Below are 121,405 nucleotides of genomic sequence, written 5' to 3' on the forward strand. Positions count from 1 at the left end.
TAAGTGAAGCTGTTGCCTCGCGCGCCCATCCCATGGGATGGGACGCGAGATCGGAGAACCCCGTCCCATGGGATGGAACGGGGTTCTCGTGACGTCCACCTTCTGCATCACCAAAAGAGTCAACATTTGTCGGTATAAAACAAAGGGCTGCATGCGTTATACACGATGTGGTGTCATGATGTTACGGGACATGCAAAGTATGATGGGAGGACCAATGTTACGGACACAATCGCACCTTTTTCTGTCTATAAATCCCCTTTATTTGTAATATATACACTTATTTGTTTTCAGTCTGCATGCACTTTTATATATTAGATTAGTTTCTCATAATTTACACAGACGCATTGGAATCGGTTGAAGGGAGGCCGATTTGTTTTTGCTATTTGTAATCTGCAGCGTTGCATCAGCCTCACCGCTTGGCTCCTGCCTCCCTGCCTACTCTCGCAAACACCGACGATCGCTCTCTGAACTCCAGAGTTCAAAATCGTCTCAGGATTATGCTGCCACACCGACCATTGTGTACTGTCCAAGCATCGCCTTCTAATCCTGCCAGGAATGCCAGCAGCTCGGAGCCTGACTGCTCAATTGGAGCATTGACCTTCGAAAGCCAGGTGACTCCGCACTTTACTTTGGAGTTTATTATGAAAGAAATGTTTATCAATGCTGAAAAGTGGAATTCTCATTGGGCATTGATGCAAGTATACCCTGCTGTTTTAAAGCTTTCGTGACTGCAGTAATTCATATTCTTAGCTCTTTCGGTAAAGTCACGTTGAAGGGAAACAAATTAATGAAATATATATAAAACATCTGGCTACCATGAGAGATTCGTTCATGAGGCTATCCACATATACAAGCACAGAGACAATTTCAACCGAGAAGATGGATTCTGGCTTAGCAATCATTGGAAGGATTTGATAAACCATTTCAGGTCTTAATTGATTGTTCACGCTTACGGTGGCTTTCAGACAGCAATCATTAATTTTTCGTCTCCCCCCTCCTCTTTTCAGAACATAGATGGACTCGTCCTTCTAAATAAACTGTCAAATCGCTGCCCGTGGCGCAAAAGTTTTAAATAAATAAATAAAGGCCAACGCCTTTGGAAATAAATAAATAAATAGATGCGGACTGCCACTTCTTTCAAATGTTTCTTGCCGTTGGTTTTTTCACACCTGATGATGACTGTTTGTGTTATGGTCGAAACGTCGTGAGAATTTTTATTGTTTTATATATTTTGTATTAATGTATTGTTTCCCTTCAACGTGACTTTACCGAAAGAGCTAAGAATATGCCCTGCTGTGTTAGTCAAACGTGTTGCTAACATCACTCGGGTGCGTACTAAGAAGGGCTTGTGAATCGGCCACAGTAGTCAGAGCTGACGAGGTGATTTGGTCACAGACAATGCTGAAGAAGCCAAAGACAAACAATCTAGCGATCCCTTAACCTGTGCGAACATCTGACTTGAGTGCTATTGGCGATTATGACATTAAAAGTTGTAAAAGACATTCCCTGGCGCAGTGATAACACACGTGCCTCACAGCAAGGAACTCATGTATAGAGTTTGTGTGTTCTCCCCCTGTTCCGCATGGCTTTCCTTTGGGCTGTCCAGTTTCCTCCCATTGCAAAAAAAACACCGTACAGTATTATGTAACTGGTATTGGCCAAATATCCCAATCCTGAAAAATTACCTGCAAATGACTCAGTTGGGTTTACACACAGCAGCAGCAGCAGCATCGCCCCCTACTGCAAAAAACTAGGAAGGACCCTCCTGAAAAAAACTATTGAGACTCGTGATGCCTTCCTGGGTAAACAAGCATCGAAAGCCAAATAGATTGTTGACAAATACTGTTGGCAAGCTCCTATTAAAGGAGGTGGTTAGGCCATCATCACATTCATTGCCTTTGTCTGAAACTCCTCATTGATATGTTTCCTCTCCTGACCATGCAGCGGGACAAACCGAATTATTTGTTACTCACAATGCTCCCCCTACAACAGCGCATGTGCAAGTGCGGAAACTTTTTGTCAATCCGCTGCTGGATGGGTGTTCCGTCAGAGACCCCAGGCCGTGTTCACGTTCACGTCACGGACGGCGCGTGGCGTCGTGCCGAGGAATCATCGAACCGTTCTTGACCCCCCACCACCACCACACCCTGAACATCTGTGAGAAAAAAAAAGAGCTTTATAGCTCACGGGATTCCTCCGGTGTTCATAAATCTTCCGATTCAGGGGGCAGTTTGTGGCCACCAGGCTAGCGAAGTCGCGCGGGCATTCTCCGGTGATAAGTAAACAAACCCGAACTGGCCCGTACGTACACACGCTGTATTTAATTTACAACAGCGAGTGGGTAACGAAAACACTCGCGTCTTAGGGCGCAGCCTGCCGTGACCCGAGTGCCAAGTTAACAATTGTACCCTTGCGGTGTTTAGGGTTCCATTTTCGTGGTGAACAATTGTGTCTCTGGGGGGGTAGGAGTGGAGCGTACATGTGGATGATTTTTCAGAGAGAGTGTGTGCGCATTCAGAGGCCGCAGAGGAAAAATAAACATTTGGCACACCGCACGCACCTTCGATTTAGCGCGGTTGGCTACGTGCGGTGCGAAGGAAGTTCAACGCGCGTACGCTCCGTTGCCTGTATTGGGTGATGCAGCAGTCGCGTACGTACTTCGTTTACTCCGAATAAGCGCCACTTTTAAACAACTTGAGTTGTTTTTTTTAACCCTGCCGTTGCCGTGTTAGTGTGCATTCGTGAATACTCTACTGGAATCGTGAATATTCTACTGGAGTAAATGTGAGGCGGTTAATACTCGCCTCACGATGCAGAGATAGGAGCAATGACATGAGCTCGTGTGCTGGGGCTAGGCGTATTGTTACATCCGCAGGGCCGAGCTGGAGACAGCTTCGGGAGGGAGGCCTTCATCCAGCAGTGGATGTGTCACGAGGCATTTTGGAAATATGTACACGGGGATTGTGTCGAGGAGGAGATGCGTCCACAAAAAGAGGGTGCGCAAAGCGAAACCGTGCCAGGAGACGGCCAATTGTAGCCAATATGTTCATGGGAAATTTTGAGACAAATGCCATCCAGGCATCCACTCTATATCCGTCCTTGTGGGAGAAGTACGTAGATGACACGTTCGTCATCTGGCCCCATGGCCGACCAGCTCTGAACCAATTCCTCAACCACATCAATTCTGTACACCCAGCCATCAAATTCACCATGGAGGTGGAAAAGGATGGCAAGCTACCTTTCTTGGATGTTTTAATCGAGAGGAGACCAGATGGCTCAATGGGACACTGTCTACAGGAAAACCACCCATACGGATGCATATCTAAAACCTGACTCCCACCACCATCCTGCCCAGAAGAATTCCCTCATCAAAACTCTACACCATAGAGCTCGATGTATTTCTGACCATCACCGAGCCAGTGAACTGGAACACATACACCAAGCCCTCAAGATGAATGGATATTCAGACTACACAATCCGTAAAGCTATCACCCCAACCGTTGGGAAAGAACCATCTGAGAACCCAATGAAAACCATCACCTTGCCATACATAGCAGGGGTCACCAAAAATATCTAAAAAAATCATGAGCAAACAAGATCCAGGTTCGATTTAACACAGTACATAAAATTCGTGATCTGATCCCATCTGTGAAGGATGTGATCCCTGACATCCAATACCCCAGCTTCTACAAACTAAGCTGTGTCTGCGGCAGTAGTTACATTGGAGAAACTAAGCGACATGTCTCGGACCGTGTTTGTGAACATAAGGCAGATCTGAAACACGGTAGGACCAATACCTAGGCCATGGCTGATCGTTATTTTAATGCGGTGGGCTCACACGAAATTGATTTCTCGAAGACGAAGGTACTTTGCAAACCCACTGGATATCAACAAAGATTCGTTCATGAAGCCATCCACATATACAGACACAACTTCAATCGAGAAGATGGGTATAAACTGAGCAATTATTGGAAGGACGTTATCAACCAGTTTAAGTCATAACTGGCTGTGATGTTCCCATCCTACCACCTTCCGACGTTAGTTATTTTCGGCTCTCTGATTTACATTAACAGGTTAAATTTCCCACATTAACATAGCACCCTCCATGCCCTCGTTGAGGCCGCTGTCCGATCTTACATTAACATGCTAATCTCTCACACTAACATAGCCACCTCCAATGCCCTCGTTGAGGCCGCTCTCCGACCTTACATTAACATGCTAAATTATCACATTAACATAACTAGCCCCGCCCACTTCGTTTATGGCCTTTGGGCTACGCCCATTTTAAACCTTTAAAACTGTTTGCCTCAGCAGCTGTCCCCCTTTTTTCTTCCTGATGACGCACGCTTGTGTTGCGATCGAAACGTCGTCGTTTTTTTGTTATTTTCTGTGAACCTATCTACGTGACTTTACCAAAAGTCCCAAAGAATATATAGTCAGACTAGTGGCCAACACAGCGAGGGAAGGTCTTTATCAATTGGAGGTGCCGGGGAAGGACAACAAACCAAACGCAAAAAGCAGTTCTCAAAAAACTGTGGCTTGACAAGGGAGAAATTTATAATAATCTTGCAAAATCTTATAGCAAGGTTGTGTTCATATTGAGTGCATGTTTATCCAGAGTCCCAATACTTGTTTTTGTTTCTGGAGGTTCCTGAATTGAGATTTTTTTGGTCGATTCCACTTTGCATATTTCATACATGCGAGGAAGCCAGATAAAACGAAACTATCTTTTAAATTAATTGTTATTTTACCAAGTAAGGCCCACTGAGCTATATAGCTCTTTTTAGAAGCGACTTAGCCACAAATGATAGCTCAACGAAGTGGCTTAGCACGTGTAAATTTATAGTCGTGAAATTATTTAAACGCATGTTTCTAAATGTGGAGGGAAACAGCGGAGGACCTGGAGAAAAATCCATGCCGCCACGTGGAGAGCATTCTAACTGAAAATATACAGCGGGCATTAAAGTCGGGATCGAACCCACGACCGCCTGCATACGAGGCGACGGAGTTAATATCAGATGAGCGGAGCACCCGTACACACCTTGATCTCGTCACGCTTCCCACACACATCAACTGAGTGTCTCGTACCTGGGTGTCTTGCACTGCCTGCAACTGTACAGTACATTCTCCACCAACTCCAGCTGCACTCACACTGGATTACAGCCACGGGTTCCGTATTATCCGCATTTAAGGTGCACTTACCCCCCCCTCGTATATTACAGCAAAGGTCGTGTATGTCTTATCAGATTTGAATCAGACTGAAAGAATCCGATGAGCTATGAAGCTCTTTTTCACAGATGTCCAGTAGGGGCAAGTCAGAAAGTTACAATAGCAAACAATTTAAAAAACCCGATAGGAGTGCAAAGTATTGGAAAGCTTAGAAAGTCACAAACTATAAATACAAACTGTGTACGCGGTTAGCACACTGCGCTACGAGAAACCCAGCGACCCGAGTTCAAATTCCACTCGCGGCCAACACCAATGACGATTATCTGAACCGGTCCTGGACCTCTCCTAGGTCGATTCAGCCTCAAATGAGTACCTGGTGCAGTGTGTAAACATCGCCACTAGGGAGACAAAGGCGGCCGGGCGTGGTGCTGGCCACCCACCCCCTCATGTGCCGTGCCGGCCTTCATAGATGCTCGCTAACAGCGCTTGCCCGAACAGTCTGTTTAAGGCTATACGGGGGAATCTGTGTCTTTGTTATTACTGTACGCGCACATATTTGGTGCGTGGCCCTTTCTGGAGCGTCTGATAATGCGCGGATGAACGTCAAAGCATCGCCACTGCATCCTCGGACCAACTCCTTCTGATCGTCTCACTAAAGTCTTTGCTTGCTTGGCACCACGACTCCACCGGGCGGGCGACTGTTGTGCGGCGACCGCTTGTCGGCCCGCCCGCCGGGGTCGCCTCGTGCCTTCGCGTTGTTCACGAGCCGAGCGACGGAGCGACCACTCCCGATTCACCCCTCGTGCGGTCGTGCGCCCCCCCCCCCTCCTCACCCCCCGCCGTTCACCAGAGGTCCGCAAACAATGCGGTGGGCGTGTAACCAGGCTGTTCTGGCGAGTGCCATGGAGATGTTTTGTTTTGGGTTGTTCGTGGTTTGCACCGTTGACTCTGGGATCGCGATTAATCGTGGCCATGGGCAGCCAGGTGTCGCCTGGGACTCTGGAGCTCATCGGACGCCACTGCTCCCGGCCGAGGTCCCCCTGCGGGGAGCGGTGGCGCAGTGGTTCGCGCACTGCACTACGAAACCCCGAAACTCGAGTTCGATTCCCGTGGGGAATAACTGAGCTGGTTCCTGGGACTCAGACTTAAACACGTAGCTGGTGCGGTGTGTAAAACATTAACACTGGGGAGACAAAGGCGGACGGGGGTGGTTCTGGCCACACCGCGGTCTTCAATGAGGGCTCGATAATAACACCACTTGCCCCAGCAGACCATGTAAGCTGCACGGTGGCTCTTTATCATTGTCTCTGCTGCCCTGCCCAAGTCCTCTTGGACTGGAGCCATGAGTACGCACTGCTCTGTCCTGTCCACGGTGGAGGGGGCTCCAAGGTGGGGAATACACACGCGTGGCACAGAAAACCATGGGAAGTTATGCCCTCCAGTGCGTTGAATTCAATATTCATCATTACGTTTTGTTATTTACTTCTGTAAAGGTCTTGATACTGTTTGGGTTTCCTCCGTTAAATTAACTGAATGATTGGTCTGAAATCCCTGGAAATAAAATTAAAGCCAAAGTGGGTCTCTTTGTAACCGATCGATGGGACAGTACTCTCCTCTGTTAGAGGCCCTAAACAAATGGTGAAAATTCCACATTCCCATGGTGGAAGCCTGTTTCTCCATAGCACGTACACTGTTAACTTCCCACAAAGCGGTCGTTCATTTATTGAACATAGATTGCTGAATCGACCTACTCGCGACCTTCTAAGCTGCGAGTCGTGCACTAATCAGTGTCACGAACCGGCATGCATTACCTTAATTACCAAGATTATAAATGACAGGCAAAGCATTACGCTTGAAAACAGCAGCTCAGAAATTGTCACGTCTACGTTCAACAGTTGCTTTTTTCTCCATTCAAATGTGCGTCAAATTCCTCTTTAACCCCGCGTCACCTATAAAGGGACGTGAACCCGAAGACCCAGATGGATGACATTGCATCGGAGCTTGCGCCGCGTCCTCTTGAACGCTTTCAGGGGGCTTTTTGTGCTGGCGGCAGCGACCAAAGTGCAAAATAATGCCGTTGATAAAAAGGTTTATCCAGGCGTGCTGCATTCAAACGAGGGCCTTTTCTCCCTGCCTACCCTTGCACAAAGCCGACGAGAAAATTCATAGCTGCCAGGATCGGGGCATGGCGACGCCGCCCACAGCCGCAATTACTTCGACTCACAAAACCCAACAACTCTATAAAACGTCACCATTTGCACCGATCGTTTTTGAGCTCCGTTGCCAAACGGCCGACGGGGGCGGGCTTCTCTGCACGGGGTTCAGAAAGCTCGGTCTCCAGCGTCGCCAAAACGAGCGGCGCCTCAGCAACGCTCGGGCGCCTTTGGCCACGCACGTCCAACTGTGGGCCCACCCCCTCGCCGCCGGCATATTTTGACCGCTGTGCCCTAAGAGGAAGGTGGCGGGGGGAGAAGGGAGATGTGGGGCGTGAAATTCCCCAAACAAAACCTCGCTTTGAAACCAACAGCTGGACGATTGCATTGAAGCGGCCCCGCTTCGGCTGTGAACCGAAAATGCGAAAACACTTCAATTCAGAGCGGCGTGCAAGTTGGGACCCTTGCGAGGGGGGCACGCGGTGGTTGTTGTTTTACAGCCAAATCCTGTAAGGAGACAGTTTGCAAGGTGAGGGCGCCCAGCGTGGGGTGGGGGATTTAGTGGGGGGGGGGGGGATGGTGCTGCTGGGTTGCTGGCCCTGTTTGTCTAGGGCGTCCGAATGTTTGCAGTGCTGGGCTGGGTGCTTGGGCCCCCGCGGCGGCGAGCTGGAGAGGGTTGAGTGGGAGCAAAGGTGGGGGGGGGGGGGGTCTGCCTCGCGCGTATCTCGGCGACTTGTTTGGAGTTAGACCCAAACAGATATTTGCCGGCCTAGCAACGGTCGCTATCCGCCTCCACAGGGCCCATCCGCGGCGCCAGCCCAGAACACAAAAAAACACCGCAAGAAGCGCTTCCCAAAAAACGGGGGGGCCGGTTCGCTTCAGAGTTTCAAAACGACCGCTCTCGCACAACACGCGGGGTCCGATTCGGCCGGGGCAGGAGCAGGGGGACAATATGCACCACCTAGCGTCGGGGACAGCAGACGCGTTGCCGGTGTCGTTCTGAGTCCAGGTGGAGCCGGGAGCACGGGCGAGGTGTCCCACCGGGGACGTTGGCGAGATCTGAGAGGTTGGACTGTGGACGCTGTTGGGCCGCTTGCGTGGAGGCCAGCAAGCCGCGGCCGCTGTCGATTGATGCCCGGGGATTATTTGACGTTCTTGCGTGAGGTACGTAGGCGAATAGCCTGGCGAGACGAGCTGCGGGACCGGTGCTCGCGAAGTTCGCCGTGTCACGGCTGCCTCCTGCGACGTTTTTGGCTTCACTCTTGCAATGCTGCTCAGCAGTGGACGGTGGCGAGTAGGAAGTTTATTTACTGTTGCGGAAACCTCTCGAATTGTCGGAATCTTCCCGCTGGTTGTAGGTCAATGGCGGCAAGGTGTAACCCATTAAAGGTATATGCCGCTGTGTTACTGCTGATTTATCGACGTTTCTTGTGCACGTCAGTTATGAACGCAATGCTGCCCACTCGGATAAGCAGGTTACGTCCTTTCCCACTAAATATATTACATTTGTGAAATTTGTAAACGTCCCCTGATGGAGGATAACACGTGTATTTACAGAATGTAACATCTCGTGTGATATTGTGAGTGACTGGCGGTGGAAAAGGCCTTAACGCCAAAGATGTGATTTGTGGATGTAATCTACAATTACATCTCGCAGACAAGACTCTAGGGGGTATTTCTTTAAGCATTACTTTTGGCCCACGCGTCGCCCATTGCGAACGGGGCAGCACGCGTCAGCCTCAGACGCGCAGCTTCAGAACGGCGTGCAGGCGTGCACGAGGCGTCCCTTGACAACGGAAGATGTCAGGCAGCAGGACATTGGAAGTCGGCGAGTGGAGTTGTTGATCCGATAGGGAAGGGGTGTGTGTGAACAGAATGGTGACCACTCGAGTTTCCTGGAAGACGCAGGGTGATGGGGTAGCACCTGTGTAAATGCCTGCGCTCTCCCAGAATCAGAACTCTTTATTTAGTCTGGAAATATCTGATGAGTTATGAAGCTCTTTTTTTAATAGATGTCCAGTAGGGGTGGGTCAAAGAGTTACAAGAACAAATAATAATTAAAAAAAGGATAGGAGTGCAAAGTATAGGAAAGGTAAGAACGTCAATAAAAATACGTAAATATACCAAAATTTTACTATTTTTATTTTACCAGGTAAGGGCCACGGCGCTATTATTTATTTTCCAGAAGCGACCTGGCCACAAACAACAGCTCAACTAAGTGGCTTATCGCGTGGAAATTTATCGCAGCCAAATAATCTAAACGCGTGATTCTAAGCTGTGGTCACATGATCAGCAAAACTGGTCACGTGGCTTGGGAAATATTTACTTTTCTAAAACTATTGTAATGACGGCTTTTTATTAAAAATTTGGTTCTAATGGTCAGTCCTTGAAAACTCACCGAATCTGAAGCCTCTTGAGACTCAGTGAAGCTCCCAAACTCCCAAACCCAGCAAACTCCGAGATGGTAAGAGGATGGTTCATACAATCGTTTGTTTCTCCACCAAGCAATTAAATGAGTAACAACACTTCCTGAATCAGAATCTCAACAGTCAGCGGAGGCATTCATGCATTAAATACGTGACAATGTTATCTTCATAATCATTGTGTTTAATATTTGTGTTGCCATTCAGCTCAGTCTGCTACAATCCTGTCCACTGCAGTGCAGCACAGAAACACGCGTCCTGCCTCAAGTCCACACGGTTTGTGTCCCGGTGTTCCGAGGATTTGGCGGAGTGGTGATTATTATTGTCCAAATCTGAGGTCCCCCATCCACCTGTGTGGCCAGGGCTTAATTTGTCACTGAATATTTTCCAGGTTGCTATCTCGACTGAAAGGTGGCACACCACGACTCTTAGCCAAGTCATAGCGAGAGGTGCACTGGAGTCAGACCTGGGCCCTATTTTAATTACAAACACAGCAGCATTGTTAGCTTAAATTGCAATTACACAGTAATTGTAATTCATTGTGCAATATCATTGATTTGTGCAATATAATTGACGGCGCTTCACATTTATTTTTTACGGATGTTTTTGCGTGTTTTTTGTCCACGTTTTATTCATCCGCATTTTCAATGTATGGTATTAATTCCAATAAGACACGTAACGGTCCAGTATTAGAGGTGAATCTGTGTGTTACGTTTAAAAATATATATATTGTATTGAGGCAATGCGCGGGCCCGTTACATTGCGTCGCGTGTTCGAACCGTTGACGTGAACTAAACCGGTTGTAGAAAAGCAATGGGTAGAGAGAGGGGGGGCAGGCCCGCTTCTCCAATTATTTTGCGTGTCTTTTTTAACGAGGAAAGCCTCACCGGGTCTCAAGCCCTCTTTCAGGAGGGCCCTGCCATAGTTGTTTTGCAGCAGTGAGCGATGTCACAATACGTAATCCCAACTGAGTAATTCACTTGCATTTTTCAGCATTGGGAAGTTTGGCCAATCCCAGTTTCTTTGTAGTTGTTTCTTCAGCTGAATGACGCAATTGCAAACCCGACTGAAGTTAATCCAGTGTCCTTCATTGCAAGGCCCCGCAGGCCACTAGCGGCCCCTGGTGGCCTTTAGTGCGGCCCCTGACGTGTGCCCCCTCCCCAACAATACGCAAATAGTGAAATCCCCCCCATCACCTCATCATCATTGTGCTGTCAAAACCACCAATGGTTTCAAATGTTTGGCTTCCCTCATCACATTGATGATGTCTTTTCGGCAAAAGTGGCCGCCCCCTCTGAGAATTCGTGAAGAACCCTGAGTTAATGAGTTCATCCCTGGCAGTGGCCGCTGCCTTGCACGAGCGGCTGCGGCCGTGGCATGCGCTCGGCTCCTCTTTAGACGGCGCTCCACAACGCGCTTTGAGTTGGCACGCCGAGCTTTTCCCGCCGCGTGGGGCAGGACAAACAAAGCGGCGGTGGCGTTGCCTCTCGCCGCCGCCCACGAGAGCGAAGCAGCGCAAGCAGTGACGTCACGTGTTGACCCAGCCGGGAGTAAATCAAATACGAATTGGGCCCACGGTGGGGGTAATCAGACGAGACCGTCTTTCGCACACCCGCACGTAGCCAACCGTGCTAATTGGAAGGTGTGTGGGGGGGGGGGCAAGGCCAATAAACTAAACACATAAGGCAGTCCGGCACCACGGCGCGTGCGTTTTCGGGGGCTGCCGTTGACGCAGCCTGAGAGTGCTTCAATCCGGCGTTTGTTGTCGACGATGGTGGTAACGCAATTTCCGTACGGACGTCCAAACCTCCTGCTTGTTGTCGTCCGTCGTCAAGGTTAGGAGTTCTCTCAAACAATTCCACTGATGCCACCGCATGCCACCGTCACTTCGTGCCTCCTGCTGAGTCACCTAGCTCTTGTAAAGTTGACATTTGACCTTCAACTTCCTCTGCTTGACCCTCATTAGCACTCTGATGCCCCGTCTCAGTTACATGCCCTCCTCCATCCTGCGCACGCGTCCCACCCACTGGAACCTTCTCTCGTGGATGACACCTACAACACTCTCCTGCCACGTTATTTATTCCACCTTGCTTATCCTATCCTGCTACACTGTATATGGAATTCCGAGCATCCTTGAGCTAAACTTCAACCGGTCCAACACCTTTTGCAGAAGCACCCAAATTGCTCGAGACCTTATCAGATCTGGGAAACACTCAGCAGGGTTGCTTGCGTGCATGACAAGTGACCCTCACGTATACAAACAGGTTGGCATAGGGGATGAGGAGCCACGTGGTGGGCATTAGCGGGCAGTTTAACATGTAGGCTATCTCAACCAATATCCATGATAGTTTTTTTGGGTAATATCGCGTAAATATATATTAGATAGCAGTACAACAAAATGCATTGTTGTAGATAGATATATGTATATACTTCCATGTCTACTATGCTCCCCACCTTCACATCCCGCAGAGCGCGAACAGGCCCTCATCCAGCAGTGGGTTGACAAGAGGGGCTGTACATGTACTTTTAATGTGGTGGCGAGTAGTTTTGCAGTACAGTACCGGTATGCACTTGTTTATTTTGTCTCTGTTGACATGTGTACCCTGGCATGACGCAACGCAGCTTTACGTGGCAACTCACTCGTCCATTGGTCAGACGCCAGTGGGCCCCCAGCATTGCCGCCGTATTGCCGTGGGCCGGCTAGAAAAAAGGAGAGACGCGGAATCTCCAGCAACCGTGCCGGCGGAAGCTGCGGCTAGTGCCCAGTGGCCGTCACGCATCACCAAGTCAGCCATCGCCACCGGGCCGCCGTTGCGTGCGGAGCAACGTCGTGCGGCATTGGTCAGTGAAACGGTTCAGGACACCGCGGTGTATTTTTTGCTCCGGCGGTTAATCCCATCTGAGGACTGCTCATCCAGATTACCCACAGTGCAATGCGCCTAATGTGGGCTGTGGAAAAGAGGCTATCTTTGGATCCCTATCTCGTCCCCCGCACAATCCGGCACCCAATCAGGGTAATGGGGTTAGAGGTTTGATTGCAGTGCTGTGGTTCCACGATCAGGTACGGAACGGATATCACAGCTCGTGCCTTGGTGGGGGCATAATGGCTGAGCTGAACGGGTAGGTGGATAGATAGGGAAGTAGGGGCATAGGTGGCTATGTGGTCGGGTGGGTAGGTGATAGGCTATCGAGTGCGAAGTGGTGTTTGTGATTGAGTGTGCAGGTGGTGCACCTGCACTGGGGTTCATGGGAAGGAGGGACCCAGGTTCCAGGCTATCAACTATGGGAAGAATTGGACAGAGGAGGGACCCATTTCAATCATTACACCAGGGCCCATGCCAAATACGCTATGTTGCTGGATAGGCATGTAGCCGTGGTAGAGAGGAGATGTTATCTCCCTCACCTTGTATGCAGGAGGTAGTGGGTTCTATCCTGATGCTGATGATGCCTGTTGTATATTTGGAGTTCTATTTCCCAGTCGTCACGTGGGCATTTCTCCAGGTCCTCCGGTTTTGCCCTCCACGTTCATCAACGCGTGTTTAGAATATTTGGTCACGATGAATTCCCTCATCTAATCAGTCGCTTTGTTGAGCTATCATGTGTGGCCAGGTCGCCTCTGAGAAAAGAGCTCATAGCTCAGTGGGATTTACCTGGGAAACAATTTTAAAAAATTACATTCCTAAGTTGTCTTTGAAAATTAATTATCAGGCCCAATACATGCATGGAATCGCATGTGTGTAATATCGTTCCGCGAGTGGGACCAATATCTTCACATGGACAAATAATTACTGTTGGCGATCCCAATCCGAGTTTGCACCGTTTCGCTCATTTGGGTCCAAAGCTGCGGAAACGCATGCTCACTGCGATTGCCTGCCACAGTTTGCCGACATTGAAAGTGCAGCTGGAAAGTCATTTGTTGGATTGAAATGTTTGTGTCATAAAATTAAACCATTGGACATGCACTGGCGAAGGACGTGGCAGCAGCAGCAGCTACCCGAATGTGCCACGTGAATTGTTTGTCTACGTACCGTGCATAGCCAATCGTGCTCATCGGAGGTGTGGGGGAACAATAACAAACTAAACAGATAAAGTAGTTCTAAAGAAATTAGTTTTTTTTAATCCAGATTTAAAAATCCACAGTTCCAGTAGCTTCCCAATGTCGGAAGGAAGAGCGTTCCAGATGGCAGCAGAAGTGCGTCTGGAAGCATGTGATGCAGTGACCATCTTTGTTAGATAGCCAGCCAAAAGCCTGTGGGAGGATGACCGGAGTTCAGGCAGTGTTTGTAAATGTTTTCCGCTTTCAGGATTTTCTTGTTCCAGATGACGATACATATGTTCAAGACAATTACGGCACCATTATCATAAATCTTAAAAGCTCCGTTAAACATGTATAGTGGAACTCCTCTTCTCTGTGACGCCAATACCCATGAGTTTTATTCTTCCCATTATCTGCAGTTCTGCCCCATCTCTCGCCGCGGAACAGCTTCCTTTTATCCGCAAATTATTTTCACCGACAACAGGAGTTATCCTACAAATTTATCCTATTATTCCCAAATTATCTTAATATTTTTTTCGTCTTTCCCCCGTCGCGGACAAGTGGGCGTCGATGTTCAGATAACGTGACAGATAGTAGGGTGCATGACGGATAGTAGGGTGCGTGACGGATAGTAGGGTGCGTGACGGATAGCAGGGTGCGTAACGGATAGTAGGGTACATGACGGATAGTAGGGTGCGTGACGGATAGTAGGGTGCGTGACGGATAGTAGGGTGCGTGACGGATAGCAGGGTGCGTGACGGATAGTAGGGTGCGTGACGGATAGCAGGGTGCGTGACGGATAGTAGAGTGCGTGACGGATAGTAGGGTGCGTGACGGATAGTAGGGTGCGTGACGGATAGTAGGGTGCGTGATGGATAGTAGGGTGCGTGACGGATAGTAGGGTGTGTGACGGATAGTAGGGTGCGTGACGGATAGCAGGGTGCGTGACGGATAGTATGGTGCGTGACGGATAGAAAGGTGCGTGACGGATAGTAGGGTGCGTGACGGATAGTAGGGTGCGTGACGGATAGTAGGGTGCGTGACGGATAGTAGGGTGCATGACGGATAGCAGGGTGCGTGACGGATAGTAGGGTGCGTGACGGATAGCAGGGTACATGACGGATAGTAGGGTGTGTGATGGATAGCAGGGTGCGTGACGGATAGTAGGGTGCGTGACGGATAGTAGGGTGTGTGACGGATAGTAGGGTGCATGACGGATAGTAGGGTGTGTGACGGATAGTAGGGTGCGCGACTCTTGCACCTGCGGATGGGAGGAGTGTTGCCGTAGAATCGTGTTGCATCAGGAGGCAGCGAGTGTCGCACCTGCTTCATGCCCCTGGCTGATCTGTCAGGCTTGAGGCTTGTGCCTTTGGTGTTCCTGGTGAAAGGCCGGTAAGTAAATACTAAAACAAATGAGCAAAGCAACACGGTCCGCAAATAACGGAGCGGCTACCCATCCCGCAAACCTTCGTGCACTGTACCCTGGATATTATTACTCAACACTCGCGTCATGACATGAAGGAGTCACTAAAACAGGGAGAGTGTAGTAAAATAAGTAATATTAAAAAAAAATTCAAACACGCTTTAATTAAATGTACCGTACTCGTAATGGAAGAACTCCACGACTCCAGGAAGTGACCCCGAAGCTTGCCATAACGTAAGGGGCCGTGGTGGTTTACAGCCAACGTGAGTTGAGCATGGACAATTAGACCCAAGCCTAAACATAACATTAAAAATGTTAAAAAAATATTGTTTTTATTTTTTATGATAGAATATAGTATTGCCATCAGTATGACATAAGCATACCAAGTTTGCATTGGGAAGTGGGTGAAATTTTAATTACAAGATTTGAGGATACAACAAAAAAGCATGTAAATATGAAATAAATATTTTGGAAAAAAATGTGACGAAGAATCGAATCTGTTTCTCTGGCTTGACCCCGATTGCGCCTCCCATGGTCGCGTCCTCCGCGAGGCAAACAATCCGTTCAGATCTCTGGAAGAGCAGTGCCGCACCTCCTTGTTAGAGAACGGTCCGCAGAAGCGGATTTCACGGAGCTACCTTTGAGATTTTTTTTATTTTTCAAATGACATCTGGTCCACACAAATTGGGCGCAGTGTGTTTCAAACTGATATTTTTCGTTCTTAGAGCTGGAATTTTGTGAAATAAAGGGCAAAATCAAGTTAAATGGGGGGGGGGGGGGGATGTTTGTTGTCGTGGCTTGCTGCCGGTAATGCTGGTCGTCGTTTGTGTTGGTTGTTTTATTGTTGCTGGGTGCTGGTGTTGTCAGCTGTTGTGGCGGTCGGGTGCGCTAACTTTTGGTGGTGCGAGCTGTTGGTACTGCTGGTTGCTGGTGTTGCCAGCTGTTGTGGTACTACTGGGTGCGCTGACTTTTGGTGGTGCGAGCTGTTGGTAGTGCTGGTTGCTGGTGTTGCCAGCTGTTGTGGTACTGCTGGGTGCGCTAACTTTTGGTGGTGCGAGCTGTTCGTACTGCTGGTTACTGGTGTTGCCAGCTGTTGTGGTACTACTGGGTGCGCTAACTTTTGGTCGCCCTGGGTGCTGGCGGTGTTCTCATTGTTGCTGGGTGCTGGCTGTGTTATTGTTGTTGCTGGCCGCTCACAGCGTTGCCAGCTGCTGTGGTGCTTGGGGGTGTGCGAGCTCGAAGAGCCACGCTAATCCAAATTGGATCACCGTCCGTGTCACGCGCGCGAGAGAGAGAGGGCTGCTCGCGGTCTCAAGGCCACACGGCGTTGCTGTGCCATGGGACGTACCGACGTCACCTGACGTGAGCGCTTCTCCCTCTGCTCAGGCTCGACCTTCTGTCTCTCTCTCTCGACGTTGTCGTCGTCATGAAGCATAAAATGTTACTCGTTGCCTAGTCAAGGTAAGGAATCCGTTTCCCCCCTCTGGATATTTGACCGTGGAAAGATGTCAGAGTGGTCTTTCGTGGCTCGTGATCCACTTTCTAGCACATTCTCTACAAGGTGGACTCTAATGGAATAAGGTACCATGCCATTAAAAACAATCAGTTTTTTGTATGAATGGCTTATGATGTTTTGTTTTATGTAAATGACCAACTTGTGCATAAATTGTCTCGAACAGAAATGCTACCGGACGTTTAATCTATTTTTAAAACTGAACACATTCATCGTTGACGCTGCCCTCAAAGGAAAATGCGTGAAATAGACAACGTCTTTGTGCACTAAGTAGCGAAGCGTCACCGATTACACTGGTCTACAATGTTTTAGACGTCATCTGCTTCAGAGATGAAATGTGCTGTTTATTATGCATTTTTACATGCTTAATTCATATATGGCAATTAAAACAACTGATTGGCTACTGTTCCCAAGATATTTAAGTTTTAACATTTTACGTCTTTGTATATTGTGTAGATAGAGTTTTACTCATACATTGTAAACCTAGGTCTTTTTATGTGTTTATGGTTGCTTTACATGACAACATGTCACCTGTCCTGTTCATGTAGCATTTAAAAATCAGCAAAAGGTTATATAGATAGAATGTATTATGAATCAAAAGACAAAAACTATTATGTGTATATAAGTACGTATTCTTAGCTTTTTCGGTAAAGTCACGTTGAAGGGAAACAATAAAATAATAAAATAATATACATATATTTTATTATTTTTGTTTACCGAAAGACCTACGAATATGACTTACTGCAGTCACGAAAGCTTTAAATCAACATGTATAAGTACGTAGTTTAGTCCTTATTCAGTGTCTACTCGCGGCTTCTTGACTTGTCTCTTGTATTCAATAAATGGACCATCTCTTGTCACTGTCCAGCAATAGTCTGCTGACGGACTCCATTTGCCCTGATAGCGTTTCTCCATTGTTGCAATGTCCAGGTGAAATCGCTCGCCATGCTCGTCGCTCACTGCTCCGCAGTTCGGTGGGAAATAATCTAGATGAGAGTGCAAAAAATGTATCTTTAGTGACATGAATCGATTGGCGGTGACCCGGGTCACCATCGCGACCCAGTGGTGCCACAACTTCCATAACTCCGAAACCAGAAGGCCTATGAAGACGGGAGATGTCACTGAGCCCGATATGCACGCCAAATATGGAAATAAAAAAACAAACGCAAAACACCCATAAAAAATGAGGGCTGCTGGGGATTTGTGCGTGGCAACGGCTCTTTATTGTTTTGAAAGTACATCAGGATGCTGGTCTGGTCATTCCCCAGCACGTTTTGCTTCTTACGGGGGCGGCCACCCTCCTTGTCTTTGGGAGCGAGACCACTTGGAGGCAATGGCGCACCAGGCGCTCTCTTGGTACGACCGGCGGTCATGGTCGTGCTGGCGGGATCGACATCGTGGTCATCATCGCTCCCAGCATCGCCCTCCGGCAGGACAGGGTAGTACCAGCGATGCTCCCAGAAAAAAAACCTTAAACTCTGCCCGGCCCACCAATATTTTGCGGTGACACGGGCTACCGTCAATCGATTCACATGTTGCAACCAAGGCTTTTGTATGCCTTGAGGAGGTTTTCCACCAGCACCCTGTAGTTGTCTGCCTTGTTGTTTCGGAGAAATTGTGTTGCCACTAACTGGAAGGCTTTCCATGCCGTCTTTTCCTTGGCACACAGTGCACTGTCAAATGCATAATCTCGAAAAAGTTCACGAATCTGAGGACCAACAAAGACACCTTCCTTTATCTTAGTTTCACTTAACTTTGGACATTTTCCACGGAGGTACTTGAAAGCTGCTTGTGTTTTGTCCATGGTTTTGACAAAGTTCTTCATAACACCCAGGGAAGTTACCCCGTTGTGTTGGAACTGAATAAAAATGCGCTGCCTCCAAGTCTAAGAGTGCGAATCAGTTGAACCCACTACAACTGGCGTCAGAAGTGGCCAAAGTTTTTTAGTGAGATAGGCCGAGTTAGGTGATGCTTACGCGACGCAGACAACCTACCAGGACGTTGTCGGACGACGAAGACGAAGAGGGTATTATTCCCCAGACAACCCCGGGGATGGCGACCCCGGAAAAAGGAAGTGAGGCGCTGCCGGTGGAGCAGCGCGATGACCATCATAGCGACGGCTCGCCGCCGGCAGGGAGAGGGCGCCGATCGTTCTGCGCCCGCCTCGCTGAACTTCTCGAAGCCGTGACCGTGATGGTCACTGAACTTGACCGTGAGGAGCCGGCGATGGAAGAGAGAGCACCGGAGCTGCGCGGAGCCGAGTCCTCCGTCGCTGCTTCTCGCCAGCGGGAAAGCTCCATTGCGCAGTCCGCGCACGTGGCCGACATTTTGTTCATTGAGCGGGACAGAGAGCCCGCCAAATCTGAAAGCCCGTTAAGTTCGCCTGTCGAGATCCCATTCCTCAGGTGACATCTACCATTTGTAAAGGAATTCACGGCCGCAGGAGGCGACTGGGTGGCCTTCAAGCATTGCTTCCAGATTAATTGTGATTTGGCAGGATGGACGGAGGCAAAGGCACTGAGATCGCTACCCGCCACTCTTGACGACGCTTTAGCGGCGTTCTGCGCCATTCCGCCGACAGAGAGGGCCACGTTTCCGCAGGCCTTTGCCCAAATTACGGCATTTTATGGCCCACCATCAAATGTTCACCACAAGTTCACTGCACGGAGGAGGGGGGAGGCCGAGACGCCCCTCGCCTTCCGCAGCACGCTGTTGGCATTGGCAAAGGCTGCCTTCCCAAAGATGGACCATGCTGGAGTCGACTCGCTGGTCCTCGAAAGGTTGCTGATGCTGAAAAAGGATCTGAATATCGTCCTGCCAGCCACGGAGGAGGATGATTTATCTTCCCTCAAAGTTTTAAGGTGCAACCAGGCACACCTGCTTTTGAAACAGCATACGGGGTTGGTGGCGTGTACCGCACATCTTGAGACGCGTGATACACCCGGAGATGTGGAGCCCATTTAAGCCTGCGCTTCGGTCCAAGGCGGAGGCTGGCGGCAACGGCCAGGCCATTGGCCACCGAGATAGATACTCGACACCTACCAACAAATATTTATTACCCTGCAGGGTGGTAGGAAACGGGCCGAGCAACTGGAGCATGACGAGCTCGTTCACACGGGACACGCTGACCGATTTTAGAGGGGGACAAGCCATTTTTAGTGAAAGTTTATGACGAGCGCATTCCATACATCCTTTTAAAACATTATGGACGTTTCCTGCCATTCAGAAGAAGTTAAGTCGGACACCAAGATGCATCACTCACTCATGCGTCGCCCATATTACTTTGCCCCGCAAAACCGTGGGCACAACGATGTTATATTTCCGCAATTCCCCGTCCCACCTCATCAATAGACACCCTCTAAGGATCACCGTAGACAATGCCCGTTGGCCCCCACCCTCCTCGAAGTTCTTATTTTAAATAAGGAGACATCCTCCGCCTGGAGTCGCCCCCACAAACGAGTAGTCCTGAAGGAGTTCTAGAGAGCTGGCCGGATGGCTGTTTGACTCATAGTACATAGTGGAGAGCCGCATGATCCGAGCATACCTCAAAAACATAATCCCATAGAGGTACGGACGATAACAGGGCGCCAATCCCAATGTTACTGGCATCGGTATCCAGAATGAAGGGCAAAGAAAAATCAGGGTACCGGAGGGGAGGTGCGTTGACCAGGCCATCTCGCAGTGCGGCAAACGCAGCCTCCTCCTCCTACACCCATCGAAATTTTTGTCCCTTAGCCACGAGGACATGGAGGGGCTTTGTGATTGTGGCGAACCCTGGAACAAAACGTCGATAATAGGAGGCAAACCTGACAAAACTACGCACTTCACCCACCGACTTGGGGGTTGGCCATGTGCGCACGCACGCAGTTTTATCCGGTTCCTTCGATATCCCGGATTCGCTGACAATGTGCCCTAGGTACCGGACAGACCTTTGTAGCCAATTACATTTCTGCGGCTTAAATTTGAGTTCCGCAGTCCGCATTTTAAGAAAAAACGCACACAACCTCTGCAGATGGTCCTCGAATGTACGGCCGAAAACATGTCGTCAAGGTAAATCGGACAAGCGTCCCATTGGAGCCCTGCCAACACCAACTCCATGAGCCTCTGGAACGTGTGGAGAAGAAACATGTCCCTGACAAAGCGTCCAAAGAGTCATCCATCCGTGGGAGCGGGTACGCGTCAGCCACGGAAACTTTGTTGAGTTTGTGGAAATCGACGCAAAACCTCAGACTCCCATCCTGCTTTTTAACAAGCATGATGTCAACGGCCAACATCTCGTCGACCGTGTGACACGTGGTCTTTCTCCGTGGGACTTAATCTGTATGGGTTTTGGCGAATGGGGGCGGTGTTCCCCGTATGAATGTGGTGACGTAACAGCAGCATGCAGCCAATATCGTATTTAACTTTACTAAAAACGTCAGAAATTTCCTTCAAAAGTGCACGCAACTCGAGCCTCTGGGCCTCGGATAAATCTGGGCTCTCGGAGCAGAGTGCGTCAATCCACGACTCGTCACAATTTTGACCCTGCCCCATAGCCCCAGCAACTCCCACAGTCCCGCCGTTTTCCCCCTCGCAACATGCGGCCGACGCGTGAGCCAAAACAGTACCCGCTTGTATGACGGACGTCTCTGAACCAACGTTCAAAACCTGGATAAAGTCTGCGCATACACTAAAGTTGGACCTCGAACCACCTTGTTGGAAGGGACTACCAGCATCCCTCCCGCGGTCGTTTCCTGGTCGAGTTGTTTCCGCAGATGTAAGGGGAGGAGTATTTGTGCACCGGGGGGGATTTTAACAGTTTGTTTGGCCAGCACTTGGACCACGGCGTTAGCCGTGCGGAACTGAGTAGGAGAGGACAAAAACGCCATTCGGCGGCCTGATGGTAACTCAATGCAGCCTTGATCCACAAGGATCTTCAGCGGCATTTTCCCTAGAAAATCTGTCCCTAACAGGCAGGGTACAGCCAGGGACTTTGAAACAAGTATCTGGTCCTGTTAACCGAATGTCGCCTATAAAAACCGTCGCCGATATCTGGCCAATAATCCCTAAGGATTGTCCATTAGTGGCAAAACAGGGGATGTCAATGGCCCAAATGGTGCGCGAATTTAGTGGCAAACATTTAAAAATCATGTCTGAAATGATGGTGGTGGATGCTCCGGTATCAATGAGCACCCGCACCTCTACGCCCTGAATGGTTCCGATCACGGCTGACGATGCCGCAGCAGCAACAACATGGTGGCCCAATGCCGACAACTGATCGGAACACCGTGGCCATCCATCGCCCGCAACAACCCGACCTTCACGTAGCGCAACCTGCCGAGAATCAACGACCCGCGACTCCGAACACGATGCCTGAGTTGGCTGCAAGGGCTGTGCGTGTGGTGCTCCACGACTCACCTGAGGACCCAGCGGAGTGAAGGACGGTCGAGCGTAGGATGGCGGCGTCGTGAAGGGTCTCCCTCGTCGAGCACGGCATCCCATTGAGACGTGTCCCGGCAGGTCGTACCTGAAGCAGATGGCCGGGTCGTCCCTTTGGCGAGGGAAGGTCTCCTTCAACCGGTCTTGGCCACCTTGTCGTCTCGCATCGCCCATCTTCCACTTTGCACCATCCAGTGTAGCGCAGGCTTGCAGAGGCTCCGCGTCTTCGGGTGCACCTTCGCCCTCGGAAGGTCCGGTACATGCGACCACGGTCGCACGTTGCTCGATCTTGAAATGTGCCTGGAGGCACCGTGCGACTTTGAATGAGGACAAGTCGTCCTCTTCCGTGGCTGGCATGGTCTCGCAGCAACATTTTTTCGAGAACCAGCGAATCCCTTCTGACATGGTCGATCCCGGGGTATGCAGACTTCGCCAGCGCCATGAGCGCACTGTGGAAGGCGAGGGGCGTCTTGGACTCCCCCCGCCTTCGCGTGGTGAACTTCTCGCACTTGTTGGACGGCGGTGCAAAAATTGCCACCATCTGTGCGAGGGCTTGAGGCAGCGTCGATTTGTCTTCGGACGGGATGGCATCTAATGGTGCCAAGGCGTCGTCGTCGAGTGCTGTGGGAAGCGCCCACAGTGCCTCCACCTCCATCCACCCCGCGAGATCGCAGGCGGCGAAGCGTCGTTGAAACGCCTCCCAGTCGCCACCCGCAGCTGCAAATTCCCTAATGAAGTGAAGCCTCTTCTTCAGAGCGCAGTCTTGAAGCTTCAGCGCTTTTGGCGGGAGGTCTGTTTTGGCAGAAATCCCGTCCCGCCTGTCTGGCAAAATGGCGGCCGCTTGCGTGGGCCGCGCCTCTCTGTTTTCCCACGTGTGGTAACCAGCAGCGGTGGAGACGTCTTGCCGCTGCTCTGGTGCCTCGACATTTTATTCCCACTTTAAAGCAGCGGCCAGAGCTGCCACGGCGGCCAGAAGATTGTCGATGCACACGTTTCGTGATCAGTGCTCTCCCTCCGGCGGCGACGGCGCGGCGAGTACCGGGCTTTTTTCCTGCTGCACCAACAGAAGATCTTCATGCTCCTTCTCCGGGGCTGCAGCTCTCGGGGCTGTCTGTGGAATCATCCCTTAGTCCTCCTCCTCGTCTAAAGACGACTTGGTGAGTTGCTTCCACCTAGTTAACATTATTTTATGCTAGGCTATCACCTTACTATTACGTTTCACTTCTGACTCCGGTTGTAGTGTTCTTCACGGAGGAACACACTTGAACTTGGAGGCAACATGTTTATTACACGGCCCCAACAGAGCTACTACTTAAACGTACACAAGTTAACTAGACCCCAAAGGGGTAACATTCTGACTGACCCACGATGCTGAGCGAAGACCGAAGATCGAAGAGACGTAGCACCGAGGGTTGATTCGAGAGAACAGCCCTAATCGGGGCTCGGGACTTGGCCTTTATGGGCCGCGGCATCGCCGGGCTCTGCCCTTGGCCATGCCCCTTTCCAGATCCTTCCCGAAGACTCTGGCCCCTACATCATGTGTCCGCCTCCCCTCCTTTTGGGCCCCCCTTGCCACCTTGTCCGGTCACGTACCCTCTCGGGGTCACCCAGACTGTCATGTCCTCACTCGACCTCTCTCTCATTGTCACGAGGACTATGCCCCCTCAGGCCTGCTTCCATGGCATACCCACTCTGGTGCCCGAGAGAGGCCAAAGACACACAGCTCCACTCTTGTGACCGTAGCTTGCGCTAAACGCCATCGTGACTCCATTTATGTCACTACACATATATAAAAAAAAACATTTCAGCTATTCTCAATCCACTGTTATATCAAGGCCTCTCCATGTCGTGGGTTCGATCTCGACCCTGACGCCTGCTGTACATTTGGAGTTTGTATTTTCTGCCCGTGGTCGCGTGGATTTTTCTCCGGGTCCCACGGTTTTTCCCTCCACATTTAGAAACATCCATTTAGAGTGTTTGGCTGATACAAATTTCCACGGGATAAGCTCCTTCATTGAGCTATAATTTGTGATATCCAGGTCGCTTCTGAGAAAAGAGCCACGTAGCTCAGTGGGCCTTACCTGGTAAAGAAAAACAATAGATGTATGGGGCGATGACCATACTTTACCACGTTGGTCAATCCAGGATGGTGAAGAAGATGAGGCGGGACGGCAGGCGGGGTAGAGGTTAGGGGGGAGAGGACCGCTTCTGATGTCACTCACCACCAATGTTAGCCTTGACTGGGAATCCAACTCGGGTTGCTGGATCCCTATACATTAATTTACAGTTCGATGCAATCGAGTGCCATTTACCAACGTGTGGGCCTGGTAAGCTGTGTCTGTAATTGTTACCTCGTGTTCCCGTGCGAGCGATTGCTGTTCTTCTCAGCTCAAAAAATGTGTGTGGGCTTTTCCTGAGCACCACAATTTCCTCTCGCATACAAAAATACTTTTTTTTAATAAATGTCTTAACATCCCCAAGCAGTATCTCCTCAAAATAAGTATCTAGAATCTGCGAGACCTTCAAGGGTAAACAAAGCAAATGATGACTGTAGAGTAAATTATTTTCAAAAATTGGCATTTATGCTATGAGATCTTACGTGTAATAATTAGAACGTGTAATAACTTACACGTTCTACAACCAGCCTCATCAGGTGACAGCCTCATTAGGCTGTCGCCTGATGATGCTGGTTGCAATTTTTGGCAAAGTATTGCACTCAAATTCCATATATAATGAGCCAAGAATGTCTGTGTGTAACGCGCATGACGTCACTCCACGTCGACCAGCCCCCCCTCATTAATAATCATGAACAGGTGGGGTCCTCCACATGGACCTCTCCCTCTCCCGTCATTAATAATCATGAACGGGTGACGTCACGCCGCATGAAGAAGGTGGAGCGGAAACGAAAATTTGTTCATGCAAATTAGCTTTCATTTTGACCATTTTTTTTGGAAAGTAAAACTAATAAAGAAATCAACGCAGCAACTAATATAACGAGCAAAAAAAGGCTGTGTGTGTGTCCCGCGCGTGACGTCACTTCACATGCGCCCCCAACCCCTCATTTTTCATGTGTACCTGGCTTCTCTTTGGTCTTTGTTATTTGCTAAATTACTTCGGACAGTATCAGCACTCTACTTTCTTCACTCTTCGCTATCAAGCGTCCATCGGTGAAGTTAATTTTGTCAGTTAACAGCTTCAGGTGATTTGAAAACAGTGCTAAAGTGAAGTTATGGGTTTTTTCAAATACAGCCACAGAGATTGTTTGCCTTTTCAACCGAGGCGAAATCGTCTTCATCCCAAGAATACACCTAGCTCCAAGTGATGTCACTCTTCTTTTCGTACTATAACGACAACAAATTCCGATAATTCCTGCGTATGTGATGACGATCAACAAGTCGCAGGGTCAGACTTTTGAAAATTTGGGTATTTATCTCAATGATCCTGTATTTTCCCATGGCTAGTTGTACGTGGCTGTCTAGATCTAAATAGCCTCAGCAGATCAAAGTGTTCATCAAGGATAGCCATTGCAGCTGCATGAGCCACAGTCCTATACCTCGCCCATTTCCCCTCGACATCAGGAGGAGTGGGGGACGATGCCAACCCCAGCCGTAAGCGATGATGAAATTCTCGCTTACAACTTTCATCAGCTAGCTGAGACCAGGCCACCTTAGGTTTGAATGGGGTCCTGGGTGTACACCCACCACCAGAGTCGAAGAATGGCAGGCGCATCTTACTGATGGCTTGTCGATGGTCAGAGGGCAGATCAGCTCCACGGTAGGTCCTGGTGTCAAGGACATGGCACTCGCATCCGCTGGTCCGTCACTATGTAGTCCAGCAGATGTTCTTGCTTGGACCCGGCATGCATCCATGATGTTGTGTGGATGCGCCGATGCCGGAACAGCATGTTGGTAATTACAAGCCCATGGGCTACACAACAATCTAGCAACCTCCTACCGTTATTGAGCTGATCTGGTCCATGTCTTCCAATCACTCCAGCCCAGGTACTAGCATCATGGCCAACTCGGGCATTGAAGTCACCCAACAAGATGACTCGATCCTGAGGGGCCACTTTAGCCAGCACCTTTGACAGGAGGTCATAGAATGCATCTAACTCATCGGCTTTGCCTGCATCCCTCCACGGATGTTCGTCTTCAGTGGGGGATAAGTGACCACGACCACCACTCCACGCCTCTGGTTGATGGGAAGGCGAGCCTAAAGTAGTCTTGGGCTTACAGCTTCCCACACCTCACCGCCACGCTCCCATGCCCTCTTCATTCTTTTGTTCAGAAGAAGAGCCACTCCCTGTTGTTTGGCAGTCTCCTGCCCCGAGTAGAGAACTATCCACCCCTCATGGTGGCAGGAGCCAGAGCCGGTCCAGCGGACCTCTTGAATACCACAGATCCAGGCAGTACCGGTCCAGCTCCCGACAGAGGAGTGGCAGCCTCTCCTCTGCAGTGAGCATTCGAACATTCCACGTGGCTGTCCGTAGTGGCTTTTTGTTGTTTCTGGAGGAGCCCCGAGGGTAAGGATTCAATCTCCTAGCTCTGCCAAATGGGGGTTGGTCAGGAGACGTCATAGATGCCTGTCCCCCCGGGGCCTCCGGCACAATCTTAATATTTTTTTTACCTCGTAGTTTAGTGGTAGTTGATTGAAGGTGAAGGGGTTATCAGCCCCTGCACCCGTCTAGAGCTCCCATATGGCCGCTGTGGTGGTTACAAACGCCATGAAGGGAAAGGTCAATCTAAATTGGTCCTCCCCCACGGCACTGCCCACCACAACGTTGCCATCTGGCACCACGAGGAGATAGGGGGTTGTTTTTGCCGGAAAAAGACCCCCCATATAACCTTAACAGATTGTATGGGCAAGTGCTGTTAGCGAGTACCTATAAAGGCCGGAATGGCACACGAGGGGGTGGGAGGCCAATACCACGCCTGGCTGCCTTTGTCTCCCTAGTGGCTATGTTTTACACATCGCACCAGGTACTCATTTCAGACTGAGTCGACCTAGGGGAGGCCCAGGACCGGTTCAGATAATCGTCACTGGTGTTGGCCGTGAGCGGAAATCGAACCCGTGTCGCTAGGTTCGTAGCGCAGCGCGCTAACCACTCCACGACCGCTCCCCACGCTCCCCACACACACGCTCACACAAACACACATGGCACACATTTTGTCCACTGGGCCCAATTGAGAGGAAAGGCGCGCGGCTGCGGGGGGGACAGCCATGTCCAACGGGGGATTTTTTGACAAATCCGATTACGGGATTGGGTAATCAGATTTCGGGATTGAAAGCAGGAATCTGCTTATGGATAGGGACAACCATATGGAGGGGGCAGTTGTGCAGGACTTTACTGACAAACTCATTACCACACACCGTTTGAGTGGCCGCGGATTAGCGGTGGGACGGCCACCGCACAGTCGCTTCCAAACGAGGTTCACGGATGTAATTTCAAACTTCACGACTCTCAACAACCCTTACACATGATGGGACCTCCCTTTCCAGTATCAAAATATAAGAATGGGTTTTACCCTTTCTGGCAATAAAACAGGTGTTGAGATGTTAAAACACTAAATAGAAACCTTTTGCAAGTGCATTGTCTTTGTGCCGTTCGTCTTTTGGCATCCTCTGGTCTAACACTGTTTGAGACGAGGCTCTGAAGAAAGCTGTCTCTGGTGTTGACCAATCAGTTTCAAAGGCAATGCATATACTACCAGAGCATGTTTTTTTGTTTGCATGTTCGCCACAAAGTATGTGTGATTAATGTATACAAGACATGATTCCTTCCAAAAGATTTCTGTTCGGTGTTTTAACATCTTAGCACTTGTTTTTTTGCCAGAAAGGGTAAAATCTATTCTTATAAACTCTTACCCAGTCGCCTCTTCTGGTGGGGCCAGACCCCATTGGTAGTGGATGGAAAAGAAGTGCGGAAGGAAGGTTAATTGATCTTAGTAAAAGCCATTTGATTGCTTTGATTGTGATGTCCGGATACATGTATGTGTGCTTTCGTGGTTACTGACTTTTTTTTCACAATCATTAAGAACCTTCATGATGGTGGGCAGGCCCAGGTACAGTGAGGAAAAAAAAGTATTTGATCCCCTGCTGATTTTGTACGTTTGCCCACTGACAAAGAAATGATCAGTCTATAATTTTAATGGTAGGTTTATTTGAACAGTGAGAGACAGAATAACAACAACAAAATCCAGAAAAACGCATGTCAAAAATTTAATAAATTGATTTGCATTTTTATGAGGGAAATAAGTATTTGACCCCTCTGCAAAACATGACTTAGTACTTGGTGGCAAAACCCTTGTTGGCAATCACAGAGGTCAGACGTTTCTTGTAGTTGGCCACCAGGTTTGCACACATCTCAGGAGGGATTTTGTCCCACTCCTCTTTGCAGATCTTCTCCAAGTCATTAAGGTTTCGAGGCTGACGTTTGGCAACTCGAACCTTCAGCTCCCTCCACAGATTTTCTATGGGATTAAGGTCTGGAGACTGGCTAGGCCACTCCAGGACCTTAATGTGCTTCTTCTTGAACCACTCCTTTGTTGCCTTGGCCGTGTGTTTTGGGTCATTGTCATGCTGGAATACCCATCCACGACCCATTTTCAATGCCCTGGCTGAGGGAAGGAGGTTCTCACCCAAGATTTGACGGTACATGGCCCCGTCCATCGTCCCTTTGATGCGGTGAAGTTGTCCTGTCCCCGAGGCAGAAAAACACCCCCAAAGCATAATGTTTCCACCTCCATGTTTGACGGTGGGGATAGTGTTCTTGGGGTCATAGGCAGCATTCCTCCTCCTCCAAACACGGCGAGTTGAGTTGATGCCAAAGAGCTCCATTTTGGTCTCATCTGACCACAACACTTTCACCCAGTTGTCTTCTGAATCATTCAGATGTTCATTGGCAAACTTTAGACGGGCATGGATATGTGCTTTCTTGAGCAGGGGGACCTTGCGGGTGCTGCAGGATTTCAGTCCTTCACGGCGTAGTGTGTTGCCAATTGTTTTCTTGGTGACTATGGTCCCAGCTGCCTTGCGATCATTCACAAGATCCTCCCGTGTAGTTCTGGGCTGATTCCTCACCGTTCTCATAATCATTGCAACTCCACGAGGTGAGATATTGCATGGAGCCCCAGGCCGAGGGAGATTGACAGTTCTTTTGTGTTTTTTCCATTTGCGAATAATCGCACTAACTGTTGTCACCTTCTCACCAAGCTGCTTGGCAATGGTCTTGTAGCCCATTCCAGCCTTGTGTAGGTCTACAATCTTGTCCCTGACATCCTTGGAGAGCTCTTTGGTCTTGGCCATGGTGGAGAGTTTGGAATCTGATTGATTGATTGCTTCTGTGGACAGGTGTCTTTTATACAGGTAACAAGCTGAGATTAGGAGCACTCCCTTTTTATACAGGTAACAAGCTGAGATTAGGAGCACTCCCTTTAAGAGTGCTCCTAACCTCAGCTCGTTACCTGTATAAAAGACACTTGGGAGCCAGACATCTTTCTGATTGAGAGGGGGTCAATTACTTATTTCCATCATTAAAATCCAAATCAATTTATAACATTTTTGACATGCGTTTTTCAGGATTTTTTTGTTGTTATTCTGTCTCTTACTGTTCAAATAACCCTACCATTAAAATTATAGACTGATGATTTCTTTGTCAGTGGGCAAATGTACAAAATCAGCAGGGGATCAAATACTTTTTTCCCTCACTGTATAGCCACGTGGCCGGGAGTCAGAGCTATTCTCTGTTCACCTTGGGTACGGCAGGGATGTCCTCTGGCTCCTACATTACTTGACATTATTTTACCATGTAGTTCGAGAAGCTTTCCATGGCTGTACCAGAGGAATTTCCATCTGGTACAGATACAGTGGGAAGCTGAGCGATACCTGGGTGCTGTCAAGGAATGGCTGTCTATTGGTAAAACATGTTACGTATTCTGATGATCTGGTAATTTCTGCTCAAGCTGAGGAGTTGGAGACTGTTGCTGAACCTGCAGCATGCTACTAAGAAATGGGCCTTGGGTATTTTATGTCATGAACTACTCCACCTCCCCATGAGTGATCAAGCAGTTGTGGGGAGAGTGGAGAAGTTTCCATTCCTGTCAGTGTGCTTATATGGTCTCACTCAGAATCAGTCGCGCCGTATTATCTTTTCATCAGCTGCGTAACATTGTGTGAAACCTGACCTGTCGCTCCACACACAACTTTGGGTCTTCTCAGCTACAGTTACTCCCTCCCTTTTCGACGCTTGCAAAACGTAGACCCTGCCAATAAAAAAATCTGTGCCGGTTTTTAACATTCAAGCTGGCTTGCCTACGGTCCATCTTGGATTGAACAAGGCTGGATTGTGTGAGAAGCTCACAGATCCTTGAAAGAGTGGACTTGCCAAAAAACTGGTAACAACGGTGTCAAGATCAGATTCTGTGGAGTAGGCTCGTTCAGGACGCTACTGGGCAGTTGGAGGCAGTTGCCCTCCAATAACAACAGAGGGCAGAGGAGCCATGCTCGCAACAACAATGAGCGGAGCGCCGGGCGGATAAAACGCAGCAATTTGGCACAGTAGGGGGCACAGTTGGTGTATCTGTCAGTCATCTCAATCAATTTAACATGTAGACTTTTGGGACCATATCCATAACAGAGGTTTTTGGGTTATATCGCGCAAATATAAATGTGTCGTTAAACCCGTCACCACCCATCACAGCCAATTAGTAACGTTTGTCACGTAAACAAAACATGCCCATTCGTTACTAGTTCAGCACACCGGTGTGCTAGAGAGTAAACTCACAACATTTACATCTCAGTCAATCAACCCATAACACCTGTGTCTGTCCCACGATCTCCTGTCGGCAAGCCTTCGACACTTCACGTGGTCTCAAAGTGCACCTAGCCTAGCACAAGTGGCGAACGGTGCCTTACACGTGGATTTATTTGCGTGCGCGCGCGTGTGCGTGTGTGTTCAGCGCTCGCCCCCATGCAGTCGGAGCAGATGAACGGCACGCCGTCGAGCGAGCAGTCGCACGCTCTCACGCATCCCCCGGACGGCACCCTCGCGCACTATCTGGGCGTGCGCCACGCGGGAGCCTCCGCCCTGGCTGAGCCCATCACCGCCAAGAGGGTCTACTTTTACAAGAGCGGAGACCCGCAGTTCGGCGGCCTCAAGGTGTGCGACGATAACCGCTGTCGATGGGCGCGCCCGGGGTGCGTTTCTCGCCACTCTGAGCGCGGGCACTCGGCGACGCGGAGGCTTGGCCTGGGGTCGATGGATCACGACGCGTGGAGGGGAAATTCGACAAAGGCGGCTGCGTTGTACAGGCGGGTATAGCTGCAATGGCAAGGGAGATGAGATTCGGGGTGGACAGATTTGACCCCGCGGGTATAGCCTGTATGGGCGACTAAAGCGAGCACCTGTGCTCTTTTGAACAACTTGAGGTCAGGTGAGTACAGTCCTCCCTTAGCTAGCTGTGAGCTGATTATCCAGGCTGCGGGTTAGCTATGTTTGTGGACAAATAAATTAAACATTTTTACGCACTAAATTATTTTCTCCTCACTCTCATAGGGGGTCAGCGATTTGGTGCTCACGTGACTGAAAACACATTGGCAATGAAACTGATTTACGTAATAATACAACGCTGGAGGCGAGCGATAACGATCGGTGAGATGAAAAACAAGACAAACAAGAGGTAGAGATGAGACACCCGGAGACTAGGTGAACAATCGCGGTCGCACACACAGTTGTTATGAGGTCACGACCCCATGTGACATCCAAACTTCTGTGCACGTGACACTTGGACCTCGAGGCCTTGCAGGACGCCACTCGCCTCGCCGGCGCTTGCACGTTTCACTGGACATCTGTGCAAAAGAGCTTCATAGCTCATCGGAATCCTCTAGCCTAAATAAAGATTCCGATTCTCATGATTCCGCCGACCCGCCCGCTGGCGCCGTCACGTTCTCTCTCCCCCGCGGCAGGTGGCCATCAACAACCGCACGTTCAAGACGTTCGATGCGCTGCTGGACAACCTGTCGCGCCGCATGCCGCTGCCGTTCGGCGTGCGCACCGTGAGCACGCCGCGCGGCCTCCACGCAGTGCGCGACCTCGAGCAGCTCGAGGACGGCAAGGCCTACGTCTGCTCCGACCGCCGCCGTGCCAAGCCCCTCGACCTGGAGCAGGCCTCGCGCCGCCCCCAGCCCTGGAGGTCGAGGTGCGTGCGGAGAGACCCTCGCTTTGCACTAGTTCGGATTCGGTTTTCGGCTCATGAGTTGTGGACGCCTGAGCGTTAGGCTCGGCTGGAGGGCCCCACGCCTGAGCGGTCGGGTTCGCGTAAACAAAGTCGCTCTTCGAATTGCTCGGCTCGGTCGCCGTCCGCGGTTGCTTTGTCCGCGTCCCGGTGGATAGTTGGATATGAAACGTCGTGTTCAGGAATGTGACGGCCGATCGCAGTTCGCACGCGTGTCACGTGATAATCGACGAGCGAGAGCGACGCGTGAAAGTCGAGCGACTTGTCGTGCAACTCTTTCTTTGTTCTCCGTGCCAATATTGGCGTCAATAAAGTAGTGCATCAGCGCACATCACGGCAGAACGGGAATGGTACAGGGGGCATACAGCAATTTGAATGAAAAAAGAAACCCGTCACACCCTCAGCGGCTAACACCGACTGAGCAAAGTAAATTGGAACCGCGCGCAAAATGAAGTGCAACCGTGCGCAACGAATAGCGTGAGAAAGGTGAGTCGTCAATAATAATTAACAAAATAAATAGCAAGTAAGGAAACAGTTTTTATTTAAAATTTTATATTTTATGGGAAAGCAAGTCTGAATAGGTGTGTCTTGCACAGGCACTCATCGCATTTCGGATGTCCAGTGGCAGGGTGCTCGCAACTGGTTGCAGAGACGTCCGCATAGTGGCAATTTAAATTGTGCAACTGATCACTCAGATATCGTAATATTAACGACACCCCAATATTAACGACACCCCAATATTAACGACACCCCAATATTAACGACACCCTAATACTAACGACACCCAAATACTAACAACCAAATATTAGCGACACCCGAATATTAACCTTTTCCCATGCCCCATCCCTGCAGCCGCCGCCCCCTGACGAGCAGCAGCAGCCGCCGCCAGGCTTTGCGTCTGCTGCGGCGGCAGGAGATGGGAGGGGGAGCGGAGGAGCCGAGGTTGGCGCGCGCCACCCCGCGTCGTCTTACTCTGGTGCGCAACGGCGATGCGACGGGGCCGCGCTACGCCCTGCTGCTGTCACGCCGTTCCGCCTCCAGCGGCCTCGCCGGGCTGCTCGCCGATGCCTCCCAGATCATGGGCTTCAGCGTGGCGCGGCTCTACACCACCGATGGGCGCAAGGTGATGAGCGCGTGCTTGTGCGCGCGTGTGTCCGTGTGTAGGTGTGTGTTGTGGCAGTGCGGCGGTTAGCACACTGCGCTACGAACTCGGTGGACCGAGTTCGATTCCCGCTCATCAGTGACGATTGTCTTCCTTGGGGAGACAAAGGAGGCCGGGCCTGGTACTGGATACCCACTCCCTCATGTGCCGTGCTGGCCTTCATAGGTGCACGCTAAGAGCACTTGCCCCACATGCGCGTCTGATTGTGGTGGTGCTCGTGGCGGAGGTGGCAGCGGCTCGTTGCTGAGACTGGTAGCGAGGTTGTCCGTCGCAGTCATCAAGAGTTATCGACAGAGGTGGCAGCGGGATAATTGGAAGAGTCATGATTATTGTCGTGAACATCAGAAGTGCCATCATCAGCAGAGTCATTGTCATTCTCATCATCACCACGGTCAACATCAGCAAAATCTTCTGAATCGTCATCGTTGTATGTTTCTGCACGTGTGTTGCCTCTATATGCTGGTATATGTTGCCACGCATCGATTGAATTCGTGCCGAGTGAGAGCGCACGCGGTGTGTGTATTTTCCCACACGTGCGTTGAGCCAGCGTTTGCCGAGCGGCGCGCGCAGGCGTTGCACGCACTCACCGAACGCTCGCGTTGCCGTGCCGCGCAGGTGGAGAGCCTGCAGGCCCTGCTGCACGTGCCATCCACGCTGGTGGCCGCCGGTCGGGAGCCGTTTCAGCCGCTGCTCTACGACGCCGCGCGGCTGCCGCTGCTGCAGAACCCTCGCGGTGCCGCCCGGGCCGAGGGCAAGACGAGTGAGTGCGCGATTCCGGTGACCCTCGCTGCCGTCACGGTTTGTGCTGCGTGACGGTGCCGCGCCCTCTCCAGTGCCTGCGGTTGGCCGCACCGCACACGAGAACTCTGGCAACTCCGGCGCTGTACACAATCAGGAAGGGCACCTATCGCTAAATACACAAGCACGCCAAGAACGACCACTCCGCGTGCATTGTAATCGCTTGTTGACGTGAGAACGAAAGACAGAGGTATCCCCTGTAGCCTAAGTAGACTGTTGGGGCAAGTGCTGTTTAGCGATCGAGAGGGTGGGTGGCCAATATGATGCCCGACCACCTTTGTATTCCCAGTGCTATATTTTTATGCATCGCACCAGGTACTCATTTAAAGCTGAGTTAATCTAGGGGATTCCCAGTGCTCTAACCACTACACTACTGCCCATCATAACACACACACAAACCCCACCAACATCCACTATACATGCCAACATCTACCACTGCAGTTTCACTTGATAACTTGATAACATATGTTCGTATTTACACAAATAGTGGTTTTGTAACAAAATCTAACAATTTATTAGCATTACAATCTGAAAGGTGTTTTAAATATCCTAATTTTTCACCTTGCATACGAAATCCTGAATGTTATTCAGCCTTTACAAAACAACATTGTTCTCACACTTTGATTTATGTCATCTCGCAAGTCGTTTCCTTTCCTTTTCTAAGCGTGCATCCAGTGGCACTGAGTTATCCACCACTTTGATCACTTTGTTGTGAAACTTTGTAAATTGTAATTTCCTTTTTCTGTTTCCTCCTCCTTCACCCCTTTGTCTTGCACTGTCCTCACTGCTGCCCTCAATACGACGGACCGGGCTTCGCTTCTCTCCTTTGTACACTTAACTCAACTCTGTCCCTTCTGCTGCCAAATAAACACCGCGCAGTCAACCTTGGGGCGGTGCTGCACAAGAGGCGTGTAAACCCACAGCTGCCCTCCAGCCACAGCTCGAAGCGCTTCTCCGTCTACCTGGACAAGCCCTTGGGGATCAGGCCGCTACAGGCCCGACCCCGGGCACATAGCGATAGCGGGGCGGCGGAGAGCTACAGGCGCGACTACACGACCAACGACAGCTTTGCCTTCGCCTCCTCCACCAGCACCCTCACCGCACCGGCCCACGCGCTGGCATCAGACCATTCGCAAGCCTCAGCTCAGTCCCAGCAACAAGACCAGACCCTATATCAGATGTTTCCGCTGTCAGCAGCAGCATCAGGAGGAGGAGCAGGAAGAGAAGCAGGAGGCGGAGGAGAATGGGGAACCAAGGTGGTGCCGATGGAGGAGGATGACATCGAGAAGAGAATCCACGTCAACCCAGATGGCAGCATGACGGTGGAGATGCGCGTGCGCTTCCGCCTGCACAACGAGGTGGTGACGTGGAAAACGCGCGTGAGCCGCGAGAGCACGGCGCACAAGAGTGGCGCCGCCGCCGCCAACGCGGGCGACGTGCGGACGAGCAGGCTGACCGGCACCCGCCTTCCCATGGAATTCAGCGACCCCGCACTGCGCCGAGTGGGAACCGGCTCAGAGCGCGGCTCGGCGTCAAAGTGTTGGCAAACCACGGAGGAACTCCTCGAAGGGCCTGTGAACTATGACATCTGGAAGAATCCAGCATTCAGGATGAGCCCCAACCCCTTCGACGTTGGCAGCCTGGACCTCAGCTGCCCCGGCGCCAGCCCGCCCGACAGGGATATGCCGCCGCCTCCGCCGTCGTCGCCGCCTGCGAACGAGGACTTCGTGCTGCGGCAAGAGTCACGGCAGTCATCGGCGGTAGGCTCGGACTTTCGGGAGGAGTTTCTGCAGAAGGTAGTGGCCTTCATGGAGCAGCGACAAGATGGGAGGGGAGCGCTGGAGTTCCACACGCTGAGGCGGCGCGTTTTCAGCAGGAGCGGCCGGGTGTTTCCATCTGTGCAGAGGCCTTCAACGGCCGGCGCCCGACTCGTTGGCGACGCCGCCTCCTCCTCATCCCCGTGCGGGCGCAGTAATGAGGAGGAGGAGGCCTCGACAGGCACCGCAGCGAGGGACGCCGTGATGGAAATGCGTGAGCGCGCGGAGAATGACGCGCTACGTCGCTGGGGAAGCAAAGCAAGTTGTAAGGACGTAGAAGTGGACCACGCGCTGATGGAGGGCAACATTGAGAGCCACGGCGATGAACGGGAAGTGGCAACGTCGAATTGCTCCAGCGATAACACGTACGTCGTGAGCAGGAGTGGAAGCGATGCCGAGGACACTGATGATGTCGAGGATCATCGGAAAGTTACTGGGAGTGGCGAACACTTGCTCAAGAGGCCGAATTCTCTTCAGGAGGCTGATGCGGGCATTGTATCTATAGAAGGCAATTGCGAGGCAGAGGATCCTTCACTCGGTCTTGCAGTGAATAGCCAGAGGCGTGTGGGCGATGTGGATGCGATGAAGCCGCGCGGCGAGGAGCGGCTGAGCAGCGCGTCGAGCAATGCCGAGACGCTCGCGCGGCACACCAACAGCAATGGGGCCACGGCCGACGTCGACGAGACCGACCGGTCCGAGTCGCGCTCTGCCACGTCTGCATCGTGCGACAAACGCGCGACGGCGCCCAACGTCATGGATGGAGACCGGCGGGCCGATGTGGACGATTCGGATGGAAACCGGCAGACCGATGTTAACGACACGGACGGAGACCAGCGGGCTGATGTCGACGACGATGGCGCCGGTCAGACCGCGGTGGCTCATGCGCCCTCGCGGGAGGACACCAGGGAGCGGTCCCCGCGTGCCGATGAGATTGGCGCCGACGCCGTGCGCGCACGACTGCACACGGCGCCGAGGCCGTCGTGGCAGCCGCTGCCCCCGGAAGGAAAGCCCAGCACGTCGGCGAGAAAGACGCGGCTCAGAGAGCAGGCTGAGAATGGGGCTGGTGCGGCTCGGCAGCCTTGGCGCAAGCCGGTGGAAGGCAGTGCGCAGGAGACGCCGTGCGGCGGTGAAGGGGAATGTGATGCGGCGCTCGGAAGTCACGAGAATGGTGCGCGGGATGTCGGGGGCGATGGCGGCAGCGCCCTCAATGGAGACGAGTCGGACGCGGAGAGAACGCGGCACGTGGGAGGCGCGAGGAGGGACGCCTCGCACTTCGTGGCGCCCGCGTCTTTGCCGTCCACGTCACCAAACGACACCATTAGGGAGTGGCTGGTGAAGATCTCCTCCAATCCCGAGGCGTTGGAAGACGACCTCACCGAGCTGGGGATGGGCTCGGGCGAAACCCACCAAGTGAATGGGGAAGTGCAAGACGGTGCCTCAAGCTCCATCTTCAGGGGCGATGATCCGTCCACTGGTGTTGACTGTCGGCTGAGGAAGCAGGGCATTGAGACGGAGATTTCTGTGATAAGGGAGGCCCTCCAGAGGTCACCTCATTTGACAACTCAGTCGCTAAACATGAAGGTAAGAAGTTTCGAGAAAGACCTGCACCCTTCGGACATAGGCAAGAAGAAGCAACTAGTGCATTGCTGTGAGGAGGCTAAATTGTTGCCGAGGGATGGCAACGAGCTCATGTCTGTTCAGATTCTCAAGAACATCATAAAGTGCAAGGACAAGCTGATGCTCGATAAAACTAGCAACTATGTCGCAAGTCCTGCCTCAGAGGTGCAGTGCAATGGCTGTCCAAGCCGATACCGGCACCGTCCTGCCACTGACAAGCGTTGCGAACAGCTGCGTGATGAGGCCCTTTCCTTCCTCGAGTTCCTCGGCCAGCTTGGAAGCCTTGAGGATGAGGACTGCATCCACACCAAGAGGTCTTCGCCCGTCCAGGCGAGCACCTCAGAGAAACTATTGAAGGCGTGGAAGGACATCAGACATCTTCCGCCCGAGGGTACGCCTCTTGCGGAGAGGCCTGGCGATGCCGCAGATTATGAGAAATCCTCCGGTCCATCTCGCAACACTGAGACAGTATTGCACACAAATCATGTTCAGGAAACACATGGGGATCCTGGGTTACCATCATCCGTTGTTAATGGAATTATTACGAACGGAGAAGAAGAAGTAGACAGTGAAATGCATGATGGCCTTGAACCTGAAGACAATTATTTAACCCACAATGAATCCTTTTCCCAGGGCGTGCAAAACGGCATCAGCGGTCAATGCAATGATAATTCTTTATTCAGTGGCGTCCATTCTTCCTTAGCGGCATCCGCCGAGTCGACTTGCGACGAAAACGATCGACAGTCTTCCGAGGAAACGTCTTCCCTGACGTCCGTCACGAGCGACGAGGAAGACTTGAAGTCAAGCAATGTTGGTGCCGCCCCGACATACGGCTCTGTGCCGCCCTCTGTGAAGATCCCCAGGTCGGACGTCGGGGTGAACTGGCATCTCAACACATGTCACATGCCCCTCTACAGGAGCCCCGTCGACACAATCCCCGAGGAGGAGCCCTCCGAGTGCAACGTGCGCGAACAGGAATGCGGCATCATCCACGAGCGTCGCATGCTGCCGTGCGTTTGGGAAATGCCCGGCGAAGAGGACGTTCGAGATGTAGGCGGAGATGAGGCCTTAGAACCCCCGGAGGAAAATGGTGGGACTGGCACGAACTCAGACGTGGCGGGAGCATCTGTTGCGTTGATTTTGAGGAGTAGTGAAGATCGACATTCTGAAAGCGATCACGATGCTTCTGAAAGTATGCTCATTCCTGGGGAGATTGCAGACACCGGCGTTTGCGCCATGGGCACCTCCAGGGCGGTGAACTTGGATGATGCCGGAGCCGTTTCCGATGCTGAGAAAAGCGTGAGAGAGGTGACGCGCACCGCTAAGGTTGTCACAAAGCAACCGGCACCCACGCAAGGGGGGCCCGTGCTTCCCGCTCGAGACGAAGGGGACTTCCTCGACAGGATGTACACGGCGTGCGGGAATAGCTGCCCGATCCTCACGGCGGTGGAAGCCCCAGATGGGAGAGACAGAAGCTTTGTCTACCAGAAGTCGTCGGACCCGGAAAACATGTGGGTGGGGCGGCTCCTGAAGAAAGTGGGGAAGACGTGTGTGTGGCACTACAGCAAAGTGATGCACGAGTTCAAGCTCAAGTGGGACCTCGGCGAGAACAAAGAGGTGGATGAGATGATCCAAGCCGTGCAGGAAGAGGTATCCAAAAGGATACGGCAGAGCATTCGCTCGGAGATGAAGAACGTCGAGGCTGAGATACTGGAGAGGACCGTTCCACGGCCGCCATTGTCCGAGGCTTCTCATCGCTCGACGAACTCTACCAAGCTGCGCCGGATGAGGATGGAATCGTTGAGGAAGCAGCCGACGTACCAGGATGAGAAGACCAAGAGGTTTTCACCTGTCATCGAAGAGCTTAATCGGAAGCATGCTGAGAAGCAGAGAACGGAGATGCCTGTGGACAGCTCAACCTCCGTAAATGAGACCGATGATCTTGAGAATGCCGGCATGAATGCCGGAGGTGTGGATGATGAGGTGGATGATGAGGAAGATGACGAAGATGATGAAGGAGACTACTGTCCCTGTGAGGACTGTTTAGCAAATAAATTTAAAAAAATTCGTTGTGCCAAAGAGCTGATCGCTAACACACCTGTGATGCAAGCGTTTGATCTTAGACAAATCTTGAGTGAAAAGAAAGACCAAAATGTTCAGAAGGACGATGCCAAGCGACAGCCTGCACTGAGCAGGGACAATGCAATGCTGGACGTGACATTTGACTTGAAGGCGATTTTGAAAGACAAAGCCGTGACAAAGCCAGACAAAAAAGAACGTGAACAGGCGAGTAGTGGAAATGATGTGAAAGGCATAGGGGGAGAGGTGAGGGTTGCAGAAGGTAAATCAGTGAAGGAAGATAATCTAGTGAAGCAGGAGAGAGCAAAACAAGATAAAGTCAAGGATAATACATCAAATCAAGTGATAGGAGAAAAAGCCCCCGCGGGTGCCAAAGGAAACTATCAGGCTATAGGGGTGGAGATGTCAGGCAATACAGAGACAAGGATGGTGTTGAAAGAAGTTCAGCAAAGGGGTTTGTGGGAAATGGGGCCGGTAAATAAGGACATTTCCATACCAACGAAGCAACAAGAGGGAAACGGGCTCGCCGAAGGCTTCAAGCGGAGTCCCGGTGTCAGACGGAAATGCAACATGGACCACCAGGTGGAGGCCACCAGGCAGGGCTCGGTCGATGAGGGAAAGGGCTCGAGTCCGGATTCGGAAACGGTGGATGACGACACGTCCCACTTCTCATCGCAAACGAAGCTTCCGGCCATCGTCGACCTGGCTGAGGCCACCGCGGCCGTGGTGCAGATGGCGAGTAGGGTGACCGCGAGCAATGCCGCTTGTGATGGTGGGGGGCGGGGGCAGGCCTTCCCGCGGTACAAGTCCACGGTCACGGTGCTGCAGCCTTTCAGGAACGACTTCGTCGTCGCGAGAGATCAAGCGCCCCCGCGGGCGAAGCCAATGGGCGCCGCCGCCTCGCAGAAGCTCCCGCCGATTCACTCGAACGCGTCGATGTGCGCCGTCTACGGCTCCGACGACCGGAGCACGCTGGAGCTGGAGGACGCGAGCGATGGAGGAGACTCCGGCGCGGAGTTCAGTCGAGAGCGGAGCGCGCCTGAGAGCCTCCCGGTCGTCAGAGTGTGTGGCTGCAAGTGCACATGCGAGGGGAGCAAAAAGCCACGCAGACGCTAGTTGGCGCTAGTTGGTGCTAGTTGATGCGAGTTGACGCTAGTTGGCGGAAGACTTTTTATCTCGCTGCTTTCCTCAGATTGTTTCTCCATTGTCTCTCGTTGCATGATTCGCGCTTGCAGGATGATGGGTGGAAAATGCCCCCATCCCGTTTTTTAAAAAGAAACTACACATTTGTCTGAAAAGTAAGATATCTCTCTGTCGGTGAGTTGGTTCTGGGTAGAAGCCACTTTGTCCAGCAGCTTGGGTTTGTTGCATGACGTGTAACCTACACGATGCCCTCTGGGATGGGCTGCAAGGGGCTGCTCGTTAAGCCAGGCGTAATTCACGCATGGGGTCGGAGTAATCCAGGATACGCAGCTCACGGCTCATGGCTGTTAATGTCTTGGGTTGGTGAATGACAAGTGAGAGGTGTACACACTTTATGATGGATCAGGGAAGGGGTGGTGTCCATAATAGAGGTTTTTTGGGTTAGATCGCATAAATATATAAATGTGTTGTTAAACCCGCCACCACCCGACACAGCCAACTAGTAAGGGTTGTCATGTAAACAGAAAATGCCAAGCCACAACATTTACAATCTGAGTACGACGTTTCGCCAGTAATTACAACTAGCTTCATCAGGCGACAGACAGATTTGTGGAGAAGTCCACCTGTTTCTTTCCTTATGTAGAGGCGTAGATGTGGTGACCAAACTTTTGCGCTCTTGAATCAACGTACATTGTGCATGCGCATTATGTCGGGGACGTTAATGTACTGACCTATTAACGCTGCACTCCTGAGTTTGATTCCTGGCCACGGTTAATTTGCAGTGGCAAAATAATATCTGAATCGGTCCTGGCTTCTCCCCTTAGAGTCTTTACCGCCGTTCCTCTAACCAACCTGCACTGACCCATGGTAGAGTCCAGTTAAACATCTCTCATGATCGACGAAGCATCGGGAGGCCTTCATCCAGGAGTGTATCATTATTAAGGCACAGCTTGTCACGGTGTTAGTTGTGTACAAATATTTTGGGCACACTGAAAGCGTGTCGCTGGCAATGGCGTGTAATGAATTTCCGTGTGCTGCTGTCAGTCGTAGCTTGTGTTTTCTGCTCATAACTGTGGAGCTGAGGATATAATCACGTACCGTTCAGCATAATGCAAAAAAAACAATTAGCAGTCGTTTTCTCCATAAGCCTTTAGATGATCGGAAACGTGCACTATTCACGTATACGATGCAAAACATGATCTTCCAACGAAGAAACCCTTCAAAGCACTCGAGCCAAGCTATTCAAACACTCTGGCAATAGTTCAAGAGCTCATCGCAGCTGGTGCCATTGATGCCGCTCCACCACACCCTTGGGCTTCTTGTGAACCTTACCGACGGGTTCTCGAACGTGCGTTTAGGAACTGTGCTGTTTGTACATTGCTGAGAGTTGTGGAATTCCTCTCGTTTGTCGCAATGAAGCGTCCCTTCATCACACACGAGCGTGTTGTAAACAGTGTCGCAACGCTATCCTTCTGCCCTTCTGCACCACTGCCGAGGCAGCCCTGTACTATCATTTGAAGTTGCCACACGACAAACGATGTTCAGTTTCAAGGCGTTGTGATTCGCGCTGTCCTTTTGAAAGAGCTGCGCAATTTGCAAGCTGCATTTTTTTTTACTGCTTTTCAACGTAGGATCGCCTGTGCGGTGGCACACGTCGAGTGATGGAATGATTCAAGGGGCAAGGGTTGATGGATCACGTGCAGATACGTGATACTCACTGGACTGTGAGTTGGCCTGGGAGATGGCTGGACAAGCAAGTGGGCTCCCGACCCATCGCTACGGACTGTTGGAGAGTTGGAGAGTTGGAGAGTTATCGCCGCGTAAAAGTGTGTGTGTGTGTGGCGGGGGGTTGCCGGGTACTTCTTTAAAAAAAAACTTTCCGAATATCCCAATGCTACAGCGTCCATCCTGAGACTCGTCGACGCTCTCATCTATATAAATAAAGACCTTGATCTGTATGTATGTATATATGTATGTCTCACAAACCTCTCGGGCACTTTCCGATAAAGTAGACAGCTTTAATTTGGTACACAGGTAGCTTTTCGGACGCAAACAACAACAAATATCTGAAAATCCGAGATTTTTCATTTTAAGGCCCCCAAATCTCGATTTAAATTGCCCCATAATCATGTTTTTGCATGGTGTCATTCAGAAACCATTCAAAATATAAGATTGTGGGGGTTTTTTCGTTTGATAAAGCGTTAAACAGCAAGTAAAATGAAAGCGAGAACCATTCTATCTTTTTTAGTTTTTAAGATATTTCGGATTAAAGCGGTTTTGAACGAAAAAATCCGCATTTTATGATGTTAAAATCTAAATAATTCTAAAACGGTGAAAGATAGGAGAGCTTCGTCTCATAAAGCATTACGTTAATTCATTTTGTTCTTTCTCATGAAAAAGAGCGGAATCTTTAAATGGAGCGGTTTCAGATGGGTACGTCTTTAGAAGAAGTTGAATCAGTCGTCAACAATTTTTGTGTTTTTTGCGGGAAAAATATAATTTTTTGGAGTAGTTAGTGTCTGATCGTAGATAAAAATTGTAAAAATATCATATGAGGTTAATTATTATATGTATTGAAAACTTTTGCCTGGTGAAGACAGGCTTAATGAACTCGTTGATGAATAAATTACATCATCGCTATTATTGCCAAGTGGCCCATATACCGTCCGGTGCTATCCGACACGGTATGTATCAGTATTATAGCCAGTCGTGACAGTCATTCAAACTGTGCAAACGTTAATGTTTACGCAGTAGATTATCGCCAAGACGCTGGCACAGTGAGTTACAAAAAAAATGAATCAGCTCTGCTGCCTTTTAAGGTAACAAAAAGACAGTATTTAAAAATGTAGGAATGTGTTGTTCTCGTTCGGCGTTTGGTATCAATCAGACCATTGTGTATCAACTACAGACCTTTCAAACTGAGAGATTGTCAGTGCTGTGAATGGCCAAGTTGGCAGTCGTACTGTAGAGCAGCTTTTGAGTTGAACACGTAGGCTTTCGCGACCAAGATACATAATCGTGGTTTTTAGGTTAGATCGCGTACATATAATGTCGTTCAAGCCGCCACCACCCGACATAGTCAGTTAGTAAGCGCCACGGAGATGGAGGGCCCAGGCGCCGGGCTACAGAGAGGAGGGGAAAATTGGACAGGGGGGGCAAGCCTCATTTCATTCCTTTGCTGACCACGCCACGCTACTGCCAGTGGTAGTCTAGGATTGCCGGGTGGTGGCGTGAGGTTTGCTGGGGGTTGGGGAGGGGGGGATCGCTATCTTCACGTAGAAATAATCAATCTTCGCTGTGTCCAGTTGGCTCTGAACACTGCGCTGGCATTGCTGGCCTTCTGGGACTTAATCTTGGTTTCAGCCAACCGTCATTCATCAGGATTCTCAAGTATAGCAACTTGAAGGTCTCTCAATGGTTGCAAAGCACAAACAAATCTCCATCAAAATATATTGTATTTTTTTAAACTTAATTTGGGACCCATCCACCTGAGAATGAAAAATAATGTCCGTTTGACTGCCATACAATGCACATTTCTCTAGAGCTTGGGCGTGTGTGGATTAAAACAATGTCACGTGAAGGGTTCTAAGTGATATCCCCTTTTTACCACGAGGCTGCTCTGCACGAGTGACACGACGCGCGTGTAATCAAAATTAAATTAGGGAACGAAAATTTAACCAATATTCGCACGGACACGGTGCGTGATACTTTAAAGGTTTGTAACTTGTAGTAGCAATCGTTTTTTCTGCAAGGGTTGCACGGTGTGTCGGTAGCGTCAGGCCCCGCTGTCATGTGTTGTCTCTTCTCCGCACTTTCTCTGACCTTGCCAGGTGTTTTGTGTTGAGCCACCCACGTTCGGTCTGCTCGGCGGTTTTTTTGTTTATAGTTTTTTTAGTTGTTCGCCCGGCCACGTTTGTTTTTCTACGCGCGCGACACGCAACACTCGGAGAAAGCCATTGTGTTCCATTTCACAGAGGACAACACTTCCTCGTCTTGTGTTTTTGTTTGGCACGCATTGTGTTCGTGGCTTGTTATTCTTTTTGTACCTGAACGTTTTCCTCCCCTTCTGCTGTTAATCTCTAGCTGTGTGTGGTGTTTATAAAGGCGCCTGGTTTTTTTGTTTTTTTAAGTTGTCTGCCTTGGTCTCTCTATTGCCTCTACCATGCTGCGCTACACTCGGGACAATTCCGGCGTCCGTTAACAGCTCCCTTCTCTCGTTTTTAACTTCTCGCATTTTGTCACCGGTCAAAACGAGCATCGAGGCAGCGCACATCTCTGCTGTCAGCGACAAGCAAAGACAGACATTTCTTATTCTTCTGGCCGAGGCCAGTCACATCATCATACAGCCGCTGTTGACTTCCACAGAATGGTACTCTTCTTTGGTTCTTTCGGTAAAGTCACGTAGAATGAGAATAAAATAATAAATTGATAAAATAAAATAACACAATAATATTCTCACGACGTTTCGGCCACAACACAAGCGGCCTTCATCAGGTGAAGGGAGCGAGACTGTCTGGTAGGACAGCGCTGGAGTGAGAGAGCCACGTTCAGATCACGGCTTTTAAGCTGTGTGAGAGGAACAAAGAGCCTTGACGAAGGAATTAGCATAAAATTTAGCATTGAAAAGGCTGAATGATTAGCTTGTGACTGGTCACAGAAATAGCTATGTTAAAAGTTAAAGCATACACATCCGCAGAGGCACCCATTGTTAAAAGGAATTAGCATAGAATTTAGCATTGAAATAGCTAAATTAAGGCATTCGCTTGTAACTGCTACAGAAATAGTTACGTTGAAGTCAGAGCATACACATTCACCGAGGCACTTAGTACAAATCAAAACAGGAGAATTTAGCATTGAAATAACTAGGCGAATTTAGCATTGAAATAACTGGGTGATTTGCTAGTGACTGGTCACAGAAATGACTACACATCTGAGCTATTCACAGTACTATATAGTGAACCAATAAAAACTAAAATATAAATTACCTTCATGTTATCAATAAACTCTATATTCTCCAATCAGCTAAGCTACCAACCATAAGTCGTTATATATCACAATGCTATATGGCGAAAAAATGGGTGGATTCTTACCCTCAAATTTCCGTACCACGGATAGCTACGGGCCCCGTTCAGACGGACGAGTTCGTCCATGGTCGGAACAGAGGAGGGGGAGAGAGACAGCTGCGAAGCCCTAGTATACTCCATGTTGTAAACCATACCATTAACCGTGGTGTGAGAGGTATTAAGAGGCAATGCTGGCGAAAGAGCTGCGGTCTGAAGGTCATCGTAAAATTACAATTAATTAAGAACAGAAATGATTTAACACATCTTTCCAGTGGTTACTAAGCCTGAATCCATCTTCTCGGTTGAAATTGTCTCCGTGCTTGTATATGTGAATGGCCTCATGAACGAATCTCTCATGGTAGCCAGTTGGTTTGCAAAGAACCTCCGTCTTGGAGAAGTCAATGTCATGTGAGCCCACTGAATTGTAACAGTGATCTGCCACGGCAGAGGAGTTCGTCTTACCGTGTTTCAAGTCTGCTTTATGTTCGCGGATGCGGTCCGAGATATGTCTTTTGGTTTCTCCAATGTAGCTACTACCACAGAGGCACTTTAGTTTGTAAACGCCCGGGTACTGTATGTCTGGAAGAGCATCTTTTACAGATGGAACTAAATCACGGATTTTGTGTACTGTGTTGAATCGGACCTGGATCTTGTGTTTATTCAGGATTTTGGAGATCTTTTTAGTGACCCCTGCAATGTAGGGTAATGTAGGGTCACTAAAAAGATCTCCAAAATCCTGAATAAACACAAGATCCAGGTCCGATTCAACACAGTACACAAAATCCGTGATTTAGTTCCATCTGTAAAAGATGCTCTTCCAGACATACAGTACCCGGGCGTTTACAAACTAAAGTGCCTCTGTGGTAGTAGCTACATTGGAGAAACCAAAAGACATATCTCGGACCGCATCCGCGAACATAAAGCAGACTTGAAACACGGTAAGACGAACTCCTCTGCCGTGGCAGATCACTGTTACAATTCAGTGGGCTCACATGACATTGACTTCTCCAAGACGGAGGTTCTTTGCAAACCAACTGGCTACCATGAGAGATTCGTTCATGAGGCCATTCACATATACAAGCACGGAGACAATTTCAACCGAGAAGATGGATTCAGGCTTAGTAACCACTGGAAAGATGTGTTAAATCATTTCTGTTCTTAATTAATTGTAATTTTACGATGACCTTCAGACCGCAGCTCTTTCGCCAGCATTGCCTCTTAATACCTCTCACACCACGGTTAATGGTATGGTTTACAACATGGAGTATACTAGGGCTTCGCAGCTGTCTCTCTCCCCCTCCTCTGTTCCGACCATGGACGAACTCGTCCGTCTGAACGGGGCCCGTAGCTATCCGTGGTACGGAAATTTGAGGGTAAGAATCCACCCATTTTTTCGCCATATAGCATTGTGATATATAACGACTTATGGTTGGTAGCTTAGCTGATTGGAGAATATAGAGTTTATTGATAACATGAAGGTAATTTATATTTTAGTTTTTATTGGTTCACTATATAGTACTGTGAATAGCTCAGATGTGTAGTCATTTCTGTGACCAGTCACTAGCAAATCACCCAGTTATTTCAATGCTAAATTCGCCTAGTTATTTCAATGCTAAATTCTCCTGTTTTGATTTGTACTAAGTGCCTCGGTGAATGTGTATGCTCTGACTTCAACGTAACTATTTCTGTAGCAGTTACAAGCGAATGCCTTAATTTAGCTATTTCAATGCTAAATTCTATGCTAATTCCTTTTAACAATGGGTGCCTCTGCGGATGTGTATGCTTTAACTTTTAACATAGCTATTTCTGTGACCAGTCACAAGCTAATCATTCAGCCTTTTCAATGCTAAATTTTATGCTAATTCCTTCGTCAAGGCTCTTTGTTCCTCTCACACAGCTTAAAAGCCGTGATCTGAACGTGGCTCTCTCACTCCAGCGCTGTCCTACCAGACAGTCTCGCTCCCTTCACCTGATGAAGGCCGCTTGTGTTGTGGCCGAAACGTCGTGAGAATATTATTGTGTTATTTTATTTTATCAATTTATTATTTTATTCTCATTCTACGTGACTTTACCGAAAGAACCAAAGAAGATGAATCATTGCAGTCACGAAAGCTTTAAATCGAAAAAGAATGGTACTCGTTTATTTTTTTACTATGGAGGGATGATGGGCTGACTCTACCCCCGACTGGGATTTGAACTTTTGTCTTCCGCTTGCTGGTCGAGCGCTCTGACCCACACACACACACACCGTGCCAGACGCCGAACCTGGATCTGTGATATGCAATTACAAATTAAATAAGCAATGCCCCCTTTACATATATGTCTCTTCAGATAACAGTAGTAATCTTTACACGACCTAATTGCCCTACGGCCTTCTGAGCGAATAGAGTAGGGTAAGTGCAACAGCAATTCAACATCCAGTGTCTCAGCAGCGTACTGAACTCATCAGCTGAGTGCTGAATTAATCAGCTGAGTAGAGGCGTGTTTCACTTAACGGAGAACAAAGGCGGTCAGGCGTGGTGCTGGCCACCCACCCCTCGTGTGCCCTGCCACCTTCATAGGTGCTTGCTAACCGCACTTGGCCCAACAATATGTTTAGGCTATACGGGGGATCTTTATTTTTGGGGAGGGGAAGGTGTGTGTGCATGTGTAATGGGTTCAACTGAGTTGCAGACATAGACTTGGAGGCAACACATTTATTCAACTCCAACACACGGGGTAACTTCCGCTTAACAGAATAACAACCTATGTTGGTGACCATCAGGCTAACTACACTAGTTACCACGTGACTGGTGTAGTTAGCCAGGTGGTGACCACCAGGCTAGCTACACTAGTTACCACGTGACTGGTGTAGTTAGCCTGGTGGTAGCCACCAGGCTAGCTACACTAGTTACCACGTGACTGGTGTAGTTAGCCAGGTGGTGACCACCAGGCTAGCTACACTAGTTACCACGTGACTGGTGTAGTTAGCCAGGTGGTGACCTCCAGGCTTGCTACACTAGTTACCACGTGACTGGTGTAATTAGCCAGGTGGTGACCACCAGGCTAGCTACACTAGTTACCACGTGACTGGTGTAGTTAGCCAGGTGGTGACCACCAGGCTAGCTACACTAGTTACCACGTGACTGGTGTAGTTAGCCTGGTGGTGACCACCAGGCTAGCTACACTAGTTACCACGTGACTGGTGTAGTTAGCCTGGTGGTGACCACCAGGCTTGCTACACTAGTTACCACGTGACTGGTGAAGTTAGCCTGGTGGTGACCACCAGGCTAGCTACATTAGTTACCACGTGACTGGTGTAGTTAGCCTGGTGGTGACCACCAGGCTAACTACACTAGTTACCACGTGACTGGTGTAGTTAGCCTGGTGGTGACCACCAGGCTAACTACACTAGTTACAACGTAACTGCTACTACGGTCCAGGTTCACATGTTGGAGACTCGTTGAATAGAGAACGTCGATGAAGGTTTCTTCCAGGATGAACTACAACAAGCCCGGTCCCTTTCAGGACCAGGCTTATATTCTCGGCAGCGTGTCTGGCTCCGCCCTTGGCCACGTCCACCTTCTAGAATCCTCGGGAAGGATGTGGGTCCCAATCACGTGACCACCCCTAGCCCCCACTTGGGGCCCCTTTGTAGACTTAACTGGTCACGTGTCCTCCCGGGTCAACCAGAGTGCCATGGCCTCGAGTAACCTCATCCTTCGGCCGGCACTCACACACCCTGTCCTGTAGGGTTGGCACTGCACGCAAAGCGTGGTGACATTTCGCGCTATCAACACTCACCGGGCCCCTCTAGGGCTGGTACTACACCCACACCATCGTGGTATCCGTGATGTCGTTACACCGCACGCCGTGCCTCTCTAAGGCCGGCACTGCACGTTGACATCCCGCGATGTCACTACACATGAGAGACGGAGAGAGTTAGAGAGAGCGGGAGAGGGCTGTGATTGAGAGAGTGTGTGTGAGAGAGTTGATTTAAAATGAAGTATGTGGCTGTAAGGAGGTGATAGGCTATACGGGGGATCTTGCACCGTGGTTCTTCATGTGTGGTAAGCGTTCAGTTAAATGTTATCTTATTGTAAAGTTATACAGTAATTTGTATTTCTCGTGTAAAAAAAATGTTGTTCAAGAATGCCACATTTTGGATCTGTAACGTTCCACAGCTTTCAACATGGGAGGGGGTCAATGGGGGAAAACGGTGATCGTTTAACGAGTGTTCGTTTACCGAGCACATTTCGAGGAACGTATCTCGCTCGTTAAGCGAGACGACACGCCTGTACGGAACTCATCGGCTGACTGCTGATCTGGAGCAGTGGCGACTGTGTGTGCATGGGGAATTGGTGCGACGCCCCACCGACACATTACCTTTAAAAAATATAAATGTTAAAATAAATAAACTGTTACATATAAAAAAAATAATTCCAACAGTGTGAAAAATATATTCAATGTTATGTTATTTGGTCATTTTAAATCCGTTCTGCAGAATCAATTCAAAATCAATAACTCCACGTGTGTGAGGCGGGGTCTCGCTGAGGGGCGGCCTCTCATTGGCCGATTCAGCCCCCCCCCCCCACCGTAGAGGGGCGGGGTAAGGGGCTGGGTCCCTCTTACAGCCAATCACAAGCTTATATTTGCACACGGCCCTGCCCCCATTCGCGGGTGAGGGGTGGGGATTGGGCGCAGTCTCCCAAACGAACGTGCAAGCGAGGCCTCGGCAAGGTAAGGTAAAAGGTAAAAACAACGAGCCTACCTTTACCTTACCTTTTACCTTACCACAATACAATCACTCTACCCTACCTTTTACCCTTCAGCAGGTAAGCTTAAAGGTAAAAGGTTAAAAGCAACGAGCCTACCTTTACCCGACCTTTTACCCTTACCCCATGCAAATTACCCGATTACAGGGTAATTACTGGGGTACTACACATGAAAAGGGTTTATAACAGGTAAATGCTAGGTAGAGCGCTTTAATCATATAGAATACTTTCGATGATTCCAATTTTACACGCTTGCTTTTAACTCACTCTGTTGTCGTTGTCATTGTTGTATCTTCAAATCTTGTAACTCAATTTTAACCCACTTCCCAATGTGGTATTGACTGCGAACTTGGTATACTTATGTCATACTGATGACAATACTATATTCTATCATTACAAATAAAGTAAAAATATTTTTAAATATTCTTTTTTATGTTATGTTTCGGCTTGGGTCTAATTGTCCTCTGTCAACTGACGTTGGCTGTGATTGGCCACGGTCCCTTACGTTATGGCAAGCTTCGGGGTCACTTTCTGGAGTCGTGGAGTTCTGCCATTACTCGCACATTTCATTAAAGCGTGTTTTTAAAAGTTAAAAAAAATATATTACTTATTAAATGGAGGCCACGGACTGTGCCACGGAGCTTTTAGCGGTAAACAAGGCACCGTATTTAGCGGGTAATACTTCACGCTACCTTTACCCTACCGGGTAATTCTTCTGCACTACCTTTACCCTACTACCCTTTACCTTACCCCTTGGCATGTCGACACCTTTACCCTTTTACCCGGTAAAAAAGGTAAATTACCTTACCTTGCCGAGGCCTAGTGCAAGCGGATCCCGTTTCTAGTTAATTAGTTAAGAGTTTTTATTTAAAGCTTTTGACTGCAGGGATTCATATTCTTGGTTCTTTTGGTAAAGTCATGTAGAAGGGAAACAATAAAATAATAAATATATAAAACAATAATTTTTTTACGACGTTTCGACTGCAACAGAAGCAATCATCATCAGGTGTGAAAACCACAGCAAGAAAATTTGAAAAAAGTGGAGGTTTTTTTTAACGTTAGCACCACGGTGAGCGATTTGGCAGTTATTCAGATGGACGAGTCCATCTATGTTCGGAAAAGAGGAGGGGGGAGACGAAAATAATGGATGCGGTCTGAAAGCCACCGTAAGCGTGAACAATCAATTAAGACCCGAAATGGTTTATCAAATCCTTCCAATGATTGCTAAGCCAGAATCCATCTTTTCGGTTGAAATTGTCTATGTGTTTGTATATGTGGATAGCCTCATGAACGAATCTGTCATGGTAGCCAGATGGCTTGCAAAGAACATCTGTCTTGGAGAAGTCAATGTCATGTGAGCCTACTTAATTATAACAGTGATCTGCCACGGCCGAGGTGTTGGTCCTACCGTGTTTAAGGTCTGCTTTGTGTTCACGAATGCGGTCCAAGACATGTCGTTTAGTTTCTCCAATGTAACTACTACCACGGAGGCAACTTAGTTTGTAGACGCCAGGGTACTGTATGTCTGGAATCACATCTTTTACAGATGGAACCAGATCACGGATTTTATGTAATGTGTTGAATCAGACCTGGATCTTGTGTTATTATTTTATTGTTTCCTTTCTACGTGACTTTAGCGAAAGAACCAAGAATATCTTAACTCCTGTTTTGTTGCCAGAAGAAAGGGGAAAACCTATTCTCATATAAAGCTCTTGTTCACACATGTCCAGTAGAGACAGATCAGAACGTTACAACAACAATGCAAAAATACGATGGGAGTGTAAAGTATAGGAAAGGTAAAAAATATAACTTAAACAATGTATGCAATCAGAATATTTATTTATACTGGAGGAATCCGATGAGGTTTAAAGCGCTTAAATTTGAGTGCTCACATTGTAAATGTTGTGGGTTTACTCTCCAACACACCTATGTGAAGTCAGGGGCGGAGCCAGGGGGGGTGACAGGGGTGACATTCTGCGTGTAAGTGCACGACACTCGGTCTGGAGGACTCCGTGCAACTGCATTGTCAGAGTGTGTCGCCAACCGATGGCGTCTAGTTCAACAGCCTGACTCTCTAATCATTCTTGATATTAAAATTTGTTGAATGTCACCCCGGCCTGAAATCCTGGCTCCGCCCCTGTGTGAAGTAGTAACTAATTGGCACATTTTGTTCACGTGACAAACTTTACTAATTGGCTGTGTCGGGTGGTGTTCGGGTTTAACGACATTTACGCGCTCTAACCCAAAAACGTCTTTATTATTAATAATATTGGTCACGAAAGCCTACGTGTTATGAAGCTCTTGTCACAGATGTCCAGTATGGGCAGGTAAAAACGATACAACAACAAAGAATACAAAAACATGAGAGGAGTGCAGAGTACAGGAAAGTTAAACAAATAACTTCGAAAAATATATAAGCAAATAAAACGAAACTCTTTTGCTATCTCACCAGTTAAAGCCCACTGAGGTATTATCTTCTTTTTCAGAAGCGATCTGGACAAAGCGGCTTATCGTCACGTGGAAATTAATGGCAGCAAAATAATCTAAATGCGAGTCTAGGGCAAATATCTCAGTGCTGAAAATGTACCTGCACAAACTACTCAGTCGGGATCACACGTTACACACAGCAGCTGCAGCAGCATCGACACCTACTGCTCAAACTTGGCAAGACCCTTCTCAAAAGAAGATTACGTATTGAGACTCGGTGAGGTTTTTTTTTATACCAGATCAGGCCCACTGAGCTGTTATAGCTCTTTCTCAGAAGCGACCTCACAAAAAATGATAGCTCAACGAAGTTGATTATCACGTGGAAATTTACAGCAGCCGCAGCAGCATCGCCACCTGCTGTGAAAACTTGGCAAGACCCTTCTCAAAAGAATATTACGTATTCAGACTCAGTGAGGTTTATACCAGATCAGGCCCACTGAGCTATATAGCTCTTTTTCAGAAGCGACCTGGCCACAAAATGATCGCTCAACTAAGTGGATTATCACGTGGGAATGTATAGCCGCCAAATACATATATAGGCGAAGACGAATTTCGCAGAAATACTGCGAAATGTGTACGCATTGTGTCGTTTTATAATTACACAACTGACAGACACGTGGACTTTTGGTGTCCTGGGAAGGACTTAAAAGATTTCCTAGCACAAGCCACCTCGCTCACAGGAGAGTGCTGGGAAATCCAGCATAGATGGCAACCCTGGCACTCACACACACACACACATATGTGTGTGTGTGTGAGAGCGGTAGCACTTCCCCCCACAGTCTGTTAAGGCTATACGGGGGATCTTTGTAGTTGTAGCTGTTCTACAAACCCGGCAAACCGAGTTCGATTCTGGCTCCCGGACAACACCAGTGGCGATTATCCGAATCGGTCCTGGGCCCCCCCCCCTCACCTCGGTCAACTCAGCCTCAGATCTTCTACATTCATAGAATAACGACTGAGTTTAGCAAGCCATGTTCAGAGACAATGATGTCACGCAATACGACGATGTCGTGCTGTAATGCAATGAAGTAATACGCACGTCATGTGACTTCCTTAACAATGAGTACTTGGTGCAAATGTGCAAAAACCAGGGAGACAAAAGCACGCAGGCTTTCTGGTGGTGCCCGCCTTCACAGGTGCTCCCGCTGAACAGCCCTCGCCTCAGCAATCCCTTAATGGCTACACGGGGTGGTGGTGGTGGGGGGGTCTTTGTGTTTGCAGAGGGCCGTTTCAAGGTGTGGGTGAGCACGGGGGAGCTGGCCGCCGCCGGCACGGACGCGCGCGTCTCCGTGACGTTGTACGGGGAGCGCGGGCACGCGGGGCCCATCCTGCTCGGCGCTGGCAGCGGCGGCACCGGTGGCACCTTCAGCAAGGGCAGTGAGGAGGAGTTCACGGTGAGCGAAGCGCGCGTGCGAGGAGCGCTGGCGCGCCGGTTTGAGCACGCCGCTTATGGCCACCAACACCCAGTGGTGGTTCAGATATGAGTATGGTGTGCAAACATGGGAAGACAAAGGTGGCCGCGCCTCGTGCTGGCAACCCACCCCGCCCCCCCCCCCCTCGTATGCCATGGCTGGCTTTCATGGGTTCTCGCTATAACAATTGCCCCGACAGTCTGTTAAGGCTTCACGGTGGATCTTTGTCTTTTCGAGCCCATAGTGGATGGATGCACGCTAGAAAGTGTATCCAGCGCACTGGCATTAGGGTTGGTGCATCTCTGCAGTGCAACTGCTGTGCGTCGTGCGCCTACACCGTGTCTCAGTGCGTGCGTGCGTGCCTTTGTGCTGTCGTTTCACACCACATGCTGTAGGTCTCTGCCGGGAACGTAGGGGAACTCTACAAGATCCGCATCAGCCACGACAACTCCGGCGAGTCCCCGGGATGGCTCTGCCAAGCGGTACGAGTGAGGCACCGAGGGTCTCCGCGGGGCCGGCAATGCGTGTTATTGTCCTTCCCCCGCACCTCCGATTAGCACGGTTGGCGACGCACGGTGCGGAAGAAGTTCAATATATGTACAATACATACAACCCGGTTTGATTTCACACAACCGGTCAGAATTCGCGGTGGTGAGCCGGCCAGTTCTCGAGATTATCCTGGAGGCCAACAGGATAATCTGGGCGAAGTAGACAAGAGGGGTGGAGATCAGCGGAGATACTTGAGCTGGTGAAGAAGCCGAGGTGAACAACACGAGATGGACAGTAAAACTAAAAATTATAATCATAAAAAGTAATCAATCGATTTCAAAGGCAATGCAAATATTACAAGAGCATGTTTTTCGTTTGCATGTTCACCGCACTTATGTGTGGTTAATGCGGACATGATTCCTTGCAAAATGTTTATGTTTGATGTTTGAACATCTTAACACCTGTTTTATTGCCATAAAGGGTAAAACCTATTCTATACAATAATACTCATACCATGAACAAACTCCTCTTCAATTTAATCGTGACTCTGACTTTTTGACAATTCATTGCAATGGGTTCGAGAAATGATGCATTATGAGAATCGTCACGTGACTGACGGATAGCCTCAGTCACGTGATGATTGGCTACGGCGCTGCATTTTACAGCAGCGCTGTTTTGCACTGCGGCCGCCTCCTCTGCCCAGGGCCACCAAAAACGTTTTTGGGCGACCGGGGGCTAAGGTCCGGGACGAGGCCTGGGGGTCACCTCAGCCCTTTCCTGAGCCCCCCCCCCCTCTCCGGATCTGTGCTCCCGGAGCAAACTCCACCGGCCCGTTAATTTTGTTTGCCGTCACCGCCGTTGTCCCCGCGAGCCCAGGTGCGGCTGCTGGACCTGCACACGAAGGAGGAGTTCGAGATGCGCGTGAACCGCTGGCTCTCGCGAGACGAGGACGACGGAGAGATCTGCCGGGAGGTGGCGGTGCCACGGCGCACAGGGCCCGTCCTGCCCGGTACGGTGGTTGGTGTCCGCCGTCGTGGGTGGTTGGGGTGGGTGGGGGGAGGTTTGGCAAAGATAAATCTGATGCATGCACAGCTCTCTCTCTCTCTCTCACCAAGTCTGTATCATTCTAGATTTGAAGTTTTCGTGACTGCAAGGATCCATACTCTTTGGTTCTTTCGGTAAAGTCACGTAGGTGAAAATAATAATAATAAAATAATCATCAAAATGAGTTCATTTATTTTAATTTTTTCACCTACGTGACTTTACCGAAATAACCAAAGAGCAAGTCTGTATTGCACAGGTGCCACTGTATGTATGTACGTATGTTGAACTCCTTTCCCACCGTACTTCGCCAACCGCGCAATAATCCGAGGTGCGAGGAAAGGGCAACAAATGAAACACGTAAAAAAAAACACTCGGAAGGTTGCGAGTTTTAAATGCCACGCGCACTCAACCACCAGCTCCACCCGCACAGGGAGCAGCCTCTTCGCTCCGTCTGATGTTGGCCCCGCCCACTGCCCGTTGGCCCCGCCCACTGCCCGTTGGCCCCACCCACCGCTCGGGAAGCTTCACCTTTTGCCCGCATCATCAGTCGAGTGTGAGGCCATGACATTTTCAAACCCGAGACAAAATCCCGATATCCGCAGATGCTTCAGGTGGAGAGAGAGAGACAACGGGAGCAGCCTTTCTTGAAAACTGGGACTTCACAGCAAACGACACACGGACACGCACAGCACAGCACGTGCCACGTGGTCATGCACTTTTTTAAATTAATGCCCCTCATTGAAAGTGAGACCAAACAATTTCTCGTGCACATCGATGTATAATTATTCACCCCACCCCCGTGGACGATCGGGAGCATCAGGCTTTTTTTTTTTGCAAAACTTTATTTCCAGCTCGAGGCGTCTCACCGCACCTCTGCCTTGCGTCCGTGCGTGCTATAAGCCGGACATTATTACCTTCATCACCACGCACGGATCGCCTTCTCCCCCGCCCGAGCCGGCGGGAGTCGCGGCTGTATCCACGAGCTATGCTGCCCCACCCCCCCCCCCCCCCCCATGCCGGGCTGTGTTGCGCAGCGGTACGCTATGAGGTGCGCGTCACGACGGGCGAGCTGTGGAACGCCGGCACGGAGGGGCGCGTCCACGTGGCGGTGCATGGCGATCGCGGCGACACGGGGCCGCGCCTGCTGCAGCGCTCGCGGCACCCCACCTCCTTCCAGCGTGGCCAGGTGGGGGCGGGCAGTGCCCCTCGTGGGCAGCGTCGGCGTCAGTCCGGGGGACTTTGGTTTCTCGACGCGACATCGGCTGTTGATTACCAGGCCGCTCGTCGTCGTCGTCATCATCATCATCATTGTCATCATCGCGATCCGTGGGCAAATAGCCCCATAGGTGTCCACTGCACATTTCGTCATTTGTTTCCACTTTCCTCTCTGTCTTGTAGTGCCAATATGCTCAGGTCGTGCAATGTCTTCTTCCTGGCAATCTCTTCTAACGTCGTCGTCGTCGTCATCGTCAAGCCATGCTCTGTGAGCTCTTCCTCTCTTTCCGGTTCCTTCCATTTTTCCCGACAACACACTGAACATTTTCCTGCTGTTGTTCATCTTGCTACGTGTCCAGATAGTGCCAGTTTCCTTCTCGTCACTGCCTGCATCAGGTGTTATTCTACGTGCAACCTTTTTATTTGCTTCATTACTTCTACGTTGAACACTCTTTGGATCCAGCGTATGAGGCGCTAAGTTGCCGAAATCACGAAACCGAACGTCCGCAGCCGGTAGACTGGAGCAAGTGGTACGCGGCTACTGGAGATATTGACGAGGGATTCTGAATGTGGTGTACCGGGTGCACAGTTATTTAGCTGCCCACTGGCCCAGACAGACCCTGGCTGAATGTATGCACCAGTGTCGGCGCTCTTTGCGTGATCGTCAGTGATCGTCAATGCTGTTTGCGTGCCGGGCGTGTGACAACCCACCCCGCTTACGTGTGTCCGCGTGTCTCTGTGTATGTGTGCTCACCTCGCGTGGGGAGCGGTAGTGTCGCGGTTATCGCGCTTGCGCCAACGAACCCGGCGACCCGAGTTCGATTACCGCTCACGGCCAACACCAGTGACGAATATCTGAATCGGTCCTGGGCCTCGCCTAGGTCGACTCAGACTTAAATGAGTACCCGGTGCAGTGTGTAAACATTGCCACTGGGGAGACAAATGCAGCCGGGCGTGGTGCTGGCCACCCACCCCCTCGTGTACCGTGCCGGCCTTAATAGGTGTTCGCTAAAAGCACTTGCCCCAATAGTCTGTTAAGGTTATACGGGGGATCTTTGTCTTTGCACACCTCGTGTCCATACGTCCGTGTGCAGACAGACGTGTTCCGCCTGGAGGCCGTGCACCTGGGCCGCCTGCAGCGCGTGCTCGTGAGCCACGACTCCGAGGAGCCGGGTGGGTCCCGCATATCAATCCCGCTACTCCCTCCATCCTGCATCTCCCTCCATCCCGCATCTTCCTCCACCCCGCTATTCCCTCCATCCCGCATCTCCCTCCATCCCGTGTCTCCCTCCGCCCCGCGTCTCCCTCCATCCCACGTCTCTCTCCACCCTGTGTCTCCCCCCGTCTTGTGTCTCTCCATCCCGCTTCTCGCTCCTTTCTGCGTCTTCCCTCTATTCCGCGTCTCACTCCGCCGTCCCGCGTCTCCCTCTGCCCTGCATCTCGCTCCGCCCCACGTCTACCTCCGTCCCCACACAGCACTAGCTGCCTGCTGCCCTCGCCTGGTTATGCGTGAAGCCCGTGAATGAATTCGTCAATGAGAGAGATGGGGAGTCCCAGTAGAGGACAGCCGGGGAGGAGATCTGTGGAGGAAAACCGTAGGGGAGAGATGTAGAGGAGAGCTTTGGAGGAGAGCTGTCGAGGGGAGCTATAGAGGAGAGCTGTGGTCATTCTTGCCAGAAATTTGCTGCAGCGACCCGTGCCCTGACTGTGATTCCAGGCAAAGGCTGGTACCTGGAGAAGGTGGTGATCCAGGACCCGCTGGCCGACACGGAGAGCGTGTTCCTCTGCCACCGGTGAGGTCCCCGGTCGCACCCTCGAACTGTGGTCATCCTCGCAGCAGCAGCGGCTTTTGGCTGGCCATCGAACAAAGATGGTCACTGCATCGCTTTCAGATGCGCGTCTGCGGTTATCTGGAACGCTCTTCCTTCTGATATTATGAAAACCACTGGAGCTATGCACTTTTAAATCATCTAGATTGAAAACTTATATTTAGTGTTTAGTCGTTGTCCTTCGCCCGCACCTCCGATTAGCACGGTTGGCTACATACGGTGCGAAAGAAGTTCAACGTACATACATACAGATGGGGTCAGACGTGGTCAGACTGGGGATTGCGGTCGGGCTCTAGCGAAAAAAAAATCGATTCTCATGCCCGCCAAAAGTTGCATGGTTTGCGATTAGCGTGACTTTTATCCAAACTTAAGGGTGATGTGATATTTAGGATGATGGAGCAAACAAAACTTGTACAATGAGACGAAACATTGGTACCCACACGAACGAGACAGCAAAAACGAGATGATACATTGCTTTTGTATTGAACCCAGTGTAAGTCCGATGGCAACAAGAGAGAGAACATTCAGCGGACGTGCGGCCTGCGGATTGTGCCCTCTGGGCTCGTGACTCTCCCTGTAGGGAATGTATTCATATGGGGCAGTTAAAATTTCTGATTAAGTAGGGGGAAGGGGGGCAACGGGGGGGGAGGGAACAATCATTTTTAACAATTGGAATCGCAACCGCCAATCGTGACATTTCATCAGATTGCTGGGAAGTGCATCGTTGCACGCCTGCTTTACATCAGAGGGGATGCTATATAATATACCTGGTCAGGGGGGTGTGGGGGAGGGGAGCACATGCAGTGTCTACAGACTGACGCCAGCGGTGATGCTCGGCAATGTTGTTATCCTGCGAAGGTGGAACAGCGAACCCGGCGACCTGATTTGCACTCTTGGCCACCTTTAACATCTGTGACGAGCGATATCCAAAACAATTTCTGGGGCCTCCCCTGCTCCAACCTGTGCTGATCCACGTAGTGAATTATGGATAAAGGATCCGGGTTGCCCATCGCTCTTGTCACCGCCTCAACGGTGCCCACTAACGGCATGCGTGCACGCGCAGTTGGCTGGACACGGGCGAAGACGACGGGAAGACATCGCGGGAACTCAACATCGTGGATCGAACGCTGAGCGCGGCACGTACGTGTTCTTATCTTAATCATTATCATCATGATCCATGGGCAGATAGCCCTGTAGGTGTCCACTGCACATTTCCACTTTCCTCTGTCTTGTGCCAATATGGCTCAAGTAGTGCCATGTCTTTCTGGCACCAACCCCTTATGTCGTCAAGCCATTCTCTTGAGTTAGCTATTCATACAGCAGAAGTGTGATGAGATGAGTCGATGAGAAGGATGGTACTGCATGATGAATATGACGATGTGTGAAATAAACGGTGATGAGAATGACAGTGAGTGGTTAACGATGAGTGAATGTGATGGATGGGTAGGGAAGTTGGGAAAAGGGATGATGGTGGTAATGATGGGGAAAGCAGGGAGAAGAGTTTGTCTAAGCAAGGGAAAATAAATTAGTTTTAATAAAAACTGCACAACGAAGCTGATTGTGTGTGTGACACGTAGGGGCAGTTTGTCTGTCCTGTTCAGTCCACTCTCTTTGAGTGAGACCTTTAACTCCGCAGTGGTCAGCAAATGTGCTTACGCATTTCATCACCATCACCCATGATCAGTCCACTGCTGGATGAAAGCCGACCCAAGCCGTTGCAATGTCTCTAGGTCCTGCGATGTAGCGCTGTGTCTAGCACCTGCACCCGAGCCGATCTCATCGCTCCATGTCCACGGTGGACGTGCTCTCTAGGGCGCGTTCCCTTCTTTGGCTGCTGCTCCGTCGCGAAATCAAGACCACCGGCCATCACAATAATCCTTTTAGTGACGTCTCAGGCCCAAGCTCACCGACCTTTCTGAACGAACCGTTGTTGCGTGTAATTCACGCACGCCATGCGCACACACACATGCACTTTGGTCCTAAGAAAACAGGCAATGTGGAAAAACCTCCGCCACAGACACCACTGGAAGCGCTCACGACCGCATGCGGTGTTTGAGCAGAGAGACGCGTTGACGTTTTTGTAAATCCATCGGGGACGAGGATCTCTGGCCCCTTCCGTTCGTCGTATTTGTTCCATGTCATGCCTGCGTGCTGCGGGCTCTCGTGGGAAGGCTCTGACCGCGTGCGCTCTCCGTGTGCGACTCCACAGAGCAAGAGCAGGAGCTGCTTGAGAAGGAGCTGGTGAGTGCTGCGCTCGCCGCGAGGGATTCATTCACTTGCTGGGTTGGCTTCAGAAGGGCGGGCCTTAATTGTTGTTGAGTAGCGATTTGCTGTCAGTGATGTTGTCGTCAATGAGTTGCGTTGTGCTCGTTAAGTGGGGTTGTTGCGGATTTTATCGCTGTCGATAATTGCATGCACAAAAATTGCTGGAATGTCGATTGCAGTGTCGCTGAGTGTCGCGAGTTGATGGCCGAGTTTTGCAAGTTGAGAGATGAATGTCGCGAGTTGATGGTTAGAGGTCGAGCGCGTTGTCGCGAGTTGGGAGGCGGGCGGTGAGAGTTGACGGGTCGCGCTGCTCGTGCGCTGCTCGTGCGAGCAGTGGGCAGCCGAGGGCTGGAAGTTCCAGCGTGGCAGCGTCCTGCAGCTCACGAACAAGCTCACCGGGCGCCTGCTGCGGATCAAGCCTGATGCCTCGGTTGACGCGCTCGGGGAGAAGGGCGACAAATACAGTGAGGGCCTCACAGCGCTCTCCCCCACCTCCTGCACCTCCTCCACCTCCTCAGCCACCTCCCCCACATCCTCATCCACCTCCTCAGCCACCTCCTCCACATCCTCATCCACCTCCTCATCCACCTCCTCATCCACCTCCTCCACCACCTCCACCTCCTCCCCCATCTCTTCCTCCACCTCCTCATCCACCTCCTCTACGAACACACGCGTGGATCATTGTGGGGAAGTTTAGGGAGGGAGCAGAGAGCGCCCCTCCCTCCCTTCTCACGGAGAAGAACCGTGGTGCTGGCTTGAGGTTTCACGGGGTGAGAATTTCATGGGAAGTTCTGGTCACGATGAATCATAATCGTGATCATAGGATCTGGAGGTGAAACCTCTGATCTGGCTTGCCTGGGTGGTGTGTGTCTGTGTGTCTGTGTGTTCAGGTTACTTTGAGGTGGCACGGCGGCGTGGCAACGTGCGGGCATTCAACAGCCTGGCGCTGCCCGCGTACTATCTAGCAGTGGAGCAGAACCACGTCGTGGGCATGGTGAGGGCCACGACGACTACAAGGCGACCCAGAGCACAGTCCAATGGTGTCATGAACCAGTGATCAAACGAACTCAGTCATGAACCGTTACATTTTTTAATGGGCACCTTCCGTTGTGTAGTGGTTAGCGCACCACTGGACTTGCAATCCAGAGGGCGCTGGTTCTATTCAATCTGCTGGCACGGCAGTTGAATGAATGAGTCCGTTTTTGTCTGTGAACCCAGCAGTGCAAATGGGCACTCGACAATTTGTCGAGTGGCAAATCGCATGTGGTGGGGTAAAGTGTGGGTACCGCCACCTCTTCCAGGACGTCTGACCAGCGTGGCCAAACACCCTCTAAAGGGGCTCTCAAGAGCTCCCCCTTAGTGGAGGCCCTTTCGGAAGCATTGGCGATTGTAGGGCCTGCGCCTTTTATCCCTCTTCGCTGTTTTAACAAGCCAATGCCCTAACCTCTCACCTCTTCAAACAAACTAATTATGCAAATTCACCACCCACGGTGGAACTTTTCGCAGCGGCTCGACGAGCGAACCGGTTAGACGCGCTAACAAGACGACAACGGAGGTTGACGACGATCGCGCGGCGTGTCGTCCCGCAGAGCGAGAACGGGCCGGCGTGCGACTTCAGCGTGTGCGTGCAGCGCGACCGCAGCGTGCAGCTCGCGTCCGTGCGCCTGCCCGGCCACGCCGTGCTCTTCACGCCGCACGGCCGGCCCGGCGACACCAAGGCGGCCGCGCAGGGCCCCGCGTGCCTCTTCTACGTGCACGTCAAGGTGACCTTCCCGCGGCCCCCCCACCCCCACCCCCCGCTGATCAGTGTCTGGAGACCGGCGTCGGGGGTCAGTAGGCCGGCGTCTTGAGACCGTTGGTCAAACTGATTACGGCCTACTGGCCGGTATCCTTCTTTGGCTGGGATAGTCCCAGTCTGTCCGGTGCTCTCAAAGCTTTAAAAAAAAAATGGGAATCTATCACCGGTTTAATGCTTTTTGGCCTCACGCTCAACTCGTGTTAATGTCCAAAGGGCGAAGCTGCCTGAGTAGTGGGCGGGGCTGTCAGGAAAGTGGGCGGGGCCACGGGTCGCAGGTGAGGCCAGTGGAAGAAAGAGGGAGCTGTGTGGGGCAGTGCCAGCGAATGAGGCAGGGGCTGCCGGGTGAATCTCACCGTGTCTCGGTTGAGCCTCCCAGAATTCGCGGTCGCTTTATCTTGCTGGTCGCGTGCCGTGCGTGCCGCGCGCAGGGCGTGTTCCGTGACGGGGCGGTGCTGCTGCTCAACTCGAGCACCACGCAGGCGCTGTCGGTGTCGGCGGACGGGCGGTGCAGCGGCGCGGGCCGGCGCTTGGAGGCGTCGCACCTGCGCGTGCACGCGGTGGCGCCGCGCACCTGCATGTTCGAGAGTGTCGCGTTCCCGCGCAGGTTCCTCCGCGTCAAGGACGGCCACTGCGACGGGCTGGTAGGTGTAGCGGCGCAGTTTCAGCGGCCCCTGAAAACTGCACCACGGTGGCAGATATGTTAACAACCTCGCCTGGTATGCAGGAGGTCGTGGGTTCGATCCCGACCCTGACGCCTGCTTTATACTATATTTACAGTTTGCCTGTCTCTCTCTCTGTGGTTGCGTGGATTTTTCTCCGGGTCCTCCAGTTTTCCCCTCCACATTTAGAATCAACATCACACGTTTAGGGTATTTGGCTGATATAAATTTCCACGTGATAATCCACTTCGTTGAGCTATCATTTGTGGCCAGGTCACTTTTGAAAAAGAGCTACATAGCTCAGTGGGCCATGCCCAATAAAATGTAAATATTTTCATTGTTTATCTGTGGGCCTAGCTGTAAAATAAAATGTTTTTGGATGAATTAAATTAATAACAAAGACGCATTTCTGATTTATAGCCCCCCTAGAATCTATAACACCATCAACATCATCATCAGTCACGGTCAATCCACTGCTGGATTAACTCTTCCCCAAGCTTCCGCCGCGACCTCTCGTGATTCTGCGACGTAATAATCCACTTAGCGCAATAACATCGACTTTGACATTATTAGCACTGGCGTCAGTCACTCACGAGCGGCGAACATATCAGCTCTGTGCCGTGCAGGGCATTGGAGACCCAAAGCAAACATTTTTCGCCGCTCGGGCGTTTTCTGTTCTTGGCCCTCTGCCTGAAGAACTGCGCCTGACCGCTGAGAATTCTCCCATTTATGAAGAAACTGAACATTTAATTTTTTCCTAGGATATGTTAGATAGATTACAAAGTATTTTGTTTGTCAGCACGGCGCTCTGAAGCCCTTTGTTGGGTCTGCTGCGCCATATAAAAACATAAATAATTAAAAAGTCTGTTCTCTCTTAACGCTGCGTGCTGTATTTCATGACGCGAATTAGATATATAACGCGACGAATGTATTTGGGAACACATTTTTTTATAACGCTGGATGCAAATTGGATATAACGCGATCGAGTGAACGGAACTATGTCGCGCGAGTAGGAATAAGCGGTCGTGCGGCTGCCTCGGCGTGGCATCGCACAAGGCATTGGGGATGCTGCTGGATGCTTCTAGATGCTACCCACGCGCCTCAGTCTGTGTTTGGCCTGCGTACGCATCTCACGCGTTATCGCAGACTGAGCTTTACCCCTATATCATTGATTATTTATCATAACGAGATTTTTCCAGAAGGTGGTGTCCTTCAGGAACCCAACTACTCCCGCCACGTTATAGGAGAACAGACTGTAATGACTGTCGCTTCACCATGCTCATCTACTGGTGTGTGTATGTGCATGCACGTGTGTGCATGTTCGCAGGGCATTGGCGACAAGCACTGCCACTTCATCGTGCACAAGCAGCGCGACTGGAGCTCGGTGGGGCTGGAGTCGGCGCGCCACAAGGGAATCTTCGTGGGGCTGCAGGCCGACGGGCAGGCGCGGCCCCTTGTCAACGCCGGCGAGGCCAACACCACCTTCTACCCACAAGTCATCTCCTGTGAGACACCAGCCGCCTCTCCGCACTACCAACCAACGCCGTGGCTACACCGTCGCCACCGTCATCACCGTCGCCACCGTCATCACCGTCGCCACCGTCATCACCGTCGCCACCGTCATCACCGTCACCACCGTCATCACCGTCGCCACCGTCATCACCGTCGCCACCGTCATCACCGTCGCCAGCGTCATCACCATCACCAACGTCACTACCACCACCGGTCCTAGACCTCCGCTAGGCCGACTCAGCCTCAAATGAGTACCCGGTGCGATGTGTAAACATCGCGACTCGAGAGACAAAGACGGACGGCCGTGGTGCCGGCCACCCACCACCTCATATGCCGTGCCGGCCTTCGCAGGCGCTGCGCGCTGACAGCACTTGCCCCAACGGTCTATGAAGGTTACACGGGGGAATCTTTGTATTTGTGCGTGCGTGTGTGCGCGCGCGTAGTCGGCAGAGAAAAGGCTTCGCGTCACCTCGACCTGTCGATGGAGGAGACGCCGCGACTCTCGTCGGCCCTCTCCCCCATGCCGCTCGACACCCCCAAAGGTGGGTGTCGCGCGTGGCGGGCCGACCCGCCGCTGCCGGCGAGTGGTCACACGCTGCTCCGCCACGCGACTCAAGATAAACTAAACGGCTAAACTGTTTTTTATTTGACTGGGTAAGGCCCACTGAGCTGAATAGATGATAGCTGGACGAAAGCGGCTTTAATCATCACGTGGAAATGTAGAGCAGCCAAACACTCCAAACGCGTGATGTTGGTTCTAAATGCGGAGGGTAAAACCGGAGGACCCGGAGAAAAAAGCACGCGACCACAGAGAGAGAGACACGCAGACTCCAAATATGCTGCAGGTGTCAAGGTCGGGATCGAACCCACGACCTCCTGTATACCAGGCAAGGTAGTTAACATCTTGCCACCTTGCCGAGATGCTGAAATTCCGCCATTCCCGTTACGGTGGCCAGTCTCGCCGTCGGACGTTTTCTTCTGCTTCTATCTCCCAATTAATCTTCCGCTCGTAATGTTCTGTGCCGGCAAAGAGGGTGCACCACCACTAGTCGGGAAACATCACTGGGATGATGATGTCTGGAACTGCTTTCCAACATACAGTGAGGGAAAAAAGTATTTGATCCCCTGCTGATTTTGTACGTTTGCCCACTGACAAATAAATTATCAGTCTATAATTTTAATGGTAGGTTTATTTGAACAGTGAGAAACAGAATAACAACAACAAAATCCAGAAAAACGCATGTAATTTTTTTAATAAATTGATTTGCATTTTAATGAGGGAAATAAGTTTTTGACCACTCTGCAAAACATGACTTAGTACTTGGTGGCAAATCCTTTGTTGGCAATCACAGAGGTCAGACGTTTCTTGTAGTTGGCCACCAGGTTTGCACACATCTCAGGAGGGATTTTGTCTCACTCCTCTTTGCAGATCTTCTCCAAGTCATTAAGGTTTCGAGGCTGACGTTTGGCAACTCGAACCTTCAGCTCACTCCACAGATTTTCTATGGGATTAAGGTCTGGAGACTGGCTGGGCCACTCCAGGACCTTAATGTGCTTCTTCTTGAGCCACTCCTTTGTTGCCTTGTCCGTGTGTTTTGGGTCATTGTCATGCTGGAATACCCATCCACGACCCATTTTCAATGCCCTGGCTGAGGGAAGGAGGTTCTCACCCAAGATTTGACGGTACATGGCCCCTTCCATCGTCCCTTCGATGCGGTGAAGTTGTCCTGTCCCCTTAGCAGAAAAACACCCCCAAAGCATAATGTTTCCACCTCCATGTTTGACTGTGGGGATGGTGTTCTTGGGGTCATAGGCAGCATTCCTCCTCCTCCAAACACGGCGAGTTGAGTTGATGCCAAATAGCTCCATTTTGATCTCATCTGACCACAACACCTTCACCCAGTTGTCCTCTGAATCATTCAGATGTTCATTGGCAAACTTCAGACGGGCATGTATATGTGCTTTCTTGAGCAGGGGGACCTTGCGGGCGCTGCAGGATTTCAGTCCTTCACGGCGTAGTGTGTTACCAATTGTTTTCTTGGTCACTATGGTCCCAGCTGCCTTGAGATCATTGACAAAATTCTCCCGTGTAGTTCTGGGGTGATTCCTCACCGTTCTCATGATCATTGCAACTCCACGAGGTGAGATCTTGCATGGAGCCCCAGGCCGAGGGAGATTGACAGTTCTTTTGTGTTTCTTCCATTTGCGAATAATCCCATCAACTGTTGTCACCTTCTCACCAAGCTGCTTGGCAATGGTCTTGTAGCCCATTCCAGCCTTGTGTAGGTCTACAATCTTGTCCCTGACATCCTTGGAGAGTCCTTTGGTCTTGGCCATGGTGGAGAGTTTGGAATCTGATTGTTTGCTTCTGTGGAAAGGTGTCTTTTATACAGGTAACAAGCTGAGATTAGGAGCACTCCCTTTAAGAGTGTGCTCCTAATCTCAGCTCGTTACCTGTATAAAAGACACCTGGGAGCCAGAAATATTTCTGATTGAGAGGGGGTCAAATACTTATTTCCCTCATTAAAATGCAAATCAATTTATAACATTTTGACATGCGTTTTTCTGGATTTTCTTGTTGTTATTCTGTCTCTCACTGTTCAATTAAACCTACCATTAAAATTGCAGACTGATCATTTCTTTGTCAGTGGGCAAACGTACAAAATCAGCAGGGGATCAAATACTTTTTTCCCTCACTGTAATTGCCTTGGGCATCTTTCACGCTAGGGCACACATTTGATCGACTTTGCAAACAGAGATTGACACCAATGAATCAATCCAACCTGTATTTTCATATACATTACCCATACATTTTACTCAGAGCTAGAAGAAGCAGAATATAGTGAAATGTGATTATTGTTTTTTTTACTTTTTACTGAGACCATCAACTCACGAGTTCAATCGCAAGTAACTGATAACCCCCACCCCCCCCCGGGGTTCGACCTGGGATCTCAAACGTGCCGGCTCAGTGGCCGTTGGCTCAGTCTTAAGTTACCTGAGCTGCCTGGGACAATCGACGTTCGCTTTCACCAAGGTGTCGCTCATTTTAGCGACCGCATCGTTTGAATCACGAGTCGGGATGACGCCCACCCCCCCCGCCCTCTTCCCCCCCGACTGGGATGTTAATCCCTTGACCTTCCATCGGTCGAATCGAGCGCCCTTGCCGCTGGCACCACCGGGCCGGCTGTTCGGCCCACACGCCCGGACGTAGGAGAGCGACGGAACGCCGATGCAGCAGAGCTGGGATCGCCGATGCGTCGGGAGTGATGAGCGTCGAGCGTCGGACGCCCAACGTGGAGCGGAGTGACGATAGGGCGATGACCGTGCGACTGACCATCGTCGCAGGGTGGGAGTGGCGCGTGCTGGTCACCACGGGCAGCGAGGGCACGGGCGCGCGCGTGCAGCTCTGGGTGTACGGGGATCGCGGCTCCGCGGGCCCCATTTTCCTGGGCAAGGGCGAGCGCGACGGCATCTTCAGCGCCAAGCAGGAGGACGAGTTCCAGGTGATACCCCCCCCCCAGGACCCCCCACTCCCAACCCACCCCCAGTCACAGTGCCCATCAACCAGTGCCTATGACCCATGTCCATCGTCCAGATGTCCTTGTCTATCGTCTGTTGTCTATTAAACCGTTCCCGTTCCGAGATGTCTGCAAGTTGCAGGGTGGGTCCCGTTCATTGATGAATCTCGGAACACTCAAGCGGTTCAGCGTTTTATTTTTATTTAGAGAGGCGTAGCGCCGCTGTTTTTAAAGAGGTTGTACTGTACTCACCGCAGAGAACCGTAGCGACACGACCGCACTCTACGGAACTCGCGCCAAACTCTGCCACACACCCTCCTGCATGGCCTTTTACTTCCAATTCCATTTGTAATCGATTTCGTTCCGATGACGTAGACATAAGGAATTGTAACGAAATTGGAAAAAAAGCTGAAGACGTATACATACGATTAATTGTCAAACTTCCAGTGTCCATTGTCCAGTGTCCATTGTCTAGTTTTCATTGTTCTATGTCGAGTCTCTGTTGTCCAGTGTCCATTATTTATTGTCTGGTATTTTAGCTTTCATTATTCATTTGTCAGTCATCCAGTGTCCACTTTCCATATCAGCTCTTGCTGTCCATTGTCCAACAACCAGTGTCCATTGCACAGTTTTGAGTTGACCACTTACCTGGATGTTGCATTAACACCGTGTCGAGATGTTAACTCCCTCACCTGCTATACAGGATGTCGCAGGTTCGATTCCGACACCTGTTGTATATTTGGAGTTTGCATGTTCTCCCCCGTGGATGCGTGGATTTTTCTCCGAGTATTCCAGTTTTTCCCTCCATATATAGAATCAACATGCGCTTAGAGTATTTGGCTGCTATAAATTTCAACGTGATGATCAGCCACCTCGTTGAGCTGTTATTTGTGGCCAGGTTGCTTCTGAAAAAAGCTACATGCTCAGTGGGCCTTACCTGGTAAAAATTAAAAATAAATAGTTAATCGTAAATAGTAACGCAACTTTGAACACGGCATAGAATTAGCATCCTCGCCTACGAGGCCACCTCTGGGCATCTGCCCCGTCCACAGGCCAGCGCGCGTGGCCAGAGGAGGTGACGACTTGGTGAACGAGGGTCCGACCAACGTACGGCCGGTGCGTTTGTGCGAGAGAGGCCCGAGACGCAGAACAGCAACAAAAAACACGCGGCCAGCCGAAGGAGGCTCAAGGATCGGTCGGGAAGGAGAGAGTTTTTGGTCAAAACACTTGCCGTTGGGCGGAAGACTAAAGGCTTGCATGGGCCGTGCGATTGTTGTCTTTTATCGTCCTTGAACGATCACCGCTTCTCCCCGCGCAGTTGCTTTGGCGCCGATTTCTATTCCCTTGCATTGCATTATCTTATATTTTTTTAATTTTGTCACTTTGGTGACCGAAGTCACCTCTTGCAAATTGAAAATCATTCCTCGGGTCTCTTGAGGTCTCTCTCACCGTGTTAAATGAAATCAACTTGACATGCCCGGGCAGATAACGCTCCCGGACCTGGGCAAGATCTACAAGATCCGCATGGCTCACGACGGCTCCAGCGAAAACCCGGACTGGAAGCTACAGCAGGTGACACATCACAAACACAGCAGGTGACACATCACAAACACACAGCAGGTGACACACGCAAACACACAGCAGGTGACACACACACACACACAGCAGGTGACACACACAAACACACAGCAGGTGACACACACACACACAGCAGGTGACACACGCGCACGCACATACAGCAGGTGACACACACACACAGCAGGTGACACACACACACACAGCAGGTGACACACGCACGCACATACAGCAGGTGACACGCACACACAGCAGGTGACACACATACACAGCAGGTGACACACACACAGCAGGTGACACACACCCGCACACACAGCAGGTGACACACACACAGCAGCTGACACAGTAGGGGGGCTAGCGCTAGTGGCTGGTTGGTTAGGGTTAGGGCCAGCGCGAGTGGCTGGTGAGTGCTCTGGGTACAGCTCGCAGGAGTTTTCCAGTCCGCTCCACTCCAACACCACTTGCCCATTCTTCCCATCGCTGCCTTCCCCCCCCCCCCCCTCTGACTTCTCGTTTCTGGAGCTCACGTCCCGGTACCAGCGGGGTGTGACGTGAACGCCCCCCCCCCCCCACCTTCTTTCCCGTCCCCTGCCCCACCGTGACCTAGGTGGTGCTGCGGGGACTCCGTGGGGGCGACACGTTGCGCTTCCCGGCCAACCGCTGGCTGTCGCGGCGCCACGGCGACGGGCAGACGGTGCGCGAGCTGCCGGCGGTGCGCGACGCCACGGGGAAGCCTCTCCACCCAGGTGGGGGAGGAGGTGCAGGGCGGTGGGGGAATCGTACACGCGGAGAGACGGCGCGGGGGCCCGTGGGTGACGCGCGCCCGCACGCGTGTTTGTGCGTGCGCGCGTTTGTGGATGCTGGGCAAGCGTGTACGTGTCGTGCGTAAGTCTCGCATGTACACGCGTGTGTGCAGTCAGGTGGGCAGTCGGGCGTATGCGTGTGTGCACGTGGGGAGCGGTGGCGCAGCGGTTAGCGCCATGCTCAACAAACATGGAGACCCGAGTTCGATACCCGCTCACGTGTCGAAACTCGGGCCTCCGCCAGGTCGACTTAGCCTCAAATGAGTACCTAGGGAGACAAAGGCGACTAGGTGTGGTGCTGGCCACCCACCCCCCTCGTGTGCCTTGCCGGCCTTCATAGGTGCTCACTAACAGCACTTGTCCCAACAGTTTGTCAATGCTATATACAGGGAATCTTTGTCTTTATGCAGATGCTAGTTTCCTGTGTGGCATATATGTGCATATTGTGTGTATACATGACGTGTGTGTGTGTGAGTGCATGTGAATGTGTACACCAGGCTTGTGTGTGTGCGGCAGGTAGCTCGGTCTAAAGCGAGTACCTCGTTTCCAGAAAATCATGGGTTCAATCCTGACCCTGACGCCTGCTGCTGTATATTTGGAGTTTGCATGTTCTCCCCGTGGTCGCGTGGATTTTTATCTGGGTCCTCTGGTTTCTCCCTCCACATTTCAAAATCAACGTGCGTTTAGATTATTTGAGCTGCTATAAATTTACCCTTGAGAAGCCACCTTGTTGAGCTGTCGTTTGTGGCCAGGTCACTTCTGGAAAAGAGTTTAGTTTCTAATCGTTTAGTTTTAATAGTTTAGTTTGCACGCGTCAGGACGCTGTACCGGTGCATTGACACGTTACGCACGTGCGACCGCGGTGCAGTGCTGCGGTACCGCGTGTTCGTGAGCACGGGAGATGAGCCGGGCGCGGAGACGCAGGCACCCCTCTTCCTGTGCCTGCACGGCGAGCGTGGAGACAGCGGCGAGCGCGAGCTGCTCACCTCCGACCACGCCGTGCCTTTTCGCCGGGGACAGGTGAGCCGCTGTCTCCCCCCCCACCACCCTGGCCCCCCATTCTCGGCCCCAGCCGCACGCGTTGTGGTTACCACCCCCCCCCCCAAAAGCGGTGGCACCGCACTCGCCTGTGTTTGTCACGTGACGATCCACCCCATCCCGCTGTCTGACAGATTGATTCACAGTGCAATGGCCTGGCGATGGTGGCCAGGCCCGTGGCCTGTAGCCAGCACTGTGAGGAAGCAGCGAGGGTTGGTGAATCACCGCGCGAACATTGTCAAACTCCCTTCTCACGGGCGTCGAGGACGAGCCTGTAGCCTGGCTCACTACGGGAAAACATGTGGGCTCCATCTGTTCTGTCTGTATGGGATAGAGTGTTTCGCCCTCGCACGCGTTGATTTTTCCCTGTATGCTCCGGATTCCTCCCACGTGTAAACAATGAATGACTGGCCGATAACAGCTTCATATATCGAGGACCACAGAGCTTGTGCGATTGTTGGCGCGAATTCAACACTTGGCTGCCTTCCAGCTCTTGTCTGTTCTATCTCGCACCTCTGAGTTGTTTTCTCTCTTCGAGAGTGAGTCAATACCGTGCAGCAGCATGTTACAAATTAAAATTATTATTCAAGAACCACGTATTTTTTGTCTCGCATGCACGCAAACACACGTTGGCACACACGACACACACACACACACACGTGTACGAACGCACGCCTGCGTGTGCGCGTGCCCAGACGGACGTGTTTGAGCTGGAGGCCGTGAGCCTGGGGGAGCTGCGCCGCGTTTCCCTGCGCTGCGATGCGCGCGCCGCTCACGACCGCTGGTTCTGCCACGCGGTGTCCGTGCGGGAGTCGCCGCACTCCGACCTCGAGTACGGATTCCCCTGCAACAGGTGAGGATGGCACACAGAGGGTGGCAGCGGCTGTGGTGGTGGTGGTGATGGCGGTGGATGTGGTGGTGGTAGCAGTGGTGATGGTGCTGGGAGCGGTGGCGTAGCGGTTAGCGCGCTGCGCTACGAACCTGGCGACCTGAGTTCGATTCTCGCTCACGGCCAACATCGGTGAACCGGTCCTGGGCCTCCCCTAGGTCGACTCAGCCTCAAGTGAGTACCTAGGGAGACAAAGGCGGTCGGGCATGGTGCTGGCCACTCACCCACCCCCTCGTGTGCCTTTCTGGCTTTCATAGGTGCTCGCAAACAGCACTTGCCCCAACAGTCTGTTAAGGCTATACTGGGGATTTTTTTTTGAGGGGGGGGGGATAGTGGTGATGGGGTGATGGTTGTGCTAGCGGAGGTGATGGTGGTGGTGACGGCACTGCGGGGCTCGCTGGGGCCGGTGTGAGATTGCATTTTTACCTGAACCTCGGGTGAGAATCATCGTTATCATCATCATCATCAGCCACAGTCAATCCATCTCTCATCTGCACACAAACTGATTTCACTACACCATTCCCTCAGTGGAAATCCTCCCGAATGTGTTCCATATCATGGCTGCCACTCGCACTGTTATTTTTGATTATCAGCTATCTTCCCTTCTAGCGATGTGTGCTGGGGTGAAGATACTGTATCCTATGACCTGATTCAGGGGTCCACTGTTCGAATCCAGCAACCACCCTGATTACCACCGAGGGTGTATTTAACTACAACAACACGCGACTTCGGTTTCACAGTGGACGTTAAAGGTCCCCCGACATCATTCGTGAAAAATAAAGAGTAGGCCGGCGTTTGCCGGCGTCAGGGTCCAAAATGGCCAGGGCCAACGGCGGCGTGGTATGCCCGACTGTGAGGGCGGGCATAAGCCGGCGTGAGTAGGTTAAACGTTGAGTTTTATAAGGGCACCACGGGGTGACCCGCCCCTCCCCACCCAGCCCCACCCAGCCCCACCCCTCCCACCCCCCACCCAGCCCCACCCTCCCCACCCAGCCCCTCCCCACCCTCCCCTCCCCAGCCAGCCCCTCCCCACCCAGCCCCTCCCTACCCTCCCCTCTCCACCCAGCCCCACCCCTCCCACGTGGACAGACATCCACAGACATACACAATTAATCCCCTGCCTCCTGTGAATTAATCCCGGTTGGGCTTCCAGTCCACTTCGTTTCCTACCAGTAAAATAGACCTTAAACTCGGAGCTCCACCAGCAGTCGAGCGGGTGTCCAGGCACCAGGGGTTGTGTTGCGCCACGGCTGATTGAGGGGGGCTTGTTGGGGTTCATCCCACGACTGGTCGCTTCTTATCGACCGATTTGTTCTCAGATGGATCCCCGAGGAGTTCTCTGCCGAGGACACCCAGAGAGAGAAGCTGCTGCTTCTGGAAGGTGCGTGCTGTGTTCCCGCACGGACGGAGGCAGCCTAGCGAGCCGTCGTGCCACGATCACGGAAACTTTGCGACCTTCATCAGTAACGCGGCCCTAACGAGGAACGCTGCAACGGCACGCGTGACAGCCGAAGTCTCTGGCAACGGCCCAGCCTCAGATCTCTGCTGTGACAGGGGGCCGTTGCCACGAACGTCGTCTATTCTAGAATGATTTCCTCTACAGGGCCGTGTTGTTGGGGAACGTGTTGAGGCATCGTCGTTTGTGCCTGTGCACCGCTGCCAATGCAGTACGGGTGTACTGTAAGTACTGTATGTTGAACTTATTTCGCACCGTACGTAGCCAACCGTGATAATCGGAGGGAAGGACAACAAGCTAAAGACAAAAAGCAGTTCTGCAGAAATGAGTTTTCAATGTAGATTTAAAAGTGCATAGCTCCAGCGGCTTCCTAATATCGGAAGAAAGCGTTCCAACAATATATAATAGTTGAACAAACACTGCCTTGTTACTCTTTGATTATTTCGGTAAAGTCATGTAGAAGGGAAACAATAAAATAATAAAAATATAAAACAATACAATTCTCACGACATTTCGACTGCAATCATCATCAGGTGATGATTAGTGTTTGTGTTGCAGTCGAAACGTCGTGAGAATTTAATTGTTTTATATTTTTATTATTTTATTGTTTCCCTTCTACGTGACTTTACCGAAAGAACCAAAGAGTGTGGATTCCTGCAGTCACGAAAGCTTTACATCAAGACTGCATCGTTAATTCGCTGCAACGATCTTCGAACAAAACAATGTCAGACCCTCCTAAGAAAGAGAGTCCTATGACTCAGTGTGGTGCTCCTGGAATAAAAGAAAACATTTCGATTGAAAGCTTTCGTGACTGCAGGGATTCATATTCTTGGTTCTTTCGGTAAAGCCACATTGAAGGGAAATAAAAAACAAATAATTGTTTTTATTTCCCTACTACGTGACTCCACCCCAACTAGCGATGTAGGTGCTACTTCAAGTAGAGGTACCGACAATCTGCCCATCGAAATGCAAACTATGCTTGTTCGCGAAAGCCTACATGTTAAACTATACTTGTTAATGCTTTCCAACTCGGGTTGAAAAAAAAATATTATTTTATTATTTCCCTTCTACGTGACTTTACCGAAAGAACCAAGAAAAATAAAAATAGTTCTGATCTCATTGCTCTATCTTCTCGGTGGGCATGTTCTTGGCCACGTGTTCTTGGCCACGTGTTCTTGGCCTGCCATTCGCCAGTCTCGTTCGCTGGACTGGGAGAGATATGTCCAACGTTTCATGAGGATTCATGGCGGGGGACAGTGTCAAATGCCCTGCATGCAGAGTGTGATGCAGATGCACATCGTGTGAGCCGTGTGCTGATGGTTGCTCGTCTTTCTGTCTTGCGATCGTCTGCAGAAATCCGGAAAGTGACGCCCCTGGAAGCGAAGTCGGAGGTGAACGGTAAATAGCCTCGCCTTGGCCGCTTCGCTCTGCCTCGCCCGGTCCGCTCATTCGTTACCGTGCCCCCAGTGGGAAAGGACATTTGTATCAAAACACCCCCCCCCCCATGCCATAAATAGAACGCTCCTTCATTCACTTTGTCACACCTGTGGAGCGTACCATTTCTTGGCGACGGTGGTTGCATTTCGATTTAAAGCTTTCGTGACTGCAATGATTCATCTTCTTTGGTTCTTTCGGTAAAGTCACGTAGAATGAGAATAAAATAATAAATTGATAAAATAAAATAACACAATAATATTCTCACGACGTTTCATCAGGTGAAGGCCGCTTGTGTTGTGGCCGAAACGTCGTGAGAATATTATTGTGTTATTTTATTTTATCAATGTATTATTTTATTCTCATTCTACGTGACTTTACTGAAAGAACCAAAGAAGGTGGTTGCATTGTTGGGCATGTTTCTCCATCTACTGTCGCCTCTGTTTATCGGCGAGTAAAAGGATAGCGCTTTAACTCGGTGAGTGCAGGGTGTATCGGCAACTCAAGGTGGGATAATATGTGGGCACCTCCACCCCAACTAGCTATGTAGGTGCTACTTCTAGTAGAGGTACCGACATTCTGCCCATCGAAATGCAAACTATGCTTGTTCGCGAAAGCCTACATGTTAAACTATACTTGTTAATGCTTTCCAACTCGGGTTGAAAGCGTTATTGCATTAGCTCTTTCCATTCTGTCCGCCTTGAAGAAGGGGTGACGACAACTCTTGTAAGGGGCCATCCATTTAGTGAGTACGCAAAAATCTGTCAAAACTTGACCCCTCGCCCCTCCCTGTACGCACACGTACTTTTTCCACCTCCCTCCCCCACCTGCGTATGTTCGCTTGACGCACCCCCCCCCTCCCCCACCGAATCCTATAGGACGGCCGATATTTAATCCACGCAGAAACGATCAAGGATTAATAATATTCATGTGTTTAAGCAAACAGATAGTCCACCGCCGGCTGCATTATTATCGAGGCTTCACCCACCCCCATTTCCTATGCTATGTACATTGTCAGTAGACCCCCCCATACTCAAACGTACGCATTTGGGTTAACCCCCTCTCCATGCGTACGTACTAAAGGGATGACCCCTAAAGGATGGTGCAACACAAAGCCGTGTTGCTATTCGGAACTTTGCCCTTGAGAACACCGACCACATTGTTCAAAGGGCTATTACCCTAAACGTGGAGACAAACCACCCCCCCCAGTGCTCAAAGAAATTCTTAAAACCAGCGCAAAAATGAAGCGTGTGTCTCCCCTCCCACCGCCTCTCGACGACATCATCGCGCGTGACATCATCGCGCGTGACGTAATCGCTCATTGCCACACGTTTATGACTTCGTCCCGTCGTGCGGCTTGAAACTGAGCCTCACTGTCGCACGTTGGAACGCGTTGCAGATCCCGTGCGTGCGCACAAGTGTTTTTTTCTCTTCCTTATTTTTACACCGATGAGTTTGCGTGAATCACCCTCCCCCATAATCCGTGATTGTCAGGTGCCACCGTCGACTGCAAATGATCGCGATTGCCATCGTGTCTGCACGTGTCCGTCGCGTTCTGACATTCGATTACGTCCTCGCTTTTTGTAAATTTGACTTTAAAAAATGTCTATCTCTGCGAGTCTCTCGGCGTAATTTTTTTGCTGAAATCATCGGCATCTTTAATCGTCGAAAATGAGACCTTTACATTTGGATCTTTCGATTTAATTTAACTTTCTTATGATTCGCAAGCCCTGAGATCAAAGATGCTCATAAAGTAATGCCAATTGGCATGAAGACACAACAAAATAAAAAAAAAACGAAAGAACGTGCCAGCCCATCCTTGCTGTGGTAATGTTCACCATTTGTACATCTCATCTCAAATAAATTGCATGAAGAATATATGAAACTCTCCGGTGTGATTTCTTTTTTTTTAATCTCTCCGTACAATCAAGCCTGCCCTCTCAAGCATGACAGCCGTTTTCCGAATTGAAACATTCGTGAGCAGGTTGATGTAATCAGATTTTGATCTCAAACAATGGACCATGATTGATGATGATGGTTTATAAAGATGATGATGATTGTGATGATGACCTCACGCATATGGACAAGAGGTGAAATTTATAACCAAGTCTCATGACTCCCTTTCAGTAGGGTCCTGCCAAATGTTTGCAGTCGGAGGCGATGATTGCTTCAGTGAGGGGAAAAAAGTATTTGATCCCCTGCTGATTTTGTACGTTTACCCACTGACAAAGAAAATATCAGTCTGTAATTTTAATGGTAGGTTTATTTGAAAAGCGAGAGACAGAATAACAACAACAAAATCCAGAAAAACGCAGGTCAAAATGTATAAATTGATTTACATTTTAATGAGGGAAATAAGTATTTGACCCCCTCTCAATCAGAAAGATTTCTGTCTCCCAGGTGTCTTTTATACAGGTAATGAGCTGAGAATAGGAGCACACTCTTAAAGGGAGTGCTCGTAATCTCAGCTTGTTACCTGTATAAAAGACACCTGTCCACAGAAGCAATCAATCAATCAAATTCCAAACTCTCCACCATGGCCAAGACCAAAGAGCTCTCCAAGGATGTCAGGGACAAGATTGTAGACCTACACAAGGCTAGAATGGGCTACAAGACCATTGCCAAGCAGCTTGGTGAGAAGGTGACAACAGTTGGTGCGATTATTCGCAAATGGAAGAAACACAAAATAACTGTCTATCTCCCTTGGCCTGGGGCTCCATGCAAAATGTCACCTCGTGGAGTTGCAATGATCATGAGAACGGTGAGGAATCAGCCCAGAACTACACGGGAGGATCTTGTCAATGATCTCAAGGCAGCTGGGGCCATAGTCACCAATAAAACAAATGGTAACACACTACGCCGTGAAGGACTGAAATCCTGCAGTGCCCGCAAGGTCCCTCTGCTCAAGAAACCACATATACATGCCCGTCTGAAGTTTGCCAATGAACATCTGAATGATTCAGAGGACAACTGGGTGAAAGTGTTGTGGTCAGATGAGACCAAAGTGGAGCTCTTTGGCATCAACTCAACTCGCCGTGTGGGAGCTGAAGGTTCGAGTTGCCAAACATCAGCCTCGAAACTTTAATGACTTGGAGAAGATCTGCATAGAGGAGTGGGACAAATCCCTCCTGAGATGTGTGCAAACCTGGTGGCCAACTACAAGAAACGTCTGACCTCTGTGATTGCCAACAAGGGTTTTGCCACCAAGTACTAAGTCATGTTTTGCAGAGGGGTCAAATACTTATTTCCTTCATTAAAATGCAAATCAATTTATATTTTTGACATGCGTTTTTCTGGATTTTGTTGTTGTTATTCTGTCTCTCACTGTTCAAATAAACCTACCATTAAAATGATAGCCTGATAATTTCTTTGTCAGTGGGCAAACGTACAAAATCAGCAGGGGATCAAATACTTTTTTTCCCTCACTGTGTGTTCATGTGTCTGCTCCTTTCTTGCGAATTACGTCATGGGATCTTTAACGTCGACCCTGAAGCAGACGGCGTGCGTTATAGTATGGTTACCACGCAGACCGCAGTGTTAACCAGGGTGGCCACTGGAGTTCCGACCGTGAACGTCCGCCAAGAGTGGCGGACGCACCACCGTGAGGCCGTGTGAACGCCTTGCCGGGTTTTGTTCACGGGGCAGTTCGGGGTGTTCATTGAGCTCACCACGTCATCGGTCGCTGAAAAGCAAAGGGGGAATCTTGCGGGCGGCTGCTAGCATGCAGAGACAGAACGTGAGGGGTCCACTGTGAGAGGTTGTGACTGCAGCCACGTCTGATGTAAAAGTTAAATGATGATACGAGAGAAATCCGCTGAGGGCACGGGCTAGAAGCAGCAACAGCAGTGGTGGCAATTCAGCTGTAGCATCCTCATTGTCGTTATCATCATTTTTCTGCCTCGAAAAGTCAACAACTTCTGTTTACATTTCTTGAAGAGCTACCGATTCAGCACCATAGAAAAATTATCACTTCAACCACCGGCTGAGGAACACAAATGGCTACGGATGGAAATGGATCTGTTTCATTGTCTTCACGTTCAAACGTTGACCATGGCCCAGCAACTGTGGCGACGTCTGAGCGTGGTTACGTAGCCCTAGCGTGCGTGGGAATGTCCCCTGTTGCCCGTGACACCTCTGTCGTGTATCAGTCCAGCGGGACGATGGGTGTGAGACAAATGTAAACCTCTTCGAGCCGTGAAATTATAATTGTTTTGTTCGTCGCGTTTTCAGCGCAACAGCTCACCGATCACCTCCCGTTTTGAGAAATGGAAGTAAATCTGGAATTCGGGACAATGCATTGGAACCTGGCAGCATCGTGGCGGAGTTGAGGCATTACCGTGTTAAAGCAAGCCAAGGGCGCAAGCGGAAGGCCAGAAGGATGCCTTTGTAGCGCCCTCCCTGTCGTAGTTGCGTTCGTGCCTTGTCTTGTGTTTGCACCCAATTGCTGAGCGGTTGATATTTTACCATCACGGGAAGGCCTCAATGATTGGACTTGGTAAATGCTGGAGCAGAGGGCCTCCCCCGGTCTCCTGGATCCTGCGTCACGTTGGCTGAAATGTGGTCATTTGAGGTGGCGCGTTGGTTCAGTGGGCACGTAATGTCTGTCAGAAGCACTGAGCCAGCACTGCCGTGGTGGCGAGATGTTAACTCCCTCGCCTGGTATATCGGCGGTCCCTGGATTCGATCCCGACCCTGACGCCTGTATATTTGGAGTTTGCATGTCTCTCTCCGTGGTTTTTCCCTCCACATTTGGAATCAATGCGCGTTTTAAAGTATATTTGGCTGTTCTAAATTTCCCCATCTTAAAGCCAACTTCGTTGAGCTTACAATTCGTGAGAGCCAAGTCGCTTCTGAAGAAGAGCTACACAGCTCAGTGAGACTTACCCGGTAAAATTTAAATAGCCACGTTTGGTTCTTGCTCAGTGCCTCGGGGTCTCGAGCAATGCCCCAGAGTTATCTCGGCCTGCGTCTCCATTCAGACTTTTCGTTGCGTCGGCGCAGCCGGCGCTCGCGCTGCGCCCTCTGCACTGCGTGGCAGCCGCAGTCACCGTTGCGCTTATTGGCGCTTTCCGTCTTCGTTTGCCCCATTATTCTCTTCACTTTGGTAACGGCTGGCACTGCGCGTGTCCTCCCTCCCACCAACCCCCCCCCACCCCCGCCACTGATAGAGAGCGAGTGGAAGATTTTGCTGGTGACGGGCGACGGGCCGGACTCGGGCACGGAGGCGACCGTGAGCCTCGTGGTGTACGGGGAGCGCGGCGTGTCGCGGACGCTGCTGCTCGGCTCCGGGGAGAGCCACCTCTTCAAGCCGCGCAGCGTCGACAGCTTCCGGGTGAGCAGGCCGAGCCATCGCGACGACGGGCCGAGGTTTGCGGTGCCGAGCGGTCGTGCGTTCGCCGCTCTTTGCTGGGGAATCGCGGTGCGTGCTGTGGTCGCTATATTCAGATGTTAACTGCCTCGCCTGGTGCACAGGATGTCGTGGGTTCGAGCCCGACCCTGACGCCTGCTGTATATTTGGAGTTTGCATGTATCTCTCCCCGTGGTGGCGTGAATTTTTTTTTGCGGTTTCTACTGGTTTTTCTCTCGACGTTTAGAGTCAACGTGCGTTTTGAGAATTTGGCTGCTATACGTTTTCACGTGATAAGCCACTTCGTTGAGCTATCATTTTTGGTCAGTGGGCCTTACCTGGTAAAATAAAAAAAGTGTATCATTTAGTTTTAGTCTCCACAATGGACGCTAGAGATTCCACGATGTTATTTGAAATAGCCTGGGCCTTGTGTGCCGGCGTCATTTTGCCAAATTCCGTAAATTCCTCGCAAATTTATTTTTATTGGGAAGCCGCACGGCATCATTGCCGCCACTGGCAGACTGATGCCCTCTTGCAGACTCGCTGGGGCTTTCACATACCAGGTAATCATGATGACGCCTCAAAGGAGCACGAAGCCTTGCATAGTTGGCAGCCACTCAACAACAGCGACAATGGGAGGTGGAGGGAGCAACACTCACATTGAACAGTCGGCGCAGTGGGGGGGGGGGGGGGCACAGATAGTCCATGAGCACCAACCAGATATCCAGGTAACTCACTGGTCAGTACAACCTGAGGTATCATCACTTGAAGTTTCCAATTGTCTCTGTGTGGTCCTTAACAGTGAATTACATAATAACCACTTGAGATGAGTGGTTTATCAAATAAACCACTTTTTAGCCATGTACTGTATATAAATTGTTAAGACTGTTTTAAGAGGACCGGTGTATTATTCTGCACCGGTGTACCGCCAGTACGTCCATATACTGTATAGTGGGAAGTGGTGGTGCAGTGTTTAGTGCACTGCGCTATGAACCCCATGGCCCGAGTTCGATTCCCGCTAAAAACCAACACGTACATATACACCCGTGCGTTCCGCGGCTGCTAGATCTCTCTGCCGGAGCTGGGGGAGCTGTACAAGCTGCGCGTGGGCCACTCGGGCGTGGGCGAGGCCTCCGCCTGGCTCCTGGAGCGCGTGCGCCTCAAGCCGGCGGGCGGCCGCCCCCTGGAGCTGCCCGTGACCCGCTGGCTCGCCGACGACCGAGACGACGGCGACACCTGGAGGGAGGTGCCCGTTCCCCGGCCCGGCAAACGCCTCCTGCCCGGTGAAATGCCGCGCCCCGCGGTTGCCCTTTGTCTCCTCCTTGGCGACGTTGTTTTGCACGCATCGCACCAGGTGCTCATTCAGACCTTGGTGAGGCCCCAGGACCGGTTCGGATATTGGTCACTGTTGTTGGCTGCGACATGGAAATCAAACTCGGGCCACGGGATTCATAGCGAAGTGTGCTAACCACTGTGCCACCGCTTCCCACTGTGTTGTGTATATATACAGCAAACCCTTTTCTCCAGTGCCAAATGTATTGGAGTACAGTTCGCCGATTGCCCGCCCCTGTGGCTCAACCACTCGCGGTTTGGCCGCGAGATTCCTGTACGCGTCGTAACTGCACGGTGACGCCTGTGACCTCGCTTTGGGCCTAGGGTCACGGTCAAAGGGGCGTCTTCATCGTCGCTTTATCTCTTCAGCTGTCGTGAGAGTCGACGCATAACCTCCGCGGTTTACGCTTACGGGTACCCCATCCTCCGTTTGGCTCAAGAGTTGAGTTTTGCTTCACGGCGACGCATCTCACTGCTGTCCCTCTGGCTTTGGGTCTTCCCTTTTATGCGCCACCGGTTTCGTGCTACACCGGTACCGGTCTCTGTAACCTGCCCTCCTGCACGGTTCGTCCCACCCATCGCAACCTCCTCTCCATCCAGATCGCATCTCTCCAACGCTTTCTTGCCTACACTCTAATCCAAAGCTCAAAGTTTCATACCCTGTCATGCCGTGCCATTCCTAGCAACCTCTTAGCAGTAATGGCTGCTGTTTTTGTCCAAATTAATTTAAATAGAAAATAATTTGGTTCACACTGTGCGTGTTTATTTCTGCATGCGCAGTCAAACCAACGCTGCTGTCTAATCAAGCTGATGAACAGACCCAGGAGCTTTGTCGCTGCCATGGTTGAGATGTCACTGTCGTTGTTATTGAGACGCCAATGGTTGTTGTTGCTCACAAGTCGATGGTTGTTCGTGTCCCGCAGTGGTGGTGTACCAGTTGAGCGTGCTGACGGGCGGACGCGCGGGAGCCGACACGGACGCGCGCGTGCACGCGTCACTCTGGGGCGAGCGGGGCGACTCGGGGGCCCGACTTCTCCACCGCTCCCTCAACAACCCCATCCCCTTCCAGGAGGGGCAGGTGTGGAGGCCGGCACTGGGCGTGGGGGGGCGGCACGGGGTGGGGGACGGATAATGTGGGAGTGCGAGGAGCGGGTGGTTTGCGATCGCGCTTGAATTCACATTCCGGTTGGCGTGTGGACCAATAATATTAACGCCACTTTGTGCGAAGTCAAAAGTTGTTGTCCTTATGGATAGATAGTCCCTCTCCATAGACACTTCCTTACTTTCTTCCTTCCAAAGAAGCCACTGGAGCTATGCACTTTTAAATAATAGTTTCTTTAGAACTGATTGTTGTGGTTAGTGTGTTGTCCTTCCCCCACACCTCCGATTAGCACAGTTGGCTTCGTATGTTGCGAAAGAAGTTCAACATACATACATGCACGTAGATACATATACGTGGAATGCCCTTAACGCTGGCTCAGAACTACAAATAGGAGATCCCCGCTATCTGACTTGAACGCATGATGTCCGACATATTGCTTCGCACGCTGGGACCTTCAGGAATTTTATTCTAAGCTCCCCGCGTGTGCAGCAAAACGTCGGACATCGTTGCCGAACAACACGCGGTACAACCCTACACTGATAAAGACCCCCTGTATAGCCTTGACAAACTCTTGGGGAAAGTGCTGTTGGCGAGCATCTATGAAGGACCGTATGGCACACGAGGGGGTCGGTGGCCGGCACCACGCACGGCCGCCTTTATCTACCTAGTGGCGATGTTTACACTCCGCACAAGGTACTCATTTTAGGCTGAGTCGATCTAGGGGAGGCCCAGGACCGGTTCAGATAATCGTCACTGGTATTGGCCCTGAGCAAGAATCGATCCCGGGTCACCGCTACACCACCGCTCCCCTACACGCACACGCACGTGTCTGAGAGCTTCACAGCCCCATAGCAACAACAAACGTAGCGGGAGAGCGCCTGCAGAATGTCACTCCCATCGAGATGGAAGCAGCGGACAGTTCTCACTTGTGGGATGTGGGCCATGGTCGCGTGCATCCGGCCTGGTTCTGGTGGCGGCTCACGGTGCTGGCGCCACAGGCCGCCAATCCCCCTCCCTCTCTGCCTCCTTTTTGCTCGCTCTCTCTCTCTCTCTCTCAGATGGACGTGTTCCGGCTGGAGGCCGTTTCCCTGGGCGAGCTCCGCAAGGTGGTGATCGGTCACGACGGCACGAGCCCAGGTGACGTTCCAAAAGCACGGCCGACCGTGGCTCGACCGGCTTCGAAAATTTCCCCCCCCGCTTTCTTTCGAACGAGCGCCGCTATCGTCGTTAGAGCGCGCCGCGTGGTAAACTGGCGAGACGGATCGAGATTTTTTGCGTGAGCCGGCCCCCCCAACTCCTCACGCAGCTGCGAAACCTTTCACTCTGCTGCAGGGCAGGGCTGGTTCCTGGACAGGGTCGTCGTGAAAGTGACGGGCAGCGAATTGGACAGGGAATACGTCTTCCCGTGCGAGAGGTGAGTGCGTGTGCGTGAGAGGGCACCGTGGTGGCGAGATGTTCACTGCCTCGCCTGGTATATCGAAGGTCGTGGGCTCGATTCCGACCCTGACGCCTGTATCTTTGAAGTTTGCGTGTCTCTCTCTCAACGTGGTTGCGTGGATTTTTCTCCGGTCAACACGCGTTTAGAGTACTTGACACGTGATAAGCCACTTCGTTGCGCTATCATTTGTGGCCAGGTCGCTTCTGAAAGAGAGCTATATGGCTTCGTGGGCCTTACCTGGTAAAATAAAAAATAGTTTAGTTTCATAGAAAAAGTTTTTATCTAGCGTATACCCGTCCCGTCGTGCTTGTGTATGTAAACGGGCGCCGGAAGTGGCGACGCAGCCGTTAGCATGCCGCGCTTCGAACCTGCTGACCTGAGTTCAATTCCTGGCCACTGTTTAGACAACCTTCGCAATCTGCACGGTGTGGGGAGGCCCTTATTCAGCAATGGATTAACAAAGGGGCTGTACGCATACATTATCATTATTATAAACTAGCCTTTTGCCCGTCCTAGGATGGAAGCTGTAATATTTACGTAAAGAAACGTCTGCGTAGAGTTTTTATTTTTTTTATTTTAGTAACTATCAATAAAGAAACGTCAAATTTAAAGCAAATTTGCGTAAAAAAAATTATTGCTTATGATAGCAATGACGGGGGGGGGGCTCTTTTGCAGTGATGTCACGTATGGATGTAGCACTGTGCTCCGTAGATTTATTGTTAACCGTCACTTTCTGTAAAGAAACGTCATATTTGAAGCGACTTTGTGAAAAAAAATCTTTCCACTCGACCTTCTTCCGCGTGAGTGTAAAAAAAATCCACCCGCTCGTGATTATTTTATTATTAATGATGGGGGTGGGGGGGGTGCGGCATGTGGAGTGATTTCACGCGCGTTACAGACATTTCTGGGCTATTATAGTAGTAATCAAGGCATCGTTTCACACTTATGCGCTTCTCCGGCCGTCTGGAACACTCTTCCTTCCGATATTAGGAAGCCTCTGGAGCTATGGCACTTTATATCTAGATTCGAAAACTCATTTCTTTTCAACTGCTTTTGATGTTTAGTTTGTTATCCTTCCCCCGCACCTCCGATTAGCACGGTTGGCTACGTACAGTGCAAAAAAAGTTAAACATACATACGTACATAGCAAGCGTGGCAATGAGAGGAAGGCCATCACGTTCGCGGGCCATGACACATTTCGTGCGACATGTGGCGTGAAGGTGGCTGGACCAGGGCAGGGATGACGGAAAGGTGGAGCGGGAGCTGGAGGCTCAAGGTAAGTCCTGGTGGAACCACGCGTGGCCATGTGCGGCTAGGGTGGCCGCGGGGTTGAGGGCTTATGCGGTGTCTGTGTCACGAACCGTGAGCCCGCACGGCCGAGGGCCTTATCTGATATCATCTAGATTATATATAAGCCGCCTTATTCCGAGGCACTTTACAGCGTTTATTTAAAAAAAAATACTGGTATGTACGAGGAAAGTGGTTGAGGTGAAGGGTGGGGTTATTAAAAGTGGTGGTGTGGTGATGGTGACAGTTGGGAGAACAGGCGAGAGAGGTTAATGGAGGGGTTGGAATTCAGCAATCATGGTTTACCACAGGTTTTACATGGAAACATTTTTACCACAAGTATGTGTGGTGAATGCAAGAGTTGAAGTCTCGTAAAAGGTGTCACCTCCAATGAGCACGGTTGTCTACGTATGGTGCAAAAGAAGTTCAACATACAGTACATACATTTGGTGTGTGACATCTTAACGTCTCCAGAAAGGGCGAAGCCATTTCTTTATTTTTTTCGTCTCTGATTCTGGCAATAAAAAGGGTCACAAAGAGAGATCTCGGTTTTAAATGGGACCGGCCTCCGACGTGAGACTGTACGGTCATGGCGGCGAATCTGATCTGCGCTCATGACACTTTCTTTTTCAGCTCCCATACAGATTGGCAAGACTCCGAAAAAAGGTGAGTTTACAATCAAGGCCATTACATAATAAAGGGGTTTTTTTTGGGGTTATATCACGTAAATATAAATGTGTCGTTAACCCACCACCACCCGACACAGCCAATTAGTAAGGTTTGTAACGTACCAATCAGTTACTACTTCAGCACACCGGTGTGTTGGAGAGTAAACCCACAACATTTACAATTTGAGTACGATGTTTCGCTGGTAATTACATCCAGCATCATCGGGCGGTTTTGTAAATGTTGTGGGCAAGTGCTGTTCGCGAGTACTCATGAAGGCCAGCACGGCTCATGATGGAGTGGGTGGCCAGCACCAGTCCTGACCGCAGTCTCCCCAGTGACAATGTTCTCATTTGAGTCTGAGTCGACCTAGGGGTGGCCCATGACCTGTTCAAATAATCGTCACTGGTTTTGGCCACGAGGGAGAATCGAACTCGGGTCGCCGGGTTCATAGCGCAGCCTGCTAACCGCTGCCCCACCGCTACCCGCCCCCCTACGCACACAGACACGCGCTACCGCGTGACGGTGATCACGGCGTCCGACTCGCTGCCCCCGCTGGGCGCCTCGGCCTCCCTGGTGGCGTACGGCGCGCAGGGCCGCTCCGACGAGATGACGCTGCCGTCCGTGCGGCCGGGCCACCTGGGCTTCCAGCCCGGCTCCTCCGACACCTTCCTGGTCCGACTGACGCAGCCCCCTGGACAAAGCATTCACACAACAACAACGACAACAACCGCCATTCGCCACTAAGTGGCGGTGACGTCACCACGGCGCTTGTGCCAGGCTATGTGCACGTTAAGGCCACGTGAAGTGTCAAACGCCCGTTGGCTGGAGGTCACGGGGCAGACCCAGGTGCCATGGGTCGACTGACTGAGATGATTGGCCGCTGCATTCACACACAGCCTGGCATCGCGTTGAATTCCACCTGTCCCTTCTTGTATGGGATGGAGCAGGGATCGGCAAACCTGTGGCACTGGAGGCGCGTGCGGCTCTTTAAGGGACCGCTTCGTGACGTCATTTATTAAGGACCACCGTCTCGTATTCACCACGTGCAATGCGGCTCCTGAAATATTGAGGTTTTTTTTACGTAATTCGAAAAGAAATGGCTCTTCTTGTTATTTTGCTTGCCGACCCCAGGGATAAGAGTGTCGCCCCCTTTGCACGCATGTGGCTTTCCCCGGGTGCTCCGATTTCCTCCCTTATTAACCGGCCAATAACACCTTTATAAATATATATAGAGGACTGCAGAGCTTGCAGGGGAATTTGGTGCTGGCTCACCGCACGGCCGCTTCCTTTCCCGCTCGTCTGTGGTTCCTCCTCACGCCTCCGAGTCGGTATCTGTCTTAGAGAGTGAGCAGCAAATGTTGCAGCGACGTCCCATTACAAGTGGGAAATGTTACATTATTACGTGACGTATGGATCAGAAACGTGGACAATTGACTTGGAATAAAATATGCGAGGTATATATGTATGTTGAACTTCTTTCGCACTGTACGTAGCCAACCGTTGTGGGGAGCGATGGTGTAGCGGTTAGCGCTCTGCGTTAGGTCGACTCGGCCTCAGATGAGTACCTGGTGCGGTGCGTAATCATCACCACGAGGAAGACAAAGGCGACCGGGCGTGGTATTGGCCACCCACCCCCTCGTGTGCCGTGCCGGCCTTCATAGATGCTCGCTAACAGCTTTAATGGAGAGGCTGTAGAGGGGATGTTGAACTTCTTTCGCACCCTTACGTCGCGTAACCGTCGAGCTCTCGCCTGTGGGCTCATCCTGGAACTCCCCCCCCCCCCTTCAGGTGGACCCGGGCGACGTTGGGGAGCTCTACAAGGTGCGTCTGAGCGTGGAGGACCCCTCCGAGTGGCAGGGCTGGCACCTGGATGCGCTGCGGCTCGAGGAGGTGGCCACGGGCCACGTGCTGGCGCCCGCCGACGCCCGCGGGTGGCTTTCGCGCACGCGGGGCAAGCGCGGCACCGCGCGGGAGTTTGCCGTGGCCCCCGAGGGACGGTCGCCCCTGCCCGGTGAGCGGGCGGTTCCCTGGCAAGGGCAGCGGGAGGGGCAGTGGTGATGGTGAACGTGTGCGTTTAGTTTCGTGTTCAGGTTGTCTCCCCCCCCCCACTCCCTACCGCACCTTCAAGTAGCACGATTGGCTATGTACGTTGCGTAAGAAGTTCGACATACATACGTACGTGTACACGCACAGTCCGGCAGCCTGGGAGCATTCTGGTTCAATGTGTGTTTCCAGCAGTTTGTTTAAATGGGTAAAGGATGAAGCGCTCTTTACTTTACCGGATTCTATCCCAGGATCTCGACTGAGCCTTCTGACCTCTGAGCCACGGGGGATGGCGAATCCTTGTTCGCTAGCTACGTGCAGTTCGTGGGCAGTTCAAGTGCGGCTCCATAGAGATGCACGTCGTTTGTAACTTTTCAAGATGAATTTATTTGAAATGGAAAAAAAAAATATCCGTGGATGTGGGCATAGCTTGGGGCACTGGCCGCTGGCAGCTGGCAGCTGAGTGCTTGCAGATGTATAAGTTCAAACCTTTAAAACAGCCTGCCTTAGCAGATTCCCCCCCCCCTCCTTTTTTCATCCTTATGACGATTGCTTGTGTTGCGATCGAAACGTCGTGATATTTGTATTCACTTTATTTTCATTTTTATCATTTTATTGTTATATTTTTTTCTATTTACGTGACTTTACCGAAAGACCCAAAGAACATGAACTCCTGCAGTCACGGAGGCTTAAAAAAATGTCAAAAAGAAATGGGGAAATTATTTATTAAAGATATTCTGAACGTTGACGGTGAACAACTTTCCTCCCCCTGCCCGCCACACCCCCCCCCTCCCCCCCGCCTCACGGTGCCAGTCCATCGTTACGTGGTGTCCGTGCACGTGGGCGAGCGGTGGGGAGCCGAGACGTTTGCCGGCGTGTACATGACGCTGTATGGGGAGTCGGGCGACACCGGCTGTCGCAAGCTGCTGCGCTCGCTGCAACCGGGTCTCAAGTTCCAGCGGGGCCGGGTGAGTGATCCCGCTGGGCCGGTGGTGGAGGTGCGGCAAGTTCCAGGTTCCTGGCCCACCTGTGCGGACCTCTGCGTGTTATTTCCTCCGTCTCCACGGCGGACGTGCCCTCGATCGCATTCTCTCATTCGTTGATACTTTGTTGTTGTAATTTTTTGGCCCGCCCCTTCTGGACATCTGTGAAGAAGAGCTTCATAGCTCATCGGATTTCTCCAGGATAAGTAAAGATTCTGATTCTGGCGAAACGATCCTCGCCCGGCATCCCGCCCCAGGACCCGCTCACGTTTATTAACGTTCAACTCAACGTTTCCGCGCCGCGCACAGACGGACTCTTTCCTGGTGGAGGCGGTGTCGCTGGGGCAGGTGCGCAAGGTGGTGATCGGGCACGACGGGGAGGGATATGGCTCGGGGCTCTTCGTGAAGATGGTAACGGTGCGCGAGTCCAACTCGGCGGCACGCGAGTCGCTCTTCCCGTGCTGGGCTTGGCTCGACGACCACATGGGCGAGCGCCGCACCGTGCGCAAGCTCCATCTCCTGGGTGAGACGACGCGGCGCACTGGCACGGCACACTGGCACGGCACACTGGCACAGTACACTGGGACACTAGCACGGTACACTGGCATGGGATGGCACACTGGCACGGCACACTGGCACGGCACACTGGCACGGTACACTGGCATGGTACACTGGCACGGTACACTGGCACGGTACACTGGCACGGTACACTGGCATGGGATGGCACACTGGCACAATACACTGGCATGGGATGGCACACTGGCACGGCACACTGGCACGGCACACTGGCACGGCACACTGGCACAGTACACTGGGACACTAGCACGGTACACTGGCATGGGATGGCACACTGGCACGGCACACTGGCACGGCACACTGGCACGGTACACTGGCATGGTACACTGGCACGGTACACTGGCACGGTACACTGGCACGGTACACTGGCATGGGATGGCACACTGGCACAATACACTGGCATGGGATGGCACACTGGCACGGCACACTGGCACGGCACACTGGCACGGCACACTGGCACACTGGCATGATACACTGGCATGGTACACTGGCACGGCAGGGCAGGGCACACTGGCACGGCATGGTGTACTGCATTAGGTGAACAGACTGTATTTGCTTAAACGTTCATCTCACTCAGCTGGTTCCAGCTCTCAGAATTCCCATTCGGGTTTTGTTGATATTCAACAATTGCTGCTTTGCGTGACATGTCAAAAGTGTGCTTGACCTCATAGACAATCACAGAATGCTGGTTCCAAGGTTCTGTGCTTCATCGTGTTGTGCCCACGTGCCTTGCCAGGCGAGAGGGCCGTGGCGGAGACGCCGAACCATCTCACGGAGTCTCGCCAGGCAGAGCGGAAGGAGGAGGAGGAGGAGGAGGAGAAGAAGGAGAAGAAGGATGACCTCTCGTCCACCTCGCAGTGGAAGATCACTGTGCTGGGAGCTCCCCGCTCGGACGGGGAGGAGGAGGAGGAAAAATGGAAGGAGGAGAAGGAGGAGGGGAGGGAGAAGGGGGAAGGAAAGGGTGGGGCGCACAGGGAGGCCCGGGCACCCCCACACCTCCGGTTGGCGCTGTACGGCACGCGGGGCAGCACCATCCTGCACACCCATGTCCTGTCCTCCTGCCACGAGCTCACGGTGCCCGTCCACCCCCCCCCCCGCCCTCCCGATACCCAACAGCACCCCGGCACTTTAGTGAATCTTTATTTAACGTGGCAATATCGTCCTCAATGAAGTCGGCATTGGTTGCACATTACAACAGAATGGGAACGTTACAGCCTACAGGAGTGTGGAACAAAAATAAAAAAATCCCATCACAACTTCAGCGGCTAACACCGAATGAGCAAAATAAAGTGCAACCGTGCGCAATGAAGACATCGCATTTATATTCGTTAGCACGGTTGGCTTCTTACGGTGCGAAAGACGTTCATCATACATAGATACATGCAAAATATACGTGACGGAAGAATAAACAATGGAAAAACCGTTTTTTTTGTATTTAGTGGGAAGGCAAATCTGAACAGGTGTGTCTTGTGTAGGCCACGACATTGAGTGACGTACGACGAATTCCGGACGGACGGTGGCAGGGTGGTAGTGGCATGTTTATTTTGTTGCTCGCCTGTGCAGGATGGGGCCGTTCTGCTCTCTCTCCGAGATTTGCCAATCGGTTCATCGTCGTGCGACACAACGCCGATATCATTTGTTTTATTTCGATTTAAAGCTTTCGTGACTGCAATGATTCATCTTCTTTGGTTCTTTCGGTAAAGTCACGTAGAATGAGAATAAAATAAAACAATGAAATTCTCACGACGTTTCGGCCACAACGGCTACTTGTGTTGTGGCCGAAACGTCGTGAGAATTTCATTGTATTATTTTATTCTCATTCTACGTGACTTTACCGAAAGAACCAAAGAAGATCATCATTTGTGTTTTGTCACAGAGGCAATATTTGCCTTCAGTTAGCGCCGAAGGCTTTGGCACGGAAAAGAAGGCCAAGTTTCTAACGATGGCTTGTGAGTCAGACGCGCAATGGAGTCATGTTCCTAGGGCGGCGCGTTGATCTTCTCGGCCTCATGGCCAATCGCTGTACAAACAAAAAATCACTACGTCTGGGGTCTTCACGCAACTCCGTTCATTCCAGCCACGAGCATTAAACTCCTCACGATGACCGCTCCTCGCAGGGAATATCATAAACGTTCTGCGCGATTCCTCTTGCGACCTTACGCTGGCATCACCGTGGAAACGCATTGTCTGCCGCCCCCCCCCCCCGCCCCGTGCAGTGGGACGTGCCGCGCGTGGGGGAGCTGCTGAAGCTGCGAGCGTCCGTGGACCCCGAGGACGACGTGACCTCCGTGCCGCAGGAGGGGGGGGGCGGCGGCGGGGCCGGAGCGGGGAGTGGTGGGGGCTGGGGGGCGCCCCTGCCGGCGTGGCTCCTGCGGAGCGTTCGTCTCACGCCCCCCGCTGGGGGGCCCCCCGAGACGAGTTTCCTCGTCGAGGCGTGGCTGGGCGGGGGTCCCGGCGGGCGCTACGACGCCGAGGTACCGGCGCTGCGGCCGGGGGTCGACCCGCTCCCCGGTGAGTATGTGCGTGCGTTGCGCGTGCGTGTGCGTGTTCTTGCGTGTGTGTGTGCGTGTGCGTGTTCTTGCGTGTGTGTGTGCGTGTGTGTGTGCGTGCGTGTGTGTGTGCGTGTGCGTGTGTGTGTGCTTGCATGCGCGTGCGCATGCGTCGATGGAGGAGCTTCGTCAAGGACGCTACTGGGCGTTCGGTTGCAGTCGGCCTCCAGCAGCAACGGAGGGCAGAGCAACGACGAGCGAAGCGTCAGGCGGCTAAAACGCGGCGAGTTGGCACAGTAGGGAGCATAGGCGGCGCATCTGTCGGCCATCTCAGTCAGTGGACCAATGGCACCTGGGTCTGTCCCGTGAGCTCCTGTCAGCGGCGAGCCTTCCATGCTTCACGTGCAATTAAAGTGCACCTCGCTTCGCGCGAGCACTCTGGCGACGTCACCGGCACTTTGTGGCGAATTGTGGCCGTTTTTGTCCGTTCATTTGTGTGCACGCATGTATATTTTTGCAGTATTGTAGTGGTTAGCGCACTGCACTAGGAAGCTTGTGAACCTGGCGAACCTGGCGACGCGAGTTGGATTCCTGCTCACGGTCAACATCAGTGCCGAATATCTGAACCCTCGGTCGGCTCGGCTGTCGCCGCGCGTGACCCCCCTGCCTGTCGCTGTCGTAGCGTGACCCCCCCTGCCTGTCGTAGCGTGACCCCCCTGCCTGTCGTAGCGTGACCCCCCTGCCTGTCGTAGCGTGACCCCCCTGCCTGTCGTAGCGTGACCCCCCTGCCTGTCATAGCGTGACCCCCCTGCCTGTCGTAGTGTGACCCCCCTGCCTGTCGTAGCGTGACCCCCCTGCCTGTCGTAGCGTGACCCTCCTGCCTGTCGTAGCGTGACCCCCCTGCCTGTCGTAGCGTGACCCCCCTGCCTGTTGTAGCATGACCCCCCTGCCTGTCGCTGTCGTAGCGTGACCCCCCTGTCTGTCGTAGCGTGACCCCCCTGCCTGTCTCTGTCGTAGTGTGACCCCCCTGTCTGTCGCTGTCGCCCCGTGATCCCCCCCGCCTGCCGCTGTCGCCCCGCCAGCGCTGCTGTACGTGGTGGAGGTGCACACCGGGGAGGCGCGCGGCGGCGGGGCGGACGGCCGCGTGTGCGTTCACCTGCACGGGGAGCGCGGCGACTCGGGCCGCCGCTGGCTCGATGGCCGCCCCCGCGCATTCCGCAGGGGACAGGTGAGTGTAAGGGGTGGGGCGGGCGGCACCTGGTTCTTTGCTAGTGCCGTTGGGTATGGGGGCACGCCTGTCAAGCTGTAGAAGCCTTGTCAGTGGGTCACCAAAGCCGTGGGATCCTTCTAGTCCAGGGGTCGGCAACCATAATAAGAAGAGGGTAAGTGGACGAATTCGGCAATGCATGTGAATACGAGACGGTGGTTCTTTATAAATAGCGTCAGGAACCAATCTTTAAAGAGCCGCAGGTTGCTGACCCCCTGCCCTAGTCTAAGAGATTGCCAGCAGGTGACCTCTTCACCTTTACTGTAAATTGTATTTTATTCTGTTATTATTATTTTATATCCATTCTATGTGACTTTACCGAAAGAACCCAGAAGATGAATCCCTGCAGTCACGAAAGCTTTAAATCGAAATTTAATGATACTCTTTGGGTCTTTTGGTAAAGTCACGTAGGTAGAAAAATAATAGATCACGACGTTTCAGACGCAACACAAGCAATCGTCATCAGGCGAAAAATGGTGAGAAAGCTGCGACAAGCAAGGGGTTATATAAGTAAATGTAAGGCTAGCAAACAGAAGGCTAGTAAGCGACAGATAATCCGAGGGGAGAGGGATGGAACGGGCTGCCATAATGAGCGAGCGGGTGGGGATGCAATTTACAGAGGGATCGGCGACAGGAGGAGAGAGAGGGGGTGGGGCAGGGGGAGAGAAAAGCTGTGTTAGTGAATGTGACTTAGAGAGCCGAGAGACGCTGCTAACATAGGCGGGCAGGAAGGGGACATCACAGCCAGTTATGACCTAAATGGTTAATAACGTCCTTCCAATGATTGATCAGTTTGTACCCATCTTCTCGGTTGAAATTGTGTCTGTGTTTATATATCTGGATGGCTTCATGGACAAATCTTTGATGGTAGCCCGAAGGTTTGCAAAGTACCTTGGTCTCTGAAAAAACAATATCATGTGAGCCCACCGCGTTAAAACAGTGATCAGCCACGCCAGAGGTGTTGCTTCTGCTGTGTTTCAAATCTTAGTCTGTAGACACCAGGGTATTGCATGTCAAGCCACCCACACGGATTCCTATCTCTCCTGCCGTGATATACCACCACTGACACTTCCCACTGTACCGTCCCCCCGTGCGCCCCCCCCCCCCGCCGTGCCCCTGCATGTCCGCCCATACCCTCCCGCCCCCCCCCCCCGTGTGCAGGTGGACGTGTTCAAGGTGGAGGCCGTGCACCTGGGAGAGCTGCGGTCAGTCACCGTGGGCTACAGTGGGCACAGGGAAGGTGCGGTGGCGATGGCTCGGCCTGGGAGTGGGAGAGAATGTTTATAAGCCGTCCTTCCCTGCGTGCTATCTTTACGTCGCAATTTTGCTGTGGTACAGTCATGCATGGTGTAAATATTAAACCGGTGTCGCCGTGTGCGGTTTTACCACGTTAGTGGGGTTGTCCCCCATCATATCGCCATGGTGGTGAGATGTTAACTACCTCGCCTGATATACAGGAGGTCGTTGGTTCGATACCAACCCTGATATTTAGAGTTTGAATGTTCTCCCCCATGGTCGCGTGGATTTTTATCCGGGCCCTCCGGTTTTTCCCTCCACATTTAGAAACATGCGTTTAGAGTGTTTGGCTGATACAAATGTCCACGTAATAAGCCACTTCGTTGAGCTATCATTTGATAGCCAGGTCGCTTCTGAAAAAATAGCCACATAGCTCAGTGGGCCTTACCTGGTAAAATAAAAAAATGAAATAGATGTATATTTGGCTGCGATAAATCTCCACATGATAAGCCACTTTATTGAGCTATCATTTGTGGCCAGGTTGCTTCTGAAAAAATAGCCACATAGCTCTGAGCCTTACCTCGTAAAATTAAAATAGTTTAGTTTACATCAATGTGGAATTACCAGCGCATGTCTGTGACTCTCGTTGTGGTAACGTAACTCACGCTGTTGTTTTTGTGGGTCACTGTGTGTGCGTCCGCTTTTGCGTGTGCATGCAGTTGTGCGCACACAGCGCGTGCGCATGCTGCCGTATGTGTGCTGTTACGCGTGCTGTTATGTACACGATGCCAGTGCGTATGCTGCGCATGCTGCATGTGATGCGCATGATGTGTGTGCTGCGGTTGCTGTGCGCGCTCTGCAGGGGGCTGGCTGCTGGAGCGTGTGGTGGTGACCGAGGGGGAGGCCGCAATGCATCGCTGCGTCTTCTCCCACGGCGGCTGGATCATGGCGGCGCCAGGCGGGGGTCCCGGGACCGTGGAGGTGTCACTCTCGCTCACGGGTGCGACCTCGCGACCTTGCGACCTCGCGACCCGGCGACCTCACGACCTTGTGACCTCACGCGTCAGCAAGCGACGCGGAGAGGAAACTCGCGACTGCCTCGCCGATGCGTCCCCGCGTTCTGCGATCTCATTGCTGCGTCCATGTCGCCCCGCCCCCCCCCCCCCCCGCCATTGCTCTCCCACCCCTTCCCGCGCCCCGCAGAAAAACTGAAGGTGCTGCCGCCCGACCCGGCGAAGGGGGCGGCCGCACCGAGCAGGGGATTGTGGGACGCGTGGGTCATGTCGGCCGAGGCGGAGGGCCCGGGCATCTGGCCGCCGGCGGTGCACGCCGTGGCGTACGGAACGCTGGGGAAGTCGCCGCCGCTGCCCGTCGGCAACGTGAACGACCGGCCCTTCCTGGTGAGACGGCCACTACGAGCTCTGAGAGGAGAGCGGTCCAACGTCCCCGGTGTGGCTGGGACAGGGCCCGTGGTTTTCGATAAGCCTGTCCTGGTTTTTTTTTACGAAGGGTTCGTAAAAATGATGACCTTGTCCCGCTTTGAAGTGTTCCGGCTTCTCACTCAAATTATGATACGGGCAAAAGAATGGGGGTTATACCCGAGCAGTGGGCGGTGTTGGAAATAGCATAGGCACCTGGGAGCCGTATGGGTGGCTTTGCGAGACTCCTCCGAGTGGTGAATCGTTCACGCGGCTTGTGATCGGGAGGCTAAAACTGAACTATACAAAATTTTATTTTACCAAGTAAGGCTCACTGAGCTGTATAGCTCTTTTTCAGATGCGACCTGGCCACACATGATAGCTCAACAAAGTGGCTCATCACGTGGAGATTTATCGCAGCCACATACTCTGAATGCACATTTACTAAATGTGGAGGGAAAGACCGGAGCACCCGGAGAAAAATCCACGCGACCACGGGGAAAACATGCAAACTCAAAATATACAGCAGGCGTCAGGATCGGGAAATCGAGCCTACGACTTCCTTCCTGCATACCAGGCGAGGGAGTTAACGTCTGGCCACCGTGGCACCTCACAAGACCGCGCGTTAGATACCGGCGGACGTCGACGGTCGCGCAGCGTGACGCGATGGCGCGTGAACTCTTGTCGCCCGTGCCGCCCGTGTCTCGGTGGCAGCTGCACATCGGCGATGTCGGGGACCTCAGGAAGCTTTCCTTCGTCTGCACCGAGGGTCTGCATGGGAAGGGCATCCTCCTGAGCAAGGTGCGTCCCCCCCCCCACCTCCTCCCTCAAGTGCTCGCTGGTCACAGAATGAATTTGTTCCGCACACTTACAGCCTCGCCTGCCAGTGGGAATTGGGATAATTAGTTGGCTATGCGGCGCTGTGGCCAGAAAGGCTGACTCACCAATCGTAAGGTCCCAGGTCCAAAGTCCAGTCATGGGGTCGACTCAACCAATGATCAACAGCTTCGTCTTTATCTGTCACCATCGTGAGAATGATTTGTCGTTGATAGAGCCGCCGCCTTTCACGCCAGGGCATCTCAGAGCACCTCACGCGCGATAGGGAACTTACGCCACATCTCACCTGGACACATTCGAAAGGCACCCCCAGTGACCCAGCACCTGGCCTGCAAGTGCCAGGTGCTGGGTCACCGGTAGAGGGCGATGATTATCACGTGTAATGCCAAATGAGTAATATGCGGTCATTTTTAAATTTGGAAAAATTAGCACCGCGACGCCGGCACACAGTGGCCGATTTTGTGATGACTACAGGAGATCTTTAACGTGCGCTGTGAAGGTAACGGCGTGTAGCGTTTTCATGATTATCGCACCTCCGATTTGCACGGTTGGCTACGTACAGTGCGAAAGAAATTCAACATGCACCCGCAGTATTAACCATGGCGGCCTGCGTCTTTCGAACTGCGAAACCTCTGCAACAGGCGGCGAACGCGCCACCGATAGGCCGCGTCACTGCCCCACCATCATCATCATCATCATTCCTCTAGGGTCCCTGACATTATTTCCGCTTTGTAGGCAGTTATTGACCTTGAGAATTACCACCGAACCCCCTTGGGTCACCAGGCGCCGTCTGCCCGCGTTTCCAGGTGCGCCTGAAGGACCGTGACACGCGCGAGGAGCTCGGCTTCGAGGCCGCCGATGTGTGGCTGTTTGGCAAAGACGGCACGGAGCCCGTGACAGAGCTGGCGGTGATCCGGCCGGACTGCCCACCCCTCCCTGGTGAGGCACGGTCTCCCTCCCCGTGCGACGATCCATTCGTCATCGTCGTCGTCGTCACCGTCATTTAATTAGAACCTTGTGATCGTCATCATTATATGAAATCATCATCGTCATCAGCGTAGTCACCTTGAACTTGAAATGACCTTCATCACCAGTCATCATTATCATCAGTCATCCGCATCACCACCATCATTCTTGTAAAATGTTGTGGTCATCTTAATTCACTTGAAACCACCGTCGTCATCACCACCACCACCACGATGTTCACACCCCTGGGCCTGTACGAAAACAAATAACCGATGTGCCCTACACCGCACGCCCTCCTCCTCTCCCCCCCGCCCACGCGTGCCGCTCGGCACGCGCGCAGACGTGGAGTACGAGGTTCGCGTGCGCACCGGGGACGTGCCGGCCGCGGGCACCCACGCGCCCGTCCACCTCACGCTCGTCGGGGAGTTCGGTGACACAGGCCCCCGGCCGCTGCGTCGCGGCGATCACCGCGACGCCTTCCTCCGCGGCCAGGTCCGGGTCTCGCCCCCCGCCCCCCCCCCCCCGCCCCGCCCCTCTCTTCCCCCGTCCCATCGTGCGCCGCCAACCCTGCGCAGCAACCCTGACATGCCTTCGCCGCTCGTTAACCGCACGCGCGTCCCCGCTCACAAGCCCGACGGCACCTGCGGTGACGTCACCGCAGCACTTGTGCCAGGCTAGGTGCACCTTGAGGCCACGCGAAGTGTCGGAAGGCTCGCTGGCAGGAGGTCACGGGACAGACCCAGGTGCCGTGGGTTGAGTGACTTAAGATGACTGCTGCCAGATGCACCAGCTGGGCCGCCTGCTGTGCCAACTTGCTGCGTTTTAGCCGCCCGGAGCGCCGCTCGTTGTTGTGAGCGTCGCTCCTCTGCCCTCCGTTGTTGCTGGAGAGCGATTGCCTCCAACTGCCCAGTACCGTCCTTCACGAGCCTCCTCCTCCACAAGGTCCTCATTTCAGGCTAAGTCGACCTAGGGGAGGCCCAGGACCGGTTCAGATCATCGTCACCGGCGTTGGCCGTGAACGGTAATCGAACTCGGGTCGCAGGGTTCGGAGGGCAGAGCGCTAACCACTACACCACCGCTGCCCACAACGGTTGGCTACATTCGGTTGCGAAAGAAGTTCAACATACATATATATACGTATGCCTTTACATATTTTGTTCCTCGTCAGTGTCCACATTTCTGATAACATACATCACGTAATAATGTAATAACATCACCAGGATCTTAGTGCACCACCGCTCCCTGCACACGTGCGCGCTCACAGACGCTCACGCACGCACGACCTCTGCATTAACCCACCGACCCCACGTCTGAAACGCCGCGTCGGCACCGCGCGTGCTCTACAGACGTCGATGTTCGCGGTACGCGCCGTGGATCTGGGGCCGCTGACGTCTGTGCGGGTCGGCGTGCGCGCCGCCGGGCTCGGCTCGGGCTGGTTCCTCGACACCGTGGCGGTGCGGTGCTCCCCCCCGGGGTCGCTGGGGTCACGGGGGGCAGCCGGCCACGCAGAGCTCCTCTTCCCGTGCCGCCAGTGGCTCGACGACGGAGTCGGCGACCGCAGCACCGAGCGGACGCTGCGGCTGCTCGGGGAGACGCGGGACGGGCTCGGGGAGACGCCGGCGTCGCACGGTGAGAGGAGCTGGGGCCCTGCGGGGGGAGCTGTGCCCACTGTGAGGTTCCCCCCTTGGCCGCGTGCGGCTCTTTGAGGGCCGCTTCGTGACGTTTTTATTAAGGACCCAACGTCTTGTATTCGCGTGCATTTGCTGCTCTTGAAATATTGAGGTTTTTGTTTCACCGAATTGGAAAAAAAAAATGTCTCTTCTTGTAAGTTTGGTTGCCTACCCCCTGCCCTCGGCAGAGCTGCTTCCTGTTAGGTGAGCTACGTGGAGGGTGAGCTGTGAGTAGGGTGAGCTACGTGGAGGGTGAGCTACGTGGAGGGTGAGCTGTGAGTAGGGTGAGCTACGTGGAGGGTGAGCTACGTGGAGGGTGAGCTGTGAGTAGGGTGAGCTACGTGGAGGGTGAGCTACGTGGAGGGTGAGCTGTGAGTAGGGTGAGCTACGTGGAGGGTGAGCTACGTGGAGGGTGAGCTGTGAGTAGGGTGAGCTACGTGGAGGGTGAGCTACGTGGAGGGTGAGCTGACTGGAGGGTGAGTTACGTGTAGGGTGAGCTGAGCGTAGGGTGAGCTGAGTGGAGGGTGAGCTGAGTGGAGGGTGAGCTGAGTGGAGGGTGAGCTGAGTGGAGGGTGAGCTACGTGGAGGGTGAGCTGTGGGTAGGGTGAGCTGAGTGGAGGGTGAGCTGAGTGGAGGGTGAGCTACGTGGAGGGTGAGCTGAGTGGAGGGTGAGCTGTGGGTAGGGTGAGCTGTGGGTAGGGTGAGCTGTGGATAGTGTGAGCTGTTCGTATGGTGAGCTACGTGGAGGGTGAGCTACGTGGAGGGTGAGCTGTGGGTAGGGTGAGCTGAGTGGAGGGTGAGCTGTTCGTAGGGTGAGCTGTGGGTAGGGTGAGCTGTGGGTAGGGTGAGCTGTGGGTAGGGTGAGCTGTTCGTAGGGTGAGCTATGGGTAGGGTGAGCTGTGGGTAGGGTGAGCTGTTCGTAGGGTGAGCTGTGGGTAGAGTGAGCTGTGGGTAGGGTGAGCTGTGCGTAGGGTGAGTTGTTCGTATGGTGAGCTGAGTGGAGGGTGAGCTGAGTGGAGGGTGAGCTGTTCGTAGGGTGAGCTGTGCGCAGGGTGAGCTGTTCGTATGGTGAGCTGAGTGGAGGGTGAGCTGAGTGGAGGGTGAGCTGAGTGGAGGGTGAGCTGAGTGGAGGGTGAGCTGTTCGTAGGGTGAGCTGTGCGTAGGGTGAGCTGTGCGCAGGGTGAGCTGAGTGGAGGGTGAGCTGAGTGGAGGGTGAGCTGAGTGGAGGGTGAGCTGAGTGGAGGGTGAGCTGTTCGTAGGGTGAGCTGTGGGTAGGGTGGGCTGTGCGTAGGGTGAGCTGAGTGGAGGGTGAGCTGAGTGGAGGGTGAGCTGAGTGGAGGGTGAGCTGTTCGTAGGGTGAGCTGTGGGTAGGGTGAGCTGTGGGTAGGGTGAGCTGTGGGTAGGATGAGCTGTTCATAGGGTGAGCTCCATGAAGGGTGAGCTGTGCGCAGGGTGAGCTGTGCGAAGGGTGAGCTGTGGGTAGGGTGAGCTGTGGGTAGGGTGAGCTGTGGGTAGGGTGAGCTGAGTGGATGGTGAGCTGTGCGTAGGGTGAGCTGTGCGCAGGGTGAGCTGTGCGGAGGGTGAGTGACCAACTTGCATATTGTTGAAAATGAGATGATCTTTCTCAAGCGATTATCCAGGTGAAATGTGAGTAAAATATCATAGATATAATTAAAATCCACACAACAGGTGCTCTAGGGTGCTGCGGGGCTCCATTGCTAGCTGAGGGCCATGCAGGGAATTCCAATCTGCACTGATCGGTGCGGTGATGTACGGTCAGATGACCCCCACAGCCCACACGGTTTTTGATAAGGCCCTCATCCAAGGCCCCACTTGGGGTGCAGGGAGTGAGATGAAGTGGACATTTGTTTTATTCCTTACAAGTGGAGTATATTCTCTCCCTCTCTCCATGACTCTTTCTCCTTTTCCCTCTCCCTCCCTTCCTCTAACTCTTTGCCTCTCTTTTATTCTCCTTTCCTGCCTCTCCCTATCTCGCTGCACACATCTTTCTCTCCCTGCCTCTCGCTCCCTCTCCCTGCCACTCTGTCTGTGGAGCTCTCCCTCTCTGTCTCTTTCCCTCCCTCCCCTACCCCCCCCCCTCTCCCTGCCCCTGTTCTGTCGCTGCAGGGGGCTCGTGGACCCTTCGCCTTCACACCGGTGACTTCCCGGACGCCGGCACGGAGCTGGGCATCTCGGTGACGGTGTGCTGCCGGGCCGGCGCGGCGCCGCCCATCGGCGTGCCACGGGGGGCCCTGCGGGCCAGGGGCCGCCACTACGAGGCCTCGCTGGTGCTGCCCGAGGAGCTGGGCCCCGTCGTCAAGGTCCGCGTCGAGATGGAGGAGGGCGAGGCCAGAGACAGCTGGTACTGCCGCAAGGTGCGTGAAGAGTGCGGTGGCAGCTGTAGCAGATGGCATCAGCAACGGCCGGCCAGCCGGCCGGCCTTGTGTTGAATGCTGTACAGCTCAGTTTGACAGTGCGTACCCCGTTATCTCCCTCCGTACATTAGCGTCCTCCCCATCGAGTTTGTTGCAGTCTGTGGATGGTGCAGGGCTCACTATTCTTTTACACGGGGGCTGATGTAGATGCAGAGCAACAGCTACAATTTCACATTCGGGTGGTCCGAGCCAGACAACCGCTTTAGAAGCAGCGGAGTGTATCGCTGTGACGTGTCCTTCATATTTGTGGATCGAGCTCACTGATGAAACCTTACGAGTTAATGACTCCTACTTAGTACCGGGCTTTCCTTGGCAGTCAGCTGCTGGCCATGGCTCGCTGATTCCTCGGCCGGAGTTGACTTGCGCCCTTTTCTCTCACGCCGCTCGCCACCCGCAATAACAATGTCTCGCCACGAACGCCTGTCGTTCGACAACTTGAGCGGCATTCATCGGTGAGTGAAACCTGGCTCGGTTGGAGTGGTTTCTGCCTTTTGTGCTGCACCCGACGACTTTTTTCTCCCCCGCGCAGGTGACGCTGCGGCGGCGGCGGCGGCAGGACAGAGATGGCGGAAGAGGCTCAGGAGAAGGGGACGGCAAAGAGATTCTCAAGTTCCCGTTTGTGCGCTGGTTCTCCCCGGAGAATGGCGGACAGGTGTCCGAGCTGCCCCTGCTCTCGTCAGGATCGCCAGAATCGCCGATCCCTGTGGGTGAGTCTCCTCCGACCCCCTTCGCCAGCCACGGCCCCGATGGAGGACTCTTCTGTTACCTACAACATCATTGCCATCGTCACCATCGTCATCATCGTCATCGTTGTTTTTCGTCAGAATGTTAATTGCTGGCACGTAGCTCCGCTGGTTCAGCAGCAGCACGGCTGTCAGTTGTGGTGTCAAAAGTTGAATTCGTGACCAGAGCTGACTCAGCCCCATTGGCACAGTCATCACTGTCGTCTTCACTACACAACAATAATAATAATTATAATAAACACAATACTATTGGCTTGTAACGCGGACAAAATTTGCTCGCTCACAAAGAGAGAGAACGACTCAGAGGGGTGCGAGGAGGAACCACAGGCGGATGAGAAGGGAGCCACGTGGTCAGGCGGCACCAACAATCTACAGACTGCTTTGTGGTCCTCTATATATTAAGGAGTTGCCGGCCAATCAATGTGAGGGGGCAACACTCTATCCTATTACAGATGGAACAGGTGAGGTCCACAATGTTGCTGGACTGCCTTCTCCTGGCAGAGCCAGGGTATGGCTCCTCAATTCCCATGGGAAGGGAGTTTCACAACTTTTGTGTGAGCCACCAACCCTCACCTCCACAGTGCTGGATTACGGACCTGCACCACCACCGCCACCTGGCAATTCATCATCGCCATTGCAGCTTGTGTTTGTGCCATTCCTTACCTTGTCCCGACTCAACATCCACAGCGAGTCGTTGAGAGAGCGGTGAGCAGTTAGTCTGCCAGAGCGAGCAGGTGAGTGAGTGGGCGAGCGAGCGGGTGAGCGAGTGGGTGAGTGGGCGAGCGAGCGGGTGAGCAGGCGAGTGAGCGAGCGGGTGAGTGGGCGAGTGGGCGAGCGGGCGAGCGGGTGAGTGGGCGAGTGGGTAAGTGGGCAGGCGAGCGAGCGAGGGGGTGAATGTGCGGGCGAGCGAGCAGGTGAGTAGGCGGGCGAGCTAGCGGGTGAGTGGGCAGGCGAGCGAACGGGTGAGTGAGCGGGCGAGCGAGAGGGTGAGCGGGCGAGTGGGCGGGTGAGTGGGCGAGCGAACGAGGGGGTAAGTGTGCGGGCGAGCGGGCGGGTGAGTGAGTGGGCGGGTGAGCGAGCGGGCGAGTGGGCGAGCGAGCGAGAGGGTGAGCGGGAGAGCGAGCGAGAGGGTGAGCGGGCGAGCGAGCGTGCGAGCGGGCGGGCGAGCGGGAGGGCGAGTGGGTGAGCGGGCGAGCGGGCAGGTCAATGGGTGAGCAGGCAGGTGAGTGGGTGAGCGGGCGAGCAGGCGGGTGAGTGAGTGGGCGAGCGAGCGAGTGAGTGGGCGGGCGAGCGAGCGGGTGAGTGGGCAGGCGAACGAGCATGTGAGTGGGAGGGCGAGTGAGCAAGCGGGTGAGTGGGCGAGCGAGCGGGTGAGTGAGCGTGCGAGCGAGCGGGTGAGTGAGCGAGTGAGCAGGTGAGCGGGCGAGTGAGTGAGCGGGCGGGTGAGTGGGCGAGCGAGCGGGTGGGTGAGTCGGCGAGCGAGCGGGCGGGTGAGAGGGCGAGCGAGCGGATGAATGGGCGAGCGAGCGAGCGGGTGAGAGGGCGAGCGGGAGGACGAGCGGGCGAGCGGGTGGGCGGGCGAACAGGCGGGCGAACAGGCGGGCGAGTGGGTGAGCGGGCGAACGAACGGGTGAGTTGGCAAGCGAGCGGGTGAGTGGGCGAGCGAGCAAGCGAGTAGGTGAATGAGTGACGCTGATTGACTTCACTTTGAAGGGAAGTGCAGGCAAAGTACCGTGTGCCTGGCTTGCACTGCGAACCGAGCACAATACAAATTTGGATATCGATTTGGGGGTCTACAGCTTTATATTCGGGGGAACGTTAAATAATTCCCAAAAACCGGATGCAACTCACCAAGTCGAGCATGGTGAAAAAGGTTCCCCACCCCCCTGCCTGGACCCTAACATCATAACCTCCATAACCCTAACGTTGGTACCCTCGCCACGAGAACCCTAACAAAAGGGTTGATGTTATTTACCTCGCCTGTTATGCTGGAAGGAAGTGGTAGGATCGATCCCCACCTTGACGCCTGTATTTTGGAGTTCGTGTGTCTCTCGCCCCGTGGTCACGTGGCTTTTTCTCCGGGCCCTCCGGTTTTCCCCACTACATTTAGAATTGACGTCACACTTACAGAGTATTTGCCTGCTGCTATAAATTTCCATGTCATAAGCCGCTTCATTGAACTATCATTTGTGATAGCCAGGTCGCCTCTGAAAAACAGAGTTGTATAGCTCAGTGGGCCTTACCTGGTAACAATAAAAATAGTTTATCCGCCGGCTTCGCTTAAAAATAAAATGTTAGTTTTTTGGATGAATTAAATTAATAACGGAGACACATTTCTGATTCATAGTCCCCCTAGAATCTATAACATCAACAAGATCATCATCGGCCAGGGTCATTCCACTGCTGGATGAATTCCTGCCCAAGCCGCCACGACCTCTCGTGATCCTGCGACGTAATAATCCACCCGGCGTGATAACATCGACTCTGACATCATTAGAACGTACGTCAGTCGCTACTCCTAGCCCACTACCCCTGACCGCCCCCCCTCCCCTCGCCCGCCCCGTATCCCCGCAGTGCTGGAGTACGTGGTGAGCGTGCGCACGGGCTCCTCGGAGAGCTCTGCGACGACGGCGCGCGTCTGGCTCACCGTCACCGGCGAGCGCGGCGACACCGGGAGACGCGCGCTCGCCCGGCGCCGCGGAGAGAGGAGCTTCGCCAAGGGGCGCGTACGTCAGCACGAGCGCGTGCAGCGTGCGCGCGTGCGCGTACACCCGCGCATCTCTGCATGCGCGCGTGGGGAGCGGGGGCGTAGCCGGTAGCGCACCGCCGCTACGAACGGGCTCAGAGCTGCGTCCTCCCCGCAGGTGACCTCCTGGTCGCTGGAGGCGGTGGAGCTGGGGCCCCTGAGGGAGGTGCTGGTGGAGAAGGGGCCCGGCAGCGACTGGCACGTGGAGGCGGTGAGCGTCCGCGAGGGCCCCTTCGCGCCGCTCGAGGCCGTCTTCCAGGCCCATCGCTGGCTGCGCGACGGCGCGGCGGGCCCCACCACGTCCGTGCGCGTCCCGCTCACCGGTGGGTGAAGCGAGCGGTGAAGCGAGCGGCGACGCTCCAAACGTGAAGCGCAAAGCTAAGGTCGTCGCTGGCTTCCGCTTCATGCATGGGCTCGGCAGCCTGCGGCTCCTCATTCAGGACCGTTTCATGACAGTTATTTATGAAGGACCACCGTCTCGTATTCACATGCGTTGCGGCTCTTGAAATATCGAGTTTTACTTTTTTACCGAATTCCAATTAAAATTACACCTGTTGTTGTTGTTTTGGTCGCCGTCCCCTGTCGGTGTGGGAGGTCGCAACCCGGCGGACGCAGCAAAACGCATCCCGTTGTCCGGGGTGATGTCAGAGCTGCTGATGGGCAGTTACGGCAGCGTTTATGGTGTCTCATTCCAATTGTAATACGATTGTAAGTTTAGCGGGCAATGCCGCTGTAATTGTAGTGATAATTGACCTCAGGCCTGCTCGTGACAGAGCCAATTGCTCTTTTGTTTATTTTAATACAACTTGAATGCAGCCCCATCGTTCGACTGTTTTGACAGAGAGCCTTAATGTGAGTAGAAAGTGTCTGTGGGCTGTGTCTCAACGCTGCCTCACAGCTGTAAAATATAAAGTAGGCTGACATTTTGGCAATGGCGACTCTTCAGAGCGGAGAGGACTGAAACAATTCACGTGAATTGCACTGAGAGACATAAATAGAGCACTTGCTTCCAGGAGCAACACAACTCAGACACATGTTGCTTATAAAAGTGGCTTTGGGTCGGACACAACGTGGCTAGAAGCGACGACGACCAAACGGACAAGACTGGCGACGGACTGGCAGTCGAAGGTGGCAAACGAACTGGAGACTACTACCTTGGACACGGAGTAATGGAGATGAGGTCACGTTTAGGAGTGAAGTGGATTGCAGCATTGCACGATCACGAGGAATCCCAATTACCCTTCATCCAACAACCATGGTTGCTAGTGATGACGACGATGTTGGTGATGGGATGATGTGTGTTCGTTCGGTGTACGTCTCCGCACAACAGCGTGTGTGCGTTCTCCTCCCCCCCCACCCCCCCACCGGCCGTCTCTGCCATACCCTCGTGCCCCCCTTGACCTCCGCAGAGGTTCGGCCGAGTGCTACGACCGTGGCCCCCCTGCCCAGCGACGCTCCAGCACCCAAGTCCGGTGAGTGCTTCGCTCGCCTCGGGGCGGATGACATTCGAACGTCCATTGTCCTGATGTGCGCGCGCACGGTATCGGCGGGTGGCTTCACCTTCGGTGTGCCCGGTGCGTAACGCAGCCGAGCCGGGCCGCTGTGATGCCACCAACGGCCGTACGGACGGGCTTCGGTTTTACGACGACGATTCCGATTTATGACGATGCGCATTCACGTCGTTCGTATAACGCCGCCACGGATCAGTTTACGACTAAGAAACTTGTTTTTTTCGACGCAATCTTCTGACACGACTCCGAATGCGTTTGAACAGAGTTGGTCTGGTTTTCGACGTGACTCAGAGCGTGAAGCTTTTGTTATTCTCAAGGTGTTTTTTTTGTGGACTTTTACCTATGAAACCCTATATTCTTGGTTCTTTCGGTAAAGTCACGTAGAAGAGAATTTATTTTTTGATAATTTTTATTATTTTATTGTTTCCCTTCTACGTGACTTTACCGAAAGAACCAAGAATATGAATCCCTGCAGTCACGAAAGCTTTAAATCAAAATCTATTAAACCCTGTTAAATGCGCCCGATAAAAGGGAAATAATAAGTGACGCATCTCATGTTTTTACTCCCCATGGGAAAATAGCGGTCCGATTTACCATGATCCCATTTACGAACGCATGGTGTCCCCGTGAAAGCGGGGACCGTACTGTATTGTGCGCATGGATGACGCGCCGGGCGGGGTGTGTTCGTATCCGTGAGTGCCTGCTTTACGCGTGTGGTTCGCGTGCACGGCAACGCGCAGACCCCCACCGTGACCTCTCCACAATCTCTGGCAGTGCTATCGACCCCTCCCGTCGTGCGGTCATTCCTAACCTTGCTCGTCACTGTATTTGCGATGAACGTGATGAGTCAAGCCATCCACAGTTCGATTGACACAGTGAAGGGTTAGGATGCATGGTGGTGTATTCATCTACGGTGGTGTACATTTATAGTGGCATACATATTTCTGAATCAGAAATAATCAGTACCTGCACACATGATTTGAATACATGTATCATGAGCATAATTTGTGGTTTTACATTTCTGAATCATTACATCTCTGATATGCTTACCCTCTGATTACATCTCCATTATCATAATTACTATCCCCATCATCACCCTATGCCTATGTCCACCATATTCTTATCAATGGTCTTTTCCTATTATTACTTTCTTTCTCATCACCACACTCATCATATCACTACCCTCATATTATCACCATCCTCATCATATCACCACCCTCATGATATCACCACCCTCATCATATCACCACCCTCATGATATCACCACCCTCATGATATCACCACCCTCATCTTATCACCACCCTCATCATATCACCACCCTCATCTTATCACCACCCTCATCATATCACCACCCTCATCATATCACCACCCTCATGATATCACCACCCTCATGATATCACCACCCTCATCTTATCACCACCCTCATCATATCACCACGCTCATCTTATCACCACTCTCATCATATAACCACCCTCATGATATCACCATCCTCATCATATCACCACCCTCATCTTATCACCAACCTCATCATATCACCACCCTCATATTCGCTCTCTAAGCCACTCTCCGTCCTCTCCGTGTCCCTCCCCACCAGATGGGCGCTGGCGAGTGGAGCTGACGCTGGGTAACGAAGATGACGACGACGGCGATGGTGGCGGGTCTGCGCGCGGCAGCCCGGGGCGGCAGCAGCAGCAGCAAACGCTGCTGCCACCGGGTCTGTGTCTCGTGGTGTACGGCTCCGAGGGCAAGACGAGCCCCATGCCCCTCGTGGGCCCCCGGCACGGCACGGGCGACGGCGGCGCCAGCAGCACCATCGCGTTCGAGGCAAGTTGGCCGTCGACAACATCATCATTGCCACCGTCGTCGTCATCATCGGAATGATTGCCATCGTCATCATCAACATTATTATCAGTCAAGCTGGATTATCATTGTCATCAGTATTGCCACTATCATCATAAATATCATCCGCATCATCATAAATATCGTAATCTTTGCTGTCATTATTATGAGTGCTGTACATATCACCATCATGATCACGTTATCATCATCTCTAAAGTTTGTTGGATTAAAATTAACCCACTCATTCATTTAATTTTGACTTTAAACTTTCGTGAGTGCAGGAATTCATATTCTTTGGTTCTTTCGATAAAGTCATGTAGATATAAAAAACCCGCGACGTTTCGATCACAACACAAGCGGCGATCGTCTTCAGGAGGAAAGAAGGGGAAGGTCACCGAAGGCAACCGTTCATAAAGGTTTAAAAAATTGGCATGGCACGTTTGTCATATGGCCAAATGGCCGACCGGCTCTGAACCAATTCCTCAACCACATAAATTCCATACACCCAGCCATCAAATTCACCATGGAGGTAGAAAAGGATGGCAAGCTACCATTCTTGGATGTCCTAATCAAAAGAGACTAGATGGCTCAATGAGCCATTCTGTCTACAGAAAACCCACCCATACTGATGCTTACCTAAAACCTGACTCCCACCACCATCCATCCCAGAAGAATTCCCTCATCAAAACACTCACCATAGAGCTCAATGACCATGAACACCTAACCAGTGAACTCAAACACGTACACCAAGCTCTCAAGGCGAATGGATTTTCTGACTACACAATCCATCAAAGCCATCAACCCACCCGTGAGGAAGGAGCCATCTGAGGATCTAATAAAAATCATCACCTTGCCATACATAGCAGGGGTAAACAAAAAGATTTCCCAAATCATGAACAAACACAAGATCCATCTATGAAGGATGTGATCCCTGACATGCAATACCCCAGCGTCTACAAACTAAGCTGTGTCTGCAGCAGTAATTTCATTGGGGAAACTAAGCGACATGTCTCTGACCGTGTTCGTGAACATAAGGCAGATCTGAAACACGGTAGGACCAATACCTCGGCCGTGGCTGATCGTTGTTTTAATGCGGTGGGCTCACGCAAAATTGATTTCTCTAAGACGAAGATACTTTGCAAGCCCACTGGCTATCAACAAAGATTCGTTGATGAAGCTATCCGTATATACAGACACAGACACAATTTCAACCGAGAAGATGGTTAAAAACTCATTGGAAATATGTCATCAACCACTTTGGGTCATGACTTGATTTGTGTTTTCTTGTAAAGGGAGCACAGGTCAAGTCATGACTTGATTTGTGTTTCCTTGTTATCTTACCACAGGGCACATGTGCCCCGCCCACTTCGTTCTGACACCGAGAAGATTTGTGGCACTGCATGTTCCTTGCTTCACATCAGCCACGGCAGGGCACATATGCCTCGCCCACTTCGTGCTGCCGCCAGGGCTCTTGTGCCATGCCCCTTTTTTAAACTTTTATAAACGATTGCCTTCGGTGACCTTTCCCCTCTTTCCTCCTGAAGATGATTGCTTGTGTTGTGATCGAAACGTCGTGATTTTTCTATCTACATTACTTTACCGAAAAAAACAAATAATATCACTCATTCATTGATCGTTTCGCTCCCTAGCTGTTATCTTGCTGACCGCTCTGATTTGCTTCAAGAGCGCCAGACTGTTTAACTCACCGACCGTCCGACCCTTCGCCTGACCGTCTTATCACCCGGCGGGCTGGCCCACAATGACCGTGCGGACGGTTCCCCCACCCCGTGCCACGCAGGTGTCGTTCCCCGTGAGCGTGGGCGTGCCGTACAAGGTGCGGCTCGGGGCGCGTGACGGCTCAGCGCCCTGGGAGCACGGCCCGGGTGGAGGGAACGAGCGCGCGGGCACCACCGCCGACACCACGGCCGCCCCGCGCCTGCGCCGTTTCCGCATGACGGACGTGCGCACGCGCGCCACCTTCACCCATGCACCCGGCGAGGCGCTGCCTCCCCCGTCCGGCGGGGACGTCTGGATGGAGATCCCCGCTGAGTGGCCCCAGAGACCAGCGCCGACGGGTGCGGGGAGAGCCGGGGCCGATGGTGGCGTTAACCAGATACCGTAGACAACGTGCAGCATGCATGGGGTCTATCTCGACTCTGAACCTCCTGACCCTCATGCTAATCCTCGCAATAACCATAACCCTACCCCTAAAACTTGCTAACCCGAACAAAGACAAGATCCCCCATTTAGCCTCCAGACTGTAGGGGCCAGAGCGGTACATGAGGGGATGGGTGGCCAGCACAATGCCCCCCAACTACCTTTGTCTCCCCAGTAGTGATGCTTACACACCACACCAGGTACTAATTTGAGGCTGAGTTGACCAAGGGGAGGCCCAGGAACAATTTAGATAATCATCACCGGTGTTGGCTGTGAGTGGGAATCGATCTGTGGTCGCCGGGTTTGTAGCCCAGCGTGCTAACCGCTACACCTCCGCACCCCACTAATAATAACCCTGTATCGACACAAGCACTGCTTCCCCCCAATGTTCCGTTTGGAATTGATAAAAGCTACCATACTGCCTCTACTTGACTACTGTGACATCGTGTATAAATCAGCCCCAAGTACTGTACTGAAGAAACTTGATTCCATCTATCACTCGGCCTTAAGATTTACATTGAACTGCCCATATAGGACTCACCACTGTGATCTCTACATTGGGTCAAACTTAACATCTCTTAATGTTAGATGGCTTGTGCACCAGATCTTATTTATTCACGATGTACTTACAAAAAAAAATCCGCAGACTACCTGCTGGATCTCCTCTCTGTTTCAAAGAACAAATTTGACCTCAGGTCTTCGCTCATTTACCAGCTTCACATTCCCTATTGCGTACAAAAACTGGAGGAAGAGCTTTTGCTATTGATGCCCCCAGAGTCTGGAATGCTATTGCCAATAAACTGCAACTTGAATCTCTACCAATGAGATCTTCTCTCAAAACTGCTCTAGAGGAGTTGTACACCCCTAGCTGCCACTGCTATTCATTGGCATAAAATAAAATGTTTCGCTCCGGATGATGCTGCAAAGTATTATCTGTATTTTGATTTAGCGTGCTGATCTTAAAGGTGCATTGAAAATTTTTATACTCCGACCGATGCTTCTGTTGTTGTGGAGTAACTCATGCAGCCAGCTATGGCTCTAGGGTTTGGTGTTACATGTTATTTATGTAGTGTATTGTAAAAATTCGGTCACAGTCCTTGTGATCATTGTTACGTTGCAATTATGGCTATATTTTTTGGTGATTTGGAAAACGTTTTTTGGTTTGGACATGTTTGTTTTGTTGTAGTACGGAGTTAGACTGATGGCCTTAATCTAAGTTGTCTTGTGATTGTTGTTGTTGTTTGACTTGCATCCCACTGGGTTTTTTTTGCACACAGCGTTGGTGTACGGTGCTTTTTTCAGGAATATTTTAGCTGTTTTTTTTTCCATGGATTTTCTGTTTGCACAGTCACATAGTCACTTTAAGATGTTTTTCCTGTTCGTATTTTTTTGTTTGTTGTGGTTGCACCCGATTCAAGAGCCGGATGGCTCACAGGGCTATACCAAAATAAACTGAAACTGAAACACAGCCATAAGCCTAACAATTCCTCTACCTCTAATCCTAACTCTACCTTTAACGCCAATACTACCCATATTCCTACGCCTGACCCTATCTCACCCCCACACAAGGGGTGTGAATCTCGACACCCAATTTGTACGTTGAGGCTCTGGGGCTCACTCCCCACCCACAATGCTGTCCCTCGTATCTTCCCCCTCTGCACATGTCGCTGCTCCTCTCTCTTTCTCTACCCGCCTGTGGCCTGGTGTCTGACCCCGGCGAGATGCACCTTCTCTGGGTAGAAATCTAGGCCAGGTCACACAATCTCCATCTTCGCATAGTCCACCAATCCTTCCCCGCAGATTATTGCTTATCTACGCATCCCTGCAGATGATGTTGTCCAACGTCAGATTCTATCCAATGGCAGTTACAATTGCAATTGCCTTGTGGTTGCAATGCGTTCTGAATTAACGGACCCGGGCCCGGTGTGTGCTGCTGCGTGTTGGTGCTCAGTGCTCCGGTACCAGGTGCTGGTGTTCGGTGAGGACTTCATTGCGGCGCAGGTGGCTCCGCGCGTCACGCTCATGGTGGTCGGCACGCATGGCGACTCGGGCGAGCGCTGGCTGGGCGAGGCGACTCGTGGGGACCAGCAGGGCGCCCACGACCGGCCGGTACGTCTCCCCGTTGCCAGGGCTGGAGTAGCTCATAGGCTAATAAGAACTGAGGCCTCAGGCCCTCATATTTTTAAGACCCTCTTTTAGGCCCTCCATGCCATGTTGAAGTAAAAGCTCAGCAACGGTAGCACGGCCATCACAATGTATTTTCTATTTCAATTACAATGACATAATCGACTTAAATCTTTCGTGACTGCAAGAATTCATACTCTTTGGGTCTTTCGGTAAAGCCACGTAGATATAAAAATAAGGCAGTTCTGCTATATTTTTTCACCTGATGACGATTGCTTGTGTTGCGATCGAAACGTCGTGATATTTTTATTTTTTTATCATTTGTATTTTTCTATCTACGTGGCTTTACCGAAAGACCCAAAGAGAATGACATCATTCATGACTTTGTCACAGTGAAAAAAAATGTGTCGTGAGGGATTTATGATTCATGACTGATTTATGTTTGATGAATTTACCTTGAGTCCAATAAATGTGTTAATTTTACAAAGGCAAATCAACATGTTTTAAAACTTGCAATATGTAATAACTACTGAGGCCCTTCCTTCCTAGGGCTTAGACCCCTTATAACTTAATTCCGGCCGTGCCCATAACCCGTGGTGCTGACTGCAGCTGGTGATGAATGTCGCAATTAACAGAGGCACCAGGGAGTTGTCAGCTTGTAGCTATGCGCATGGTAACGGCAGGCTTGCCTTTCGCTGAAAACGTGGCTTCCTTGGAGCGTGAGGACGTCGATGTTGGTTATCTTCCATATCCTTGCGAAAGTCCGCTTCAACCGGGAAAAGGCCCTCATCGTTGAGTTAACAAATCCGTACACTTGGGCCGGGCTTAACGAATTGTTTTCGGGTATTAAAACATTTCTCGCGGTTGCGTATTGATCGTTGAATGGCTGATGTCTCATCGTTGACCCTCCCCCGGGCAGGTGATGGTCTTTGAAGTGAAGGCCGTGGATCTGGGGGAGCTCCAGCGAGCCATCCTCTCCGCCTCCTGTGAAATCGGTGCGTGGCTTTTCATAATCCCACTCAACCTACTCTTGAGCACGCCACCACGGCACTGTAATGATGTCACTGCAGTGTCACTGTGTCACTACCAGGGCATGATTTCAGTCGGCTCTGTCCGGGTCAGTGACATGGAAACTTACCCCTCCCTGGCATGAGACCGCTGGCTGTTGAACTTCCTGAAGGACATCCATTCGCAGAATACGCTCACTCTAACCACACAACGGAATTGTTTCTTAAATCCACATGATTATTTACAGCCTTCCTAGAACCTTCCCCAATCTTACCATGCTATCCTGCCACAGTACATCTGCACACACAGAACCCGATATATGCATAAGCCACACTGTGATCGTCACTAACACTGAAACTGTTGAACGTGGACAAAAGCAGTTTCTGTGACCTCACGTATGCTTGTTTTTGTAAAAGTACAATTTTGTAATTTCCTTCACAGATTACAACATTCAAGTGGACAAGATTGTGGTTAAGAATTCCGATTCCACAGACAACACTTACGAGTTTGAATTGGAGGAAGGGTAAGCATAAGCTACAGCCACTCCCTTAAATTATGTGGGAATTACTGAATGTTGCCATCCAGTGTACATTTGATGTTATAGATATGACATTTATGACCAGGTAAGAGCCGATTGAGACCAGCAGTCGAATTTTCCAAGGAGACCTGGATTTTGATGTAAAAAACCCACATGACGTCATCTGTGAAAAGAGTATCCTTGAGTTGAAAGAGCTGGGTTAATGTTCTAAATGTCCTGTTTTTTATGCTTCCGTCTTAAATGTTAAGCATTAAAATGCATTCGCTCTGCTGTGTCTAACACATAGGGGCACTATAATGTTCGTATAAATTATACAATATAAGCCAAACCTTCGTTTAAAGTTGTCTTGGCGATGAAGACTTTCCACATGAAAAATCCACCAATTTCATCAAAGAGTTAATGGAAAAAACTTGCAGACACAAACCAGCGTGAAAAGGATGATTTGTTCAAATATGCAAACGCACTTTGCTCTGACAGCCACCATTCAGCTTCCAAACTACTGATGCAATACAGTATTTCTGAGCACAGGCGCATGTTGAAAAGCGTTAAATAATGCGTGCATGATTTTTACCAACTCGTGTTTTTTACGATTCTGTTTCAGGAGTTTAAATGTTCTCGGCCGAAAACCGGCTATCTCCAAAGAAATGCGTCTGATTAGAGCCACCAGGAGCCCATCAATAGGCTCAGACCAAGCAACTTTGGCCAATGGTAACTTCGTGGAGGAGTTTGCGCAGGATGCTCCAGCCAATGAGATTGCTGGGGACCACCATCCTGAAGCTTCAGCCAGTGATGGTGCATGGGTAGAGCCTGAACAGGACCCCCTGACCGATGAGATCATGGCAGCGGGACTTCCCGAAGAAGACGAAGCATTCGACGAGGGAAAAAGCGACATATCTTCTGGTGATGATGAGCTGTTTGGACCAGCGAGCGTGGAACCGGAGGAATAGCTTTGACCTAATAATACCTCTTTTCCACTGGGACACCTGAGCTAAGCCATCATGGAGCCCTAACAGCAACGGTAGTTTTCCACTCACTACTTTCCGTGGCAAGACGGTACCAAGCTGTAATACTCTGGGCTCATAATGCATCAGAATCTGGCTCGGGGGGCCAAGAAAGTCCAGGGCTGGACTATAGACGCGTTCACTGGATGTGATGTCAGTCAGTACACCGTGAGGATAGCATCTCCGCGGACATGTGTCTCGTTCATTGCGTGTGAGGCAAGTGGCACAGCTTGGTTTCTGCAGTGGGAATACAACCAGGCGCTTCCTGAGCCACACTGAACTAGCTCAGCATGGACCTCCGATTAGCACGGTGTGAAAGAAGTTTACACACGACCTGGCATGGCTCAATTGTGTAGTGGAAAAGATAAGGCACAGTGATTATCTCAGAGGCTATATTTAAGATTGTAAATGTGGCACTGTGTGCAAAACTTCTACTCTTACAGAAATAACCAGTGACAAATGTGCTCCCATTTTTCTGCATTTACAAATAGGAGCCATTCCATTTATATCAGTAAAACAAATCCTCAAGATAAATACTGTAAATGCACTTTGGAGCCACAGATAGAGACATCTTCCTCAATCGCTGGTGCTGTGCTGTGAACGTTACCAAAAGTCCATATGCACGCACCAGACTGGTTACAAAAACCAAAGCACATTTTGTCATGCACAATTCAATTCAGGTAAAGCTTCTAAATTTAAAGAGATTGATTTTTTCATGAATAGCTTTTTTTGAGGGTTGTTTTCATTTTGATATGTACAAAATAAAGAATTGGTTGTGTTTTGAATGCATCATGCGGTTGTTGTGGACGCTGTTGTGTTTTGGTTTATTATCGCACCACACAAACCACGATTATACCACCACCACTCTCAACTCATCACAACACTGACTTGTCAGCACTGAATGTTACGTGAACCCCGAGTGATCTCTTTAGTCACGACATTTCATCGTTTCATGATCGTATTCCCTTTGGTAATCCACTTCTGGATGAAGACATTGCCAAGGCTTGTGGATGAAGACATTGACATACTTCAAGCTGCTCAGTGTTGCCTGTTGAAGAGGGGGCTTAAGACCAGATGATCTTAATCCTATGATCTTGCATATGGGGGCGGAAAATAGGGTTTGGTTGCCACGTGTCCACGTTTGACGGAAACCAAGACTTGGAATGTGTAAGGGTGGCAGGAAATGATTAGTACCGAGATTTGATGCAGGAAATGAACCTTATGGCGGTACCCCGGCTCTCGCATCATGTCCTTGATGCAGTCATTTTTAGTCTGTTGATGGTCGGCGATGCGGCAATCGACTCATTTCGATGAGCTGTACACGATGCACTATGGTGCGTACGAGCGTTCAGGGTTTCAGCGCAATCGTCCTTGCTGCGTTTCGACATTGCGGAGTAGCACTGATTTCGGATTGGTACCCCAGTCGCGAAGTTAAGTACACCCCTGGAAAAGTGTCCCGGAAATAATATATTTAATTGCCTCGGCCATTTTGTATTATTTGGTGCCCCGGGGTACCGCCATAAGGATCAAATATATATTTACTGTTTCTGACATTGGAGCTGCTCATTACTGTACACATCAAAGGAGGGGGAAACAGGCACATTAATTTGTCTCCTTTATATATCCATCTTCACATTAAACTCAACAAGAATTACTTACAGGACCCATCGGCCACATGGCCTTCTGAGATGCCTTCAGTAGCATTGATTCAACACAAGCAAAACTCTGGGGGAGTTTTAACAGTGTGTCACTCAGTGTGGCAAGGTGTTAACTACCTCGCCTGGTATGCAGGAGGTCGTGGGATCGATCCAACCCTGACGCCTGCTGCATATTTGGAATTTGCATGTCAGAATATGTATTCATACTAGAGGAATCCGATGAGCTATACAGCTCTTTTCCACAGATATCCAGTTTTTCCCGACACATTTAGAGTCAACATGCGTTCAATATTATTTGGCTGCTACACATTTCCACGTGATGATAAACGACTTCTTTGAGCTATCATTTGTGGCCAGGTCGATTCTGAAAGAGCTACATTGCTCAGTGGGCCTTGTCTGGTAACATTAAAAAAATTACAGTTAAATATCGAAGTTTAATACTGTCATCAGCAGTCAGGCTGTGCTTGAAAGCAATGCTGGTGAACTGTCGGATGTTTATAGGGAAGGGCCCTCTCATCTCAGGTATGCGACCAGAGTTCCATGCAAAATGATACACAATAAATATGTAAAGGAGAGCCGACACAAGGTTGTAGGGGGTTCGTCTTTTATTGCTTCCCCCAGTCCACACTCGTTCCCAGCCTTCTCGATCCGGTTCCCGCCACCTGGCCCATGGGTAGTGCCCGGCCCATGACCTGTTCATGGGCTTGTTGGACAGTGAGGTGCGATCCTCCGGCGTCACCACTGGCATTACAACGCCGGCACGGCTAGCGTAGGTGATGAGGTGCTCGACCACGAGGTTCTCGTGCACCTCGTCAGCCAGTTGAGGGAAAGCCCTCCTCGCCAACACGAGAAGCGCACCCCTGTAGGCTAAAGGGGACTCCCTAGCCCCCCGCTGGCGGTCCTGGAACCCTCTAAAAGCGCCCTCAGCTGGGCAGTAAATCTCCCCCAAAGCCTCATAGGCTGCCTGTAGCGTGGTCTTGCTGTGCGTGGGAAGGGAGGTGTAAGAGGCAAGCGCATCGTCGTCTAGAACGGATGGCAACGCTCGCAACGCCTCTTCGACCATTCGGGAGCGTGAAAGGCAGCCTCGAATCGGCGGACGAACGCCTCCCAATCACCTCCCTCGGCCACGAATTTCTCCACGGGCCCCAGCCGGCGCGCCCGTCCTGCCACCTGCTCGCCCCTTTGGGTGTTTAGCCCTGGCCCCTTTGGCGGGAGTGGCGGCTGGCGTGACGAGGCTAGTTGTGGCTCATGCCCAGCTAGCTGGTCGGCCTCCGGCTCCCGTGGCCCCTCCTCCCGTGGTACGAGTGGGAGAGGAGGTCCCGGCGCCGGCAGGCCCCCCATAGGGAGCTGACGCAGTAGCTCCTTGAGTGCTCTCTCCACGCGGGCCATGCAGTCCTCCATGGGGTCAGGGCCCCCTGCTGCTGCCCCTGGTAGCAGGCCCCCTTGTTGCCCGGGACGCGGAGGATCCCCGGCCCCTGCTTCTTCTTCTGTTGGCTCTCTTCCACGGAGGTTCTTCCTTTTAGCCATTGTCGATCCCACCGCTGCCACCAGATGTAAAGGAGAGCCGACACAAGGTTGCAGGGGGTTCGTCTTTAATTGCTTCCCCCAGTCCACACTAGTCCCCAGCCTTCTCGATCCGGTTCCCGCCAATTCTCCCCCTTTTTCCCGCTCGTTCTCTCTTATATCGCCTTACCTGCTCCTCCCCCTTCCACTGTCACCGTCCCACTCCCCCTTCCTTTTGGTGGGAATCCTTCCCCTGACATCCCTTACAAATACATAACAGTATAATGACGCCGACACACGTTGCACTTTACTATGAGCCTGTATTCATACACAGCACTATCTAGGTCCGGGCTTGGTTCTTGACATTCGTCTTCTCTCCAACCGTCACCAAATACAACGATCCGCCGTATAGCCTTAACAGACTGTTGGGGGAAGCGCTGTTAGCGAGCACTGAGAAAAGCTGGTGACTGTGTGGTGCCACCGCAGTGGAGCAACTCGGCCAGCGCTACCCTCTCCTCGCACTCCCCCACGAACGCACGCACGCCCCACTAACCACTTGCATGCACCCCTGTAGGGTCTCGAGGAGGGATCACCTGGTACGATGGGTTTTCACCTGAGGACCCCGCTAGCAGGGACGTTCCATGGTTTCCCCGGACCAGGAGATTGGCTGAGCCCCCCAGACCGAATTACATGGTGGCCCCCCTAAAAGAGGGCATAGAGCTTTACAGGCCGGCCGCGATGAAGCATACACAACACGGGGGGGTGGGACCTCAAGGCCAGCACCCAGCGGCAGTGTAAACAGTGGGGTGGGAGGGAAAAGCCCCCAGGCATAAAGGAGGATTTAAGAGAAAGGAACCGAGGGGATTTTCGGTGAGTCAGCGGCGGGGAACGCAGGTACAGATACAATGGAAAGGGGGGGATGACGTGACCCCCCCCCCCACCAACGGCCAGAGCGCTCAAAACGGCCGTAAAAGAGGATTCGATTGGACACGCAGGATGACATCATATGACCCGGGGATTAAGGGGCTTTGGGAACATAAGGGGGCCAGGAGGGCAAATTGGATCAGAGTTCTTCTGGAGTGGTGGAGAATACCAGCCGCCCTCAGCATCCAGGGTGCAGCTGAAAACGATTGCCCAGGCAAAGTCTCCAAGGCGGGCATCTTCCCCAACCCCCATCGGGCAGCTGGAAAGGTAAGCACGGGGGGGGGGGCAATTCAGCCCAGCTCGCAGTCAGCTCGAGCTTGGGGGATAGACGCACT

At 51.7% G+C, this 121,405-nt stretch overlaps 1 protein-coding gene across 1 annotated transcript; it reads left to right on the forward strand.

The window, feature by feature from the left end:
* The first annotated feature begins 8,011 nt into the window (after positions 1-8,011).
* Positions 8,012-117,774, forward strand: LOC116941771 (lipoxygenase homology domain-containing protein 1-like). The gene is made up of 58 exons (XM_076066704.1): positions 8,012-8,486; positions 31,093-31,292; positions 32,099-32,331; positions 33,220-33,490; positions 34,145-34,289; positions 54,509-54,681; positions 55,095-55,181; positions 56,065-56,197; positions 57,267-57,418; positions 58,542-58,620; positions 59,165-59,240; positions 60,340-60,416; positions 61,486-61,517; positions 61,876-62,005; positions 62,432-62,535; positions 63,131-63,304; positions 63,768-63,980; positions 65,326-65,503; positions 65,954-66,052; positions 68,856-69,013; positions 70,514-70,600; positions 71,211-71,349; positions 72,275-72,426; positions 73,140-73,297; positions 74,653-74,714; positions 76,143-76,187; positions 81,392-81,555; positions 82,637-82,853; positions 83,826-83,980; positions 85,063-85,141; positions 85,337-85,418; positions 86,663-86,718; positions 87,363-87,395; positions 87,901-88,070; positions 89,187-89,409; positions 90,255-90,409; positions 90,734-90,947; positions 91,737-92,074; positions 93,217-93,511; positions 94,572-94,717; positions 95,918-95,996; positions 96,855-96,992; positions 97,196-97,392; positions 98,125-98,211; positions 99,054-99,186; positions 99,554-99,705; positions 100,560-100,842; positions 103,011-103,258; positions 103,848-104,025; positions 106,636-106,787; positions 106,926-107,130; positions 108,217-108,279; positions 109,913-110,142; positions 111,956-112,232; positions 114,266-114,423; positions 115,358-115,433; positions 115,888-115,969; positions 116,586-117,774. The coding sequence occupies exons 2-58, from the start codon at positions 31,104-31,106 to the stop codon at positions 116,929-116,931; spliced, it is 8,757 nt and encodes a 2,918-aa protein (XP_075922819.1). The 5' UTR covers positions 8,012-8,486; positions 31,093-31,103; the 3' UTR covers positions 116,932-117,774.
* Positions 117,775-121,405: the final 3,631 nt, after the last annotated feature.

This window comes from Petromyzon marinus, chromosome 12, assembly GCF_048934315.1.
Source record: "Petromyzon marinus isolate PM22_M1 ecotype Great Lakes invasive population chromosome 12, UKy_Petmar_22M1.pri1.0, whole genome shotgun sequence".
Taxonomy (NCBI): domain Eukaryota; kingdom Metazoa; phylum Chordata; class Hyperoartia; order Petromyzontiformes; family Petromyzontidae; genus Petromyzon; species Petromyzon marinus.

Bases quoted from the DNA above. Each gene is read 5' to 3' on its own strand.
- LOC116941771 (XM_076066704.1), top strand. From the start codon at position 31,104: ATGCAGTCGGAGCAGATGAACGGCACGCCGTCGAGCGAGCAGTCGCAC. The intron at 96,993-97,195 runs GTGCGACCTCGC...CGCGCCCCGCAG, and splicing joins GGTGTCACTCTCGCTCACGG to AAAAACTGAAGGTGCTGCCG. The intron at 99,706-100,559 runs GTCCGGGTCTCG...CGTGCTCTACAG, and splicing joins ACGCCTTCCTCCGCGGCCAG to ACGTCGATGTTCGCGGTACG.